The 144,179-nt window shown below is 38.7% G+C and overlaps 5 protein-coding genes across 8 annotated transcripts; 1 reads left to right on the top strand and 4 right to left on the bottom strand.

The window, feature by feature from the left end:
• Nucleotides 1–18,846: 18,846 nt before the first annotated feature.
• On the bottom strand, nucleotides 18,847–41,063 carry thbs2b (thrombospondin 2b). The gene is made up of 21 exons (XM_066663557.1): nucleotides 40,730–41,063; nucleotides 39,886–39,957; nucleotides 38,892–39,448; nucleotides 37,948–38,032; nucleotides 32,230–32,441; nucleotides 31,624–31,858; nucleotides 31,197–31,367; nucleotides 30,387–30,563; nucleotides 29,194–29,367; nucleotides 28,289–28,416; nucleotides 28,007–28,159; nucleotides 26,908–27,126; nucleotides 26,194–26,301; nucleotides 25,921–26,080; nucleotides 25,701–25,819; nucleotides 24,798–25,032; nucleotides 22,644–22,871; nucleotides 21,862–22,133; nucleotides 21,646–21,743; nucleotides 20,583–20,722; nucleotides 18,847–20,481 (listed from the first exon to the last, which is right to left on the bottom strand). The coding sequence occupies exons 2-21, from the start codon at nucleotides 39,950–39,952 to the stop codon at nucleotides 20,474–20,476; spliced, it is 3,546 nt and encodes a 1,181-aa protein (XP_066519654.1). The 5' UTR covers nucleotides 39,953–39,957; nucleotides 40,730–41,063; the 3' UTR covers nucleotides 18,847–20,473.
• Nucleotides 41,064–82,554: 41,491 nt separating this feature from the next.
• On the top strand, nucleotides 82,555–112,502 carry psme4b (proteasome activator subunit 4b). Of its 2 annotated transcripts, XM_066663426.1 has the most exons (46): nucleotides 82,555–83,075; nucleotides 84,940–85,080; nucleotides 85,183–85,299; nucleotides 85,723–85,776; nucleotides 87,014–87,058; nucleotides 88,445–88,594; nucleotides 92,285–92,348; nucleotides 92,473–92,547; nucleotides 92,642–92,764; nucleotides 92,930–93,022; nucleotides 94,826–95,091; nucleotides 95,502–95,688; nucleotides 95,934–96,023; nucleotides 96,138–96,202; nucleotides 96,351–96,501; nucleotides 96,624–96,722; nucleotides 96,809–96,878; nucleotides 96,958–97,025; nucleotides 98,456–98,671; nucleotides 98,784–98,941; nucleotides 100,158–100,253; nucleotides 100,370–100,425; nucleotides 100,543–100,599; nucleotides 100,702–100,757; nucleotides 100,838–100,936; nucleotides 101,027–101,089; nucleotides 101,178–101,273; nucleotides 101,957–102,088; nucleotides 102,777–102,986; nucleotides 103,116–103,252; nucleotides 103,884–103,937; nucleotides 104,024–104,153; nucleotides 104,250–104,331; nucleotides 104,691–104,844; nucleotides 104,950–105,016; nucleotides 105,132–105,257; nucleotides 105,919–106,071; nucleotides 106,178–106,282; nucleotides 106,395–106,486; nucleotides 107,777–107,908; nucleotides 108,469–108,763; nucleotides 108,876–109,004; nucleotides 109,138–109,293; nucleotides 109,386–109,548; nucleotides 109,770–109,903; nucleotides 110,733–112,502. In XM_066663426.1, the coding sequence occupies exons 1-46, from the start codon at nucleotides 82,879–82,881 to the stop codon at nucleotides 110,865–110,867; spliced, it is 5,538 nt and encodes a 1,845-aa protein (XP_066519523.1). In that variant the 5' UTR covers nucleotides 82,555–82,878; the 3' UTR covers nucleotides 110,868–112,502. The 2 variants fall into 2 exon arrangements, with proteins under 2 accessions (XP_066519523.1, XP_066519524.1); XM_066663427.1 differs by lacking the exon at nucleotides 85,723–85,776.
• A 49-nt stretch (nucleotides 112,503–112,551) lies between these two features.
• On the bottom strand, nucleotides 112,552–116,589 carry chac2 (ChaC, cation transport regulator homolog 2 (E. coli)). Its single transcript, XM_066663428.1, has 3 exons — nucleotides 116,129–116,589; nucleotides 115,735–115,770; nucleotides 112,552–113,908 (listed from the first exon to the last, which is right to left on the bottom strand). Exons 1-3 carry the CDS (start codon nucleotides 116,261–116,263, stop codon nucleotides 113,537–113,539), a joined length of 543 nt encoding a protein of 180 aa, XP_066519525.1. The 5' UTR covers nucleotides 116,264–116,589; the 3' UTR covers nucleotides 112,552–113,536.
• A 217-nt stretch (nucleotides 116,590–116,806) lies between these two features.
• llgl2 (LLGL scribble cell polarity complex component 2) lies at nucleotides 116,807–137,522 on the bottom strand. 3 transcript variants are annotated; one of them, XM_066664777.1, is made up of 27 exons: nucleotides 137,411–137,522; nucleotides 137,249–137,307; nucleotides 130,576–130,702; nucleotides 130,261–130,358; nucleotides 129,515–129,596; nucleotides 129,288–129,403; nucleotides 128,646–128,804; nucleotides 127,634–127,796; nucleotides 126,946–127,078; nucleotides 126,066–126,120; nucleotides 125,478–125,632; nucleotides 124,694–124,905; nucleotides 124,485–124,552; nucleotides 123,969–124,122; nucleotides 123,701–123,805; nucleotides 123,220–123,512; nucleotides 122,774–122,921; nucleotides 122,394–122,544; nucleotides 122,110–122,226; nucleotides 121,728–121,894; nucleotides 120,929–121,193; nucleotides 120,600–120,762; nucleotides 120,424–120,452; nucleotides 119,798–119,845; nucleotides 119,331–119,370; nucleotides 119,173–119,234; nucleotides 116,808–118,139 (listed from the first exon to the last, which is right to left on the bottom strand). In XM_066664777.1, exons 3-27 carry the CDS (start codon nucleotides 130,648–130,650, stop codon nucleotides 118,135–118,137), a joined length of 3,063 nt encoding a protein of 1,020 aa, XP_066520874.1. In that variant the 5' UTR covers nucleotides 130,651–130,702; nucleotides 137,249–137,307; nucleotides 137,411–137,522; the 3' UTR covers nucleotides 116,808–118,134. The 3 variants fall into 3 exon arrangements, with proteins under 3 accessions (XP_066520875.1, XP_066520874.1, XP_066520872.1); XM_066664775.1 differs by having other exon boundaries at nucleotides 130,576–130,699; XM_066664778.1 differs by lacking the exon at nucleotides 119,798–119,845 and having other exon boundaries at nucleotides 116,807–118,139; nucleotides 130,576–130,699.
• Nucleotides 137,523–140,033: 2,511 nt separating this feature from the next.
• Nucleotides 140,034–143,863, bottom strand: galk1 (galactokinase 1). Its single transcript, XM_066666035.1, has 8 exons — nucleotides 143,552–143,863; nucleotides 142,929–143,118; nucleotides 142,534–142,653; nucleotides 142,225–142,360; nucleotides 141,922–142,103; nucleotides 141,686–141,836; nucleotides 140,409–140,571; nucleotides 140,034–140,322 (listed from the first exon to the last, which is right to left on the bottom strand). Exons 1-8 carry the CDS (start codon nucleotides 143,717–143,719, stop codon nucleotides 140,242–140,244), a joined length of 1,191 nt encoding a protein of 396 aa, XP_066522132.1. The 5' UTR covers nucleotides 143,720–143,863; the 3' UTR covers nucleotides 140,034–140,241.
• Between the last annotated feature and the right edge of the window lie 316 nt (nucleotides 143,864–144,179).

Genomic DNA, 144,179 nt, shown 5'->3' with positions numbered 1-144,179 from the left:
ACCTGTTTGGTTTGAGTATATTTGCTTCTGGAGACTGAATAAATGCTTCACAAAGTTTCTGTACTATTAATGATACTTAACTATGATTTAACCTATTGATTACCACTCAAAGACCAATAAATGATGACAATAGCATTAATGGAGTAACAAATGAAAGTAATAGTTTAATATTCAAAGTAATCAATATTCTAACAATATGAATAATGTCTTTACTCTTACATTTTCTCAGAAAGTATTTTTGTGTAATGTCACAGAAACATTTATGAAAATGGCAGTATATCCCTGGGGTGTAACAAAATCCTGTCAATTGCACTGGTTTCCATTAGCTACTAGTAACACCACTGATTTTAGAAGATCCTTTGTGCCTATGAATCAACATTGAAATGTTTGGAGGTAAGCCCACACCATTTCCAAATATTCACACGACCTACTAAGTGGTTTGAAGTTTGAGATCAGGGCAGGTTTCATATACTGCCTGCAACCTCAAAGCACTGCCCATACTTAATCTACTTGAAAACACATTATTTTGAAATTAAGGCCCTTCCCTTTCTCTCTCTCTCTCTCTCTCTCTCTCTCTTTCTCTCTCTGTCTCTGTGTGTGTGTGTGTGTGTGTGTGTGTGTGCGCGCGGGTTTGAATGTTCATTATCGCAGTAAGACATTTGTTTTTTTGTGTGACTGGCAGTAAGCCACCTCTTCTAACTCATCAACATTAACTTCCCGTTCCGTAAGTGATGACATGACTCTGCTGGTTACAGTTTTTGCTCCACCCTTTAGAAGATCAGATATGGAAGAACTTAGCAAACACAAATGTCTGCTTCCTTCAACATACAGGATAACAACTCTCTGATCTGCACAATGATTCATAAAGACACAATGGGTAAATTCCACAAGAGTTGACAAAATCCTTGTTTGCAGTTCAGCAGGTAGGACTGTTATGCCCTGTTCCTGTTTCATTTAACGTCACTGATACAGGCCTTTCTTACATGAATGATCTCTCACCCATATTTACAGAAAGTTATATATATTATATGTACGGTGGCGCAGCAGGTAGTGTCGCAGTCACACAGCTCCAGGGACCTGGAGGTTGTGGATTCGATTCCCGCTCTGGGTGACTGTCTGTGAGGAGTTTGGTGTGTTCTACCTGTGTCCGCGTGGGTTTCCTCTGGGTGCTCCGGTTTCTCCCACAGTCCAAAAAAAAACCACACGTTTGTAGGTGGATTAGCGACTCAAAAGTATCCGTAGGTGTGAGTGTGTGAGTGAATGTGTGTGTGTGTGTGTGTGTGTGTGTGTGTTGCCCTGTGAAGGACTGGCACCCCTCCAGTGTGTATTCCCTCCTTGCGCCCAAAGATTCCAGGTCGGCTCTGGACCCACCGCGACCCTGAACTGGATAAGCGGTTACAGATAATGGTTGGATGAATAAATGACACAGAAATCCTGAAAGGATCCATGGCTTAAAGACAAACTTTTGTAATTTTTGTAAAATGAGATTCAAACTAAAGTTAATATTGAACAGTACCATAATTATATCAGGAAATGCAGTGATGACGTGTCATGTTGAGTAACTTAAAGCCCTTTCTGGTCATTGATGAACCCCCAGAGAAAACCCATCTCTGTTATATTTTCTAATGCCTGCACCTTCTCCTTCATTTAGTGTGTGCACATTTATGGATATGTGAATAAGCAGTTACTCCCAGCATCTATCTCCACCCAGCCCTCCATCACTTGTCTGCAGGTCAAAAAACCCTCACAGCACATGTTTAGGATTGGTTCCTTAGGTTTATGAAGTATGATGCTGGCTGATGGAATCTGTGTTTTTGAGATTGACTTTGAACAACTGTAGTTGTACAGATGAAATTATTACCTACATTATTGACTGTTCACTTCGTACAATCTACTAGACTACATAAACACCACAGGGACATTTGACATGTCCCTGTGTTGTTTATGTAGATAAGGTACATACATTAATTTTTAAGGTTAAGTTTTAATTCGTGGTTTGTATATTTTTTTAAAGTTAAAATTTATAGATATTGGTTGGCACAGTGGCGCAGCAGATAGTGTCGCAGTCACACAGCTCCAGGGACCTGGAAGTAGTGAGGTGACTGTCTGTGAGGAATTTGGTGTTCTCCCTGTGTCCACGTGGGTTTCCTCCAGGTGCTCCAGTTTCCTCCCACAGTCCAAAAACACACATAGGTAGGTGGATTGGTGACTCAAAAGTGTCCATAGCTGTGACTGAATGTATGTGTCGCTCTGTGCAGGACTGGCGCCCCCTCCAGGGTGTGTTCCCACCTTGCGCCCAGTGATTCTGAGTAGGCTCAGAAGCCATCGTGACCCTGAGTTGGATAAGCGGTTACAGACAATGAATGAATGTATAGATATTTAAATATAGATTTTTCGAATTCAGAGTGTTTTATTGGTAGTTTGCTTAGTCCCTTTTCTTGCAGTAACAGCCATTTTTACACAAGATGCTGAAATATTGCTGTGAGTATCTGTGTGCATTGAATTAGGGTGACCATACGACCTCTTCTCCGCAGACACATCCCCTTGTTGGGTCTAAAGATAAGTTTGATTAGGATTTCTAAAACACCAAGAATGTCCAGGATTTTATTATCTGCATTTGTTCCCATCCAAATTCTCGCCCTAATCCCTAAATTCTTCATGAAGTGTGCACTTGGATGAAGAGAGAGTTTTTACGTGTTCAGTGTGCTGGAGTGCTAAGAGCAGAATTAGGACACACCTTGCTCCCCTTCAGGTGTGTACATCACTACTGTTTCAAAACCATAACAAAACATAACTGAGATTTTCAGTTAAGCTAGGCTCATCATTAGGATGTTTTACTAGAGCTTAGAGAAGAAATGTGTTGAAAGTTAAGGTAATGTAACATGTCTCTTACGGTAATGTCTCTTCTACTTGTGTGGAGATGTTTCGGTGCAATTTCTTTATGAAATTTGACTTTATGAAATGTAAGCATTTGTATGTAAATGCCCTATTCCTTTCTCAGGTATACATTACTTCTATTTTTAAAAACCAAAATATGGTGACCCTACATTAAGGACAGCGCCGCTGAAGCTGGGTATGGTGCAGATTGGCTGACATTGCATAATATAGATGGATGCTGAACACTGGTGTTTGAGGTGACACTCTAATATTCCAAAGAAAGTAAAGCACTCTAGAAAATTCTATATAGGTTTAAGTAAGTTAGTGAAGTACAGATGTATGATGATAAGTTCTGGAGCTGAGAGCTGAGAGAGTCCTGTTGTATTCTGTAGACTCTGTCGCCCTCCACAGACTGGAGTAGCTTTAGGATACTATAAGTGGAAGGTCATGATCAGTGCCTTAAAATACTTACATTAATCAACTGGTTTTATGTGTTGTTCATATTTAAGAAGACCCATTGATCTGAAGGTGAAAATTAATGTGTTGATGTTGATGTGGTAGAATCAGTTATTATTATTAATACATCAAAGAAAGTAAGCACTCATTGTTTTTCATTTCAGAATATTTCCAGCAGGTAGAGTCAGCTCCAGGGACGTAGAGGTTATGGGTTCGAGTCCGGCTCCGGGTGACTGTCTGTGAGGAGTTTTTGTGTTCTCTCTGTGTCTGCGTGGGTTTCCTCCGGGTGCTCCGGTTTCCTCCCACAGTCCAAAAACACACATTGGTAGGTGGATTGGCGACTCAAAAAGTGTCCGTAAGTGTGAGTGTGTCTGTTGCCCTGTGAAGGACTGGTGTCCCCTCCAGAGTGTGTTCCCAATGATTCCAGGTAGGCTCGCGACCAACCACGACCCTGAACTGGATAAGCACTTACAGATAATAAATGAGAGAATATGTAATTAATCACACAGAATGAAATCAGTGGTTTATTTATTATTTTATTTATTTTTAACTGTGCCATTAAAACCGATATATTAAAATAATCTCAGTTATTTTTAGATTTTAAATTACAATGTTTACAGAAATGTAAGTATTTGTTAAGTGAGGTAAATTCCATTTTCCGGATATAGGTCATGATATTGGCCCTCTGGACAATGACCTATCTAGGGGAGAAAGATGATGTCATTTTAACAGCACTGAACGTCAAGCCGTGATCAGTTGGTCTCTCTGGTGCAATGTCACAGCTTCCTGTCTGCACTGCAGTTTATACTGCACCACCTCATGAATATAGTCTCTTCATTTTGGCTCCTGGACAGTATACAGTTGGTGAGAGGTAATCCATAATACATTATTCTGCTCCTTTGGGCTATATCTAGGTGGGAAAGTGACACACGAGACCTCTAGTACTGTCGGCTGCCAAGGTTATGAATGTTGTGGTCAGGTATCTAAGACTGACCAATCATTTACAGTTTGTCTCTGTGCAGCCTGTTTTATCAAAAAAACATTAACCAAAATGCACAGCAAAAATGAACTTGGGGAGGCCCACAGCCTCTCTGGAGATTGCTGATAACTTCCACTGTGCATATTTATAGATGCAGGGATTAATGTGAATTAAAGTGAAATAATAATTACAAAAACAATAAAAAGTATTGGACTTATTGACAATGGTTGTTAAAGTACTGCCATACCATTATCAGGGCATCAATGTTAAATATATCTTAGCAGCTATATAAATGAATAGTGAATATATTGTTAATCGCCACTGGGTGGAGCTACTGGTCTACATTTTAAAGTAAACATGAGGGCTGTGTATGTGATGTGTGATGGAGCATGACCTTTGTGAAATATGATTTATCTCAAACAGATGTTTATATTACTTGCTGTTCCAGAGATGGTATGCAACACATGGTATGAAATACACACAGAAAACCTTATGTTTTTTCCATAACTCAAACCAGTCAACGCTTTGGCATTCTCCTGCTTGTGGAGTTATGCCTTTGCACACTGCATACAAGAACATTTTACACCTATTGGCGTTACACCCAGATAAGATTTTCATTCTTCTAGTCGACTGCTCTGTGCTTGAGCTCAACATCTCAATATCTAACACGTCAAAGGTAGCAATTGCTCACAGTAAATGTACCTGAACCAAGGCTGAGGAAATGGTATGGTTGTTCATTTAGTTGTTGTTCAGTAAGATTTCATAAAGTAAACATGATTTAAGTACAGTCATGTGCAATGGTTGGCCAACTCTGATCTGATCAAATCCCATATTTTGTTGATTTTCTAAATCTAAAACAGTTTAACAGGGCAGCATGTTGGTTGGTACAACAAAGAACGCTGCTGTCACAAAACTCCAGCGTACAGGGGTCCTGGGTTTGATCCTCGCCCCCGGTTATTGGAGCTTAATGTCTTTGAGGAGTCTGGGGTGTTCCTCCATGTCTCCATGGGTTTTCTATGTGTGCTCCAGATTCCTCTCAGAATCTAAAAACACATGTTGATGTATGTGATGCTCTACAATGGACTGGCACCCTGTTTATTTATTTTTACCTGCTTTACACCTACCTATATATTCTGGCTAGGTTTTGGACCCACTGTGTCCCCAGTCAGAATGAAGCCATTACAGAAGATGAATTAATTAGTATAATTTAATGTGTTCTCTGCGGAGTATACACAAATATTTATGTTAATCCGCTTAGTTTAACATATTGAAAAAATAAGAAATATACTTTATTTTTTTGCACAGGCCACATGCTCTTTCCCCTTAGAGTCTAACTATCTAAACTCATCTGATCAAAACATTTGTCGTGGTCAGTGTAGCACAATGGAACATATTGCAACCCTCTGTGCGGCAGATGGGTTCAGTTCCCTACACAGGCAGTCATTTCTTGGTAGCCCTGTAAATAGTGTCCATGGGCAAGATTCTTATCAGAGAACATCATAAAACAGTTGTTCAGGACAGCCATCTGTTTTTGAGGTTCATGCTGTTCTCAGGAAGGGATTTTCTGAGAACAGAAAATCCCTTCCCTTTGATTTGTCTTTCATTTGACATGATGTCACAGCCCCGATCAGAGCATCATCCCAGCTGTCCTGTCAGCGTCTGGATTGGCCAACTTCTCCCATTGGCTGTGCTCATGGCAGGAATTGTTAGACAGGAAGCTAGTGTGGGTCAGCTCTTTTTGTTTCATGCCAAAATCAACACAGTTGCTTTTGCTGTCAGCTGACTGCTTTTGTTGGATGAGCTGAGTGCTCCTGTAGCTCTGATGCTGAAATGACCATACTGTTCATCCAAGAGACTTCTGACAATCAGGACTGATGTGTTTTTATGTGCTACATGTGGAGATGTTACGATGGCACATCTTCCTCAAGCAGCTCCATCATTTGTCAAGGTGTGTGTGTGTGTGTGTGTGTGTGTGTGAGAGGAAGAAAGAAACAGAGAGATATTGAGTGTCTGTATGTGTGTGAGAGAGAGTGTGTTTGCGTGCAGTTTTCAAGGCATGTTATCAATTGGGACCACATGCATCATATAAATGCAACTGCAACCGTGTGTTTCACATTGAGATTAAGTGCAGCCTTCTGGCCTAACACAGTTATCAATTAGACCCAGACCACCTTTTGTCACAGATGTACTTCTGATGAGAGAGAGAGAGAGAGAGAAGGGAATGAATAGGAAATAAAAGAAAATAAACAGAATTACATGGAGGGGGTAATAAACAGAGAGAATTACTGAGAGAGGATTGAACAGGAAAGACTGAGGGGAGAGAAAGACAAAATAGGGATAGGTGAGATACAGAGACAGAAGGGAAGAGAGGTAGGGAGCTCTCAGATGGCTCAGACTTCAGTGCTGTCTCTGCAGGGGGGAAGCATCTGGAAGAAACATCTGCATCAACAGGTCCACTTCACGGGACAGTTAAGCTGTGTCCAGTTTCTGAGACGCAGCTGGAGGACGCAGTGTGCTGTAAAATCCTCTGAGGAATGACCCCTGCTTTACTTCGGCTGATTTATCTCCTCTTGCGCTGTGACCTTGTCCAGGACAGTTGCATCACTGCCCGAGAATCACTTAACCGCCATACACATTCACACAGAAATCTCCAGCACTAAAATAACTCCTACAGGATCCATCTGAATCCAGCTGCACAAATGAGCATCACAGCTCTCAACACTGGGGAGTTAACTGTGAGTACTGACAAGAAGCTATTTAGACAGGGCGTAGCTTAGAGGAGACAAAAAATTAAAAAGCAACGAGACAGATTTGGGATGTGTGCTTAGCCACTGGCAGTGAAAAAGAAATCTCATTAGTGGATGCAGTGGCTAAAGTAATCCAGAACGAATCATCTAACATCAGCATCTGGCTTAACTAATGATCCTGTGACTGTAATCCATTAAATGCTTACAGAAATATTCAACCAACTAATGCCTTCCCAGAAGCTGTTAATGAAACAAAGTGGGGACATACCGTCTAGGATCAGATGTAGACATACTTTTGACCATTTAATATATATGTCAAATATCAGCTGGTATATTCAAAAAATTAATTTGCAATATTGAAGCTGCAAACTAATTTGAAGCAAAATGCCCAAAGAGAAACTGCAAACATATGTCTCCTAAAGCCAAAAGCTTTATGGTTAGTCAAGATCAGTAAATAAAATGCAGCAATAAACACAAACTTTAAAGAGACAAAACTACATTTTCCTTAAAACCAGAGGTGCAACTAGATACAGATGTTACACTGCATGGCTAAAAGCTTTAGGACACTTTTTATCCAGCATTCTTCTGAAATGTAGAGTATTAATAGAGGATATTTCTCCTCCTTCCAGCTTCTACACTTCTGGAAAGGCTTTAGACTTTTGGAATATTGCTGTAAGAATCTGATGGCATTCTGCCATGAGAACATTGCTGCAGTCAGATGGTTGATGACAGACGATTAGTGCTGGATCTCAAAACCTGCTCCAATCCATCCCAAAGGTATTGGATGGACCTCCGACACTTCAGGGAATGCAGTCCCACTGCTCCACAGCCAAATGTTAGGTGGGCTTACGCTCATGTGCAGCTCCTCTATCTCATTCCATTTCATTTCATGATTTCAGTGGAGATTATATAAGCTATACAAATGAATGTATTTGTCTAGATTTTACTTCAACTTAGTAGCTGAAATCACTAAAAGGAGTGTCTAAAATGTGTGTAACATGTGTCCCAAAACCTCGTGAACTGTTTAACTAGAGAGCATTTACGTCACAATCTGCGCGCTCCCGACACATAGGCTGTTCCAAATCTTAGATACCTCATTATGCAGTCTACTAAGATATCTTAATTTTAAGGCAGCATCGAACCCTCATTAGGCAATCCCAGGATGCAACGCAAGAACGACTCCCGTCCATTTCGTTCTTCTCCCAGAGCAAAAATAATTAAAATCGCGATAAAATGGGAAGATTAGAATCCACCGCGCTGAAACTGAAGCGACGCTAGCCACTAAAGTAAAAAAAACAAGCCGTGACGCAATCGCTATGTGATTAGAGCGTCTCAATAATCTGCCTCATGAGGACGGACGACCGTTAGAACGCTGTTTACTTAAACAGCTGTCTATGCAGTCAGTGCCTACCTAGACAGCTCACTAGGTTTTGGGACACGCCCATAGTGTAGCTACAAGTGAGGATAGTGTTATCAGAAAAGGCCAGTCTTATAATAGGAAGCAAAGAAAAACTGATGGTCAATAGATATTTATGCAAACAGCCTAGAAAATGGTTCCTACAAATCATAAATAAATGTAAACTGTAACAAAGGAGTGTGAGGTCATTAAGTTTGGAACAGAATCTATAAAAGACTGAAAAACTCTCTTAGTTGTGCATTTATGATATTTATAACTGGCTGAGCAATTATTTTGTCTTGTAGTGTACAGTCATTAGTCATGCAGATTCACTGAAAAAAGCACATTCCTTTTATTCAGTGAAGCCTATAACGAGTCTATAAAGCATTTGGATTCCCTCCATTCCTCAGAGGAAACACACATTACCGTTGTTCCATGGAGCCAGCACATTGTGCTGTGTTTTGAGAAGGTCAATCATCCGTCAGTGGGCAGAGGCAGATGATGGCACAGCTGGATAAATCTAATGGCATATTTGAATGTGCTAAACACTTGGTAAGGTCATGGAAAAGTGAATCTCAGCCTGATGTGTCCTCAGATTCATCACCTTGTCCTGTGTAAGTATCTCATTCACGAGTTCAAAAAACTTGTCCTTTACATGTCAGTTGTTTCACCAAGACCATAATGATGTCTGATGGAAAAACAAAGGAGAGGAGTTGGGGTTAAAATCTCTTGTCTTATCCACTTTTACCAGGACAACACAGAGTAACACAACCCCACAGTGTCAATGTAACTACAGCTCTGAGAATGATGTATGAGAAATAATACATGAACCCCGGTGGTCCTGTGTGGGTTCATACTGGAAGGATACAGTGAAAAGGAGCACTAAATGTATACAGAGCAACTAAAGGACACCAATCTGTAACTATGAATGATAAAATGTATGGTCAGTGGAGCTGAAAGGATGGATAGTGAGTGTAGAAACAAGGAACACAGGAGAGACTGGAATGACAGTAAGCTTAAAGAGTTTAAAAGTGCTAAATAAATGCATAAAAAATGAAATAAAAAAAAGCCTAAAAATAATTACATTTGACCTATTTTGAACAAAAATATGACATTTTTGACATAGTAGTCATTTTAATATAATAAAAAATGTATAGTTTCTAAATGTAAATTTAAATATTCATGAACATTATGAAGTGTTTATGTAAGATGTATTAAATCCGTATATCAAGATGATTGTGAAGCTTCACTTACAGCAACAAAGAGACTACTGTATCTGAGGTGGATCATTGAGGTTGGTGTCTAGAGTGGGTAGTGAATGGTCACAGTGTTTAAAATATACTATATATATATTAGATTAAATCATACCAGCACAACACATAAGAAAACACCTCCACACGCCATGTCACTGCAGCACCTAGAATGATACGCAACCCAAATCCAGACATCCCAAGTCTCCCCGAATTTGGGATCGAGGTCTGGGTCTGGGGGTACCCCGCTGTGTTTTTGCAACTTGGGATGGCTGCGAATCATACCTGCGCTGTAGGAATTTTTGACCAGGGTGAAATGGGGCAAAAAATATGCAAAGTTACATGTAATATTCTGTAATTGTGCATTTATATGGTAAGTGGAGCTGATAAAATGAACAATAAGTGAAGAGAAATGACTTTAAAATTAGCTTAAGAAACTAACTTGTAAGCCCATTTCTGTCAGTTCATGTTCAATGTCTGCTACTACAACCCTGCAGTTTTCTATTCTTTCTAGTATTATTTTGTCTTAATTAAGTTCATCTCTCTTTTACCTGTCTTTTTTCATGTCTGGCTTACTCTCTTTAGCAATTAAAGAGCAACATTTTAGTAATGCATGTTTTTCTGCCAAAATGTCACAACTAATATGCAGTAAAGTTAACACCTGGACACTGGTCACACTTTCTCAGAACTTTGAACAGCAGTGTTATTGTTGACCCTCTTGTGGAAGTGGGTTTATGTCTTTGATTATGTTGCTTGTGCTGGAACATCAGACACATACATCAAGAGTTTTTTACCTTTCCAATGACTTACAACTTTATTTATAAATGGTTGAAATAAGCCTGCTTTTTCCATGTGTTAAGCCAACATCCTAATTAGGTCTGTGAAACTAGAGTGCTCCATGCTGTTGTTTTAAATCACTAACAAACTACCTTATTTCCGACTATGAAACCCTGTGTAGTCATGGTACATTTTATTGTGACCTCTGAAGCTATTGTAAGTCATGATTTATGCAAAAATATGTTGATAAATCAAGTCAGGATCTTCTCAACGTGACTATATTCAGTACTTGTTGTATTACACACAGGTTAAAAAAGCTGCCTGTTTGACTGACCAACATCAAGGAAAATTCTGAAGTAATTAAAAACAGAAAACTGATTTTTAAAAAAACAAGCCGGATAATGTAGGATAGTTTAAAACATTTGGGATAAGATGGAGTGATGTTTGAACATAACATAGCTGTCCTCAGGAATGTTCTGAATGCTAGAAAAAATGAAACTTATTATTATCACCATTAGTTTCAGATGAAAGATTGGATGAGCACGAATTCTCGAAACTTTGCCTGTACAGTGTTGCTCATTAAACACTTCATGTATCTTTCCTAGTCTGGTTCCTGTCACTATCACTGTGAACAATAGTGACTCAGTGTTCATCTAGTTTATATAGAATGGCACATCTGAAATATGAAATGTGCCTTTATCATCATTGCACAACTGTACAATGAAATTTGGGCTCCACATTTAACCATCTATGGCAGTGAAAACACACACACACACACACACACACACACACACACACAAGCTAGTGATTAGAGGCAGTGAAACCACATGTACTCTCTCTGAGGCAAGTAGCCACCTTGGTACAAAGGGAGCTGTTTGGGGTTGGTCCCAAGCCGACTTTTCTAAACTTTACGCAATGGCTCCCCCTATTTCATATCCAGCCAATTCATAAATTCGGAAAAATTGGTTGGATCCCCTTTAACATCATGTGGTATATGTTTTAAAAGGGCTCTTCTGTGACTTGGCTCTTCAATGAAAGGTAATGGGCATACTTGTACTCAACCATTCTGTCCTTCGTTCAGCCATTTTTTCTCCATTCATATCCTTACTTGCTTCCAAAGTCCTGCTGTCTATACAAATGTGATTAATGTTCATAATTAAGTGTGATTGCTCCTAATTTCTCATTTGTTCATCTCTCTCTCTTTTTTTTTAAATAGTTTAGAGTGCATGAATTTATATTGGTGGATCAACAACAGCGGCTGACATTTCTGGGTCAGCAGGGTTTCCAGCTGGCAGAGGTACTGCAAAGGTAGACTCTGGCATTTCTGAGCTGTGAAAGAGCAGGGGCGACCTTTAAGTAGCAGCGGACCATACCGTAAATATGCTAATGATTAGGGAGTCAATATGAAAATATGTGAATGTGATTAATCACTTAATAAGTGAGGCCCATCAGTTGCTTGAATGTGGAGCAAGCTGTTCATCTTGGCCACGGCATTGTGCTGGAGTGCCATTATTATTAAGTTCTTTTTTATCCCATACGAACTGTCTTCTCTGTGGTCACACGGTCACATGGCAGCATAAACATCTTCTGCAGGAAAACAGAAGGCCTAGGCAGGAAAACGTGCTGTTTGAAGGCGAGCGAGTGCCAAGCCTAACATGAGCAATTAGCCTGTGAGCAAATGTTCAGGGTTTAGATCATTGCTGGCCTGTAGTCACAGGGCTGTGGGCTCCCATTAAAGAAACATCTCCACATTCTCCCTTCTTTGGGAGCTTTTCAGCCACATAAAACCACAACCACAACAACAACAAAAAAATTGCAAGAGGTCATTACTTTGCAAAAGGGGCAACAAAACTTTACAATGCAAATCTGCCACTTACTTCTATAATAAACAAGTCTGATAACACTTCCTATGAATCCTGCGCTCGTCAGGTATTAATGCACATCTCTATAAGGCATTTTATTGCATACATATGGCATACATACATAACATGTAAACCTCAATCTCTGCTTTTTGTTTGAGGAAAATGTCTCCTAATGACCACATGTCCCTGCTGTGCCACAGTGGAGATGTTGAACTGGTGTTACTCTTGTTGAAATGGAAAACATTTTCTTTTCCACATAGCCTCCGAAGGCTTGTCCCAGTGCCATCCAACAAATTGATTGAAAGAAATATATTAGTGGGTGACCTTTACTCCTGGCGAGGCTTAATATTCTGTTTTTATTGCTCTTTGCAGAGATCATACCGTTAAGTTCTTCTCAAAACTCTAAAGGAGCTTTTCCTGACTGTCTCTTCAGCATGCCTCATTACTCTTCTGAACTCTCCCCTCTCTGGAGCAGCGAAGGAAATGTCAGCAAACAGAATATAAAAACACATGATGGGATAACGGATATCTCATTATTTTTTGAATGCAGGTTTACTTTAGTACTAGAGTTTCAGAAAACTGATAGTTCATTTCCAGGAGAACAGTTTGTTTTTCTCTGTCACAATAGAGGCTATTGGCTTGGGTGAACAGGTAATTGGTATAGAACTTTTAAACTGAGTAGTAGTTTACACTGATATGTATTTATATCTGTGTTCAGTGTTGTGGAGACGGAGCAGCTTGGTTGCTGTACTGTGGTGGATAACCCTGCTGCCCTCCACATGGGTTTGATTCTCAAGTCAAGAAGCAACACAAATAACAGTGCTTGGGCAACTAAAAACTGCTCTGAATAATTGTGTCTGCTGAATGCTGTAAATGTAAGCTCGCCTTGTTCATGACATGGTTATATCATCATTTTGAGCAGCTTGGTTGGTGTATTGTTGTGGATAATACTGCTGTCCTCCTCATGAGGTTCTATTCCCAGCTCAGACAGAAATACCATGTACAGTGGTGTGAAAAAATGTTTTCAACCCCCCTTCATGAATTCTTATTTTTTGGCATGTTTGTCACTCTTAAATGTGTCAGATCATCAAACAAACTTAAATATTAGTCAAAGACAACACAAGTAAACACAAAATGCAGTTATTAAATGAAGGTTTTTATTATTAAGGAAGAAAAAAATCCAAACCTACATAGCCCTGTGTGAAAAAGTGTTTGCCAAACCTGTTCTCAATCAAGAAATCACTTCAATACAACCTGCCCGACAAAGCAAAGTAGACCAAGAGATCCACAAAAAGCTAGACATCATGCCAAGAGTGCAGCGAAGACTCATCCAAGAGGTCACAAAAGACCCCACAACAACATCCAAAGAACTGCGTGCCTCACTTGCCTCAGTTAAGGTCATTCATGACTCCACCATTAGAAAGAGACTGGGCAAAAATGGCCTGCATGGCAGAGTGCCAGGACGAAAACCACTGCTGAGCAAAAATAACCTACTCTGTGGACTGACGAGACAAAGGTTTAACTTTTTGCAAGTTAAAGTGTGTGTCCCATTACATCTGGCGTAAAAGTAACACCGTTTTTCAGAAAAAGCATCATACCTACAGTAAAATATGGTGGTGGTAGTGTGATGGTCTGGGGCTGTTTTGCTGCTTCAGGACCTGGAAGACTTGCTGTGAGTAATGGAACCATGAATTCTGCTGTCTACCAAAAAATCCCAAAGGAGAATGTCTGGCTATCTGTTGGTGACCTCAAGCTGAAACGAACTTGGGTTCTGCAGCAGGACAATGAGCCAAAACACACAAGTAAGTCCACCTCTGAATGGCTGAAGAAAACCAAAGTGAAGATTTTGGAATGACCTAGTCAAAGTCCTGACCTGAATCCTATTGAGATGCTGTGGAATGACTTCAAAAAGGCAGTTCATGCTCTAAAGCCCACCAATGTGGCTGAATTACAACAACTCTGAAAGATGAGTGGGCCAAAATTCCTCCACAGCGCTGTGAAAGACTCATTGCAAGTTACTGCAAACGCTTGATTGCAGTTGTTGCTGCTAAGGATGGACCAAGCCGTTATTAGGTTTAAGGGTAAACACTTTTTCACACAGGGCCATGTAGGTTTGGATTTTTTTCTCCCTTAATAATAAAAACCTTCACTTAAAAACTGCATTTTTTTGTTTATTTGTGTTGTCTTTGACTAATATTTAAGTTTGTTTGATGATCTGAAATATTTAAGAATGTCAAACATGCAAAAAAATAAGAAATCATGAAGGGGGCAAACACTTTTTCACACCACTGTATATTTTTCCATATGAGAGTATATATAACATACTAAAAGTGCTGAAAGTGGTTCTTCAACAACATAGCTAAAAGTTAGCACCCTTGTTTTTAAGTCTTGCAGCACTGCTTCTTTTTACTCACATTAAAATTGACATTAGACTCAATGCAGCTCAAGTGTTTCTGGCTTATACAACAAACTGTGGATGTGTCCATGAAGAACACTGTGTTCTGTGAAGTCTCAGGCCTTCAGCTTGGTCATCCTGGGGCACGAATTAAATGAAATTGATGACACTTAAGCTCAGTTTTTGGATACATCCATTAAAGAAAAAAAGGATTAAATGTAATAGGTTGTTCTGGTCTCTCTCTCTCTCTCTCTCTCTCTCTCTCTCTCTCTGTAGTTTCCCTCCTAACCCCCCCCCCCCAACCTAGTAGAAGACCCAATTGCAGAGTCTGCAAGCTCTGAAGTAGAGCCGAGTCTTGGAAGCAGTAACCTGTCTAAAATCTCTGTGCTTCCTCTGGAGAGACTCTGTTCAATTTCCGCTTAATGAAAAGTGAGGTGGTCATATTGTGTGTTTTGGAGATGCAGATCTATGCCATTTATACACTGCACAGTCCATTTACCTCCACTTTCCGCTGTGTCGCTTAGTGCTTTGGCCAAGGAGCGATGGATTGTGTTGCAATAAAATTACAAACTGTTATTCAAACATGCACTTGGACATCATTCGACTTTTGAAAGAAATCCTGTAATATATCAGTGGAATGTGTCAGATCATAACATACAGTGCTGACACAGTACTTCTAACTCATTTCATCTTTGCCTTACTGGCGTAAATGTCTTTCTTATAGTGTCAGACATCACTGTCTGTAATCCTCTTAAATTTGTCCCAAACCGTCCACTTAGGCCTGTATTCTACTGATTCTACTGTATAATTCAATAATTAACCCAGTAAACAAACAATGATTGCTTTGTGTAGTCTTTGTGTAGTTTTTATGTTTTGGATGGTTTGGAATCACACAAAAAGCGAAACCAAAGGCTTTCTTTTTCCCTCATTATATTTTCTTGAGGCACGCGGCAATGAAATGCTCATTGTAAAATATTTAATAGCAGTAAAGAAAATTGTTTACTCCCTCATTGACTACAGGAGTTTCAGGCTAGGCTAGTCATCTCCCTATTTGTTGCAGTAACGTTACTGTACAGGTGAGCTGTGTTTGCTGGGAAAGTAAACAGTAAATAATAGATTTAATGTGAAAATAGGCTTCTTCTCAATAATAAATTGATTACACCTTGATGTCATTTTTCAGTATAAATAAACTGAGGGGTATCCTGATTGAAAAGCAAAATTCTAGACTACATCAAAATACTGCTCAATACAACCTTTAAATGTTTGACACTGATTTGTGTTGAATCATTCTGTCACACTGAAGGCCTGTATTCTACTGATTCTACTGTATAATTCAATAATTAACCCAGTAAACAAACAATGATTGCTTTGATGGGAAATTCTCAGTATTAGAACCTTTTTTAGAACAGTATTGTTCACTGTGGTAATGATACTTGTGCTTATATGTAGTAGTGTATCAACAATGTGAGGACACAGATACAAGGGATTTACATGGATCATTGAGTAATTGCTGACTAATTAAGGCCCCAGTATTTGAATACTGAGGGCGACACGGTGGCGCAGCAAGTATTGTCGCAGTCACACAGCTCCAGGGGGTTGTGGGTTCGATTCCCGCTCCAGGTGACTGTCTGTGAGGAGTTTGGTGTGTTCTCCCCGTGTCCGCGTGTGTTTCCTCCGGATGCTCAGGTTTCCTCCCTTAGTCCAAAAACACACGTTGGTAGGTGGATTGGTGACTCAAAAGTGTCCGTAGGTGTGAATGTGTGTGTGTCTGTGTTGCCCTGTGAAGGACTGGTGCCCCCTCCAAGGTGTATTCCCGCCTTGTGCCCAATGATTCTAGGTAGGCCCTGGACCCACTGCGACCCTGAAATGGATACAGATAATGAATATTTGAATACTGAAGTCACTATCTTGGCATATTTTACATTCCAGCACAAGAGCATTTCAAATTCAGTGAAACAGTGGTAGATGAAAGTTATTCATAGTTGTATTCTGATGTTTTTGTACTTTTCTATTATGGAACACTAGCAGTTGGTTCAGAACATGATCGGACAGGTAATGGTAATTTGAACCTTACGGTCAGTTATTTTTGAATGGAGGTCTCTGTGTAGTTTTTATGTTTTGGATGGTTTGGAATCACACAAAAAGCGAAACCAAAGGCTTTCTTTTTCCCTCATATTTTCTTGAGGCACGCGGCAACGAAATGCCCATTGTAAAATATTTAATAGCAGTATTTTGATAAATTATGTGAAACAGCACCAAAACCTTTTGTAGCATTGAAACTATGCAAATGAGAAGTTACCCAAATATTAAAGGCCATTCGTTCAAGTGTAGTATTTTTTATTTTGTGTGTGTACCATTATACTGAAATAGTGGAATGGTATAAACGTTAGCATTTTTAGACACCTAGGGACACTAGATTGAGACTAGAATTTGAGAGAGATAGCTGGTATTGAAAGACAATTGAGGAAAAGGATTAGATCAGGATCACTATCACAAAAAACGTACTGGTGCATCGCAAGGATTTAGGGACTCAAAAGACATTTACTTTAAACATTCTTTTTTAGTGAACCCTTCTTGGCACATTTCTTTATAGGTGAACTTTTACAATGTTCATAATAAAAATAGTCCGGATGTTTGTGTGTTGAAAGAGAGAGAGAGAGAGAGAGAGAGAGTGTGGTGTGCATGTGTGTTTAGAAATTTCTTGTTTTTCTGTTGCCATGTGGCATGACTGTTCGATTTAACAAAGCACATCCTCTTAATTAGCCCTTAATTACACTGTTGTGCTAGCTCGGCACACGTATGTACGAATGCCCCCATCCTCACCCCCCCCCCCCCCCCCCACACACACACACACACAAACACAGTGCTACCTCATAAGCTTCTGAAATCCTCAACTATTACATTGCCACATCTGAAAACTGTGAAAAGTGGGCTTTCTTTCAGAGTGTAGAGTTTTTTGTGAGGTTTCATAATCTCTTCAAGAACTTTTTCTCCTTTAAGCTCCACGTTGGACCTAAAGCATCTCCTTCGCAATGACAGAAAAGTACTTCCAGAATGAGATGCATTCATCAGTCTCCACTGTTTACTTCACTATTTTCACTTCATCAATTGTTGTGAATGAACATTTGCCATAGTGGAGCCTGGAACCGATAATATACAGATGAGCAACAGCCACAAGCCAAGGATCTCCAGAGGGATTTTATTAGAGCCATTTTTATCACACATCTGATTCCTTTCACCTCAGAGGAAGGTCAGCAAGTGATTGACATTAAATAAGTTATATAAACTGTCCTCAGAACTTTTTCTGGCGTGCCATGACTGTCATTAATTTATGAATTACATTCAGAAGACCCAGGGACAGAGCTTTTGAGGTAGTCCCATCATGCACACATTACTGCTTTTATGATCCTGTTCCTTCTTAAATAACCACTTAATAGAGCAATGAGTGTTTACACCCTTCCTCCCAAACTTTGTTTATGAAAAGAGTTTTCATTGTTAAATGTATTGTAGAGTGCAAATTGAAATGTATTCATAGGTTTGGAATAAACCAAATGTCTCACTAAATGGATGGTACTATGTTTAGTTCATATGAAAACAGGGAGGTAATTTGCTCTGGAAGAAAATTGTTTACTCCCTCATTGACTACAGGAGTTTCAGGCTAGGCTAGTCATCTCCCTATTTGTTGCAGTAACGTTACTGTACAGGTGAGCTGTGTTTGCTGGGAAAGTAAACAGTAAATAATAGATTTAATGTGAAAATAGGCTTCTTCTTAATAGTAAATTGATGCCGCATTTTGAAATGCAACATCCCTTTCTGTCTAAACTGGTTAGCACTGTTTGATATAATCTACATAAAATTGTATACATTTTATTATAAGCATTTCTTACCACAACTTACCTCTGACTCGGTACATTACAGTTCCTCTATCAAATGAGGAGAGGTGTACTGTTGCTCCAAAACCATTGGGAATGTTAAAGATGATCCATATCATGTGCACCAATAGGTATCAAAGCATAGCACAAAAAAACTTATTGCTTCTTAAATCTAATCTTTTAAATAGAGATTACCATTCACTATGAGAATTTTCATTAAAAAAAGTTGATCATGTATTTATTTCAAACATGTCTGAGAAATATAAGCATTTAATAAAAATGTAAGTGGACATTGATGTTAATCTACGAACTGTCTTTATGCTACATGCACAAGACAATTAGCAGCAAGCTATACAAAGAAGATGAACTGAACCATCGTAGTGTATATGAAATGGCATGTCAAGGATACAGAAAGACAAACTGACATTAAACATTCTTTAAAGTGACACTCTAATGCTGTAATGGAAGACAGATGATAAATGAACGGTTTACCCTTACCTAATGTGTGATTTATTATTGAGAAATTGAGCACAAAAGGCCTGAAATGTATTAATCTCAAAAACATTTGCTTTTACTCCTTTACAAAAACCCAGGAAAATTGTATACAAAGTTTTGGAACCAGAGGCTGGAATTCAGTTTGTGAAAGTTCCAATTTCATACAGATTGAAGTATACTCAGCAGTTCATTTTTGGTGGTGAACATTAGAGAGAACTGGTGCAGTGCTTTTCAGGTGTGGTACACCTTGATGTCATTTTTCAGTATAAATAAACTGAGGGGTATCCTGATTGAAAAGCAAAATTCTAGACTACATCAAAATACTGCTCAATACAACCTTTAAATGTTTGACACTGATTTGTGTTGAATCATTCTGTCACACTGAAGCTTTGGAGTAGGAGTACACCCCCATCTTCACCAAATGACACTATGTGAAATGATGCCCAATGCTACAGACCTTGTGTATTTATTCTCATTAGCGTCCATTACACACACATCCCAGCTCTGCTTCTCTCACTGCCTGACATCACTCTGTTAAATAAACACTCTTCAAGATCCTTTTGCCTGCAAACCACTCAAATTATTTTCACATCAAGTTCAATTTCATCTCAGCATGAGAGAAAACAAACAAAAAAAAAAAGTAAAGGATATTGCAGAGCCATGAGAAATCCAGAATTTATGGACATTAACTACTGAACTGCCACTAACACCAAACAAACAAAACAAAACAAAAACCCTTAGGTTTCTTTGCTCTATCTCTGTAGGTATGAACTGTAACTCAGAGGTGTAAAACATCTTTTTTTTACATTTCATTTGTGAAAGTTTGTCAGTGTAAACAAATAAATAAGTATTTACAATCACTGGCAAAAGCAGAATAAACAAATTGTTAATCCATAATCTTGCACAACAGACAAATAAGTTACAGTAAAAATAGTATTGTTCTGAATATCATACATCTTCTCCAATCAACACTTGTAACCAATGTCAAACTACTCTTAAAAAGGACTTATAGGACACATAAAAAAGACTACATGACTACATATAAAAAATGATAATATTCAAACCCTCAGGTTTATATTCAAGCAGTCAGGTCTGTATTTGTTATTATTAAGAGTATTTGTGCAACAAAGCTGAGAGGGTCATTTTCTCCTTATTGTGGAAATAAGAGTCAGTTCCACTGTCAAAGGCACGTTAAGGTCCATAAATCTGTGCATTCAAATAAAGTGAAAATAACCTGACTCAGGTTCTTAGAAGACTTTCCTGTACGTGATTTAAACTGCGTTACATTTATAAAGCATCACATAAATCTGAAACTTCTTACACTGTTCAGGTTTAAGTCAATGGCAGGAGATGCTTTCATTTCAATGTCAGTTGTCTGCAAGAAGAAAACAGCATAATATATAATTATTAATCAACTCATGAAAAGAGGCACTAGGTGTATGTTCAGAATATTTCTCAGCATTCATATTTCCTCACCTCTGCATTCATATTTGAGGTCAGAGAAGAAGACAAGCTCCTGAGAGAAAACAAATAATCCTAGTCTACCACCAGCAAATGTTTTGTCATAGACAGGCCCCGAGTCAGCCATGATCTGCTTCCCCTCATACATTACAACCCTGTAGAACAAGGAACAGATTATAGAAATGAAAAAAACTAAATCAAATTATATACATTAAACCCATATGCAACAGTAACTAATGTAATGTGAGATTATTTGCCATTGTAAAGCGAAATGTTGGGGGAGGAGGCACCCAGGGAGCAGTTGTGGGTTCAGGGCCTTGCTCAAGGGCAGATCAGCGTGGATGTTCCTGGGGATTAAACTGGCAACATTCGGGTACCAACTAACCATTAGGCCATGGCTGCCCATCTGCTAATCTACATAAACATTTCTAAATGGATCTTTTCATGGGAATATTGTCCTAAAGAAATTAATTTATCAATATGGAAACTTTTAGAAACCATCTAAATAGCTTTAAGGTTTGCATAATGTTTTGATTGGGCTGATTGATGTTTTAGGAACGTATTTGCTGAAAGAAGGAGTCTTGACTTTTTGTGTTTGTTAGCAACGTTGAATTTCTAGCTCCAGAGTTAAATTAAAGAAGATTTGGACACCAAACATGTCTTGGCTGATTGACTACATCTGAGGTTAAATGAACAAAAATTTGCCGAACTATTCCTATAAAAATTGATTTGAAGACTGCTGTCATAACAAAGTGTCATAAGCTTCCCCCTCTTTCCTTTATATCATTTGAAAAAAACAACTGCCATTTATTTGGTGAATATTTCTCGCTGTAATGAATGAATCACGAATAATGAATAAACAAAGAGAAATTCTCCAGAATTACCTGAAATATGATATGATGATGCATTAAAAAAAGTTTAAAATTGATAATATATTTATCTCTTTTCCTTAGACGTTATTGTGGAAAATCAACCACATCAATATGTTAAATAATGAATGTTATTGAGAATGTCTGGATAGTTATGATAACTTTCTTTTGTTTAGGAAAGTGAAAGAAGAAGCTGTGTGAAATGATACCTAATGAAGCCAGTCTTTGGTCTGTGGATGAGGTGCCAGCGGTATGCTGTATAGTCTTTCCAGCCAATGTTCTTTGGATCATGCCAAAGTGTTCGTACCTGGGTAAATACGCACATACCCACACACACACACAATATAATATGCAACCATTTAATCCTATCTGTTTTGATCCTTGTGGTTTCCAGAGTATACAAAGCATAAAGGGTAAAAGCCCACCTGGTCTTTAGTGTTGCCTGTGTGCCAGAGGGCATTTCGCAGGTTCTCCCCTGTGCCTGTGCTAGAATTCACCACTTTGAGGGATAAACCAGAGATTCCAAAGGCCTTGGATGGCTTGTCCTCCCAGTAAGTCTGGGTTATCTGTTTCCACATTACCACATAGAAGCGGCGGCTTGACTGATAGCCAAACACAAAGCCAGCATAGTCATCATCCCGGTCTGTATTCACATAGAAGGTTCCACTGAAATCCACAGCACTGAAATCATCGAAGCCTGAAATACCAAAATATAAAAAGCACAATTAAAAATAAAACATAATTTTTTTTTCAGTTAAAAAAAGTTATGTTAGCATTTTTTCTCAGCTGCTCAAGGCGTGACCGTCAGGTCAAGGTTAGTTTGTGAAGATATTTGATTTGGCCAGGCCTGAATGTATGCCTACTCTAAACTGGACCATCCCCTCCAATGAGTGAACCAACATATCAGCTCCCAGATAAAATACTCATCTCTGCAAAATGGTAAATTCTTCCTCATGGCAATTTGACATTAATTTTGATCCTTTTTTTTTTTTTGGTCCATCAATCATGACACATAAAATAATGAATGAGTTAATTAGTATATGTAACCCACTTTGTTTTTTTTAATGTTTTGTTCAGAGATTTGACATTTTTGGCACTTGGCTCATCACAAACATTGCATTCCCAAGACAAAAAGCTTGCATACCTTGCTATATATGGGAATGAACAAAGACCAGATATAGATGAACACATAATACAATTTTCTTACCTACAGCAATGCCTGGGTCAGAGTTAGCTGTCTGTACCAACTCTTTGCCCTGGTTCCGGACCACCCAGTTGGGGTCAATCTGAATGGTTCCTTTAGGGTCCAGGTGGACCATCTGAAATTTCCTGAAGTCTGTGACACTAATAGCATTGTTCTCAGGGCAGGCATCAAACAGGTCAGGAATATTGTCATTGTCAAAGTCATCTTTACAGGCATCACCACGACCATCACCTGAAGAAAACAGTGAGAAGTAGTTATACAAACAGTTACCCTGCTTTTCTGTCCCTATCAAATCTTTAAATGCTAGCAAATGTATTAATAAGGAACCAGCAGTATCTTTATAAAACCAGTAATGCTAAATAGGCTGTGGATTTTCATGAAGAAAAAATAATCTTTTGGTATTGATATAAACTTTCTATCATAGCTAATCTGCTGATTTACTCTCCTATTGATAGGTCCTCTTGCTTTTAGCATAACTGAAAATTTTGTTTCCTAAGCTTCAAACTCAGCACACAAAGCAAACATAATTTATTCAGCGCATGACACAAGAAACGAAAAGCTTGATGACAGCTAAAATGAGCACATACTTTTGTGCCAAGACTAATTTCATCATGTTATAAATATGAATACTTTTACATAGGAAAGCTATATCCATTGTCACTTTACACAACTTTATACAAGCCTGTGGTTATTGCACAGTTGGACACTTATAATACTTTGACATTTATTGAATCCCACATTGAACTGTTATATACATATCTAAAATACCTCATAAAACACAGGCCCATGGTGCCAGACTGAAACTCTAGTATACGTCTGGCACAACCCTAGTATAACTCTTGTATAAGTCACCTGCATTTTTGTTCCAGTAAAAATTTATGTATCTCATTTTGCTCCTCTTATCAAGCTTCTTTTGATTCTCTATTTTTTATTAGATGGGTCCTTGGATGACCTTCATAGGAAAATATGAAAAAAACCATGGACCAGAAAAATTCAGGCTTGCTCTCTACATAACTGAAATCAGGATTATGCGCTGAGAGAGAACCGCAGGGGTGGGGAGCCCAGAGGAACATTCCAGAAGAAATGTGTCTGATGTCTCCATAGCTGTCTGAGGATCTGCAGAGTACACGCGTGAAGTTTTGGCTTCACATATCTCAGATCAGACTTGCTGCTCTGGGTGAACCTCTACCAATCCCATAAACCTACTAGATCTCTCAGACTCTGACAGGCTGCATGCACTGGTCACATTCAGGTCAGCTACAGCTACACTAATATGCTGACGCCATGTTTAAAACTGTACTATGTATGATTTTTGGTTAAAACAGGAAGAAGTAGGTTTACTGCATCAGGAAGAAAAATATGCAGAAATCTGTGTGTGTGTGTGTGTGTGTGTGTGTGTGTGCTGTTGTGAGTCACCTTGTAAAGCCTGAAATAGATGCAGTTCAAGTGTCAGATCAAATTTGTTGAGAATTTTCCAGGGTTTTATGTGTTAGCATTGTGCACATAGTTAAAAAGAAGGCCCAGCTTTTTGCGCTGAATATGTGAATATGCAAAATTAACATTGTATAGATGAAGGTATTGTTACTATCCAAAAAAAAAGCATATCTCCAAACGGGAAAATTTTTATGAGAAGACAAAACATATTAAGTTCAAGAATATGCATTATAATTCTAATGCATATTTATGTATAGGGTTTTTTTTCCAAGTAATTTTTAAATATTTCTATTGACCCAGCTCTTGAGAATATTTAACACTGTGAAAAGTCCAGCCTAATTTGTTCAAATGACATAGAAAAATTTAAATCTGATAAAATGGAAAATATGGTTTTCATTGGAGCGTGACAACATGATGACATTAGTGAATAACTTCTTTACATTCACAGTTCACCAAAAGTAACAAATAAAAACTTACACTTAGTTCATTCATTTGAATCTAGCAAGAGTGCATATGGCCTCAATGGTGGTATCTGTCTATTGAGCATTAGCATTCTAGCATTATTTGAAGTGTAGTCCTATCTTAGTGGAACAAGTATGTGCCCCAAGTGGGGTTTGAACCCATGACCTGCTGTTGACTCCTAACTAAGTTATTTTTGCAAACTGACCCAAAGGCCAAATAAATTGAGAGCAGGTCTAAGGTTCTGTTTTAGCCTGCCCTCACCAGTAGAGTCCAGCTGATCTGTGTTAGGCACCAGTCTGCAGTTGTCTCTGTCATCTGGAATTCCATCGTTGTCATCATCGTGGTCACAGGCATCTCCTTTGCCATCATTGTCATGGTCTGCTTGGTTGGCATTAGGAATGTAGGGACAGTTGTCGATGTTATTTTGATGACCATCCTCATCAATGTCCTGGTTGTTATCACACTGGTCTCCAATCAGGTCATTATCCATATCAGTCTACAGTAACAAGACAGTCACGTTAAAAAATTATGTTTGTTTTCTTAGATACACAGGACTGTGCAGAAGTCAGAGACCACTCTATTTATCCATTAAAATTAAAATACAACATATAATTTTTCTGTCAGAGGTAAATCTATGGCTGTCTATATCTATGGCTGTGTAGGCTGTGGGTTCGAGCCCCGCTCCGGGTGACTGTCTGTGAGGAGTTTGGTGTGTTCTCCCTGTGTCCGCGTGGGTTTCCTCCGGGTGCTCCGGTTGCCTCCCACAGTCCATAAACAAACGTTGGTAGGTGGATTGGTGACTCAAAAATGTGTGTGTGTGTATGTGTGTATGTGTGTGTGTGTGTGTGTGTGTCGCCCCGTGAAGGACTGGTGCCCCTCCAGGGTTTGTTACAGCCTTGTGCCCGGTGATTCCAGGTAGGCTCCAGACCCACCGCGACCCTGAATTGGATAAGCGGTTTCAGGCAATGAATGAATGTAAGAATGGTTTGGTTGAAATCTCTTCCTCTATTGTCATGACATTTTTTAAACAAGTTTGGTAGAAACTCTAATTAATTCAAAAAGCTTTAAAAAATCTCAAGCAACACTTGTATTTTGTCTGTACTGTGCAATCATAAGGGTAACTAAACCCTAACCCAGGCCAACACAATATATTCCCCCTCTGACCTGTTGTGGGTTGTGAACCAGGGGGCAGTTATCACACTGATCTCCAACACCATCCAAATCTGTGTCCTTCTGGTCAGTGTTGTAAACAAGAGGGCAGTTATCTTTGTCATTCAAAATTTCTATAAATCAAAACAGTAAGTGGAGGTTAGTCACCATTTCTAGATAACTGAAATAAAGTGGTTATAAGGTTAATATATTAGGAGCAGATCATGTTTATTACCGTCTCCATCCATGTCATCAGAACAGGCGTCTCCTTCCCCATTGTTGTCTGTATCCGTCTGAGCAGGATTGTGCTCATATGGACAGTTATCACATCGATCGCCCACTGCATCTTTATCATAGTCATACTGCCGAGGGTTGTACATCAAGGGACAGTTGTCCTAAAAAAATGATTAATAAAAGTTTCATTTGTTTTTATAGATAGCATCATAAATGGTGTGATCAGTATGATTTTTCTTGAACCTATTCTTTAATAAACAATAAAATCACTCACCCTTTCATCCACAATATCATCATTGTCATCATCCTTATCACATGCATCTCCTTGTCCATCGTTGTCAAAGTCTTCTTGACCAGAGTTGGGAAGTGTGGGACAGTTGTCCTAAAATAATCAGTGATTTGGATTATTCTCCATTTAAGAAGAACAGTTATGAGATTAACACGTTTTGTTATTCAAACCTGTTTACACACATGAAACTAGTGTTCCAATGTGGCTAACTTGAGGCTATATTTCTGTTTTTGTTTGCTAGTTATATTAAGGGTTGTTGGGTGTTTTAGTTCTCATTTTATGTTGTGTACCACTCCTTTCTTCTCATGTACTCAAATATGCTATGCCTTAACCTGCCATATACATGACGTCTTGCAGACTGAGACCCTGGCTTCCCTCATGGGTGTGTTTTAAAGGAACAGGCCATTACCATCAAAAGCTAAGAATGATGTAATAATGAAAACTCCAGAGTAATAACAACCAAGGGGTGTGTTGCATATAAAATATACTGACTGAAACAGTGTAGCAGTTTTTTGGTTTTGACGGAGCTATAATATGGTTTTGGGTAATTCCACTGTTTTGAACTCTGGGTCAAGCAAAATGGAACCAATGAATTATTTTTATACACAGATTTATAAAACTACATCTATATTCCAATTTACCCACCTCACATGAAAAATCAGCTTGTGAACCTGTTAACTTGGTAAAGTATTGTGGTACCTTTTTGCAGTGGTAAGTGGCATTGGCTCCACACACCAGATCCTGATTGGGCCATCCATCCAGGTCAAAGTCCTCTCCACAGATGATGCCATCTCCAGCATAGCCAATACGGCACTCACACTTGTACATGGGCTCAGTGACATGGCTGAGGAAGATACACTCAGCATTCTTATGGCAGCTGTGGCTGTTGTCTTTACATGGATTGTAAGGCTCACAAACCTGCTCAAAAAGTGTTTCAGAGAGATATAAAGAACCATTTAGCTTACAGTACAGGTCTATATCCTGATACCAGTAACATAAACCTGTCACTTAGCGTCTCTGAGCCACCAGGGGCATTGTAAATATGTTTCTACACTTTAATGTACGATGGGTTCATAAATCTATAGACACCTATTTAAGCCCTTCAGTAACACTGACATAGACATATATACATAAACATTTATAAATACTTATTCCAATGGCCATCATTTGTCATAGTGGCACTGCCAACTTTGATGCCAAGTTAATTTTGTGTTATTTTCATGAGGTTACACTGCGTCATGACACTTTCTTCTTCCACCAAATGTGACATGGTCCAAGCTAATGTCAGCAAAACCACAATAGCACCAGACAAATCTGTTTTGTACCATTACTTCAGCATTGAAAAAAGTATCCATTATGGTCATATATATATATATATATATATATATATATATATATATATATATATATATATATATATATATATATATATATATATATATATGTGACCATAATGGATGCTTGTTTCAATGCTGATGTAATATGCCAATAATGGATGCTTTTTTTAATGCTGATATATATGCCAAGCATCGACTCATGTGTGATGTTTCTGTCATCTGCCCACCTCTCAATCCTTTACACCACAGTTGTCCCCAAAAACGAGGAATTACAAATTTTGTATGTGATTCTTTCACATCCTTGTGCATTTTTTGCATTCATTACATAAAAAATTATAGATTTGGGTGAAGACCATTAATAAGATGTTGCTTAGAGCCCTGAGCTTGTTCAGAAATGACCTGCCATATCACCTCTTCCAGGAGCATGAACACACCAAGTCATTGAGGGCTGAGGAACTGACCTGTTTGTTGGTTTTAGCTGCCTCCACTCCCATGCCGTAGGGTTGGGAGCCTTTATAGCGTGGGGGGCAGGGCAGACAGTGGAATCCTGGGTCTGTATTCACACACTGCTGCTGTCCACCCACTTTATGACACACATCTGACACCATATCACACTGCATAGGACCCCCCATTGCAGAAGAGAAGGGGTGGTTTAAAAGGGAAAAGGTGTACCAGGGTTATTAAAATGAAAAATTATACACACAAAACATTGGGTTTAATTACTTCACTATCGGATTTCTTACCTCATTCACGTCTTCACATGAAGTCCCATTGCCACGGTAACCAAGTGGACATGGTCCACACTCCCAGGAGCCGTCAGACACAGTGCTGCACTCAACTCCCGCAAAACAGGGGTTCGAAAGACAGCCATCTGACAAAAATAGCCCAGTACAACTCCACTGACTACACTGTTCAATTCAAATCCAACACAATTTCATGCAGTGTCTTTGATAAAGGTTCCAAATATTTTGGCCATTTTTTTAGACACAAAGCCTTTACAATCTACTTAGAAAAGAAATGAAATAAAATGTGACGTTCTAGAGCAGCTGGAGTGGCTTCTGTGATCTTGGTCTAATCATTCAATATCAGTACCTGATGTCACTAATGTTTGCATGGCTTAGTTTCATCAAGTCCTCACAGAAATACTCTGTCCAAAGCTTTCCCAGATGGGGAGAAATACTTACTGCAGCATGGATGTGTATATAAAATAATTCATATAATTTTCAGAAGAATTGTTGTATGACCATGTATCTATAATGCTTATACTAAACTATAATCTGTATGTATCACCCAGTAATGAACTATAATATTGCTTCAATTAACCATCTGCTTCTGACATTATTTTCCTGTAGAATTTACTGTAATATTAATAGAGATCATATTTTTAACCCCTAAAACTCTTCTTGATTAATTTATACAGTACATTACCGAATGTTTTGATGTCAGTTATCAAACATTATCTGAAGTTATTAGTTGTGTGAACGAATCAACACATGCTGAGTTATTCAGTTTAAGACTTCAGTAATTACAAAACATTACTCAGTGTATATAGGCTCTGTAGAGTGTGTAGAATTAAAAGGGATGAAGATGAAAAGCTTTTGGAGACTACGAAAACCAGAAGACTGTAATAGGAATAATATGTGCTTACTGATAGGGCACTCCTGTTTGTTGCAGACTTCGTTTTCAATGAAATCTCCCATACACTTCCTGCCTCCGTGCTGTGGAGGAGGGCTGTTGCACTCTCTCTCTCTTGTCTTCAGACCACCACCACATGTTGCTGAGCAGGTTGCCCATGGTGACCACGGACCCCAACCTCCGTCAACTAAAGCAATACATGAATGCCAAATTAATGAACACATTAATTAAATATGTGGTTAACAAACAAAGAAGAGGTAGCTTTATAATCCAAAACACTATAATCCAAGCATCAAGACTCATCCCAAATGTGCGCTGTAGGGAGTCTGTGTACTATGACCTGCTGAAAGCTATGTTTGTATGATGGAATAATATCGCTTAGCTTCAAGCCTCTGGAGTGCATATTTACTTTGCCGGACCATCTGTTAGTTATTTAGTTACATCTTGTTTTTGTCCTGTTTGTTATTTGGTTTTATGTTCTCTTTGTTCTATTTGAGTAATTGGAGTGATTGGAAAAATACAGAATAAAAATCTATGAGACAAGGGACAGCAAAGCAATATTTCAATGTGGACTTCAAAGAACCTGAAGGCAATCCTAAGAGTGAAAATGAATGTCAAAATTTCTCTTCACGTATTCAGACTTCTGAAATCTATCATTTGAGTTGCGTCTTCTCCTCTTGGATTATATATTGCATTACGTAAGAACTCTAATACGGTAATGTGCCTTGAGTGCCTACACATGCTCCACTAATGTGGAAATAACACATAAATGCCCAAAGTCAGCAGACTAGTGTGCACACATTTCTGCCTCCCTTTGCACTCCTCTCCAGCTGAAACTAAATCCCCATCAAGAGGTTGGCCAGATCGTAAGCCCTCAGTGCCCCTGGTGGGAGAAACCCTGCTGGGTTTCCAACTGAACACAGTTCTCTCCTGTATCCTTCAGGACAATCTCATTTATTGGGCGTGTCATGAGTGTCTTACCCATAATCCCTTGTGGCAGAAGTTGCCAGGACTAAAGTCGTGTATCCTCCCAACTGTAATGATAATATAAGCCCTGGAAAGACTGACATCACTCTCTTTCTGTCTCTCATCCCAACACCCCCCACCCCAGCCCTCTCTGCAGGGTACATAGAAGATGGGCTCTAAATAACCCTGTGTGTGGTTGAGCTTGTTAAATTGTTGTCATCTTTGGGCTACCATACTCACTCGGGCAGGGATCAGCCTGGCAGCTCTGTGTCTCTCGTCCTTCTCCCTCGCAGTCTTTGCCTCCTCTCTGAGGAACAGGAGAGTTGCAGTGACGGATACGAGTGATAACCCCCTCACCACACGTCACAGAGCACGAGGACCAGGGAGACCACAGACTCCAGCCACCATCCTGGCGAACTAAACACAACAGAACTTCACTTACCACAGACGCACACTTCAGACTAGTTGTGTACAATGCATCATTGCGTGTTGATGACAATGTATAATAATATAATATCATAAACCATATCATCTGGATATCGCTCCTAGTTGAGGATTTTTAAAGGAAGACAAGAAATACTTTAAATCTGCATCCTAAAGAAGGTAATTCACTTTTCACTGCCTGCATTCAAACATGTGTGATGTTATTTTGGTAAATCTGACCACAATGTCTGAGATTTCAAATAAAACTGTTTCACATAAAAAAAAGTCATGTGAAACAACTGCCCTTTTTCCCAGAAAAAAGATCTGAGCAGCAGGGGACTTCTGATGACTCTGCAGAAAAATTTAGGAGATCTGTTTTATTATTTTTCTTTCCTATGGTGAAATTAAAGCAAGCACTTTATATAAAACCACAGTGTACCACATAAAAATGTTTTGTGATTGTATTCAATTTATAATTTAAATATACCTAGTCATGGCAAAATAATCAAATATTCACACACACATATTCAAGAGTTCATGATGCACTGATTCATGTCCTGGAATCATAAGAAAATTAGAAATGTATACTCCCAGTTTTGACAGGCAAAAATAAAGCATGTTTTGTACCTCTTCGGTCACATTTTCCCAGGCTGCACCTGCGAGTCTGGATGGAGGGGCCGGAGCATGTATTGCTGGAGTCATCACATGATCGTCCTCTCTGCTGAGTGCCACTGCCACAGGTGACTGTACACTGAGTCCACTCAGACCATGGAGACCAGCCGTCATCACTGTCCATCGCTGCCCACAGAAATATTATAACATGATTCATTCATTTAAATTGCAATCACATATTTCAATTTCTCCTTTTCACAACATAACACTTAAACATAATTCAAGCCGTTTACCAGGGGTGGTTGTTTAATATTATTCAGATTTTTCAGTTTAGATAAGTTACAGAATTTATCCTAAACAAGGTAAAACTAATCCAACTTCAGTAGGCCTTACGCTTCATAGTAGTTACCAAATGATTATGAATTATGTGAGGGCCACTCACGAAGGCATACTGGACAGCACTCTCCATCGATGAAGGACGGATTAGCACAAGCCACTGGAGGGCAGGTGATCTGCCGGCACACTACTTTCCCCTCCTGACATGTGCATTTCGTACAGCTGTCCACCACCCAGTCCTCCTTATTTTCGAACATGCGTCCGTCCTGCCAGCACATGCTCTGCTCCACAGGATCCTGCATCTTATTGAGGGCCTCCCGCATCACTGTGTTCTCCTCCGTCTGAAACCCAGCACCAAACAGTCTGGATGAGCCAAACGGACCCATGTTCCTCAGCAGGGGACTCCCCACCCCCAAAACATATCCAGCATACACTTACAGCAGCACGCTGCCTTCAAATGGTCATAAATTTCCAACCAACCCATAAAATGCATAAAACACTGTGATTTACTGTGCAAACATTCCTTCCACAGGTATGCGGGTAGACACCAATTATGGTCCAATTATCCAGTTTAAGCAAACGGAAACAGTGAAAAATTGCCCTCAGTGGGGTTCCGAGCTTGTTCAGCTTTTATCCCCCACATGTCTGACACATTTATTTAGACTCAGGTATAAAAACGTAAAAATAGAGATACTAAATGTGGCAGACTCACCACTTTCTGCAAGCCATCAATGAGGTTACTGACAACAACACGCAAGCCCTTGAGCTCCTCAAAGAGATTGGCCAGTTCCTCACAGGATCGCTCACACATCAGCTCAGAGGAACTGGTTGCTGCAGGTTCTGGGTTTTGGCCGATAAGGTTGGTGGCAATGGAGGAAGGTACGACCACCTGTTCTTCACTCTCACTCACTATATTTTCCTCCTCTGCTCAGAGAAAAAAGGCACAAAGCTTAGCAGAACATTAAAAACACACAAGAACGTCCATTTCATTAGATGACCAGCTTGGGTTAGTTCAACATTGAATCACCATTGAATTTTGTTTTGATTTTGAAATCCACATTGCGTTCATAGTTGGAAAAAAAATGTATTATTTAAACTTTGAATTTGGACAGGTGCCTAACAACTCCATGTAATTTTAGGCAATGCTGAATGCATTTTAAACCACACTAAACTGACTCCAACTGCATATGGGATCAGAGAAACTTGAAAGTAGTGTAAATGCAAATATATGTATGTATTAATTGATTTATTTATTTGTTTGTTTGTTTGCTAACTTATCACTTCAAACTTTGTGCAAATATAATATTGATTAAAAGCTCCCCCTTATTTGTGATTTTTAAAGATATTATATATTATATAACACAAGAATATGAATATACATGAAACATCATGTGCATTTTTGTTACTGAAACTAAAGTACAGAGAGTTTCTCTTAGGTGCTCAAGCAAATGTCACATTGCATACAACAATAAAGGAAGTTTCAGGGATATTTAATGCAAATTTCACTGTGGGCTACTCTGTAGAACATACACTTGTAAACTTCCCGTGGCACTAGGTTTAGATGAGATAAAGTAGCCATCTCCAAATACTCCAGATAGATTACCACTGAGACACTAAAGTACCACACGTACCTCTGTGACCAGAAAAAGCTTTGCTGAGAATCTCAGTTTATTATATAATAATTCAGTTATTATAGCAAGCCTTCAGTCATCTAGCAGCATGCAAGTACAGTGAATGGATATAAAAGAGAACAGCTCCTGTGTGCAAAGGTCTGTATCAAATGTCTATGCTTGTTCAGTTCTGGCCCCACATGGGGGTCTCTTGGCATAACATGACACACAAAAATGCAGATTTGAGCCCATTGCAGCAGCAAAGATGTTCTGGAAATGTAATGCATAGGTCTGAGGCATGGATAAATGTAAAGAACAGGAAGCTGGAGCCATGGGGGTCCATGACAAGCCATGCTCAATTCCTGTGTGGAAGGCCCTGGGGATGGCATGGCAGTCAACCACAGGAAGAGTGTGCATTTTCATGGCTCCTGCTGAATACAGAAACAGAGGCTGAATGGAAACTTCTTTTTTCTTAAGGAGGGGGGTCCTCAGCATGATGCCGAAGCCTGTCTGTAATAAACCCTCATTATGCACGAGACTGAGGCTCTTAAAGATTGTTCCAAAGAGTCAAAGAAATCTTGTGCCCCAGTTTCCACAGACCCATGACATCACACAAGTCCAACCACAGGTTTCTGTTACAGCGCAACGACCTCTCCCAGTGCTCACCAGTCACTCTCTTTTGAAGAGGACATTTGAAGTTATTTTAAGGAGCTATAAAAATATAGGCATGGCAGTTCTTCACAACAGGGCAATAGCCCACCTACTGTACATCGCTAAAAATATGTTACCCCGAACTACCACAGAGCATACAGTAAGTACAGGTCATTCACAAATAAAACACAGCCTATGGACTTTTTATGCCACTGTGTAATTACAGGCATGTCTAAACCCCAGTGATTTTTTTTTTTTTTTTTTTTTGCTATTTACTATGGTTAATGTCATCATCTCTGTCACATGAACTTGTAGCTTGTTGCCTTTTATATTTCCACCCAATAGAACTCTGTAGATATATATTCTATATATGTATATATATAATTTTCATACCTGATAATATTGACATTGTATCTCTTTATTAAGAATTTACTAGGATAATAACTAGGAATATATCATACTGAGCAGTCACACGATTGTAAAAGTCAATCAACTCATGAATTTTCCGAGATACGAGTCGTCGCTCGGTCAATGTTTTTTTTTTTTTTTATAATAGTTTTTTTATAATAGTGTATAATAGTGTTTCAATGTATTCTAATGGGGAAATTTGATATACAAGCAAATTTAGTATCTCAGTCAAAAAACGCATTAAACTTGTACGTCAAGGTCCTACTGTATACAGTTTGTCATATATATGAAGTACTAAGTCAAAATTATGGGTGATAGTTAGGATTTATTAAATGGCTATACTAAAGAACACTTTTCTTTTTTATGTGAGAAGATTTGTTGCACAATTTTGCCCTTCCTCCTCCTCCTCCTCTCTCTCTCTCTCTCTCTCTCTCTCTCTCTCTCTCTCTCTCTCTCTCTCTCTTCTGACCTCCGACTAAATGCTTCACCTGTGACACTAATAAATCTTGTTCCAGACAGAAATTATAATTTGGACGGTGATACAGAGGAGAGAGATGTTTCAGGCTTTAGCTGACAGCATTAAATATAACTTTGTTTTCCAAGCAGTTTTCTACAGTGGCATTTCTTCACGTTCTGAATCACAGCTCCCTGACTGCAGAAAAATCAAAACAAATGCATGTCTCTGCTGAGTTGTAATGTTTGGGTCTGTCAGCAGCATTTTTAAACCTTTGAATGATGTCTCACAGAATGTAGAAACAGTCTAAAACCACTGATTAATTGCAGCCCCTGAGGTGCACGAACAGAACAGGTTGATTAACGATTAATTTCAACAGGATGTGTTACAAAACAGTGCTTTAAGTTTCATAAGTATGCTGGCTGTATATACATTTAAGGCATTTTGCATACACTCTTATCAAAAGTGAACTTTTAAGTCTTTTAAAGGCTTTTATACACTTTTAATCATGCTACAGTAGTACGAGTCTTGCCTGGGGACTCTTAAAGGTATAGCTTAGTAGTAGTAGTAGCCGGAATGTAGAAGCTAGGAATGTACCCTCAGTCAGCTCGGTGGAAGCTACTACACTACAGAAACTATACAAACTGTACACTAGAGTAACCACTATAGATTTTAGTTATAGTCTGTAGCCGATTTCACTCTCATATGCGCTGGTCATACACTAAACTCGCCAAAGGTCTTTAAATCAAGACAGCCTGTTGGCCTAGACTGCAGTTTCTTGATCCAGCGATCTTTTTCACTCTTCAACTCTGGGTCTGTTAAATGCATTTAAATCCCCAATGACTGTGTGCTGGGCTGTCTGACTGTGTGTGTGTGTGTGTGTGTGTGTGTTTCCATGTGTATGTAAGCATGTGTATGACCCTTCTTTTCTGCCCCTGCTGCTTTCTGTTATCTGACCTTACATGTGGTCTACACGTTTTTGTTTAAAACAGATAGTATTGTCTCTGATTCAAAATTGAATAGACTGAATACATTCAGCCTTATCTGACTCAGGGCATTACCTATGTAAGATCACATCGAATCTGCTTTGTTAAAATAGCCCAATGTTTTCAGCATGACAGTACCGTGCAAAAGTCAAGAGACAACTGTCTGCAATATTTGATTTCCTATCAACACCAACACTGAGTACAAGTTATTCATTTATTAGAACTTCAGTCTCAACTACTGTCAACGTCAAACATACAGCATGCAAAGCTTTTATCTTTGAGAAATGAAAATCAAGCTGCATTCTTGCATTAGTTCTATTCATTCTTGTAATTCAACTCAGCAGTGTGGGTCTGTAAGGATGTGTGCTTGTTGAGAGGGCTTTAATGAGAACTGGAAACAAGACAAAAAATGTTACAAGCTTTTCTCCACACAATACACTGAACACCTGAGAGCCCAAACTTAAACATTACATTACTTGAGTAGTAAGAAGCAGAACTACATCCAAGACTGAATTTTGGAAGAGTTTAGAAACCCTGCAGACTTCTTTGAAAACTGCAAGCCAATCTCCTGGAAAACACAGATGCTGTAACACAGGCTGTATCTGTTGCACACACTAAATACTGAATAAATGAATATTACATTCATATTTTGTTTTTTTGTGCCTTTGTGGAATTTTCTGTGAAAATCCATAAATTAAAATGCTAGATTTTGGCTATTTGTGTGATTACAGATAATTGTTTAAAAATGCCCTGAGCCTTTATGTATCCCAAAAATGTGTTATCAGTCTTGTCTACCAAGCAAAAAAATATGCAAATAGTTATACAAGCATGTCAGCCTTGACCCTGAATTATAGCTCATCTTGCCCTAAGGCTAAAGAATGCCATGCACGAGTCCAATGAGTCCCTCCACCACCAATACCCTCCCCCTACTCACACAAAGTATTTTGCTCCAAGCAAGTTTTTCGCTAATCATTCCTTCAGTCTGGCTGGCATATCTGAATCTGGATGAGTGCATACAGGTTTCCAAGAGTGTGAGTTCCACTCAGGATATTTATTTTTCTAAGCTAAATGCCAAGTGTTAAAACCATCTCATGATCATGAGGGACAGCCTGCTGAAGTTAGGAAATCTAATTTTTTCCAAGTAACATATTGCAAAGCTCCTGGAGTTCCACATCAATTCACAGTTTAGTGTTTTCCCTGCTGTTACGAATCAGACTCAGTTAATTCAATCCAAGCTTTGATTATAATAAAATGAGCTGAAAGCAGTGTATTAGACTTAAAAAACAAAGTTCTAGGTGGGTGGCCTGTGAAAACATTTTCATACATTTGAAATGACCAGCACTTCAGAGATCAATTATTTATTGTAGGACAGGTTTGCAAAAGAGTGTACTACATCTACTTACATTAACTGACATAAATCTACATAAATATTTCATCATCATCATCATCATCTTCTTCTTTGCCGTTTAATCTATTTCAGGGTCGCGGTTACATAAATATAAATATTTTGAAAGGATTATTCAAAAGGCCTTATTAACTGTAATGCTAATTAATCACAATACCTATGTCAAACAGCTTTCCCGACAGTGGTATAAGATCACAACTTTGGGTAAAATAGTACTCTACACTGACATAATGTTATAGTGTGACATAGGGCCACAGAACATGTGCATCTACACTTCCCTTTCATATGGTCTTCATTATGTCATTGTGACACACATTGACAGACAAAGTCATTGCTATTTCACTTGTCAATGTCATAAAAAACTACTGTCACTTCTTTATATAGAGGACATGTCATTAGTGTTGGGAAATGTCATTTTGATTACAAAAGTTACTTTTTGCATTCTGCGTTTACAAATGTTTGGGTTGGTCTTTTGTCAGTGTGGCCCAAGCCCATAGAGACAGGACCAGTGGGGCTTAAACTTTCCCCATCTCATTACCTCGAAAGAGAGGCCGGACACAGCCAGTGGCAAGGCTTTAGCGAGCCCCTTGATACTGTCTCCAGCAGGTCCAATCCAAACTTACATAGCCCTACACACACATTTACAAACACTTACTCCAATATGTGGCATTTGTCATGAAAGTTTCATCTGTATACATGCATGTGTAAGGGAGTGAATATAGGCTGGTACACAGCCAGTGGCAAGATTTTAGTAAGCCACCTCTGTCCAATCTCCGGGGGCTAGAGCCAAAGTCAGTTGTTATGAATGGCTTATGTATGGGTAATGTGACCTTACGAACAGTAGCCTACAGCAAAGTGTTGCTAAATTCAAATAAAAAAGATCTCACAAAACGTTTTCACAAGCTTATGCACTCACCTGGATTTGCCAGCTCACAGCCTCGAGCCTCTAAAACATCCTCAAGAGGGGTGTCAAAAATAAACTGCACATTCTGCAGCAAGCCCTAAGAGAAAGACGAAGACAATGTGAGCTTTAGCAACTCCATGATACTATAACCTGGCCACTTATACAATGTTAAAATGCATTAGTGCCATAAAGTAGGACTTGCAATTTTATTTACTGCTATTTAATGCTGTCAATCCTCACAACAGTCATAGAAATAGACACCTAAACATGTCTTTTGCTTATTGTTCATAATGATCACAACATTTCAGATTGTATTCAGATTCTCATATTGTAGACTCTGAGCTCAGTATCAGTATTGCATAGGCCATTATAACAATAATGCCTGATAAAAGACATATTGTGAAGCCCCTGCTGAGGACAGCACAAAGGTTTTTGGCCCAGGAGCCCCATAACGGGGGAGTTAGGATGATTCTAAAGGGACCTAAATAACAGTTTGTTTTGGAGCACAGAGAAGCACTGAACGTTGCAAAAAAACATAAAATAAAATTTAAAAAATGCAAGATTCAATATGTCTACAAACAATGACTACACAGTTAATGTCTTTATGCAAATCATTGAATTTGTAAACATCCCCTCTAATCAAAGGTTAATCTCCCAGGAGTAGGGAATGGAATATATGCCAGACCGCTAATAAAATTGTGGGCAATATGGCAAAAATAAAATATCACAATACCTATTAAAAATTATTGATATTCAATGTATTCTTGATACATACCATGATATTACATTTATATACATTTAATCAAGACAAAACAGTTTAATAGGTACTTAAGGTTTAATGACATATAAATATATGTATCATAATAACAATCAAATATTTGCACATGAAAATTCTCTAATGCTCATCATATATAAAATCACCCCAAATTCAGTTCAGAATAATGTAGCATTCTCACCCTGAAGTGTGTCTCGCGGCTGGACCCCTTGGCCACATACATGCGCCCTCCAGGGGCACTGAGGTGCTCATAAAATGGCTCATCCAGAATGAAGCTATCAATGAGAGCACAGTTAACGTAGAGGGTGGTGGTCTCTCCGTGCACGTGCAGGGTGACATTCTTCCACTGAGAGTCTGACAGGTCTACATCCTCGAAGGAGATGACATTTCTAGAGCCATCCGCCCACCAGTAAACCAGGTCCAGCGTGTTAGTGCGTCCATCAGAGACCACCTCAAACTGCCTGCGGCCCCCGTGGCCCTCCAGGGCCAAGATGGTGCCGCGAGATGTTCGGTCTTGACGCAGCGTCGCCGTCAGTACAAAGCCCTCATTGTTCTGTATTTGCAGCAAAAGCTGTTTCAGGGCCTCGGGGCTCACTGAGGGCAATAGGTCAAAGCGAATGAAACGATAGGCTGGCGAATCCATATGGGGACCCCTGAAGATCTTCACCCCCAAGGTCTTCCTTGTGATCCCACTTCGTTCAAAAATGTCAAACACAGTCTCGTCCTCCACCTGACCATCTGCATATAGACACACATATAGAGGTAGCGGTGGACATTGTCATTGTCATTATGCTCCACTACATTATGCTTCACTACATTCACATTACACAGTCTATGTGGTGCTTATGATATTTTGCTTTAAAAATGCACATATCTTATTTATTTAAAACTGTGACCACAAAAATCTGAATTCATGTTGGAACTATTCGATGGCATATCTCTGCCCTTGTGTACATTACAGTTATAATCACCATCCAGTATGTCATGGGCAATGTCATGTCATGATAAAATGGCCTCAGTGTTGTCAGGGGAATGGTTTGGTCTGTGCTAATGACATTTATGGTTCCCTTACAAATACAAATGACCCATTAATGAAAAAAGATCAAATCTAAGTGAAACAGTCCAGGTAAAGCAATAAAATTCTGTTGTAGAAACTGGACTGAGCTGAAGCTTACCTGGCTCCATGGCAGAGGAACAAATGAAAAAAAGGGCCAGGACAAAGTGGCATCCTCTGAGAAGCATTATTCCTAACAACACACACAAATAAAAATAGTACTCAATCCACAACCTTACACAATCTTACAACTTTAACTTTCTTAAATATAAACATTTTCTTTGACAAATTTGTATATACATTTTATTAATTTTAGATCTAACAATTTTGTAAAGGATATCAGTGGGTTTGTAGTAGAAAATTAAAATTACTTTTAGTACATATTCTTTCAAAACTTCAGATGTCATGCGCATGTGAAAACTCATTGCTTTTTTCAACATACCCAGCACTGTGTACATGGCCAAAAGTGTGTAGATGCCCTGATAAAAAGTACCCTATGTATCTATGTAAAGGTCAAATGTTCAGTTGTGAAAAAAACACCTTACTATCTCAGTACAAAAGCATTAACAATATAGGACGCTATAGAACAGCTGCACAGGAGCTTAAGGTCATTGTTCTTAGCGTCAAGTGTTGACTAAAGGGAAATAAAGCCCCCCCCAAGCACTGCCTGTGGACCAGTGGACCTGTGTCCTCTGGACAGATAAAACTATATTCAGTTCTCTTGGGATGAAACGCAATGTTGCTTCTGTTTCAAAATTAATTATCCAATATCTGCACCTGATCTCACTAATGGTTATGTGTCTGAATGCACTTAAATCCTCACAGATATTTTCCAACTTCTAGCTTCAATAGTAGAGGCTATTACTCCAGCCTAGCCTTGATTTCAAAGTGAGTAACCCTTGTCCTGAAAAATAAAACTCCAAGGCTACATCAGCTCCTACAGCTGTGAGCTCGTGCCTCCTTACCCAAGCTGAAGAGGAGCTCTTTGGATCAAGGGAAAGAGAAACACAGGCCAGATTCCTCACAGATGTTGAAAATGAGTGAATGCTCCTTTCATGAATCAGCTCCGCTGCGGTCAGAGCCCTAGGAAAGGGCAGACTCTGTGCGTAAAAAGTGGATCCAAGTGAGACCGAGCGCAGTGGCGCATGCGGGGAAACCGGAGAGACGCAGGGATAGCAGAGGGATAACTCTAGTCCGTTGTTCCTCTAAAGCAGAGTGGAGGTTTGTGGAGGTAGTGTCTCTGTTCTGAGTGAGGTGTGTGTGCGTGTGTGTGTGTGTGCGTGCTCGCGCGCGCGCGTTTGTGTGTGTGATATGTGGTATGTGTGTGAGAGAGCGGAGCAGAGCCGCTGCGCTCCTCCCTGCAGCTTTAGACTTTCGAGTTCAGGTTTTATCAGCTGCACGCTCAAAGCTCTCAAGGAGGAGTCAGGAGCAGCGAGGAGGAGGTACACATCACTGAAGCGTTCATTTAGGATATATAATTATCACTTTAAACTACAACCGGACTTTTGCGCGTCCCTGTGACCCTGTGAACAAGGTTTAACAAGGATTTAGGAAGAAGAAGAAAATTATGATGATGGTCAAGTGACATGATTTTCTACATGAAAACTATGTAGTTGCTTGCTTGCTGCTAGGTGAATTAAACAGTGTTGCTAATTATGTGTTTGGGTGTAATTCGTGGCTATGGTGTTACAAGCTGGTTGCTAAGGTGTTGCTAGGTGGTTGCTGTGGGATCCCATTTAGTTGCAAGGGTGTTGCTAGGTGGTTGGTTTGGGATCCCAGGTGGTTGCTGTGGTATGTCATGTGGTTGCCAGGGTGTTGCTCGGTGGTTGCTGTGGGATCCCAGGTGGTTGCCAGGTTGTTGACTATGTGGTTACTATGGATTCAGAGATGGTAATATGTGTTCTTGCACTATTTTGTGGCTGTGTGAAAAAATTAAATCCAATCAAAAAGCTAAATATTGTACCCTCTGTAAAGACTCCTACAGGGAAAATAGTGTTTTTCCCTTGGTAAATTTCCACACAGTGTTTTTTTTTTTAAATGCCAGCTGATGTATTATGAGTCAGCAGTAAAGGCAATGGTGGAGTATTTCTACTTTGAAACTGCAGTGTTCCAAAAACATTCTCAAACATGTGGAATCAGACAACTAGGGTTTCATATGTCCGAAACCTAAGGAACCAATCCCGTCAACTTGCAATTTGGAAAAGTCTAGATGCAGGCAAGTGGTTGAGGGGAAAGTGGAGACAAAAGTGAGTACTGCATATGGAGAGGTCAGAGTGTACTGAAAGTGTAGTTACATCTCAGCCACTTTTAAACCGCTAGGGGTGGATTTTTCCCTCTTGGAAATAACACCTAAATATGTAACTCTGATAAACAGAGGTGAGTTTTAGGGGTTTCATAGGTGACTGGTGGGAACTTCACAAAACTTTCCTTGGGTTTATTCCATAGACTTCTGCTTTCCATTGTTGGTCCATCAGCCGTGGATTATGTTTATCAAAGTTGGGCAAGTGCTGCAAAAATATCAAAGAGTTCATAGCTTGATATACAAGACAGATGGTGTGCATTCAAGCTTCACAAAGAATGTGAACTAAACCAAAATTATTATCCATAACTGATCTAAACTGATTTAGGATCTTGGACAGTGATCAGTAAGCAGATAAATAAACGGAATGCAAGATTTATAGTGAATTACTGTGAAGAATCTCCACCTTTCCTCAGAATGAACATGGCGAACTTTTCTGGCTTTGTATCTTGTATGCGTACTTATACACATACACAACTCAACAGCATTTCTTGAAAAAAACAGAATAGTTCTGGAGAAATATCTTCAGCATTGATGTATGTCTAATTTTTTAGTATGTTACATTTTATATAGTTAACGAGCTTCATATCCACAATTTAATACCAGTTAAATATAAAATATATTTGTGTTTATATTTATTATATTAATTCACAGTTAATATTCATTCATTGTCATTCACTGTAACTGCTTATCCAGCTCAGTGTCGCATTGGGTAAGGAGCCTACCCGAAATCACAGGGCACAAGGCAGGAACACACCTTGGAGAGGGCACCAGTCTGTCACAGGGTGACGCACACTCACACACTCACACTTAGGGACACTTTTGAGTCACCAATCCACCTACCAATGTGTGTTGTTGAACCGTGGGAGAAAACTGGAGCACCTCGGAGGAAACCCACGTGGACATGGGGAGAACACAACAAACTTCTCACAGAAGTCCCTCACCCGGGACTTGAACCCACAACACAGTACAAATATACTGTTGTTGTTGTTGTTGTTGTTGAGACAGCTCCTGCAATGATTTGCTGTGGATAACCTACAAACCCACCAAAAGATCTGCATTATAAACTTGGCGAATATTATACACTAGATTACTTATGTAAAAAGCCCAAACCTCCCAGGCTTGTGGCCAGCTCCTAGTGCATGATCTCACCCACACAACAAACATATTTGGGCCCAATCTGTGCCACTTTTGACATACATGGCTCAGTTACAGGCTCAACACTGGAAAATTCTGCATGGGCCAGATGTGGCCTAAATATCCTTTGTCGGGACTGACTGAAATTATGTTGATTTGGCCCAGATTTGGTCCACAGCACACCTGACATCTGGACCATGTAAGGTGGACCTGTGGCTGACTTGAGGCAGCAAGACTCACCCTGAGTCAGCACCGTTATTCAAGGCCAAAGTGGGCTGTAATGTAACAGCAGATGTGGACCAAATTTGGGCCATATATTCATTACTATTTGGGCAGAGAACACAATGAACTTCACATAGACAGTGACGTGAGGCATGGTTGAAACCCAAGCCCCATGGCCCAGAGCTTTTTTGTAGCAACCCCTCCCGTTATGCTACCATACTCCTTACTATACCAAATATTAAAAAGTCATATCAGTTTGATGGTGCTGGTCTCTGATAAGAAAGTCTTCACCCACTGTTTTGACAAATACTCAGTTGTTAGCTGTTGGAATGGGTTGCCTGGTAGTTACATAGTACAAACTGCCAATACACATCATCAGCTCCTCTATATTAGAGCCATTAAATCTCATTACTATGGAAAAGTAGGTTTACTGAAATGTATGACAGATGTGTCTCTCTCTGTAGTGGACCAAAATTGACTTCAAAACTCATTATTTCTTTGAATTTCCCCAAATTATAGTCCTCTATTAATGATCACAGCTGGTTCTTTCACGTGTTAGAACTTCTCTGACCTCAGGACTTGAAAGCAGATTGAGAAAAAAAACCAACATATTTTTATGCTCAGTTAAATCAGATCTATCTGAAAATGCTTCACTCATTCTTAGAGCACAGCCCAAGCAATGGAAGAAACCAGGAATGTCCATATTTTAACATCCAAAAGATAGCTAATCTTTGCACTTGTTCCCAAGGCCGTACAACGGTAACATCCGTGATATGTGTAGACAAATGTAGACAGATCTGACATAGTCGACTAAACAAAGGTCTTATCGTTTGTGTGGTCCTTTCCTAGTTCACTGTCAGAGAGGAGGTCATAGTTTTCAGTTAAGAAAATCTGCTGCAGTCATCCAATATTCAAAATAAATGAATTAACAGGGAGTTCTCCTTCTGGAGAAGGTAATGTACCTTTAGGTAACACAACTGGACTTTTAAACCACTGCTGTACCTTTAAAGGTACATTTATACCTTTTGTACTTTTAGTGACCAATAATGTACATCTACCGTTCCTTTTTTTCTGAGAGTGTGTTATGTTTCATCACTCAAGAGAACATGGTTTCACTGTTACTCAACGTGAGATCTTTATACCACTTTGGCCAACACCTGGCATTGAGATAAACATGAGACAAACAAACTTTTCTATTGAGATTAAAAAAAGTTGAGTAATGTTTACATAGCAGAATTCACTAATTATATAGAAATAATAAATATTTTAGTGCTTCTGTTTTCCTATAGCAACGTTTAGACCTTGATCACTCTACACTTGTTTAAGCTAGTCAAGATAAATATGCCTTTTGTTATTATTGTTGGACTAATGTTTTGGCTTAATTTTTAAGAATGACAGTGATTTTTAGTAAATGCCACACTTCTGGCAGTGTGTTTGTTGAGTGTGTGTGGTATGTGTGTGGTGTGTTCCTTTTAGACTGTGGTCCAAGAAACTGCACATAAGAATTGGAGGTCATTTTGATGCACATAGTAGACAGGAGAGTCTTATTAGGGATATAGTTTTGTTTGTGGAACAAGAGCTAAAATTCTCCACTAATCATGCACATTTTGACCTGTCTGTATTTATAACATTTAATTTAATAACAAATTCCCCCTTTTCATGCAGAAGGAAATGGCTGGAATTTTTAGATGGACTCTATCCCTTGCTGAAATAACCATGGACTTGCCAGAAAAGGATATTGCCTTGATGTCAATATATATTTTTCTACAAATCCCTGTAAATTCCTTCACATCAAATGTAAATTCAAACCACAACAGGTATTGGCTTTTGCAACTTTCAGTCTTGATTGTCCCTTTCTTAATTGGTCCCATATATATCAGCAGTGTAATAGTGTTTTAGGTGGCATTTCTTTATACAAATTATTTAACTTATTTATTTAGGCAATTTTTGCCAAAGAAAAGCCTATCTAGCCTATGTAGGCCCTTAAATGCCCATTTTTATTTCTTAACTTGTTTATTTTTATTAACACATACTGCATGCTTTACTGCTTACTTCTGTGGATTTCCATTTAAGGCTCTATGAAAAATAAGTATGTCTGTTGAAATTGGGTTACATAACTTAGCAATGACTTCTCTGGCTTCTTCCCTAAGCTGACCTCCAAACTATTCACATATCTGTCATTAAAATGGAACTTTTAGCTAATTGCTTCCAGATTGGCACACAGCCTCTTAGAATAAGCTAAAGAAAAAGAACGATATCATTCACACAGTTCACATTAGCCAAACCATTTACAGCGCAATGCCATTGTCTTGGACTTGATGAGGCATCTTTTTACTGATATAATATATTTCTGATTTTCTTACTTTGTTACCAGCTGACTTTTCATCTTGAGGTTCCCCCTCAAGCTGTTTACACAGTTTCCACTCTTGTAAAAGTCACAAAAGACTATGCATTTATGATTCAATTTCTTGCCTAATGCAAAGTGAAAGAAGTACAGCAAGTTCATGCATTACTAAGTGAGTGCACTGGCTTAAACAAGTCAACAACAGCTCACAAATTTTTACTGAAATCTTCAATTTGGCCAAACTCACTTTGCTTAAACGGATAAATTTGCACAATGCCCTTTTTCCATTCCTTGTCTAGACAAAAATGTGAGCTGTTTTATATAATCATATCATGCAATGCACAGTTGTTATAAGTGTTATAAATGCTTTATAGTTTATGAGAATCATTCCACTTTAAACTATAATACTCGTCATCATTAAAATAATAAAAATAATATTTTTACATCTGACTCATTGCTTAGTTTTGTTTAAAACTGAATCTTGCTGAAGTTATACAAAAGGGTCAAACTGCAGACATGAAGTAACAGACTAATCCAAAGCTGCTCAAGAAGTAGACCCCTGTAAGATCATCAGATGCCCATTCTATTAAACCACTGTTGCTCTATTTATACTGGGAACTTGTGCATATTCTATCTGTGCTCTTTATGATTACAAGATGTTCATGCTACTGTTTTGTTTTTTAAAGCTGTTTGTTAACATATTTTAGTAATCTGAACCTGATTCTGAATTAAACTTCTATATATAATCTATACTATATATATAATGGATTGGAGGTGGAGAATTAAATCACACATCCTCTGTGTGTTGGTCTCTGGTCTGTGTTTTCTTAGCTGGGCCATGTGCATATGTCAGACCCTGTGAAAATGTTGGCTTTCCTCATATTTAATTTTGCCCACCTCAAGAGACAAGACAGTGACCAACCACACAGCACTGTGTATGCAAGATTGCAGTATGACATTTTCAGGTTAAAGCAACTGCCCAAAAACACGACTCCATAGAAAATAAATCCCTCTAGCGAAGAATTATAATGGCTCCATTGTGCTTGTCTCTTTTTAGCAGCAAATTTCTCTGGGCACAGGGATAAAAATTTTGGATATATCACCTTGAACAGGTACAGGGCGAGGGGTGATGAGGATGAATACAGGGCGATGGTGAAAGTTGACTTTGTTTCATGGTGTGACCTGCCGCCCTCTACAGGAAGGGCCAAATTTGTTTCTAATTTCTGAGGTGCCTGAGGTCTTCCAACACCTGCTGGACTATGCTCAGGGTCTTCTATGAGTCTGTGGTGGCGAGTGCTATACTAGATGGGGCAGCAGGCTGAGGGTAGCAGAGTCAGAGTCAACAGAGTCAACAAACTGGTCCGCAAGGCAGATGTTGTTGTGGGTGTGGAGCTGGACTTGCTGATGGCAGTGTATGAGAGGAGGATGCTATCTAAGCTGCAGGCCACTATGAACTATCATTTCCACTTTATGACACAGTGATGAAACACAAGAACATATTCAGTACAAGACTGAAATGCACTACAAAGCGCCACAGGAGGTCATTCCTACCCGTGACCATCAAACTCTAACTCCTCCCTCAAACCAAGTAATACTCAGTACCAAATTATACAGTTTATATGTGCAATAACAATAAAAATGTAATTGATTTTTCTTAATTTTGTGTGCAATAATTTGAACTGATTTATACAGTATATTCCATATTTATCACAGCACTGCTACTTTACTGTATATTTAAGAATTTAAATGTGTACATATTGCAAATTTGTTTTTGGTTTAAAATGATTATTAGAGTGTTTATTCTTTTACATAAATGGTTGCAACTGTAATAATCAATCAAATGTTTCTGATTCTGATTCTGAAACATAAATATAAATTCCGTCTTATGTGGCAGACCATCAGGTTGAGAGATCCCTTGTGTTTTGGATGTTAATGCAAAGGAAGAAGTGGAATCATATTTCTCTGTGAGTGACGGATTTATGATGTCATGGGATCAGTTAAAAAAAGACATCCCCTCTGTGCCCCTGAATGTAGTCCTGAGGGTTAGCAGTATAGCATTTTGATTTTGGCTATGTCTAATTTCTCCTGCTACAATGTACAGCCATACAGTACATATACATCTGTTATTACTTATCTTAGAATCATGATGTTTCTTCTACATCGTATTAACTACAAAGGGAACAGTTTTCGTGCCTTTAGAAATAATCTTTGTCTCACTGTCAAAGAACTAGGTCACAGAAATTAGTTCCCACTGTTTATTCTTTCTATTTCATACTCCACACATACACATTTACATAAAGTAAAATAAGTGAAATTATTGAATTATTAAGTGTCGCAGGTAGTGTCGCAGTCACACAGCTCCAGGGACCTGGAGGTTGTGGGTCCGATTCCCCGCTCCCACTTCTATTTCAGGGTGAATGTCTGTGAGGAGTTGGTGTGTTCTCCCCGTGTCCATGTGGGTGTATTCCGGGTGCTCCGGTTTCCTCCCACAGTCCAAAAAAACAAACAAACCGCCCCCCCCCCAAAAAAAAAAACACACGTTCTTAGGTGGATTGGTGACTCAAAAGTGTCCGTAGGTGTGAGTGAATGTGTGAGTGTGTGTTGCCCTGTGAAGCACTAGCGCCCCCTCCAGGGTGTATTCCCGCCTTGCACCCAATGATTCCAGGTAGGCTCTGGACCCACCGTGACCCTGAACTGGATAAGCGCTTACAGATAATGGATGGATGGATGGGTCACCTAACAACAATGCGACCCTTAGTAGACCACCAAACCAACATTCTCATTCATGCATTGTCTGTAACCGCTTATCTAGTTCAGGGTAGCGGTGGGTCCCGAGAACACTCACACATTCACTCACACCTATAGACACTTCTGAGTAGCCAATCCACCTACCAACTTGCACCCAGAGAAAACCCACACAAACACTGGGAGAACAAACGAACCTTCTCATAGAGAGTAACCTGCAGCGGGGCTCAAACCCACAACCCCATCATCCTGGATCTGTGTGACAGCAACACTACCTGCTGCACACCGTGCCACCCATAAACAGCACTTAAAGTTTTAAATTTGAGATCTCACAGAAAATCCAGCTGTATTCTTGCTTTGAATAATCCATGTGTCTATTCATCCTTCAACTCTGAGAAAATAGCTCAATGCTGTGGATCTGAAATAATATTGAGCTATTTCAAGAAGCTGTTTTTAAGGATAGACAAAAAGAATAAGGTTTGAAAATCAAATACAGAAATCACTGGTGTAATCAGAGAAACGGACAGGCTTAGACTGTGAGAATTAAAAAAATTCTATAACTGAAAAGTAAGCATAGAGAATCTTTAAAACACAATGTTAAAATATATTAATCATATATTAATCATGTATATTGATAACCTGTACTTACCTTATTCCCCAGAAATTACAATTTTTTTTGGTGTTCAAATGTTTATTTTTAGAAATATGTTAAATCTGATATCATTCCATTAAGATTCCAGAAACTTTCATAAACTCTAGGAAATAAATGGAATTGAATCAGTGAATCAATGAGTCTGTGTCCGCACACTCCACGTTAAGGATAGAAAGATGAAGAGCAAAAAAATGTCTGGGAATGTAAAAACCAATTTGTGCCAATCTCAAAGTTACAAGTCCATCTCCATAGGTCTTTATGTGTCCACTATGTGGACATAATTAAGTAATTTTACAGCCTGCGATGCAGCATGTGATCTCCCTGGAAGTGCACAGAAAAGACATCAAATTGTGTTGCTTAAAATTGAAGGAAGACTGCCACAAAGGATTGACGGAATGGTGATTTTACAGAATCTCAATCAACTTCCAAAAAAAAATGGTGGTGGATTATAGATGATAGATGATGGTTGCTTTCCTGCATCTGGTACTGAATGCAAAATACGAAATCCAAGACTACCAAAAAATTGGTAGCTCAATTAAAAAGCCCAGGAAAGCTGCATTAGCAGTCATGGGTCAAGTGCAAGGTTGCCAATATTTCTTGTACATGACTGTATTAACTGAGGTTTAAAAATCTCAGTACTGTATTAGCCAGTCTGTCAATCATTCACTTGTTCAGTGTGAAACACTAGTATTTGTTGGTATCACTAGAAGAAGCAAATAACTTGGAGAAGGACCATAAAGGCATTGGAAGCACAAGCTGTTCAGAAAAGAGATAAGTGTAGACTGGAAGACAGAGGAAAGAGATGAATTAGGAGACAGCCGTTATATTCTTCCCAGTAGGTGGAAAAACCAAAAAAGCAGCTCGGCAGAAAAATCTCTCCTGTGTTTTTCCTATATAACTCTTACCGTGTGTGTGTGTGTGTGTGTGTGCATTCCTGGCACTGCTTTCAGGCTTCTGAAACATCTCCTCAAAATAGTTCACTCTTTCAAGGTTCAGAAGACCTTACAACATACCCCCAGGATCCTTACCACAAAGGACGTTGTGTTACATGAAGAAGTCTGTAACTCTCTATTGATGGGGCCAGTCATTGCTCACTGCATTCATCACTGTTCATTTTCATCTTAGACAGCACAGACCAAGGCTTTACCATAGTTTAACAACGCAGTGTCTTACCTCACTGACATATTTCAGTTACAAAATCTCATCAGCAAGAAAACTCCATGGAAACTGGTTAACATGTCAAAACTGAGTATGCTCCCAACAGACTTTGAAATGACTTTGCTGTGGCTGGGGGTTTAACACTACACATCTGACAGGTGAAGACACCACAGCTTGAGGGGCTGCTCATATCCTGTGTAGAGCATATGTGTTGAGCTCATAGCATTTACACTGCAGGCAAAAACATCAGATACTTCCTCTGTAGGTTTCGCTTTTGAGCAGCCTTTTTTTGTGGCCCGTCCGCACAGATCATGATATTTTTTAAAAAAGAGAATTTCCCTTTGGTTTTAAAATAATTTGGTTTGAAATCATTTGAAATAAATGGTTTTAAAAATAATGGCATTATCATGCCAGTCACATAGGAACTATAGTACCTCTTTAAGAGAAGCACCAAATAACAAAGATTCATGAGAGACACACAGGTTTAATCCCAAATCACCCCATGCTCTCTATGCAGTGTACTATGCATTCATTAAGTTGCTGAATCCAGACCATAATAGTGTATTTTGTATTTGTAATACAACATCATTCATGGGCACATCATTCACGGTGGTGCAGCAGGTAGTGTTGCAGTCACACAGCTCAAGGGACCTGGAGGTTATGGGTTCGATTCCCGCTCCGGGTGACTGTCTGTGAGGAGTTGGTGTGTTCTCCCTGTGTCCGCGTGGGTTTCCTCCGGGTGCTCCGGTTTCCTCCCAGAGAGAACACACCAAACTCCACACAGACAGTCACCCGAAGTGGGACTCGAACCCACAACCTCCAGGTCCCTGGAGCTGTGTGACTGCGACACTAACTGCTGCGTAGCCCTGTTTTCGTGTGGACAGGGGGCCAAAACGCAGACAAAATCCTTTGTTTTTAAGAATATCACGATGCTTGTGGATAGGGTCAGAGGCTTGAATCAAGTTTTTAAAGAAATTTGCAGGGATTTTTTTCATGCTTCACATAAACCCCTAAAAATTTTGGTTGAATGTCTCTCAGGGTCTAAGTAATCCTAATTGCACATACGCCAATTAAACTGTTGTCTGATATTTAGTGTCTGTGTTTGTCAATACTTTTCGGTTTTACCATTAAAGACTGGATCGAAAATAAAAACAAAATGACGGTCTCTTCATTATGCATGAAACTATGAGCTACATCCTACGATGTAGGTCACTAGAGGTCAGTTTTTTTGGGGGGAGGTGGGAAGATAAAACTGATGACCCTAAGCATGACCTCTGATTCCTGTTGCCACACTACTTCATGGAAAGATTACAGCATACTATTTTGTGTTTTGGGAAAAAAATGGAGAAAAGGTCTACTAAATGGTTTACTAAATATTTATCAGAGTTTCAGGTCATCTGTTCATTTAATCATCTTCAAAATGACCTCACAGAGGAAGAGCCACAGAATATAGTTCAGATTGTGTCATAAGAGAATAGAGCACATGAAATGCTAGAAAAACTATTTTTTCTTGCTGTTTTCCCTTGCAGGGTTGATCAAGTTGAACTTTCACTTCCTCCAGCATGTGTGATGTGGAGCTGATGCACAACAAAAATATCAGTTGGTGGGAGAGTATTTCCTTTGGACCGTCTCCCTCTCTCCTCATCTCCTCTGTTGAGACTGCTCGATTTGGGTTAATTGGAAGTAACCAAACCCAGACGTGACTTTCTGTATTGGTATTGGAGCTCAGCCTCCAGCATAGCCCAGTCCTCTCAAACTCTCTCTCCATCCCCATCCACAGTACAGTTCTCAGAGGAGAGTTTGGATGGCCAAGAGGATATTGGATCAGTAGGCAGCCCAGCGGAGGAGTTTGCATGCTCTAGCTCTAAAGACTTCTTCCTCTAACAAACAAATACACTGATGGATCCATTTAAGGCCTGATCTGCTTTCTATTTGCTCAGTGTGCTTGCAGGGATGAGTTATCAGGTTTGATTTGTCCTCCTGGCTCCTGCCTACAAAAACACTGAGAAAAGAAGTGCTTGAAGGTTTCCATGTGCTGCCTATGTCGCATTTGGAAGGAAGAGTGAAAATAATGCCCAAATAATAAGGGCTGTAACACTTAAGTGTCGTTTAATTCCATTCCACTTAACATGAAGCCAGCTGTCTCCTAGGGCCTAAGGAGTTGATCAAAATTGAATGAGAGGCAGAAAGAAATGGAGTCTTGCTTTCTGATTTTCAGGGAGCAGAAAACAAACACATTCAGTGATGATCAAATCTGGGCTCTGGGGTGGAGAGTTCATTGCTCTGAGAACAGTTGCTTTGTAAAATCTGCAAATTCTGTTTATTTTTATAGCTAATTTTCTCATAAATACAGGGTATTCCAGGTAAAATAAATAACCTATAATAAATGGCTGTTTTGGCTATTAATTAAATAAATGAAGGGTGAGAGTTTTTTGACATTGTCACTGTACTACAGTGCTTCAGAGTTTAAAAGCTTTGTTGTTGTTGTTGTTGTATGGTAACAATCCATTGTAGCAAATTTGCCATCATTATCAACCTGCCTACATTTCTTTAGCTACATCAGCATGAGGTGAAATGTCCAGTGCTGTTTAGTGCTAAATTAGAACTGTTTTCTCAGAGCTGAGATGTCTCTCTGGGACTAGCTGCATTGCTGCAATGGGGAGACTATATCCATCACCTCGTCCAGATGTGGACTCTGATTTACAGGGAGGCAAAGGAACATTCCTGTGGAGAAAGGCTGGAGATGGTGAGTCATTGCCTTCATACCCTGACTCACCCACAGCCCAAAGTTGTGCTATAGGCGCGTTCATGTGGGTGAAAAACGACTGTGGCCAAAGGAGTGATTTTCAAAAGCTATACGAGCCACAAATCATGCAAGCTAACTTACGTAAATTGATGGAGAGTACAAAGGCTACACACATAGACATATACGGTCTTGAATGTAAGTGGGAGAATGAAATAAAATGTACTTCCCTCTCAACGGGATTCTTATTTGAAATAAAGCTCAAACTGCCAGTAATGCAAGTACTCAAGCCAAACATTAGATCAGCCTCCATATCCCATAATCAGCAGCTGCTTCCTGCGGCAATGCCCAGGGCCTGCACACATACACACCCACACCCACACACACACACACACACACACACACACACACACACACACACACACACACACACACCAGCATACTGTGACTGACAGCTCTCCCTCCAGGGTTTTATGCTCCACTGCAATTAGAGAAAAGAGGCCCCACTCCTCTGTGTCCCACTGAACTTTCAAACACACTTAGCCGCCGTGTTGGAGTCTGAGGATGCCCTGGACACTGTGGATATGTAAACACACTGTCAGTAAGATCAGTTCCTACCCGGCATGAATGTAATAATAATATCATTATTATTTCACAACGTAGTTGCTCATCATCACCTAGTAAAATGAGTAAAATCTCAACACCAGGAAAGATCTGGCTGACAAAACAGATAGACACAATAGATTCATCCATTGTTTTTTGTAGCTACAATTGTAAGATAGTGTCCACACTTTGCATTTATTACAGCTTCTATTCTTTTCAGAACTTGCTTCCAGGTTTTCTAAACAAAATCTCAAAGGATAATTTTCCACACTATAGTTTTTTCTATTTCTTTTTTCTAATTGACAGCTACATATTCTTTCAGACCCATAGTTTTGAGATCTGAAGCAAGTACATTTCTAAACTTGTTTTCACTAACTTTCATTTCACTTTCTTCTTCCTTCTGCAAGTGCATTTCTAGTCTTCTCAAAATACTGAAAACAACTAAATTAAAATTATAGTCCTGAAAAACAAATAAATATTCATTTTGTCTGTTGATTTTAATAAATGAAGGGTGTTAGCTGACATTTCTTAAGTACTGGAAGTGTTTGAAAGGGTACACTGTTAAGATCTGGAACTGGAATCTAAGCTGGAAACTCAATGTTATTTAGCAAATCTAAACTCCAGCCTCAATCCATCAGGTTAAAGGGTTTTATTGGCAATCTTCTGTAAAGCTTGTCTGTGCAACAGTAGCAATGAAGGAACGCATTTGAGGGTGGAGCATGGATAGGTCAATTTAGTCCATTCCACAGAGAATCAGTGGGGCAATAATAAGGGGATGGTTCCATGAAAAAGAGACAGAATGAGGAATGGGGACGGTGGGGTTTATGCAGCTGTGTTCCCTGGCTCAGGCCAGATTCTCCAAGAAGAGAAGCAAAAACACACACACAGGGTTCTCATTTCTCTTCATGGGGCGTCTAGACTATCTTCTTCACATCTTTAATTAGAACCACTGCTTCTTCTAACCTGTGCACTGTCATGTGTCTGTTGTGTGTGAGGAAATTCCACAAAGCTACATTTGAAGGTCAGTGGACCAGTAAAAAATATTTTAAAACAGTGAACAGTACAAATCCTACATATAGTTTTGAGCTTTTATGCATTTTTAAATCATTATCTACTGAACACATTAGGCTTTGTCTATAGCTTGGTGTGATGATAGTTTTTTATGGAAATTTCTCACGCAGATGAATGAATGAATGAATGATTTAATTAATTAATTATTTAACAAATTTTAGTTTTAAAAGAACTTCATTAAAATTTACCAGGGACTAAATTGTTAACATGACTTAAAACTTTTAGTGCGGCTTTTGGTGGGTGGATGGTACAAATTGTTAAGCATAGCAGCCACACAGCAAATGACAGGTTGGGAAGATAGCTGGCTTTAAGATTAAACTGTCATCTTCCCAGGATGGACAAATTTAAAAGGTGGATGCAATTATCAGTTAAATTCTATGTCTAAATGGTGGACACCCAGTACAGTTAGTGAATTCAGCTTCTTTAATGTTTTAAAATGCACTTAAATTTATACAGACATTCAGTTGAATATACATAGCAGTATATGCTCCAGAGAAAAGATTCAAATGAAATAAGATGCTCTGGAGTTGCTCCATATGAAGTCACCATGCCCAATGCCAAGCATCAACTAGATGGTATAAAGCCCTAAGGCTGCCTAGCACTAGAACTGTATTCTCTGGCGTGATGGAGCACTATTTAATACCTTTAAGATGAGATGCAGTAATTTATAACTAATAAGCCATTAAATTATCTCACTGATATTATTTTGGCTGAATGGTGAGGCAGTTCTAGACTGCTTGTTGTACTGGGGGACACAGAATTTAAAAGTTATGTTCTGCTTGCAAATAAGTCATAGGGTCACAACAGTTCATTTAGTAAAAAAAAAAACTGTTAATCACCAAATAAATTAATATGCTGTGGGTAGGAAATGAAGAACTGGAAATGTTGTAATTTCATTCATTTGTGCATATTCTTCAACAAATAAAAACATTCATTTATTAATTCATTGTCTGAAACCACTTATCCAGTTCAGGGTCGTGGTGGGTCTGGAACCTGTCTGGAATCACTGGGTGCAAGGCAGGAACACACCTTGGAGGGGGTGTAAAAAAATTTAATCCAGCACAGTGTCAACATTTGCAGCATAATCATTTTAAATCAGTCCTGCTTATTATATCTCTCACAGCTGTTGGTAATGTATCTTAGTTTATTTCCCAGAACGAATGTTTCTGTGAAATTAAAATTAGTTTGAGGAGATTAAAAACTAGATCTTGTACACAGGACAGGACGCTTACTGGTGAGATGGTGGACCTGCAGTGGCCTACAGTGGCTACAGCCAGTGGACTGATACATGGTGTAACATGCTCCATTATTTTCTGTGGGCAGAAGCTGCTTTGGTGGTGCACTAATATATTTTTTTGTAATATATTTTACTACTAATCATTTTTTTGATGTGTCACATATTTATATGTGACTTTAACCAAAACACATAGGTATGAGCTATACTTACATTGTCTATTGTGTGGCTGACGTTCATTCCAATATTTACAAATTTTAATTACCTCAAATAAAAAGAAAAAAATAAATAAACAGGGTCTGCCTGCTCAAGCATTTGGAAATACGCTGGGGCATTATGGGTAATATAGTGCCTGTAGTGAACTTGCATGGCGTGCCCTTTAATCAGTCTCATTAGAAACTGGCTTTTTATTACTGTGAATACACTTTACTGATGCTATGTTTGTCGAGCAGAGCTGAATATGTAGCTACAGAGCAAAAAGAAAAGCATTACATTAGTATCATAAAGAATACTTTACTCCTGTGGGACAAAATGCCCTGCCATTGTTGTTAATTTACAAATTTTACATAGAAAATCTGTCATTACCTACTGTCTTTTGCATCATTTATTTATTTATTTATTATTTAAAATAAATCAAAAAAATGTTAGAAACTGGTCTACGTCACACATCGTAAAGCTTGAGTGGTGGGAATCCTTTTTTATGAGTGGAAGAGAGCAGGCTTGTAAAAACCAAGGGGAAGCCACTTCACAACTAAGTTTTACAACACAAGCTGCTCAGGTCAAGTTCACCTTTCCAGGACATCCCTAGTCTCAAACTTGACTTATGTACACCCCGCTTTCTCTCTGGGTCATATTCATTAAAAAAGAATATAGAGCGCTGTGTTAAATGTGATGTTTAACCTTCTCACTTGTCTTATGAGATACAATGCTGTGTAATCAGGAGGGAATTTTGAGTATGATTACAAGGGGAAAACATGCAGTGATTTAGATTGAAGTCCTCATAAAGCCCTTTCTTTTGCTGGTCATCCAGATGTTTGGAGTAAAATAAAAAAGAATAAAGCATTCCGGAGAAAGCACACGGCAGCTGTATCAAAGCACTACAAACAACTGCCCAATCAGAGGAGACTTGTTTCAAGGCCAAATGAACACAGCTTATATCTGGTTGGCACTGTGGGCATTTATCAGCATTAGACACATTTTTGTAATGACATCTGGCTCATAATTGTTTGGCAAGAATTGGTCACCTACAGTCAAAAGCTACTACAATAACTGTATGTAACAGCCTGATTCCTAACTCTGAAAACATTTTTCAAAATATCTTTCACCAGGCAAAATGATCACATGGTATTTTACCTTTCACAACACAAAAATAAAATCTCACACTATGTATCCATGTGCAAATATCCTGCGATTATTAGTGTCCTCAAAGCTATTGAAATCTTAGTCTAGTTTATTTTGGCCTCCAGTTTTTATTTGACTTCAGTCTCTTTCTGGGAACAAAAGGAGCCAAAATGTTATTCGAAAGCATTTTGTCACTAAAAATGTGACAAGAATGGGAAAGAGCAAGGATAAAAAATTAAAAACAGATACAGAATTCAGGGAGAGTCTTAGAAAAGCAATGCTTCATAAGCAGACTCTTGGGCAGGAACTAATGCTTACAAAAAAAGAAAAACAAGGTTTGGCTCTTAGTATTTAGTTAATAAATAGTACTTATTGAGGTAACTGCCCAAAATGTTACAGTTTGCAATTGTTTCTTGAGTTGCATCTCATTTCCCAGCATTTGTGGGCAAAAATGAGGCCCTTAAAATTCCACTGCTGTTAGTAAGCAAGATTATTACCTTATGAAGTGCTGTCACCTTTAACCCACCAACTCCTCATCCTTCAACAGCTCACACTCAAGTATGCTTTCAAAGTATCATATAGTATTTTTGTAACCTACTGGCACAGATGGGTGGAACATGCATGACCGCTAGTGATCGTCTGTGGAAGAAAAAACAGACTCTTTGTACTCCTCAACAGGAGAACTTGATTGTTCTTCCTACAGCACTCGATTTACTGTGCATTCATCTACAAACAACTTAAGAAAGTATTTTCTTCCATCTGCAAACCTGGGGATTTTCAGAAGTCCAGCCAGGAAGAAGCAGCTTTCCCCTTCTGCTGGTTGTCTGTTTGGACCCAAAGGAGTTCACGCTGGATAAAAGTGCATTTGGCTCACATTCTTTAGCTTAAATACTGAAAGAGTTAACAAATATATCAGCATTTCCCACCCAACAGGGAATCTCCTTCTCATCCCTATGTATCAGCTTCATAATGCCTTTTCAAGAAGTCTTACCTCACCTTATTCTATAGCCATGGGACTCTTTAGATTCATTTTGGCCCTGCAAATGGTACATGCCTTTTAGATTCTACTGTACAACAGATAAAGCTGCAGCTGAATACCTACTCCTCTGTTAACGTATAATAAACAAAATAAACAAAAATATATATTACAGTAGAAAACAAATGGTGTTTTTAGATGTTTTATTAAATAATTCAAGGATTTTGAGTTACTATGTATAATTATAATTACTTACAGCCTCAAGTTTGATGTACAACACTAGACTACCAAGTTCTTAAACTTATCTGAATGCTAATCTGCTTATATTGTTAGAAATGTTCTTAACCTTATTGTTTGAGTCACAAATAATTTAACAAGATTTTTAAAAAAAAAAGATGCTTTGAAGCATATGGAGAACCTCACAGTAACTGAGGATAGAATCACTGGGGCTGGTGGGCTGTAAAAAGGATAACACATATTTTGCATGTCTTTTTGGAAATTTTAGTTCTAAAAGCTTCCAAGGCCTGTATTTAGCAGCTCAACAGCTGTGGGTACAATACCTATACGACAATTATGCCCCTCCAGTAAATACAGAATTTTTGTTTTCAAACATGGGGTCACTGTGATGAACTGATTCTGGTCTGGAGTGTTGTCAGCTGCCAGACATCAATGCTGGGAATGGGACTCTGACTCAGAAGAAGCATTCAGAGCAAGAAAGAATCCCTGTACTGATGCCTGCCTCCTCTTCCCCAGGCCATAAGCAGGTCTTGAGTGTGATTGCTTTAACATGCTGCATGTCTCTGCTCCCAGCTGAACAGCTCTCCTCTCTCTGAACATGAACCAAGAAGACTCACTTTGTCAGACATTAGGAGACCTCTGCCACACAAGACAACTAACCACATTCATTCTTTTCTTCACTTGGGTTTAGGCAGACATTCAGCCAGAGTGTCCAAGATTTATGGGTGATTGCAGGTTTGTGTTCCACTGATGTTATATACATATAAATTCATATAAATGTAAACACCATTTTAAACATATGTAAAGTTTCTTTCACAATAGAGTGTGTGAATTTTTCACATAATCTCCAAAAAATATAGTTGTTTTAAAAAAAACTCATTTCTCAAAATCTGTTAAAGTTGAACTAAATAAGATTTAGAATTTTAAATAAGTTTAAAATGTCATGAGTCACCCTGTAAAGCCTGACATATTCATTAAATAATGCACACGGCAGTTAAATGACAATCGAAGGTGGGCTAGGCCAGTGGTTCCATTTTCTGAAAGGCCATTTTCTGCTGTGCCCTGCTTTTGTAGATGAGAATATCCACACCCCCACACACACTTTTCACCCCACCCCATCCCCCCACCCTTTTCACCCAACCCCACCACCCTTTTCACCCCACACTTTTCACCCCACCCACCCCCACACTTTTCACCACAACCCCCCCCCACACACACACACACACTATTCACGCCCCCCCCACCCCCCACTTTTCACCCTACCCCCACCCCATACTGACACATGTACACATCTTTTGCTTCCAAGCTCCACTGGAATTTATTTATACATTCAAAAAAATTGCAACTACATATAGAAAAAAAACCCAAATGTAAAGTGATTGTGCTTAAAGTCATTGTTAAACATATTCGTTCCTTATTACTTCCCTGTACAAAAAAAAAATTATAAAACAGCTTCCCGAAAGAAAAAGACTAAAACCTGCACATTTGCTCTGCAAAATGACACATTTAATCCCCTCATCTTTTCCCCTTTGGAAGTTTGGAAGGAAACTCATCATCTGCTGGGAACAACTGGGCTAGGCTGAAAGTTAAACCAAGCAAGTCTAGAAATCGGAAGCAGGCCTTGTGTCAGAGAAAGCTATTAGTAAGGCCACATAACCACAGAGAAAGCAAATGATGACTAGATTTATTTACGAGCAGGAAGAGGAGGCACGGTGTGCAACAGCAGCATCACAGGCAAAACATGACCAGTGATTTCATTGGGAGAATTTAGAGAAATGGCAAGAGTTGTGAGCGATGGAGGCATATTGCATAAATATTTTGCTGGCAGCAACTTATGAGATCCTTCCAACACTGCAAAATCTTGGACAATAGGTAGGTGAAGACCCTAGTTGTCAATTATATACAAGGGTTGGTACACTGAAGCATATTCTATCAGCTTGTAAGGTTAGCTTGTCGCAGGGTCGGTATAAAGATAGATGAATGATTCAAATGGAAGAAGCTGAAGTATGTGAAATTGGCAGCTGATGTGAGGGAACACGTGTGGCAGGCACATGTAAGACCACTGGAAATAAGTGTTAGGGGTTTTGTAGCCAAGTCTGCTACATCCCTCCTTGTGCAGTTCAGCATCAAGGGCCAGAAACGAAGGGCAGCTGTAAAGGAGTTATCAGAAACTTCTGAAAGGTCTAGTCAATGGTTAAAGATAAGGAGGGCACAGTTTTCTTGGGGAAATTCACTGTAAAGATGCTATGGTGGATTGTTGGAGATGTAGCACATAAATGTCACATGGAACTGGTGGCACTGAGCATGCATTAACTGTGCCAGTGGGGCTAGGTACAGCCTTAGGCAACAGGGAGGTCAGAGAGGATTTATGGTTGTTGCTGTTAAAGGGTAAGGTGGGAATGTAAAGCTGGCTTGGAGAGGAGTGGGTCGGGGACACCAGACTTCACTGTTGAGCCTTCTGAAGTTGTTGTGGGCTTAATTCAGTGAAACACCAACCAGAGAAGGTGCCAACATGATGACCTCTGTGAAGAACTAGTGATACAGTGGGTGGTTTGGGTACTCATGGGCTGGGCTTAATGAATAACAATAGTTGCTAAGGATAACTGGTTGCTGATCGGATCATAAAGAACCACAGCAACCTCAGGATTCAGGTGTAGGATTTTATTTCATTTAAATGTTGCTAGATGTAGCTTGTTGCTGATCCGATCATATACAGCCACAGCGACCTTACGTTTTAGGTGCAGGATTTAAACAAAAACTTTTGTGGCTGGAGGTAGGAAGAGAGTGGGGCGGGCCCTATGTGAAGCTCTAATGGATTGGCATTGGATATTTTACATCTAATTCTGTGTAAGATTATCATAAAAACTGGGGATTTGGTTGGATTTGACAGAATGTTTTCTGGTGACATCTGATTTATAGATGTAAACAATTAGTTGCTTAATTAAGTATTTTTGGATTGGTTTTCATTTGTTTTTGACTTCAGTGTAGAGAACTAAAATTATATATACATTAACATTTACGGCACACCAGTTGTGGATTCATCCCTCTTACAAGATCATTTGTAGTTGCTGGTGGTTTTACTTCATATTTTCCTCCTGTTCTTTGTCATTTCCTACGAGAGTATTAAAATACCTTTGTACTCAGTTATATAACCACTCTTAAATCATAGCATTTCTCAGAATTCTGCAACCCTGCGTGTATGTGAGCATTTAGGTTACATCAGTTTTAATCATTATCCGTAAATTATACAATAGCATAACCCATTAGCATAATTTGGAGGGTTTTTCATCATGTATTTATAGCCCCATAAAACTAGTCATGAAGATTTGTGTGTTATCTGAGAGGATATGTTCAGTGAGTTTGGCCTTGCTAAAGAACGAACCATACAACTGCATATCAACAATCTTCATCTTTATGCTGTGTGTGTGTGTGTGTGTGTGTGTGTGTGTGTTCCAACATACAGAGCCATAATTCTACACTTTTAGTAATCTGTAACTGACTGGTTTCATATATAAAGCTCCAGAAATGTAAAAAAATGTTTGTACAATAATAAAATTAAATGATTCATAAGCATCATGCAAAATTTTACTGGAAAAAAGAAATCGTCAAATTTACCTGTATTAGAACTGTCTAGGTGCGGTCCTAATATTCTGCTGGGCACACATGATTGACAGCCCTCAGTCCAACACTCATCAACCTGTTATTATATTGAAACAAATATAAGGACTGGGGAGAAATTAATTTAATAGACTTTACATGAACAGGTCATGTTTTAGAGTGTCTCTGACTCACTCTAAACTTGATCTGACTTTCAAAGTCTGAAGTTTGAGTGTTTGAAGAAGTAATGTTTTGAAGAAGGCAAGGTGACTTCACTGCTGAATGTGTATCGAGGCAAACACTTGCACTGGTTGGTTAAACGAGAGAATGTCTAAAGCTGGGGAGAATACCAATTTTGAAAAAATACAACAGCCACTTACTGAACACTGGAAAGTTGTCTGAGGCTTTAAGGATATTTACTGGAACTGTATTTATAAATCTGATTGGTTGGTTGGTAGTCAAAACAGTCCAGAACAGAAACAGAACTGGAAGTCTTTAGTCTAAATAAAAAGTTGCTTGTAGGATTTTTTTTTTTTTTATGTTTGATGAAAGGTTCTTGGGGTTTCTGTTTTATTCCAGGATCTTTGGTTTAAATCATTGCAACTCTGTTTATTGTTGTATGGGGTAAGGTTTTATGAAGCAATCCTGGGTGCTCTTATGTATTCCAGAGCATTTCCACACAGCAGGAGTCAGCCAGACTTTGAAGAGACAGTTCATTAAAAGTAAACTCTCCTGAGGAAGCTGAGAGACTACTGAGAACAGTCTGCTGAGCAGGCCACGATTTTTATCAAAACTTGGCCATCAGTATTTTCCTCTCACATATTCCCATTACAAGTTATCACAGAGGAGTGCTGGGTCACTTCAGGAACACCATACTGTTACATAATGTTGGTCAATTTGTCTTTGTTACTTGTTAAAATAAGCTTTGGCACCCAAATGTCCAGTCAAAGAATAAAGGAGAGAGAAAAGAAAGGAGGGAGAAAGTCTTTTGATGTTGTAGATTTGTGGTTTTTCATCCCCATTCCCATCAGGAAAGAGTAAGTGGATCAGGCCAGGGAATTTATATGCATTAACATGAAAACTATTTAGCAAATATATCACTGTCCAGGCGGCTGAATCTTTTAACACATTATGCAACAACTGCGAAATCATGACGTTGGTTAGTTGTCACATGTTCCTCCACCTGTGGAAGCAAGATCAGTTCTTGATGATTGTTTTCCAGACAATAAATAAAATAACTCTCATTTTGAGTCTCACTTGAATATTATTTTACCATTTAACCATTTATTTACCATTATCTCTTTGCTAGTACCACATGCTTGGATATCACCCTATTCTCAGCCTACAGATCCACCATTTCTTAAACCCTTACTGGTATTGAGATTCATTATCCTTCTGTATATCTTGTATTAACATGTCCAAATTGCATATCTATATAATTTATAGAGATTGCATAATTACACTTTTTTTGCAAGGTGCAATTTTACTTTCCATCATCATGGCACACAGTACTGACCAGAGATCACTGAGTTCCAATCAGAGATCACCACCATTTATTTAATTTCCAAACAAAATGGACATTAAATATAGACACAAATAATAATTAATATACAGAAAAAATTCCTACCAACCATGCAAAACCTAATAGACCACAAAAATGGTCAAAATCAGATATACAACACTCCTTAATCTAAGAGAAAATCCATGAAGAACTAAAGAAAATACACAGGTGTTTGTGTCCATACTTTCACTGTCAGAACACAACTCAAGGTTATGAATCTTAAGAAATCATAAGAAATTGAAAATGAAACAAAGAAGCTGTTGGTATTCTCAGAACAACAGACTGGCCACTGAACCAAGATTAATATTGGCTTACTGGATGTTTTTGTAATTATTGTAATTTGAAAAGCAGTAAAAAGAATTTCTAAATCTGAACTTTAAAGATCCCTGCATTAATATTAATATTTTCACTGAAAACAGTGAAAATGTGTGAAATAAAGAAAGATAATGGACAGGGAATAACGATAATATTGTAGTGAACATGTAATTTTCATTTGTATGGTTGTATGGTAAGTATTAGCCTTAAAGGGGATGGCTACAATTGTGGGGAAGTGCTATTATCTCTGGTTTGTTTGTGTTCAGAAGCACTGCATCTTTTAAGGTGCAACGGTATGTTTGAAGGCCAAAATGTATGTTGTTTTTTTATGTAGCTGAAGTTTAAGCTTTTGTGCAAAGTTATGCTATGGATATACGTATTATACATATTTGTTTAGAAAAATATGACAAGAAAATAAGTTTTTACATGTGCAGTGCCCATCGCAAACATTCATTAATTCATTCATTGTCTGTAATTGCTTATCCAGTTCAGGGTCACGGTAAATCTGGAACCTTCCCGTAATCACTGGGTGCAAGCAAGGGAACACACCCTGGAGGTGTGCCAATCTTTCACAGGGCGACGCACACTCAACATTCACTCACATCTGTGGACACTTTTGAATGTCAGATTCACCTACCAACCTGTGCTTTGGACCAAAGGAGGAAACTAGGGAACCTGGAGGAAACCCGAGAAACTGGAGGAAACCCGAGAAACTGGAGGAAACCCACTTGAACATGGGGAGAACACACCACACAGATAGTCACCTGGAGCAGGGCTCAAACCCAGGTACCTGGAGCTGTGTGAGAGTGACACTAGCTGCTGCGCCACTGTGCCGCCCCTGTCACAAGCATTGCAGGCCTAATTATCTACACATCAAATGAATGAACAATCAAACAAAGCAATATGACCCAAATGGATATGTATAATGAGTCATCCAATCCTACTGCAGTTACAGTACGTCCTGGGAGTGTTAACACTTGGCCTTTGTGAAATATGTGATACTTGATCCAACTACTTAAATCAAAAACTTTTTTTCTCAGTCATTAAACCATGCGAGAAGTACTTGAATTGTTTTGTTTTTTTTGCTGACAGGTACATTTTAATGTGAATAGTGGTTTGAGGTACACTTTGTTTCATGTAGGGGCACTAATAAAACTTCAAAAAGAAGTTTAAATACATATCCAAGGGTCAATGGTTTGTAAGAGTTTAGTCTTCTTTTTTTCACAGTTTGTGGTTTGACACACATAGGACACAGAACAAAGAGGGTCTGTCTGTACTGTAAACCAAGAAAGGGACACTACATTTAAATAAGTAAATAATTGTTGGGATATTGCAGCCAAACTACATGAATGTGCATGTGTAAGCTGTCTGGTATGTCAAACTGAGTTGTGGGTAAGGATATTACTTAAAGAGGGCTCCGGACTTTCATGGGAGATGAATGAAATCACCGGTTGCTGGCGTCAGCGCCTCTGAGCCCGATTTCACCAAGTGGCTGGGGCCATCCAAAGCTATTAACGTTGTTACTGCCATAAAGTTTTCTCTGAGCTTTTCCTTGGTTCCTCTTGAACCACTGTCTGCATGCACACCGCTAGATTTATGGCTGTTTGTTTTGTCCAACATTTTAAGTTGAAAACAGCTACATCTCTATCAATCACAAATGCTGTTGTGGAGGAATCCAGACAGGGTTTTCTTCTTCTTTTTTTGTGTCCTCATTGAGAGTAGGAAAGGAATGTTCTGTATGATATTTGAATAAGGAAAGTAAAAGGAGTGGGAGGTGGGGGAAGATGAGCGAGTGCTAGAGAGAAGGACAGGGCATTAAGAATGATCCTCCATCTGCGTAAGGCTCAGATGAAACCAGATGTTGAGACTTTTTAAGCAGACAGAGGAAGGCCCGAGGTGGCTGCAGGTGTTTTCCATCTTGGCTTGCTTGAACACAGCATCACCGTGGATCTGATGAGAGGATAGCATATCACAAACATTACAGCATTGCTCATCTGTCTTCACTGAGAGCTAGAACTTGCTGCAGTTCTACAGGGTCAGTGGGTGGTAAGTGTTGCTAATGAGGCTGATAAAACTGATGCTGAAAGCACAGTTGAGAAGATTTACAAATTACAACGGAGTAAGTAGTGAGAAATATGATCTCATTAGCTGGGACCTGCTTGTGCTGCTGATCTAATCCCCCTCTCTCACCACAACCCCATTCCATCAGTGTTGTTTTTGTATAGAGGCCTCGACAGCCATTCATCCATGAACCCTTTCTGACTTCATCCAAAGCATCCATCCAGGCCTGCAGTAGCAGTGAACATCTGCACTCATACAACACTAATCAACGCAATGTCTGCCTATAATGCACAGGATATGGAAACAGTGAAACAGTCCTCTGCCTCCAGTGGTATTGTCTTGTGAAATATTAGGACAGGAGAAATTGTTCTGGTTTAAGAAGAGCTCCCTTGATAGCCTCAAATTAGGCTGTCAGTAACTTCTGGAACTGTCTAGTCTCTGCGGAAACTTTGGAGAAGATGCTACTTGGCTTGGCAGCTCACACAATTAATAATATGTGGAATGGCAATGTATTATTTCAAAAGTGCTCTGTTTTTTTTTCTACTCCTTTATCAGTACTGGGACACTGGGGATTCTAGTAATTTTAAGGAAGGGAAAAAGTATCAAAGAATCATTTATAATAAAATATGTGTAATGAAAGATGTTTCCAATGTCTATTTTTTCCACTCAAAATGAATGTGAAATACACACTTAAAATGAATGGTTCTTTAAGGCTCTTTATTAAAGTAAACGGTTTTATATAAAACCCTGAACACTTGAAGAATCTTTTGTATGAATAAAGGGTGCTTTGCATCGTGAAGCTGTTCTTCAGATTGATGGACTATGTGATGTAAATGGTTTTATATAGCACCTTTAAGAAAAGTGTTCTATATGGTACCAAAAAAGGGTTCCTCTATCATAACAAACTTGATATTGTAATAATAGAGGAACCCGTTTTGGTGTCATATAGAACCCTTTTCTCAAAGGTGCTATAGTCCTTGACTTACGAGTTTAATTCATTCTGTGACTGAGCTCGTAGCTCAATTTGCTTGTATATCAAATTTCCCCATTAAAATGAATTGAAACACTATTAATCCATTCCAGCCCCAAAAACGTGTGGTTACATGTATTTAAATAAGAAAAATTTACTTTATAAATAACAAATAATGTATAAAAATGAATAATACATAATAAAAATGATGAAGCTCCTCCTTGGATCACCACCTTAACGTGGTGGATGGGTTTGCGTGCCTGCGTGAGCCTAGGAGCTATGTTGTCGGGGGCAATAGCCCCTGGTAGGGTCTCCCAAGGCAAATTGGTCCTAGGTGATGGGCCAGACAAAGAGTGATCCATAAAGACATGGATGAAAAAGAGAAAAACGTGGACACAGCCTCCCTTGCCCGGAGCAGGGTTACCGGGGCCTCACCCTGGAGCCAGGCCTGGGGGAGGGGCTCCTTGGCGAGCGCCTGGTGGCCGGACTTTCACCTATGGGGTCCGGCCGGGCTTAGCCCGAAGGAGATACATGGGTCCACTCTCCCATGGGCCCACCACCTGTGGGAGAGGTAGTAATCCGGGTCTGGTGCATTGTGGATCGGGTGGCAGTCGGGGTTGGGGGCCCTGGCGTTCTGATCCTCGGTTACTGAAACTGGCTTTTGGAACATTGAACGTAACCTCTCTGGTGGGAAAAGAGCCTGAGCTGGTGCGCGAGGTTGAGAGGTACCGGCTAGATATAGTTGGGCTCACCTCGACACACAGTATGGGCTCTGGAACCAATCTCCTTGAGAGGGGCTGGATGCTCTTTCACTCTGGAGTTGCCCAGGGTGAGAGGCGTAAGGCAGGTGTGGGCTTACTCATAGCCCCCCGGCTTAGCGCCTGTACGTTGGGGTTTACCCCAGTGGACGAGAGGGTAATTTCCCTGCGCCTTCGGGTTGGGGAAAGGGCTCTGACTGTTGTTTGTGCTTATGCACCGAACATCAGTTCAGAATACCATGCCTTCTTGGGGACCCTAGAGGGAGTGCTGGAGAACACTCATTCTGGGGACTCCATTGTTCTGCTGGGGGAATTCAACGCTCACGTGGGTAATGACAGTGAGACCTGGAGGGGCGTGATTGGGAGGAACGGCCCCGCTAATCTGAACCTGAGTGGTGTTCAGTTATTGGATTTCTGTGCTCGTCACAGTTTGTCCATTACGAACACCATGTTCGAACAGGGTGTCCACAAGTACACCTGGTATCAGGACACTCTAGGCCGCATTTCGATGATCGACTTTATAGTCGTATCATCTGACCTGCAGGCCATATGTTCTGGACACTCGGGTGAAGAGAGGTGCTGAGCTGTCAACTGATCACCACCTTGTGGTGAGTTGGATCAGATGACGGGGGAGGATGCCAGACAGACCTGGCAGGCCCAAACGTGTGCTGAGGGTTTGCTGGGAACGTTTGGCAGAGGAACCTGTCAGAAAGATCTTCAACTCCCACATCCGGCAGAGCTTCGACTGCATCCCGGGGGAGGCTGGTGACATTGAGTCCGAGTGGGCCATGTTCCGGACCTCCATTGTTGAGGCGGCTGAACGGAGCTGTGGCTGCAAGGTTGTCGGTGCCTGTCAGGGTGGCAATCCCCGCACTCGGTGGTGGACACCCCGGTGGGGAGGCTGTCAAGCTGAAGAAAGAGTCCTATCGAGCCTGGTTGGCTCAGGGGACTCCGGAGGCAGCCGACAGGTACCGAGGAGCCAAGCGGCTTGCGGCCTCGGCAGTCGCTGAGGCAAAAACTCGGGTGTGGGAGGAGCTCGGTGAGAACATGGAAAACGACTTTCGGTCGGCTCCAAGAAGTTTCTGGCAAACCGTCAGGCGACTCAGGAGGGGAAAGCAGTTTTCCACCAACACTGTATATGGTGGGGGTGGGGAATTGTTGACCTCGACTGGGGACGTCACCAGACGATGGAAGGAATACTTCGAGGATCTTCTCAATCCCACCAGAGGAAGCAGAGCTTGGGGACCCCGGGGGGGGGCTCGTCTATCACTGGGGCTGAAGTGGCCAAGGTGGTAGGGAAACTCCTTGGCGGTAGGGCCCGGGGGTGGATGAGGTTCACCCCGGGTTCCTCAAGGCTCTGGATGTTGTGGGGCTGTCCTGGTTGACACGTCTTTGCAACATCGCGTGGACATCGGGGGCAGTGCCTCTGGACTGGCAGACTGGGCTGGTGGTTCCCCTTTTCAAAAAGGGGGATCGGAGGGTGTGTTCCAACTATAGGGGGATCACACTCCTCAGCCTCCCTGGTAAGGTCTATGCGGGGGTACTGGAGAAGAGAGTCCAACTGATAGTTGAACCTCGGATCCAGGAGGAACAATGCGGATTCCGCCCCGGTCATGGAACACAGGACCAGCTCTTTACCCTCGCTAGGATCCTGGAGGGTGCATGGGAGTTTGCTCAACCAGTCTACATGTGTTTTGTGGATCTGGAGAAGGCATTCGACCGTGTCCCTCGAGGTATTCTGTGGGGGGTGCTCAGGGAGTATGGGGTACTGGGCTCTTTGTTACGAGCTATCCAGTCCCTGTACAAACAGAGCAGGAGTCTGGTTCGTATGGCTGGTAGTAAGTCCGACTGGTTTCCAGTCGGAGTTGGACTCCATCAGGGCTGCCCGTTGTCACCTGTTCTGTTCACAATTTTTATGGACAGAATTTCTCGGCGTAGCCAAGTGGCGGAGGGTGTCCGGTTTGGTGGTGTCAGGATTCCATGTCTGCTTTTTGCAGATGATGTGGTCTTGTTGGCTTCATCGAGCCGGGACCTCCAGCTCTTGCTGGACCAGTTTGCAGCCGAGTGTGAAGCGGTAGGGATGAGGATCAGCACCTCCAAGTCCGAGTCCATGGTACTCAGCCAGAAAAGGGTGGAGTGCTCTCTCCAGGTTGGAAGTGAGATCCTGCCTCAAGTGGAGGAGTTTAAATACTTCGGGGTCTTGTTCACGAGTGAGGGAAAGATGGAGCGTGAGATTGACAGGCGGATCGGTGCAGCGTCAGCAGTAATGCGGGCTCTGTACCGGTCCGTTGTGGTGAAGAGAGAGCTGAGCAAAAAAGCAAAGCTCTCGATTTACTGTTCAATCTACGTCCCAACCCTCACCTATGGTCACGAGCTTTGGGTAGTGATCGAAAGAATGAGATCGCGGGTACAAGCGGCTGAAATGAGTTTTCTCCGCAGGATGTCTGGACTCTCCCTTAGAGACAGGGTTAGGAGCTCGGACATCCGGGAGAGACTCGGAGTGGAGCCGCTGCTCCTCCACGTCAAGAGGAGCCAGTTGAGGTGGTTCGGGCATCTGGTTCGGATGCCTCCTGGACGCCTTCCTGGAGAGGTGTTCCGGGCATGTCCAACGGGGAGGAGGCCCCGGGGCAGACCAAGAACACGCTGGAGAGACTATATGTCTCGACTGGCCTGGGAACGCTTCGGTATACCCCCGGAGGTGCTAGAGTCGGTGGCTGGGGAGAGGGAGGTCTGGGTTTCTTTGCTCCGACTGCTTCCCCCGTGACCCGGACCCGGATAAGCAGTGGATAATGGATGGATGGATGGAAAAATGATGAAGATGCTGGAGGAGATTATCAGAGGAGGTTAGGGGAGTTTTTGTTTTTGTGCTCTAGCTCTTAACTTGACTTACTACACTGCTACAAAAAACAGGGACACGACAGATGTTTGCACAGCAAGGTAACCCATTGAGCTGAATGCTTGCTGGGCCACCTAGTGGCGGGTGGTGTAAGCTCGCTCGCTCGCTCGTAACTCAGATCTCTTAGAAAATTCGTAAGTTGATTCATGCGTAAGTCAAGGTTTCAGCGTTCATGAACAATTTTCTGTACAAAAGAACCCTTGAAGAACCATCATTTTGAAGGCTCAGCGTTCTTTGACCTACAGCCTACAATCCATAAATATGGGTATTTAGTTTAAATGTGTATAAAGCAATAATTTCTTTGTCTACACACACGCATACACACACACACACACACACACACATATACACCTAATCTAAATGTCCTAGGTCTAAATACATAATTACTCCGGTACCCTGCCTGGCAGTGCTAAAGAGTGCTGGAAGTGAACTGAAAGACCGGTTAGAGACACTCACTCACCAAGTGTCATTAATGAGTAAAGCACATGACAGTGCAGGCAGCTGACCATATATAAGTTAGGAAGTCTATAGTATATGCCATTTTAGTACACATACAAACACACTGTAACTACAAATTTACTCAGCAACCTCTGCAATCTTTTCACTGCCAAAATGAGAACACAAAATAACATTTCATTTTAAAGGCATCCATCTATGATTCCTAAATCTGGAGACCACAACATGTACGTTATACGGCTAAAAGTAAATGAACAGCCCTTCTACATAGCAGATTTACCTTGATGCTAAGCTTGACATGAAAATAAGCACTTAGCCAATGCAATCTATAAAACAACTGGAGATAAAATAGGTCATACTCAACATGCTAGTGTTATAGAATGTTTAATGTTTGTTCCAATAGAGCTACCTCAGTCTACTCTGAGTGCTATTACTGTGAAGTTGAAGCATCTTAGAATGCCAACAGCCCATTAAACTGTTCAACAAGTAAGTGATAAGCATATACCATAAAAAAGCCTGTCCTTGGATGTAACACTGGCTACTGAGTTCCATGTTGTTTTTGGGAGCAACATCAGCACAAGAACTGTTCATCAGAAGCTTGATGAATTGGGTTTGTATGCAACCACAGTGGCTTTGCAGTTGCACACAAGCCTAAGATTACCATGTGTAAAGCCAAGTGTTGGCTGGAGTATTGTAACGCACACCACCACTAGAGAATTGCTTTTTAGAAATCATCTGAGGAAGAACCTTTCCCATTTCACAGTGAAAAGCCCACTGCACAAGAGAATTCCATAAAGAAACACTCTGCCAACATTGGTGCAGGAGAACTTGACTGGCCTGCACAGAGAATGGACCTCAGTCCTGTCCAACACTTTTGAGATGAATTGGAAGTCAGACTGGAAGCCATTGCCCAACCTCACTAATGTTCTTGTGGCTGAACATAAGCAAATCCCTTTAGCCATGCTCCAAAACCTAGTGGAAAGCCTTCCAAAGAGACGTTGCAGAAGCAAATGGGGCAATCTTAATTTTAATGCCCCTTTTAATATTGGTGAAAAAAGACGTTCAGAAAGTACTGTGGGTTAGATTTTTTATTCCACATACTTTTTGCTGTATTCATTTAACAAGGCTCAAACAAGCAGTGTGTTAGTGGACATGCAACTTGTAGGTTTTTTTTCCTCATAATTTATGGTAGAGTATGAGTATTACAGAGGTATAAGGGTTGCAGTTCCACAAACAGGCATATTGATGGCACCCTTCTGTTTCTGTTTAAGAAATATCCATGTCTAGAGTTAAGTCCCCCTATGAGGCAGAATATAGTAAAATCAAACAGCTGGTAGATGTTTTCCTAGCTAAAGACTGAACAGAAATACATTTTTCAAGGCCAGGTTTCAGGTCTGGACCTCAAGGTCTCTTGTTCAGCTCAATTAAATGTGTTCGCACTTGGCTAGAGCAAATATAAGGGGCATATGGGTCTTCTGCTGCTGAAAACCAAACGTTTAAGTCTTCTATATCTGTATCTCCTATCCGACTGGACGTTTCCGTGTCTAACTGCTTCCTCTTTTGGAATAAATACACAGGCCTGGCCTTCCCTAAAACACATTGGTTATCTGGAAATAATCATATGGAAGAAGACAACACGCTCATAAAGCACATCAAACTATCTTTGCATCCCTCTGGGCAAATAGGAGAAGCAGGAAACAACACTGGAGCCTTTATTTGATACTTTTGTGTTCAGATTTCCTGTTTGAGTAATGCAACGTGGGTAGTCCTTGACTTGCATGGCTGTGTTTTGAAATGATGGTAATTCATTGTGGGTAACCTTCTAAGAAGCATATGGGGCTGTCAAAACATAAGAAAGACTGAGGGAGCTTGAAGACCATCACCTTCTGCTCTTTTAGCCAATTTGAAAACATCATCAAATGCAAGCAATGCTAGTAGATAATTGAAAGGTTTTATATAATTCATGCAGGCTCCTTGAAAGCAGTGGAAGTGTAGCTTACCATTTAATTGTGCTTGGCATGAAGACTGTTAGCAGTAGGATTTTCAGAGAATCTCAAAGTTTTTTTCATGAGCCCTAAATAGTGAATATGATATTATATATTCTCTTTAACCATTCAATTACCACACATAGCCTATATTTTAGAGTGAAACCCACATTTGTGTTTATATAATATTTCCACTATTGCTTACTGAAAGCATGAGTGAGCTGCAGAGCTGGCATGTGTGGTGAAGGCAGCACTTCTTGTAGTGTCTAGTAGTTCCAGCAATGTAAACTAATGGCAGGGTGAGGCTGGGGCACAGACCACACCACCGCAGCAAAGGTACTAATCGTAACCAATAGTGAAAGGGAAAGGCAAAATAGATTTTATTAACTGTAATAAAATATTTTGAAACAGGCTGCCAAGAGCTGTCTTCATGCTAGAGGTATATCATTTTTGTTTCCATCTTCACATCAAGGACTGTTTCTCACTGCAAATTGCAAAGTGTTTTAAAGGGAAAAGCTGATACTACTGAACATGAATTTCACAAAGTAAGAACACAAGAAGCTGATAATGGTGCCCAAATGGAAATTTCAGCCTGCTGGAGATAAAGCAAAACTGAGCAGAGCCATAGATACAAGTAAATACACTAAAGATACTTAAATGGTTCTTGTCATGAAAGCAACGTTTTAGGAAAAAAGCCTGTCCCTGAACTATAATGGACTGCACTGCATCCAGTGATTCTGTGTCTCCAGGTCCAGGCCTGCCGTGCCCCTAAACAGGATGAAGTGGTTGCATTAAATGCATATTGTGGAGATTTAAAATTTTTAAATGTTTTTTACACTTACTACTCTCATTTAAAAAAAATTCTCCCAAATTCAGTGCATGTGTGCAAAAGCCCTACACAAAGTGGTTCTGGAAGCTGTGCTGCCTTGGGGCAGAAGGAACGTAATTGGATACCAGCCAACAGGCAGAGAATAATCCATCCATCCATCCATCCATCCATTATCTGTAACCGCTTATCCAATTTAGGGTCGCGGGGGGTCCAGAGCCTACCTGGAATCATCGGGCGCAAGGCAGGAATACACTCTGGAGGTGACGCCAGTCCTTCACAGGGCAACACAGACACACACACATTCACTCACACACTCACACCTACGGACACTTTCGAGTCGCCAATCCACCTGCAACGTGTGTTTTTGGACTGTGGGAGGAAACTGGAGCGCAGAGAATAATGTGATTGTTTAAAACAGATTGGCCACAGATTGTCACAACGTTCTAATTTGGTAGTTGCTAATTTTGTGTTGGTAGGCTCATAAATCTTAAAGGTTCTTTAGAAAAAAAAGGGGGGGGGGGTTCAGTGCCATTTATTTGGACATTTTAAGACATTTTTTGAACATTTTGGACATTGTAGAAATATAGGGCAGAAAATAAACAATGAAACGTGTTGAGAAGAATAAAGAATTGAAAGTAAATGCGATGTATGAGGGACTTGTGTTATGGAGAATTATACTTTTCTTTAGGAGAGGCTTTGCTACTCAGCAAGGCCAAGTAGCACTCACAATTCATCTAAGGACACTGTGCCTGTTTATTGGATATAACTCAGTCACAGGGCACATCTGAGGCAGGCTTCTGTCCAAGGTGTCTGTGACTACCAAGGAAACAGGGATGAATTGTGGTGTAAAAATAATATGGCCTATTTGAAAGAATGTGCTGACACTGTGGTCTAAACCTACATTCATTTTCCAGTACCATCTGTTAACACAGGCCTCCTTCTTTTACTCTTCATCTCTCCTAACTCTCCCAGGTTGGGGAACATTAGTGCTGGAATAGTGAAAAGTTATAGGTTCAGGTTTTTAAGCTGCTTTCATTAGTTGATTTCTGCCATGTGCCCACTGTTTTGTTACTATGGTTCTTCTCTGCACTGTATTCAAAACACTTGAAGAAATATTAGTTCACAACAATGCAGAAGTGCATCAATCATTTTTAGAAGGTTAATCTCATGGGAATTTGGAATTAGGTTTTTTTTAGGGGGTTACACAATAAAACTGCAGATGACAGTGAGATATTCTTCCACTTTGGAAAAATGTGCAAAATAAATGGATTTTGCAGATGTGAAACTGAAGTTCTCCTTAGATAAGCTGGTCTTTAACATCTGGTTAAAAAAAATCATTATAACTAAGATGATGCGTTTTCACATGACCTTTACATTTTGTAGCACTTTACCACAATATATACAGAATATAAGTATTTTACACAAATTATAATAAGGACAGACCCAATTACATAACTTAAGAAATACAACTCCTGTCAAATTATCTGCACAAGTTACGAAAACTTCAGCCACTGGTAACAATTTAAGATTGCAAAATAAAGAGGAAATAGCTTTGTTGTCCAGTGAACTCTTTTATTGACACATTCTTCAAGGAAGACTTCTTATTTATTGAAGAAAGATTTTGGCCTTTCTGATAAATCAAAGAGCATCTTTGGAGCTTGATTTTTTTTAATGTGCTATAAAAAGTTCACACACAGCTGCAATCTATCACAATCTTTATCTCTCGCAGAATGCCCACATGCTAATGAGTTTTCGCTGGTGCTTTACGTAACAGTGTGGAACCTTGAACATATCGTTGAAGTATGGAAAGTCTTACCACTTTCTGATATCTATTTTCCACAGCTTCAGCTGCCAAGACTAATGCCTTGTATTACCTCATGAGAGAATACACTTCACCAAACAAAGCTATAAATGGACTCCAGGGGGACCAGCAGGATTTTTGGAAAGAGTTTCTGATTTGGAGGTTTTAGTAAGCCAAGAGAAATAATTCAGCAATTAAGTATCTTTTTAGGATTTTTAGGGAAATGACCTTGGCAGTCCATAAGAAGATAGACATTGGGTTTACTTTGGGATTGAACAATATGAACCGACTTAGTCGACATACCACATTATTCCACCTTTCACTCTCACTTTATGAGAAGCAATGCTCCACTATACAAACCCTCAACAGGATTAGGTTTAGAGGGAGGTCTGTCATAGAAGAACGTGCTCTAATGGAATTCATTGTGTGAGCAAGATTTTGGTTTCTCCGCACGTCTCTCCTCTCCCCTGGATACTTGCTGTGGATTTGCGAGCTTGTCCATCATGACTGGGCAATTTGGGAACTTGAACACTTGAGGTTGCTTTGGTGGTGGAGCTTAAGTGAAAACAGTCGCCCATCAAATTAGCCCTAAATGTCATGTCATGGAACCAAGATGCAAAAGTGCGATGTGTTGAATTTTATGTGTGGGCATGATTAACGACCACCATAAAAACCCGCTTCCAACTGAACCAAGTCCAGTAAAAACTCATAAGAGACGTTCACACTGCTGGGAATCCCAGAAGCCCGTCAGCAGCCGTTCCTATGTGTCCTGCTCTCCTTTTCTCACTTAGGTCACCCTGCCCTGGCACTCGAGAGCCCTGCATCTGGCTCTTCCATGTTTTACCGCTGCCATATAGCCAGCGCTGAGAGAAAGGCAAGACAAGTTCAGTACCAGTGTTTCCAATGGCTGCATTGCAAGGTGATTTAACCACTTAGACTCTTAGACCCTGTATGTAAACCTGGAGTTCAGTCCTCACTCCTATAACTGCATAAATATTCCATAGTTTCTCTTATTTGCAGTAGAATCTTATTCGCATAGCCACTAAATTGCAAGTGTTGATTAATTGCTGAAAGATAATCCTAAAGCGTTGGCTCACAGGGCCTGCTGTCATGTCGGCATAACGGCAATGTGTGGAGTTAATCATGAGAAACATTGGACTAATTGTGGATGAATATAGACTCATTACTTAAAACAATTAAATTGAATGAAATTAAAGGCAGGACTCAACACAGAGTTTGTCCACATTGTCTGATGGGCAACAAGCAAGAGCTCCACGAATCTAAACTCTGACTTTTGCTTTAAATAAATAACTGAGATAAAAATTATTGATGATTGTTTAGGAATGGCACGTGTCCTCTGCTGCTCATAGTTTTGATGATAAGGAGTATAAAGAGTAAGCTGAAAATGCAACGCTAGCTAACTGTAATGTTTTGCTTGTTAGCTTAACTTCCTTGTGTTCTTGATCCAGACATTAAAAAAGGCAAGGACTGAATAAATCTGAGGCATACCCTTCTCAGCAGTGCATTTCACTGTAATTTTGCACCAAAAGTTTAAGAATTTGTCCCCAGACGCACATTCTGAGAATGAGATTATATCTGTCCCCAAAGGAAATATATTTGGCTCAAAATCGGCTTGTTGATGGCTCAGGAGGATAAATGGCGATCCAGCCAAAATTCCTTAAGAGAAATTGCAATACACAAAGAAGATACATGAGGGCTGTCTGGTCCAGATGTATACAATTATAATAGTTATTCACAGCTACAAAGCTGAGAAGGTTCTTAGTCTAGGATATTAATTGGTTTAGTTTTTGTCTTTACTTTGGTGTTACATTACTTAACTCATTACTAGGTTCTTTCTTTCAGGAGAAATGTCTGAGCAGCACTATAGAACTATAGGTAACTATAGGTTTCATTTATCTTACTATATGATGTTATTGTTTTCTAGGAAAACAAAAGATGATCTCTTTGAGTTTATATATATATATATATATATATATATATATATATAATAGGACTGCACAATGCCACTGGAACTATTAAGATTTCACTTGATTAAAAGCTAGTTAATGAAGAGAATCTGATGGATGTGCTTCATATATTCTGAATCTTTTAAAAATTACAACATACTGCTGCATGTCTTTAAATGTAATGCATTGCAGCTTTAAGGCTGAAGATGTGTGTGCTCATTTTTCCATCATCAGGTCTACTTCTGACAGTTTGTGCTGTGGCTGAGAAGATTCAGGAATTTCCTTATTTTCCATGTGGAAAGGGCGACTCATGAAAGACAATACTCCAGTGGAATACAACTCATTAAGCTTTTCTTTTTTTAAAAGACCCATGAAATACGCATTTATAGCACAAAGTTCATTTTTATGTGCAGAGTGCCTACCACATTATCATATTTTTCATGGGTGCGTTTGGGCTTTTTGTTCTTTTTAATAAAAAAAAAACACTTAAAAAAATAAGAAAAAGAAAGAAAAACACTTAAAACAAATATATAAAAAAACAAAGATAAAAAATAAAAATATAAACAAAGAAAAGCAGACATGCATTTAAAAAATGTATTTATTAAAATATTTAGTAAATTTGATGACACAGCCTATAATTAGCCTGGGTATTTGTAATATGTTTGTCAGTTTATTAAAATGCATAATATCAATGGGGATCAGCCTGAAACTCTAGTATTCCATATACTACTGAAATGTAGCTTCGACATCAATTCTGTTTCTTGTAAGGAAAGAGCAGATTACCAAATTAAATTGTGTACTGGACAAGAAGAAAACCATTGCCTTTAATATATAAATACTCCTACTGCCACCAAATGGAAGCTGAAGTGCACTGCAATCATCACTGAACATCTCCAAACCTGCTCATCAGAGTAGAACAGTAGGATATCCTAATATTAGCTCATGGTTCCTGCTGATACAGGTTTACTGTGTACTCTGCAATACTTCAGGTCAGTTTAGGATCAAATAATATTCTTGTTTCAGAATGGAGAATAGAGGTCCTCTGCTGACAATTCCTGTAATGTGTCATGAAACTACCTGCACATAAGACAAAACAATATATCCACAGTCTAAACATAGCTAAACTGAACATGAAATGTCAGCCTGCCAAGGTGATATCCCTGTGGAATAACTGCCATTGGTATTCTATTTACAAATGTTGCTCAGGGCCTCTGCTTAAAACATTAAATAGGAACAGTCATCCTGGAACCACTGAGAAAATAACCATGATTTATACCTCTAAACTCCCTTTTATTATTGGCCAATAATAGACATAGACGTAAAGTTCTTTTAGAAATATGGAACATATCTAAACATTGTGGTCACAACTTTCATGCTTTAGTCAAAGGCCACTTACTGTACAAATGATGCTTGCAGAAAACTAGTTTTGCTAACAGAATTCATGTACTGCTTTACTGTGAATTACATACAAATTGTTGCCTAGCCATTCCTTCAGAGTTTACAAATGGATTTTGACAAGCTTGAGTCAATCTATTTTTGTTCTTAACTAGTAGTGGGCAATTAGCCTGTTAACTATGTTGATGATTTATTCTGTAAATAGTGTCAGTCACGGAGCACTTGCACTTGCACTGTGCAAAAAAAAATTACAAATTAAAATTTTAGCTTGGCCTGTAAATTGTAAATAATAATTTGGCTTCTTAAACTTCTTAAAGCAAAACACAAAAAGGTCCTCCCACAGTCCAAAAACACACGTTGGTAGGTGGATTGGTTACTCAAAATTTTCCATAAGTGTGAATGGGTAAGTGAATGTGTGAGTATGTTTCACCCTGCGAAGGACTGGCGCCCCCTCCGGGGTGTGCTCCGGCCTTGCACCCAGTGATTCTGGTCGCTCTGCACCCACAGCGACCCTGAACTGGATAAGTGGTTTCAGACAATGAATGAATAAATGAACACTAGGTTTACAACTGTTATTTCTTCAAAACTGTATTTTGCATCATATAACAATATCTAATGAAAAGCTATTTAAAGGATCTAACCACACTCTGATTAGTAAAGAGTTTAGCTTATGCCATTTTTTTCTTAATTGTTGCTTACATCTCAAACACAGAGTTGTTACCAAAGTATGCTACTCCACCAGCTAGCATCCAAAATTAATTGGTTATTAATGGTTATGGCACACTACCTATTTGATTTTAATTAATTAATTATTTAATGTGTTCATTTAAGAATTTATTATGTTGTATTTTGAAACTGTTACCATGTTTTAGATGTCTTATGAACAAGAGATTTGTATTTATATATTTATTAATGTATTATTTGCTATTTAAATATGTAACGCATTCTTAAAAATAAAGGTTCTACAAATGTCCTTTGAGCAACACCATAGAAGAACCACTTTGGTTCCACAAAGAACTGTGTTTGTTAAAGAGATGTGTGAGTGTGAAGAAACGTTTAAAGATGTAAAAGTCCATCCATTAATCTTAAGGTTATTCGTCCATTTACATGTATTAGGAAAAAAAAAGTTATTTATGGAGACAATAGTGGTTCTAATATGGCATAGCTTAATAAACCTTTTGTAGCACCTTTATTTTTAAGAGTGTGTGTTTCTTGTGGTATGATCTACATTGTGAATGTCTCCCCCAGTCTCTCCAGTTGTTATGCCATTGGGAAATATTTTAGGGACCCAGAAGCATGCATGTGGGGTATGGAAGCCAATTTCCGCCACAAAAAATACATACTATCTCAAAATAACGAGATCCTATCTCAATAGTTTGACTTATTATCTCAAAATAATGAGATAGTATCACAATATATTGACTAAGTATCTCAAAATAATGAGATAGTATCTCAAAATAATGAGATAGTATCTCAAAATAATGAGATAGTATCTCAGCAAATTGCAGAATTAGATAGCAAATTGCATATTAATGAAAAAATAACAACTGGTGCTTTTTTGTATTGTTTTATGTGGCGGAAACAGGCTTCCATAAATGGGGGACCTTTCTGCCATTGTTGTTAACATATATATGAAAGCATAGTGAAATAGATTTCTGTGTAATTTTCCAAAGGCAAATGGAAACCAACTTTACAGGAGCATTCCTTTTTTGTCCTGAAGATGGCAATCTTGTCACATTTGTTATCAGATGCAAAAGACGAAGGAGATTGTGCCCTCATTTTGCTGGCTCAGTGGGGATTTACATGTCACATGAGCCAATAACAATCAGCGCTTAAAATGTCCTCTAATGTGATTTATGTTGACAGTGTCTCCCCTTAAAGGTGTTATTTCCTGCCTGTTTGCAGGGATGGAGGGCAAACCATGTAGGTTTTAACAAACATAACATTTAATAAGATATGGTTGTAGGGATATAAACATTTTAGAATACCTATAATTAAGAATAAAGAATAAAATAAAGAAAAAATAAGTATTTCGTGAGGAGCCAAACTGCAGGAGTACCTTATCATGGCACACTGTATTAATGCAGATATTACATTTGTAAACAAGCTTGGACTAGGAAAAATAAATGGGAATATTTTCTTTTCCTTTTTATTATTTACTGGCCAATTAGGTATTCTCCTCTCTAACTGTTTCAGCTAAAGTGGCCTGTCTTAGAGAGGCTGGTGAGAGGATGGCTAATCTAGGATCTCATTAACAATACCTATGATCTAACAGGATTAATCTACTTTCCTAGAACTACCTGACCCTGAGGTTTGGCTAGGAACATGACAGTGGCTGTGATTGGCTGACTAGAAAAACATTTCTGATTGGCTGCAAGTGTTGCAGGATGTGAGGTTGATTGGATTAAACTAGACTATGAGACAGGCGCTAGGTGAAAGGTGTGTGCCCATGTTTGTGTATGTGCTTCTCAGTACTAAACTTTATTGTAGTGTGATGGATCTGAGATGATGGGGCTTTGATATTGCACTTATGAAACATCTTGTATTTATGTATCAACACTGGCAGATGTTTCTGGCAGAATATTATCTCAAAGTTATCTATAGACACCACCAAGTATAAATCTTCTGAGAGGACAACAAATCACATTTTAAAAAATGAACAGGGGTGTATGCGAAAGGCTATAAAGATAGAAAATACTCTACCAGTTCTCTAGTACACAGTGACTTATCCTGACAACATTAGTCACTGGAAGAGTAGTTCAGTGGGTCACTGCATAAAGAAAGAGCAAAGAGGATTGGAGTGATCTCATTAGAAAAACTGGCAACCATAAACCTTTTAAACAAAGTAAATATGCCCTTTATGCAATTAAAACTACAATTTATAATTACAAATTACTTTAATTTGTGGACTGTTAATGAGCTCTCCAATTCCAGACACATGCATGTGGTTCTAAAAATCCAGATGATATCAAAATGAATATAAATAGAGCATGTGGCTTTTGAAGAATCCATGCAAGCACTGCTTTAGTTTCCAACATAAATTCCACTTATAATATTTGTAACTTTGATAAACAATAGGTTCACCTGAGTATAATAGTGGATACCAATATAATATACATATATACAATATAACATAAATAATAACTAACTGTATGTTTCACTCCAGACCTGTTTAACTGGATTTATTGCATTACAAAGTCTGAAACAATGAATAAATATTTTGTTCTATATGGGGTATTGTTAAATTATGTATTGTAGATTTTTTAAAGTGTTCAGTAAATCAATTTAAAGAGCGTCATATTCAAATACTGGCTGTCATGTTCTCCTTAGTCATCATATTAGTATACTGTGTTAGCTATTTCTCTCTGCTTTTTCCTTGACTGTTGAGCAGGTGAAGTGACAGGCAGGCACCGAGGGGGGCGCCGTAAGTTCGTTGAGGAGACTGAACTCCCCTCCGCCGGTGTGTGGTGTGCGTGTGGAGTGTACAACTCGTATGGTCGTAATGTGTGTGTCCAGGAGAGAAGGGAGACTACAGAGACTGCGGGCTATATGTGGGTGACTAAGGCTAAATGTTACGTGTCTGATAGCGGAGGTCAGAAAGGCCGAAGAAGTCACTAATTTAGTCCATGAGCGTGAGGGCCTCTCTGAAAGAAAGAAAGCGCAGTTTTCAAACGTGGAATAGCGGAATTGTCAAAAGATTTGTCAAGGACTAGTTACAGAGCACAAGTACAGAAGAGGAGGCTATTTCGGGGAGTCGTAATATGAAAAAGGACCAGGCCGAGACATTACGTTTTGTCCCTCAGAAAGAAATAGTCTACAACAAACTCCTTCCTTACGCAGATAAACTAGACAGTGAGTCCAATGCCATTTTGTCCAGCATCAAAGGGAATTTGGGTCGTGCTGTCCAGCTCAAGGAGTTATGGCCCGGAGTTTTGTTCTGGACAAGGAAACTCTCGACGTGAGTATTAAATTTAAAACGAACCTATAAATATAAGTAAAGGTTGTTCTCAACAGCTCCCGAAGTTCAAGATTTGACAGTAAACAAAGGGACACGGACAGTTATATTTGTATTCGAATGTACCGTCCCACCTTAAATACACACCGTTACTTTCAAATGTCTGAAGTAGAATTTAAGGTGGAACGAAAAATTCCAATAAGAAGCCAACTTCAGCTCCATGAATGGTCGGGCCTAGAACTGTCTGGAAAAAACGGACTTCTACTAGCTAGCACGCTAATTTCTGTTAGCAATTCGCCAGCCGGATGAGTTAGCAAGTCTTGTGTTATCTCCTCTCCCAGCTAGCGGCAACGTATATAGCCACACTATACTGTAACTATAGGGATGACTTAAGTTAGCTTTAGCTTAATCAGAAAACTGTCCTGAATTGCAACCGGTGGCAGATGAAGCAATATTCAGAGACTGGCAGATGACGTTGCATGTCTTGTAAATAAACGTAAGATAACAAGCAAAGATACAGCAGACCTTAAGAAAAGTATGTGCTTTTAAATCGTTTTTAATCTTCTTATTAATGGGCAAAGGTGTGTTTAAACTCTCTAGTTAACACACACATGCATACAGTATAGGTTTTTTTTTTTTAAAAACAGGCGTTGTACCGGAAATATTGTAACTGTTCTCGCATCATTTGGTCCAAAATGTAAATCAAGTTTCAGAAACTTTCCATATGAATTAATTGTTATTGTAATGTCACAATTTAATGTCACCATGTTCATATGCAGTAGTTCAGCTCCACACTGAGGTTAAAGGTAGTGTTTTAGTCAGAAATGTTTTCTAATGTTGCATAGTACAGATCAGGCAAGAGCACTTCTTATATAAATATTCCCAAAATACAGCATCACTTTTGTGGGTAAAAAAAAAAAAGCACCACAAAAATTCATGGTTTGATTTCATAGGAAAATGTCCATGTGGTAGAAAGGCTTAGTCTACTTTCAGTATGTTGTAAATATGTATTTCTTTTATACATTGGACAAGCAGTAATAAATGCAGGTATTATGTACATGTGAATTACATGTGATTTGTATTATGATCACTTGTCCAGTCAGAAAGTCATATTTTGTGCTGAATTAATGTTTTGTCTTTAGAAAATGTATCTGCATGGGGTTCAAAAGCTGTACTGTATATTGGTTATTAAAGGAAATTTGCATGTATATGTAAAATAAGTTAGTGGTCTGTACGTTGGCCTGCTGAGTCACATCACAACAATGTTTACGAAGCAAACAAAAACTAAGAACATAACAGCATTATGAATGCAGCACCAAACACAAAAGTGAGAACGCAAACACAAAAAACAGAACACAAACACAAAAGACAGAAAACAAACAAAAGTGAGAACGCACACACAAAACACATTGCACAGACAGAAAGCAAACACAAAAGACAGAACACAAACACATTACCAGAAATTAAGCATTCAAAAAAAAGCTGTGTTGGTTAAAAAGATCAATAACTCACAGCAGTGAGGTATTAAGCCAGGACAAAACAGCATTAACTGAAATGAAAAGCGTTCAATAAATGCTGCATTCAATGGTGGCTCACACAGGAAATGCTAAATGGTTTCTCCAAACATTTATTTGACTCATTTGATAATGCTGTTGGTTTGGATTCACTTTACTATAAGCTACAGCTCTTACATGTAACACATGGAAACTGCACATAACATCTCTCTAAATAAGTCCAGAAGTCCGGCACTGGTATCTGTGTTAATATACTTACTCTAATTGCTTTATTAGAATTTTTGATGTTTGATGTGTCATGAATTGTACATTTATAGCTTTTTATCATAACATCTCTTGTATTACTCTGACAGGTACCTTCGTCTCTATGGCAGGAAGTTCAGTAAAGAGGACCATGTGCATTTTGTTAAGCTGTTGTACGAGCTGGTCACCACCCCTAAGCTGGAGATCAGTATGATGCAGAGCTTTGCTCGCCTTCTCATCAATTTGCTGAAGTATGCAACACAACACTGGTGTTTCAAAATATTGAGAAGAATGTATGTATATGCAATTTCATTAATATTGATGGTAAACATATTTTATTTTTCCAAATACAGGAAAAAAGAGTTGTTATCACGAGATGACTTGGAGTTGCCTTGGAGACCTTTATATGAGCTCTATGAGAAGATTCTTTACTCTAAAACTGAGCATCTTGGTCTCAACTGGTTTCCAAAGTAGGTTACTCACTTTGCGTTTTCTATATTGTTAAGTTCCCTCACAGAATGTAAGCTCCTGAGTGGTCAGTAGGGGCAAAGTCTAATGCTCATGGAACAAAATTTTTCCTGTGATGTGTTCCTTATTGACACTCCACCTCATGCCACATGTTTCTGTTTGGTATGCATACACATGGGAGAGAGGTAGTCCTAGACCTAAGACTGTTTAACTGTATAATAGAAAAAGAAACTGTAACTTTAATGCTTCATGGGAGAAATGCACTTTCTGGAGGCTTGTTTGAGTATAAAGCATTAGCATTAATTTAATACCACATTAACTGCAGAGGCTGTTTTTAAGGCACATTAAATACTAATTAACGTGTAAGGTATCAGGTGGTGTTTAATTAGTGTTGGCTTATGTATCTCTCCTTTTCTCACATTCAGTTTTCGAGCAGAAGCCTCCCCTAAACAAAAAATGCTTAATTATGTGCGCAAGCGGTAAGCATAGCCAGTGTTTTTTACATGTTGTATTGTACTTTTTAAAGGGCAGCTTCTGGTGTTAATTGCATGCATCTGAAAGTAACCAAAATTCAGAATACAATTTTCACCCTAGGACAGTTAACATGACCACTTATTAAGTGCATATTAGGTACAGCTTTCTTTTAGTTGCATATTTACAAATCTTGCCTTGTCTTGCATAATTCGTCAGCCTCTCTGTGCCTTGTTCATCATGGGTCAGATTTTGACAAAAGAGCTGTTGCAAACCGGATGTTATTTGTGTGCTGGACCGTTCTCAAAATGGAATTGATACCCACATATCACTTCAGTATCAGGGAAATCATCATTGCTGGGAGATTTCATTGTTACAGTGGTCTGCCATCCAAGCATTACATTAATAGCAACAACAAAACAAGTTCCTTGGGAATGGGATTTGCACTTTTCATTTTTGGCTTTGTTCTTTTCATTTTCTGACCATATCTCTGACTCTGTCTCAATGCTGAAAAAATATCGGAAGAACAGTTCTTTCTGGCACAGGTGTAATAATGAATGCAATTTGTTTTCCTAAGGCTGACTATACCAGCTGAGTAAGATTTTATGTCATCAGTTGTTGATCATCTAGTTTGAAAGGAAAAGGTCACATTAGATTTGCCAGTGTTCCCTTTGGTGTCAGGTATCAGAACACATTCTATTTTAAACCTTCACAGCCCCCAGCCCACCTCCTCATGCTCGTACTGAGAATGTTTTGAGTATGTGTGTTGGTGTTTAATGACAGGTAGAAGAAATGTGTTTTGGGATGAATATCAGCAGCTGAAGTTACACTTTTTGTAAGATGCTTTATCATTTGGTATTAGATCTGTATGCCTAAATCATCATGTTTTCTAAAAAAAACATTCGTTTCACAGTTAGTTATAGAAAGCCATTTGAGGTTTCAAAATGATCATGTTGGCAAATTAAGGCCTCCAAGGCTATGTCTCTTGTAATAGAGCATTCTATAAGTTGACATGCAGCACATGACTTTCTAGTGTAGTACCTTATGGGACTGGGAAGCTTCAATTAGACCTCCATCAAAAGCATTTTAGTTGCTTTTCTGCTTTGCATGTGGTCTAATTGCAGCCTGTGCTCTGTTTTAACTGCTCTTTCAGTATTTTGTGCATAGCTACTCTGTGACATTGTATAAATTGGCTTTATTTCTTTTTCTCCTTCTTTCATTCTCTTCATCTCTCACTATTTGTAGCTCTGTGGAGAATGTGCTGAAGACATTGGTGAAAAGCTGCAGATTGTAAGTATACTGCAGATCTTTTTTTAATAGCAAAATCTGTGTGGTCATCTAAGGTCTAGGAATATTTGACCTGTTCTCTGGAGAATGGCACATTGTGATAATCAGATTTCCTATGTACTGTTGAAAGTATAATGTAATCAGGTCATTGTTGGGTGAGCCTGTGCACGGCTTTCACTGTGAGCCGATTACAGCTCTCCCTTAAGATACTAGGCAGTTGTCTGTTTCATTAATATGGCAAGCGTGTACTAGCAACATTATGTTTTGAAAAGCTTTGTTTTGAAGGGATACACTTTAGAAACATTATATGGCAGTATGAGATGTTTTCTGTCACATGAGTGGTATTTGTTAGTGTGTCTTGTGTATACACTGCTTTTTTTTGGCCAGTATATATCACACTCTAATATTTATTTAGCCAGGGCATTTTTTCAGCACTCCATGAAGTCTTCTTCAGCTTATTCCAATTAAATCACTGGGGTTCATGTTATGACTCTCTGGTGGCTAAATCATATGTGAAAATGAGTTCTGATTCTCCCAGAACCACTCCTCCACAATTTGGCGACAGTCCTTTGCAGGGCAACACACTCTCTCACATTTACTCACACAAATGGACACATTTGAGTAGATAATCCACCTACCAATGTGTGTTTTTTTGGGTTGTGGGAAGAAAATGGAGTGGTGGAATTTTAACTTGTATTTGTGGATGCAGTAATAAAACTCTCTGAGCCCATGCAGTGATTTCTACTATAGAAACTTGTCTGTCTTTCTTTCTGTGCCACTTTAGGGCTCAAAGATCCCAGCTAGCCAAGATTAGTTTTGGGCATTGTCTCTTACATTTAGCGACTCTGTGAATAATAATATGTGCTGTTGATGAAAAAATGTATTTTTTCTTTGAAGCTGTAAAATGTTTTCTAGAATTGTTGCACAATTTGCCCTCATTCTTTCACTTCTTTCAATAAAATTAAAATTCTTTCCTTCATAATAATGATAATAAATATTTAAAAAAAATTACAAAACACAAGGGAAAGTATAAATAAAAACTTACATAAATTAAAATGTTTGTTTACCTGCATGTGTATTTAATTTACTTTCACTCTCTGAGATGGTCTTTTTCAAACCAATAATGCCACTGACCTGATGCCAATTAACCTTTTAATAGCATTACAAAAATGTACAAGTCATTTGTTGCCTCATCCCAACTTTTTTTGGAACATTTTGCTGGCATTAAGAATGGGGAAATATTTAGTAAAAAACAACAGAATTTCTCATTTTCTGCATTTGAAATGTTGTCTTTGTACTGTTGGCATTTTAATGTAGCTTTTAAATTGGTTTTAAATGTAAGTTTTTTTTTATTATTATTATTTGCATCATTGCATTTTCTGTATGTAGATATTTCCCGGAGTCTGCCACACAAGAAATGCTGGATGAGTGGAGACCGTTGCTGTGCCCTTTTGATGTCACCATGCAGAAAGCCATTAGCTATTTTGAGTTGTTCCTGCCCACTATCATGTCTCCAGAGCAGCACCACAAAGCATTCAGGTAATTCTTCATTCTTCTATAGTCCAGTGTCCTTCTGCTAAGGATTCTGTTATTGTGCATTTAAAGGTTAAAAAACATGTTTTAATTTAGCTTCTATAATATCATTAATTGATCCCATGGAATTATCTAATAACCTTCAATATTAGCTTACAACACTGAGTTTGGTTGTTATCTATTAGTGTATCTGTCTATATACTGAAGTTATTACAATATACACACAGATTGTACTTACCACTATGTCGTATTTCGGATATTTAACATTTAAATCAGACCAACATTTCTAGCATGAGTTAGTATTCAGTTCATCATCAGAGAGGTCACAAAATCAATTTTCCATATGCCTTTTTAACAACTAATTGGTTTAGAAACAATAGAGCAAGCTAGTAAATAAGAAAAAAAACACTAGACGACACTAGACATGCACAAATTCAACAATTATGTTCAGAAAGTCATCTTCTAGAAAATATGTCAATTATAGTGCTTGATCCCTAAAGTGCTGATCTCAGCAAAGAATAAGACAGTGCCTCTCCAGTGGGAATGAGAGCATTATAATGAGACTGTTCAGCTATTAAGAAAAGCTTGCGTGGTCAAATTAAGTACTTATTTTAGAAATTTTGTATACACTGATCAGCCAGTAATACAATAAAATGGCAACCTTGTTTCTGTGCTCATCCGTTTTATATGTTCTACTTGCTCTATCGGTGCACTTTGTAGTTCTACATTTACAGACTGTAGTCCATATTTTGCTCTTCCTGTTCTTCCGTAGTCAGAGCCCCCCCATAGCACTACACCTAATAATGCATTATTTGGAGGGTGGACCATTCTCTGTTGTGTTGCACTGGTATGAGTGTATCAGAAACAGCAGTGCTGCTTGAGTTCTTAAACACATCAGTTTCTCTGCTGTGCTGGGAATAGACAACCAACCAACCACATCCTGTGAACACTGTCCTGCGGCCACTGATAATGAACTAGAGGATAATTAATACAAACTGGACAACAATAGATGAGCTTCTGTCTCTCAATTTCCATCTACGATGTGGGCCATCAAGGTAGTCTCTCTAATACAGCGGACACTGTGTAAGATGTTTTTAAAAACTCTGTAAACTGCTGTGTGTAATCCACTCATAGAACCACATGAGCAATGGTTGTTTTGTTTAGGTCCTGACCACTCAAGAACAGTGTAAAAAGTTTTATAATGTATGAAGAAACACAGATAGATAACTGTCTCTAATTATATCACTATAAATGTCACTGGTATGTTAAAGGCGTTGTTTGCAATTTTTACAAACATCAGAGCATGTTTCCTCAACATTTACTATTTTCCTACTCAATTTACATGGAAAAAGCTCTGGTATTTGTGCGCAGCCCGGACTTGGAAAACAGAGAAAAAATTAATGATCTCAGACAAAAATCTAAAGGCATTTCAAATGGCAACTTTCTGGCTTTAAGAAACACTAAAAGAAATCAAGAAAAATAACTGTGGTAGCCAGTAACAATTAGATTTTTAGAACAAGCACAGGGAATAAATTATGGAATCACTCAATTCTGAGGAAAAAATTATGGAATCACCTTGCAAATTTTCATTACAAGCACTAACACCTGCATCAGATTAAAGCTGATGGTTAGTATGCAGGTAAAAAGGAGTGATCACACCTTGGAGAGCTGTTGCAACAAGTGGACTGACATGAATCATGACTCCAACACCAGAGATGTCAAAGGAGAGGATTATCAAACTCCTTAAAGAGGGTAAATCATCACGCAGTGTTGCACAAGATGCTGGTTGTTCACAGCCAGCTGTGTTTAAAACTTGGACCAAGTACAAACAACATGGGAAGGTGGTTAAAGGCAAGCATACTTGTAGACCAAGGATGACATCAAAGCGTCAAGACAAAACTTAAAGCAATACAGAAAAACAGAAAATGTACAACGGAACAAATGGGAGGAAACTGGAGTCAACGTCTGTGACCAAACTGTAAGAAACCGCCTAAAGGAAAGGGGATTTACATACAGAAAAGCTAAAAGAAAGCCATCACTAACACCTAAACAGAAAAAAACAAGGTTACAATGTGCTAAGGAAAGGCAATCATGGACTGTGGATGACTGGATGAAAGTCATATTCAGTGACGAATCTCGAATCTGCATTGGGCAAGGTGATGATGCTGGAACTTTTGTTTGGTGCTGTTCCAATGAGATTTATGCAGATGACTGTCTGAAGAAAACAAGCAAATTTCCACATTCATTGATGATATGGGGCTGCATGTCAGGTAAAGGCACTGGGGAGATGGCTGTCATTACATCTTCAATAAATACACAGGTTTACATTGACATTTTGGACACTTTTCTTATCCCATTTGATGAAAGGATGTTTGAGGATGATGAAATCATTTTTCAAGATGATAATGCATCTTGCCATAGAGCAAAATCTGTGAAAACATTCCTTGTAGAAAGACACATAAGGTCAATGTCATGGCCTGCAGTCCGGATCTCAATCCAATTGAAAATCTGTGGTGGAAGTTCAAGAAAATGGTCCATGACCAGGCTCCTGATCTGGCAACAGCAATCAGAGAAAGCTGGAGCCAAATTGATGAAGAGTACTGTTTGTCACTCATTACGTCAATGCCTCAGAGACTGCAAGCAGTTATAAAAGTCAGAGGTGGTGCAACAAAGTACTAGCAATGTGTTGGAGTGTTATTGTTTGTCATGATTCCATAATTTTTTCCTCAGAATTGAGGGATTCCGTAATTTATTCACTGTGATTGTTCTAAAAATCTAACTGTTATTGGCTACCACAGTTATTTTTCTTGATTTCTTTAGTGTTTCTTAAAGCCAGAAAGTTGCCATTTGAAATGCCTTTAGTTTTTTGTCATGTCTGTGATCTGCTTTTTTTCTACAAAATTAAACAACGGAAGGAACATCCTCAGAGACTGGTGATTGCATAATTTTTGCCAGGGGTTGTATTAACAGCATGGAAGTCAACACATACTGAAAGAGCTACAAAACAGCTCAAGTTACAAATGAGTGTATGTGGTAGTTCAAAGAGTAAGTTAAAAAAAATAAACTTCAGCGACATAACGCAATAGTCACTGAACTTTAAAATATGCAGTAAAATCTGTACACTGAATGATAACACTTGGGAGTTTGTTTTGCTTTGAGAAGAGTAGTTCCTCAGAATTGTTTTGGTTCCTTTTAAGTTGAGCTGATAAAATGGACAAGCTGTGTAGAAACAAGGTTGTTTAGTGTTATGGCTCATGGGAATATGTACAGAATTGTGCTTTAAATTGGCTTAATGGTTCTAGAACTATAGCATTGGGTTTCCTATGCCTGGGTCACACAATCCCTGATATATTATATATAATATTTTTTATAATAGAAAACATGACTGCGCAACCTATTTCTAGCAATAGCAGCGCTGTCAGGCTTCCATAGTATACAATTTCATTGCCAGCACATCCAGCATCTTATGCGATCTGTACTTGGTCAATTCATGTTTTTTTATAGGTCCTGACTAAAGGCTCCGATCTATTGTGCAAATAAAGGAAAAAGCAAATATAACTTTTCTATATAGCTCTGCATTTGGAAAATAATCTGCTAACCTAAAACACTTTACTCTAAAATCTGCTTTAGAGATCTAATATATGAAGTACTTGTGTGTGTGTGTGTTTACCTATTTTTTTTTTTCTTTTATTTCAGACTATGGTTTGATGAACTGATGGGTCTGTGGGTCTCTGTACAAAATCTGCCCAGCTGGGAAGGGGTGAGTGTTTAGTATTCAGTGAATACTGAACATTACTTCTCAAATGTTTCTCTCATATTTGTTTTGAAACTAATATATATATCAATTTACTGAATTTATTTATTTATTTATTTTTTGGTCTCAGAATCTTGTGAACCTTTTCGCTCGTTTGGCCAATGATAACATTGGCTATGTAAACTGGGAGCCTTACATCCCCAAGGTAATACAATCAGTGTTTTAATTTTTATTTATTTTTTTTTTTTAACCTTTTGTTAGTTTACCTTGGCCACTAATTTTTTGTGTTTTGTTGTCAGATCTTCACCAGAATTCTGAGAAGCTTTAACTTACCTGTAGGTACAAGTCAGATGGTGGTCCCGAGGTACCTGACCAACTCTTATGACATTGGCCATGTTGTCCTCTGGATCTCCTCTATGCTGGTTAGTGTCAGGATTTTAATCTTAATTGAAAATATTATAAGTGCCCAAAATGTACTCTGTGGCCTCTTTGGTATACTTAGTTGTGATTGTAATAGACATTTGTCAGGCAAAACAAAAGAAAATAAGCTGACTAAGTTAAAATGTCCTTGTTCCCCCTTTCTTTAGGGAGGTCCTCTGAACCAGGCCCAGAAGCAGCTCAATGGCCTTTTCAGTAGTATTGCGTCTTTCTACCATCCATCCAACAATGGTCGCTGGCTGGTAAGGGTCTTTTGGGTAGTATTTTGTATGTGACGCTCCAGTTGTATTCAAGAGTTTAGGTATTATTCAAGGTATAAAAGAGTTTATTGGACAATGAATTTGTCAACGGGTTTGGTACAGAAACATTTTTGCATGTGATTGTATATGGTTACAATAGTGAAATAATTCCTAATATTCATATGAACAATTCACTAAAAATGAAATATGGTCAGGTATATTCCCATTTAAGAAGTGGTTGCATAGACGCCCTAGTCCTTTGAAGTGTACCCTATCCCTTCATTCCAGAGCTTTTGATTTGTATGCTGTCAGATGAGGTTTATATTTGCTTTCTGTAAATTGTACTGCTAGCAGAATACATGCTCTGGACAGATTGCCCTCTGGCATAGTGCAGTTGCTCACAGCACATGACATTGTAGCAACACAGACAAGACAATTTTATTAACATAATCTCACTGTAAATTTGACAAGGCTCATGTACTGCTTTATCTTTCTTTTGGTTTGATAGCTTAAAAACTGGCATATCATGATATTATGCGCTGCAAAGTCCTTCTATATCTAGTACATCAGAGAGAGATTTAACAGATGATAATTACCCAGTGTCTTCCATCATACTCATCAGTCTGCAAACTAGTGTAGAAAAGGTTCATGTCTAAAGATGCAATGTCCTTAGAAAAACCTGTTGTTATATTTTAAGTTGTAAGGCTAAGGGCATTTCCCAAGGTCTGAACCCAGGTTCGTGTTTTGTCTGCCCATACATTGCTTACAATTCTTAGCCTCTTTATTTACCAGCGCTTTATTCACAATAGTTAAGTCATTTAACTGGCAGTGTAATGGAAAAAAATTGAAGGTTCCAAGATTATTTTTCTGTGTAAATGTATATATTTACAATTAAAGCTATCACTTTTAAAATTATTCAGCAGGCTAGAGATGCACAGTTGAGTTTCCTGTTGTTCCAGCAAAATAAGGAAATTGAATGGATGTCCTGTCTATGCAAACTCAGAACTTTCCTGCTTTATTCAAGGGAGGAAATAAATAAATCAATAAAACGAGTTTAATACTTGAGTTGGCTAAAAAATGAAATGGTGTTTCAAAATGAAATGGCATTTAAGGATTTACTGTTGGCAAACGCTTTAATGTACTAAAAAGTTTTCACATAATAACACTGGAAGAAATCTGGAGGATTAAGTCATGAGGTTTTCGGAAGTTGTCATTTTCATGCAGTTTACCGAGCAGTGGAGTGCTCCAGTTTCAAATGCGTTCTCGCAGCTGGAAATATTCTGCATTTTTAAGCATTTTGGGGCAGTGCCTCTGCAGCATGTGCAGGAGATACAGCATGATTCTCTGGAACGTTACTGGCTCTATTCACACATGCGCTTACTCTGTTATAAATGAGACCAAATGCATTGTTTGTGTCATGTGTACTACTCCGAAGGTTACAACATATGTAATCATTGAAAAATTGTTATATAAAATTATGTTTACTCCTTGCTGATGATACACCTTTTACATAAATAAATGTGTGGTATGGTTAAAAAAATTGTTTAATTAAAGTTTTATTTTTTAATTAAAAAAATTACAATTTAATACTACCTGTAATTGGTCCAGAATCTGAATCATCCAAAAAAGTGTTCAGTTTGATTCTTACAGAGGCTGAACCAAATTTTGGTCCTTTTGTCCAGAATATGAACCAAATTTTGGTCCTTTTGTCCAGAACATGGACCAAAACACCTGCTGTACTGTTTGGGATCAAACTCAAAGGACCCTGACATTTGATGAACATTGTTTTTTTGGGGGTTGATATAGATGAAGCTGATGAAGCTGTTGCAGCGTTTGCCGGCCAGTGTGGTGAGGAGGCTGCATCGCGAGCGGTACAAGAAACCCTGCTGGATTACTCCTGTCCCTGCTAGCCATCGCCTCACAGAACAGGACATCACAGACTTTGTGGAGTGCATGAAACAGCCAGTTCTTCTGGCCATGTTCAGTAAGACAGGAAGTATGGATGCAGCTCAAGCTCTACAGAACCTGGCATTGATGAGACCAGAGCTGGTCATCCCCCCTGTGTTGGAAAAGTGAGTTCAGATTAAAAATTTAAAAATTCAGGTTGCAAGATAACTCTTATAGCTGTTTTAACTATTCATCATGCTTCATATTTAAAGACAACATTATATTATAAGATGAAAAAATAATATCAGCAGAATACATGATGTCTGCTTGCAAATTCATGTTGCTAATTGTTGGGGTGTAACTAGTGTAAGACAAAAATAGGCAGACACCACACATCTCTTAGTTGATTCAATTGCTTTGTTGAAAATAGATGATTGTGTCTGGGTGTGTGTGTGGGGATGTGTGATTGAGATATATATATATATATATATATCTCAGGGGAAAAAAACTGAATGCATTTGAGGTGGTTATGAGTGGTTCCTTCAGATGACTCATTAGAACACAATGTGATGTGTGTATGCTCTGCCCCCTGCAGGACATACCCTGCCATGGAGACCCTTACAGAACCTCACCAGCTAACAGCTACACTCAGCTGTATGATTGGCATGGCGCGCAGCCTGCTCAGTGCTGGTCGACACTACCCAGAAGGCCCTGCCCATGTTCTGCCTCTGCTTATGAGGGCACTGCCCGGGGTTGACCCCAATGACTTCAGCAAATGCATGGTATGTTTTAACATCCTTAATTATAACATGTACACATGTTTACTAAATATAACCCCTCACAAATAAATAAATATAACATTACACAACAGGAACCAGCAAAACGTGTTCACAAAATGTTCTTATTAATTGTGTTTCGTATCACATGAAGCAATTTGCCAAAAAAAAACTCATTGAACTTTATTCAGCGTTTCCTCTTGATTTATCAGAATTTCTCAAAATCGTAATTTTTTTTCTACACGTTTTAGATAACATTCCAGTTTATCGCTACTTTTACTACACTTGTGCCTTTGGTGGACTGTTCCTCTGCCCTTCATGAGCAGAACGACCTGACAGAGGTGAGGCCATATAATGTTGCCACATTCCATGCAGATGGCTCAGTGGTGTCTAGGGTTCAGTTCATTTCTCATCTACAAATTACGTAAGTTAAATTACCTTATGTCATTTTACAGATGGAGAGAGAGCTGTGTTCAGCTTCAGCTGAGTTTGAGGACTTTGTACTGCAGTTTATGGACAGGTAAATTGTTTTTTTTCCCTCTTATTTTCTATTGACTTTCATTCTGATATCCTAAGAAGTGTCTCAAAAACAAATGTTTTTAATGGCCATGTTAATTAGAAACAGAATAAATGGTGTATTTATGTACTGGTGTATGCTCTGTTTGCAGGTGCTTTGCCCTGATTGACAGCAGTACCTTGGAGCAGACACGAGAGGAGACAGAGACTGAAAAGATGACTCACTTGGAGAGCCTGGTAGAACTGGGCTTATCGTCTACCTTCAGCACCATACTCACTCAGTGCTCTATGGAGATTTTCAAAGTATCTACCTCAATTGTGTGCTACTGTTACACAAATACATACAACTTTGTATGGTGATGAGTAAATATTTTTGAGTAATGTATTTTACAGTGTATCTTTTCTGTTGCTGTGGTTTGTTATAGGTGGCTCTTGAAAAGGTCTATAACTTTGCTACTACCAACATCTTTGAGACTCGTGTGGCAGGACGAATGGTAGCAGACATGTGCAGAGCAGCCTCTAAGGTATGAGTCTGAAATCTAGGGCTGCAAAGAAGTCATAAAAATTGGTTGTGTATGCCATCACATTAACACTTTTTCCCCTCTTACAGTGTCACCCTACTGAATCCCTGAAGCTTTTTGTGCCCCACTGCTGCAATGCTATCTTGAACATCACTGCCAGTAAGCCCTTTGTAAGAGCGTTTATTCTATTTTGTGTGTATGTGCACTTTGATCTCATGGTAAAATTGTATGTTTACAGATGAGGATGTTTTGAATGAAGAGGAGCTGGATAAAGAGCTGTTGTGGAATCTACAGCTGCTCTCAGAGGTACAGACCAGGCATTAAATAAATTATACGTTTTCAAACTATCAAAATTTGTAGATATCTTTTAAAAACCTGATAAAGTATAATTCAACATAAGGTTTCTTAAAAATGTATTAAAACAGTTTACATTGAGTATACATTGTGCCTTAAAGGCAACATGCATGAATTTAATAAAAAAAAAACACTTTTTATAAAATTCTGAGGATGGTTCCTCACTATTTGTGCTCAAAATCTGAATCCTGGGTGTCAGTAAATGGGTAAAGAAAGCATAGTGTCTCAGTCCTGTATGATAGGCAGCTCACAGCAGAGAAAAATATCTAGGTGTTTTAGACAACGGGGAAAACTCCAAACTTTGAAAATCATGATCCGAGATGAGGATATTGCTCTATTAGTTTACAATTCTGACTTATTTTTGCTGTTTTTGATTACTTTAGGAAATATCTCAGAATTCTAGAGACAGCTAACAGCGTCACTGCAAAGTTCTACAAAAGTAAACAACTCGGGTTACAAATCAGTTTGTGTAAAAATTCAAACAGTGAATAAGAACAAGCAGAGAATTTAAACTTCAGCCACATACAAACAGCACTCGTTTTTCTCCTCAAACATACTTTTCAACCTTAAAACATGCAGAACTTCTGAACCTAAACAAACCAGAGAGAACAGCATTTCCCCACAGTCGTAAATGCCCCCTTTAAATGCACATTTCTTGAATTATATTGGAAAGATGAAACACCATCAATTAAAAATTTATTTTATCTGTACGTGTAGTAATTTTAAAGACCATAGCATAAGATGTATAGCATTTTCATACTCTTTAAATCATTCACTGGCCCTTAATCATTTTGTATTGATTTGTAGTGGCCCTGAACTATTCCAGGAATATTTGTTTCCTGGCTTAACAGTCACTTGACCCTCTCTAAACAGTCTTCTCTATATAGTTGCGACAGACTGACTATATAGACAGACTGTTCTTGCTGACACAGGCTGAGTGTGTGCTTTTAGCTACAATTTCCAGCCATATTTATTAATGTGTTTCCAGTAGATAGCAATATTGCTTGTTATTTTTATAGTCTTTGTGACTGAAACTCTAGCTATTATGTCCTAATTATTGTACTCATCTGTACATTTGATATATTTGAATATTTTATTTAGGTTTAATGATAATTTTGAATGCTAAGATATAAATATGACTGGCACGCCCTCCAGCGTGTGTTCCCCACTGTGCCCCGCTAGGCTTCAGACACACAGTTACCCTGAACTGGATAAGCGGTTACAGACAATGAATGAATGAAAGATCTAAATAATATTTTCAATTAAAAGAATAGGCACATTATTACAAATTTGTATTTATATATACATACAGAGCAAAGATATTAGTGCATGAATGGATGAATATGACAAGGTCATTGATGAATATTTTCACTTTTGGTCAGGTGACACGTGTAGATGGACAGAAATTACTTCCATACCGCGTACAACTGGTACAAATCCTGCAGCTGACCTTGCGGTTGCGCTGTAAGCAGGGTTACAGTTTGGCTTGCAATCTGCTGCATCACATCCTGCGCTCCACTGCCCTCACTTACCCCACAGACTATTGCAGTGTGCCTGGGGGATTTAACAGACCGCTGAACCAGTACCTGCCCATTAAGGTAAAGCAGATTTTCATGTACTTGTTAAATCATCCACACCATCTCACTTTGTTTGGCAGATGTTTAAGCAGTTTTCATAACTGGATTAAAAAAAAGAGATTTCTCTCTGTAGGATTGGGGTCGTCCAGGTGACCTGTGGAACCTACAGGTACAGTGGCATGTGTCCAGTGCTGAAGAGACAGCCTTCGTGTTCTATATACTGGACCTTCTGCTTCAGCCAGAACTACAACGGCTACAAAGATATGCCAAGGGCGAGCAGGACATGAGCAGGTTAGAGGGTAGCATAAAACAAAAGATTAACCTAAATAGTTGTTTCTTAATGAATGTGGTTGTGGTTGCTGTGATATGCTCTGGCTTAATTTTTTTACTGATGTGTTAATAAAATTGATATTAATATGTGTATGGTCATTAATTAAGAGACTATTTTTCATATGGGAAGGGATCAATTAAAAATTATACCACAGTTAGTTCTGACCCTGCAAAGTGATTGACTGAGAGACATTCCAGGAGTGCCAATTTTGCACTATAATTGCACTCTGACTAAAGCTCTTCAGGTATCACTCCACACAATACATGTAACCTAGCAACAATGCCAGCGCTTACATGACAGAGCTGTGCCTGGACTTCTTCACCTAACGTGGGAACAGGTTCATTTTTCGTTTGCGCAACTTATGTTGAACAGAGTAAAGGATTATGGCACACTCTGATTTCTGATTTCTGAAAAGAAAATCTAAAATAAATAATTTATTTAAAAAAATTAATAAAACAGTAAATTGCTACGTCTACTACGTTTCTGTGATTGTGTTTAACTGGAGTCGAGGCATGTCTTTTTTTTCTGCTGCTCTTGTTCGCCTGCTCCACAGCACAGCTTTACTCTAAAATAATCACTTTTAACTTAAACAGAGAGAACTTGGCATTGTGTAGTGTATGATATCACAACGATCTGAATCCTCTAAACAGTGGTTAAACCATGACATTTTATTGACTTGACACATTTATCTCTGCTTCTGTCCTGATTTAGACAGGTTATCATCGCACAAGTTAAAGATCCAGAGTTCATTGAAAAGAGCAAAAATGAATATGTGATGGAATGGAACTATTTTTCCTAAAGGAAGTTTGATAAACACAAAAATTTTCAGTCTTCTTTATCTTATAACCTAATAATGACGATAACGAACTGTGGTATAATCACAATAATACACTTAAGGTTCTTGCTATAACATGAGATATTGGCAATTGATGTGGTCTTCAGCCACAGCACACCAGTGCCAATATCTCATGTTATAGCCCTCTCGTGTATTATTGTGTAAATGTTGTTGTGATGGGGACATTTAAGTTTCTAAACTGGTACTGCTCATATAATATTTGTAATATGAGAATGAGTATTATCATTGATCAGTTTCCTTCTACTTTAGTTATGGTTATCTATTAATAAGAAACACTACGTTCAGAATGTAAGAGATATATTTGACCCCTGTTTACACAGAGATGATGTTCTTCAAAGCCTGTCTGTTGTGCAACACTGCTTGCTTGGTGCTGGTTGCATTTTGCCCCCTCTGGATGGACCACCTGTCACTGGCCTGTAAGGAATTGTAATTATACTACGTGTGCTAAGAGGACATTTTACATCAAGTAGTGCATCTGTGCCAAATATGCTCACTTGCAAGTAATAAATTTGTATACCGTTTGACCTTTTAGAGTTCACAGCATGGTTAATATGGAGGAGACTAAACTCTACATTGGGATTGACTATGGTAAGCTATAATAAACTGTGCATGACCACAGTCTCACTCTTATCTTAAACAGTCATTTATTCAAAATATTTCTTTGTGTCTGTTAAGTCTCTGATTAAGATGGTGGTATTCCCACAGATAAATCCAGAGAAAACTACAGAGAAGCCATCTGTAAAGTAATGAGACAGCTCTTGCGTGAGTGCTAAATAGGATTCTGAATCTAGAGGTCAGCCTCCACCATCAGTATCTTCTTCACTCTGCTGCTAAATAACATGCAATTCTTGGTTCTCTCCTTAGATTACATCCTTGAACACTCAGAGGATGACACTAAATCCCTCTTTGCTATCATCAAGGTGAACATGTGCTCTTTGTGTATTTTTAAATATATAATTTTTGTGACTTTTTAATTGAATGTTTTTTGCTTTTCTCTTAGATCATAAATGACCTAATGCATTTTAAAGGGTCCCACAAGCATGAGTTTGAATCCCGATGGAAGAGTTTCACTTTAGTTAAGAAGTCTATGGAGAACAGAGTGAGTTATTAACTGTTCATCTATTTAATAAAATTATTTGATCTTTTATATATAGAAACCTTTTATATTTGAAATGTATTTATGTTCTAGCTCCATGGAAAGAAGCAACACATTCGAGCCCTCCTCATTGACAGAGTACTTCTGCAACATGAGGTATTAATAAATTATGATTATGATGAGTAGAGTATGTCATATGCGAGTGCACAAAATTAAAATTATGTTTTTGCACTCCTTCTGGTAGATGCGTAAACTGCTAGTGGAAGGCTGTGAATACAAATCTGTTCACCAAGATCTGCTCAGAGACCTTCTGCACCTCTCCACCAGCACCTACAGCCAGGTATGCTGGAGTTCAACAATGAAACATCGTTCTTGCCGCCTTAATAGGCTATTCTTTTATCCCTTCCTTTTTTTTTTATTATTGAGGAATCAAGAAAAATGTCAAATAAACCCAGACAAGTGATTGATAACTTAGAAAATATCCAGAAATCCAACTAACATGCTTATTTTTTTAAAAAAATAGAGAACTTTTAGTCAGCTGGTATTATCTACAGTGAGATGAAATATGAAAGTAAAGAGTTCCATTTAATAGGCTGTTCTAAGTAGGGATTATTCATTCATTCATTATCTGTAACCACTTATCCAGTTCAGGGTCGCGGTGGGTCCAGAGCCTACCTGGAATCATTGGGCGCAAGGCGGGAATACACCCTGGAGGGGGCGCCAGTCCTTCACAGGGCAACACAGACACACATACATTCACTCAAACCTATGGACACTTTTGAGTCGCCAATCCACCTGCAACGTGTGTTTTTGGACTGTGGGAGGAAACCGGAGCACCCAGAGGAAACCCACGGGGAGAACACACCAACTCCTCACAGTCACCCGGAGCGGGAATCGAACCCACAACCTCCAGGCCCCTGGAGCTGTGTGACTGTGACACTGCGCCACCGTGCCGCCCTAAGTAGGGATTAAGTTTATCTTAATAGATTCTCATAAGATTTCTTTTCTTTTGCATGTCACTAGGTCCGCAGCAAGGCACAGAGCGTTTTATTCACTGCTTTGGGCACATATAACTTCTGCTGTAGAGACATCACACCTCGAGTGCTGGAGCTGCTGGACCCCACACGGACAGATGTCACACAGCAGCAGTTTAAGGTACATGGCAATTGTAAAAATTTAAGATTGTTTGAATTTTTTTCCCCCCTTAAATACACTTTTTATATACACTTTTTGACTTTGAGTGGCATAGATTTTTTTTATGTTTAGCTGCGCCCTTAATATTTATCAAATCTTTAAATAAAAATTTTGATTTTGGGGCTGCATTTATTAATTAGAATTTAATGATCAGTCGATATATAGTCTTAGGCCATTGTTCTTAATTTGAATGTTTAAAAAATATGGGCCAATGTTTATACCTGCCCTTTACAGGTTATGTATTGTGTTGGTAAGTGGCTGTACTGAAAGTGATCTGCTTGGGACCCCAAATAACATATACTTTTGATTTGTGAAATAAGTACACATCCCTTCAGAGGACCATTTTCTGTACATTCTAATGCACCAGTACTGTTTATTTAAAAAACAAACAAAAAAACCCTAAAACTTTAATTCCATTTTATTGGTATTTTTTTTACGTTAATTTTATTTAACTTTAATTATATGCTTTTGTTTCCCCTCTTTTTAAATTTTTTTTTATTTCCCCTTATTTGTTTCTATATTTTTAAATATATAGTTCTTGTTAATCAGCCTTTAGGGTATTAACAAAAGATGCAATTTGTCAAGAATGCTAAATAAGGAAGCTGTAATTATGTAAACAGTCATATTTATATCTTCTTTTCCTTTCCAGGGTGCTCTGTACTGTCTACTGGGAAATCATGGAGGGGTATGCCTGGCTAACCTGCACGATTGGGACTGTATTTCTCTGACTTGGCCAGCCATAGTGCGTTCAGGCCTCAGCCCTGCAATGTCCCTGGAGAAGCCCTCAATCGTCAGGCTCTTTGATGACCTTGCTGACAAAGTCCATCGTCAGTATGAAACTATTGGTATTGACTTCACGGTGAGAGCTGGTTTCTTTTTACTAGAAAAAGCAATATTCAACAGAAGGGATTCTACTCATGTACAATGTAGTGGCATATGTGCAGATATTGCTCCATTTGTGGTGTGCCTGATCTGAATGATTGTGCAGATACCACAGAGCACTTTGGAACTGGGCCAGAAGATCTCCAATTCAGGCGGTCCTGCTCCTTATACGGGCGTCCCATCAGATGAGGAACTAGAGAAAGGACTTGCTCAGCAGCAAGCAAAAAATCTAGAGGCTGTGCAGTAAGTGCCCCTCATTTATGTTTATCAACACTTGAAATGTTTACATTAGGCCTGGACATTATGGCCAAAATTTATATCAAGGTGTATTTCTTCATTTTGGTCGATACGACATAATTCCTATTTCAATATGAACAGTATAAATTCCACAGGAAAAACTTCCAAAAACAAGCAATAAATATGACATCACCATAAATCATAAACACCTTGGCATTGTCAGTATTTAATATTTTTTAAAATAATTTTAAAAATTAATGCAAGGAACTGAAGGCACAACCCCGAAACAAACATCAGTCAGTGATTAATGCTGTAAATAATCACATTTGAGATATTATAGAAATATGGAATGTGTGTTTACAAATCATGTTATTAAAACGTGTATATATAGAATTATTGTCCAGTCCTAGTTTAAGTCACTATGTACACAGAAAATTAAAGTAGTTTAATTCAACATTAATTCCACTCGTATTAAAATTCTCTTTTGTCTATTATGTTGAATAATTATGAATCATATTGTCACTTCTGGTGAAATTAGATGCACTGGAATAGTTCCAGAAAAAAAAATGTACACCACTAATAAGTGTCCATTTAGTTATTAGTACTTTTCATGCCACCTCTTCTATATTCTCTGCAGGAAATATGAAAAACTGGTTAATGACATCTTAGCGTGCCTCCAGGACAGGGATCTGTAAGTTCCATAAATATTTTAGTATTATATTATTTCATATTTGCAGGTGATAATGTGTAAATTGTATCTTAAATATTCCTTTTAAGGCCTTGGAAGTTTGAGCACATTGCCATTGGCTTTTTGTCTTTGCTTCTGAGAGATGACCATCCTCTACCTGCTCCAGCAGTGCGTTTCTTTGTCCAAAGTCTGAATCATGATGCTCTCACCGTGCGCAAGGTGACTGCCAAGTGGCATTGGTACGATCATTTATGTGTATTCATGTTTCAATTCTGTTATATTTTGACCCTCTTCTTTGTTCTTTTTTTCCTACAGGTAGCAATATCTGCTGTAGCGGGCATACTCAAGCAGTTAAAGAGACCACGCAAAAAAGTGTCTATCACACCCAGTGACATCAGTGAGTAGATTTTTTTTTACAAAGTTTACAAAGTGTACAGAAATGTTTATGTGGTTAGAATGGCTACTTTTCTCTGATTAAACAGTACACTTGTGGGCAATGCAGGCATTTGTTAGCTGATATAATGGAATTGGTGATTACTAATCTCCTCCAAGCATGTTTAGCTGTTGAATGTTGTTGTTTTAGATTTGTTCATCATTTTTTCTGTCACATATAAGTAGCTTTTTTTTCTGTTCTATATTTTAGGGCTTTTTATTTAGGGTTATTGTATCGAGTATAATACTTAAATCCATGTCTTGGCCAACTGAATGTGACAGTAGCATTGTAAAATGTGCTGATGAGGATGTACTGTACTGTAGGTGGAGTGAAGGAGTCAGAGAGTCTTGTTGCAGGAGACAGACCTGAAAACAGCTGGCTACAGTACCATTCTGACAGCTTGCCACATACCCAGCAGGACTGGGACAACTTTCGCTTTGTCGAGAAGACCCACTGGGGCTACTACAGCTGGCCAAAGTAAGCACCTCTTTGCATATGTGAATTATCCTTACTAGAATACATAATGCTGAATCTAAGCTTAGCTGTTCCCTTTTGTTGTTTTCTTAATATTTCCTGCTATAGAAAACTGATGTTGTATGCTCCTATGGATGACCAGCCCAAAGACATGAGCCCTGAAGAAATGAATGAGGTACATATTCATAGTACTTCTCTGTCAGGGTGTATTTTATGGACCTAATGTTATCATCACAGTTAAGTCCAGTGTTTGATTTTTTTTTTTAAAAACACACTTTTTCTGGTGACAGAGTGAAAGGATTATCTACGACCATTTCTTGAATCCCACATTCATCAAGCAGCTCATTGAGTTCTTGTCATTGGAGGACCGCAAGGGCAAAGATAAGTTCAACCCTCGTCGCTTCTGCCTTTTTAAGGTACCAGCTTATAGCTCAAACATTTCAAATTCATAGTAGTAATATGTTCAATGACCTATAAATGTTTGAACTATTGTTGTTTTAAGCTGATTTATAGCACTTCATTTTGTCCCCAATTTCCAAAGAAGTAGAGATGCTATGCAAAATTTAAATTAAAACAAAATGCAATGATGTGCAAATATTTATTTAATGGTAAATAGTACAAAGACCATATTTAAGTTTGAATATTTGTCTTTGTTCTAATTCCAATTGAATATAGGATTTAAATGATTTGCACATCATTGTGTTATGTTTTTTATGGAAATGGGCTTATATGTAATTACTTATGTAGTTATGAAAAATAATTTAGTTTACATTATTTTTACCTTTGTCTTTTGAACTGATTTTGATCTGCGTCTAACATTTCTCTTTGATTGTTTTTTTGAATAAATGTAAATTACTATTAAAAATTTAGCTAAAGAAAATTTAACACAAAGTGCTATAATAAAATATAAATTGTTTTTTATATACATGAGCAGGATTTTTGTTTATTTATTTTTTTATTTTTTTTTATAATTTCATCAGCAGTTAAACTGTTTTATTCATATATGGGAGGGTACAAATGTGCTGAATTTAATCCTGTCTATGATGCATTTATCCTAAATTGTTCTTTAATGAACAGGGCTTGTTCAGGAATTTCAGTGATGCCTTCCTGCCTGTGCTTAAACCTCATATGGAACGTTTGGCTGGCGATTCCCATGAGAGCACTCAGCGATGTGTGGCTGAAATCATTGCTGGTCTGGTGAGAGGCAGCAAGCACTGGAACTTCAAACAGGTGAGTACATAACTATTTATGGCAGTATAAAGCTAGTCATTAAGATCAAAATATTAAAACCTATAGGTCTTAAAGAATTATTTTTGTGTCTCGCTGTCTTTTTTAGGTGGAGGGCCTGTGGCAGTTCCTGATTCCTTTAATGCGAACAGCTTTGTCCAATATCACAGTAGAAACCTACACTGATTGGGGCACGTGTATAGCTACTGCATGTGTATGTACAGCTTTTTTGACTAATTTCTTTTACTTGTAATTGCTTCTGTATGTCATAAACCCAATTTGTGCTGTAGTGTCGAAGTGAAGATAACTGTTATCTGGCCTTATAGGAGAGCAGAGACCCACGGAAGCTGAACTGTCTGCTGGAGATGCTGATGGAATGTCCCCTTAGTGGAGAAGGGGGCTCATTTGTAGATGCCTGGTAAGACAAGAATTAGTGAATCTGAAATCCGTATTAACTAATAATGTTCATAAAACTCGTTTTATTAAAATGTCTTGGAACCAATTGGGACTTGGCATGAGAGAAGGACCCCAAATGGAGAGAAAATGTTCTTGTAACTTTATTTGCTTGTACTGCTTTCCTCTCAAACTTAAAGTGAGCTGCTGCTTTAAGATCAGAGGACTAAATCTAGACATTAAAATAGCCATGATTAGGAAAGTTAACAGAAAATGGTATGCTCAGTGAATTTCTGTCCTTGTTTTAAACATGGAACTGGATTAAAATGTGAAATTTTGATCATGTTTGTAAAAAAGTGTGAGATGCTTAAGAGACAAAACAGAATGACACTAATATTTGATCAATATAGTTAATTTCCTTTTAATGGTGCACACTGTCTACCCAAGTGTGCTGTTTGTTGAGATGGCTTATATTATTTGCTGTTCAGATAAGAGAGCTTTTCCATTAGGTCCCTAATGGTGCTTTTCCACCACATGGGTCCGGCTCTACACGACTCGACACAGCTCAGCTCGGCACTCTAAAAGCTTGTCGCTTTTCCACTGGCAGGGGTCCCCTGTGAGAAGACGCTTCAAAATCCCGTCTCTAACAGGAATCTCTGGCTTTGAAAACAACAACGGCAGTGGTAGTTAGGCACTGTTTACTCATCGTTTATTCGCGTGTTGTTTTTAGTTTTTTTTTTTTTAACACGGTTCCTTGCCCCAGTTCTCACAGATCAGTTTTGCTTGTTGCACGTTCAGCTTTCACTGGAAATTTTCATCAGCCATCGGCCCAAGGAGCATATAAACCTCTTCAAAACATCTCGAGGTAAAATTACATTGTGAGTCCAATTAAAAATAAATGTGAAAGCTGCTACAACTTGGGAGATTTTACAAGTGGCGGTTTGCGCTGGATTTGAATGAGCTCTGCATTTCATGGTGATATCTCTCTGGCCAATCAGCGCTCTGCAGGGTATACACATCATCATTTAGTACCTACTCTGTACGGTTGGAACCTGAAGTGAGCTGAAAACGTACCCGGTTCCAGGGACCAGGTACCAGATTTTGCCAGTGGAAACATGAAAGAGCTGAGTCAAGTAGAGTCGTGTAGGTTCCATGCAGTGGAAAAGCGGCATAACATCCATTAGTTTCCTGACATTCTAGGTGTAATGAAGATATAAAAATAGGAATATTTATCTCAGCATATTTATCTATACATGTATAAAACTTGTTTTCATTTGCCTTCTCTTTTTTTGTGTGTCTCTGTCTGTCTCCCCAGTCGTCTATATGTGCTCCAGGGGGGTTTGGCTCAGCAAGAGTGGAGAGTACCTGAGCTGCTGCACAGGTTGCTGATCTACCTGGAGCCCAAACTCACCCAGGTTTACAAGAATGTGAGAGAGCGCATTGGAAGGTGAGAGGAACACTATAGCTACTTGAAATCACTTAGAATGTTCTTGATAGTGCAAGTTCAAACATATTTGGGGTTTGACTTCGTTTCATTCTTTATATCAACTACAAGCTGTTATTTAGTCAGTGAGTGAAAACTTCATCTTGTTTGAGAAGTGACATGTACCTTAAAATTAACACGTTAACATTAAATATAAACTTAGTGTATTCTTTTGTGTAAGTGATCTGGTAGCTAGTCACCTCTAAAACAGAAGTTACAACATATTTTGTACTTTTTTTGTAATTTTCTACCTTTTACCTACTTCTAAAAAAGGTTCAACATAAACTAGGCCTTTGTGTAAGTATTAGAATTTGAAAGTCCAAATGGCATTGGATTTTTCTGTAGCCAACACTTGACATGTTTATAAATTGGCTTATAATTTATAAAAAATAAATAAATAAAATGGGAAATCACAGGATCACGTGACAAAATAAATATCAGGATCCTTTTTGTTCCATTTCATTTTGTTGAATTCCTTAGTTTACAGAACATATTTTTGTTTATACCTTCCTCTTTTCTCACAGTGTGCTGACGTACATTTTCATGCTTGATGTCACACTGCCAAACACATGGCCCACCAAGTCGCCTCACATTGCTGAGTTCACAGAGAGGATTGTGTCTCGTCTGAAGCCGCTGCTGGAGGGAGAGGAGGAGATCCAGAACCATGTGGTAGAAGAGAATGGAGTGGGAGAACAGGATGAGAGGACACAGGCCATCAAACTTCTCAAGACTGTGCTGAAGTGGTTGATGGCTAGTGCTGGACGTTCCTTCACAACTCCAGTAGTTCAACAGCTTCAGCTCCTGCCTCTACTGTTTAAGGTCAGTGTGACCTTTATCCATCATTTACTGTCTCTGTTTTGCTTTTTACTGTCTTGTGTGTTCTCTAATAGTCCTTATAGTTTTTTCCCCTTTTATTTGTATGTATTGACAGATTGCTCCAGTGGAAAATGATGACAGCTATGATGAGCTGAAAAGGGATGCTAAAACCTGCTTATCTCTCATGTCCCAGGGCCTCCTTTATCCAGATCAGATCCCTCTGGTTCTCAAAATTCTGAATGAGGTGGGCTTACGCTCTGCTGAGGAGCATCTGAACATTGCTTAATGTCACTCAGGGTCCTTTAATCTGTGTGCTAGCTTTGTTCAACGTTCCTTTTTTGGCTATAAATGCTAGTCTTACATGTTTTTGTGTGTAGATTGCAGGCAGCAGCTCTTGGCATGCCCGTTTCTCTGTGCTGACCTATCTGCAGATAATGGTCTTTTACAATATGTTCACCATGCTGAGCAATGAGCAAGCGGTCCAAGATGTCCGAGCACTGGTCATTAGACTCCTGGAAGATGAGCAGCTAGAGGTATGTCGTTGAGTTGTGAACCTCACTGAAATATTGAAAAAAACAAATAGTTTTCACTAACAGTATGATTTACATATTGCATTCTACCTTAGGTAAGGGAGATGGCTGCCACCACTCTCAGCGGCTTCCTACAGTGCAATTTCTTGACCATGGACGACATCATGCAGATGCATTTTGAGGCTCTGTGCAAAACTAGGCTGCCTAAGAAGAGGAAGAGAGACTTGGGTTCCATCGTGGACACCATACCATCAGTTGGTAAGACACTGCCTTTACTAGGTAAAATATAAATTATATCTTACATTTTAAATTATATCAACCAACATTGAAAAGCTTGTGATATATTATAGATCAGAATAATTGCAATTGTATATTTTCCACAAACCATTCAGCCCTAACTCTTGGTTGTACAATAATTATTTATTCGTGCTGTTTAGCATAGGTACATGGGGTGCCTTATGTTGGCTTTGTGTTTTTAGATCTGGTGCGACGCCATGCAGGTGTGCTGGGGCTCAGTGCCTGCATTCTCTCCAGTCCTTACGACGTCCCCACATGGATGCCCCAGCTGCTCATGGACCTCAGTGCCCACCTCAATGACACACAACCCATCGAGGTATCCTCCTCTTCTGCCATTTTTAAACTATACGTTCCAATTACAGATAATTTAATTGTCTTATACAGTCAATGAGTATATATGTAGGTTATATACTTGTAAGGACCTGCATTGAAATAATTACTGTACCTAAATTAACACTAGACCTACACCTGACCCTAACCTTAAGTTCAGTAACCAACATTTAATTATTTCACTCTTTTAGTATTCCACATTAAAGAACCAGTTTTTGTAAAGAAACATTAGAAATTGTGAGGACCAAAATGTCCTCACAATAGCATAGAATTTGAGATACTTCTATCCTTGCGAGGACATCTAGTTCCCATAAATACATAAACACAAACAGGCTATGGAATTTTGTGAATGAGGACAATTAATGTTAGCACAATGGATTCATTATGTAATGCAAGCTGTCATAACTAACAAACAACAAGCAATAATTAAAGTAAGCTCAGTTGACCTTTTATCCAATAATTTTGTAGCCACTGCAGTTTAAAAAGCTGGCAATATTATAACACAGCCAGAGCTGTCATTTATATTCTTTTAAAGTTAGCTCTCAAGATGCTGCACAGCATGCCTAAAATTATATGGTGAGTGAAAGTATAATGCTGTCAACCCCAAAACCCAAAGAATTTAAAGCAAGATTTACATATGCAAACTCAAATGTTATTACTGTTCCAAGAAGTTACCTAGTGAAGTTTTGGAACAGTTTGTTTATTGACGTTTTTGATTTTGTTATGAAGAAAAATACAGCACATTTACATTTTAATTTTTGAAGTGTTGTGAGCCTGATTGAAGTTCTCCTTAATTTCTCCTGTTTCTGACTTAGATGACGGTGAAGAAGACTCTGTCAAATTTCCGCAGGACTCATCATGACAATTGGCTGGAGCACAAGCAGCAGTTCACTGATGACCAGCTAGTGGTGCTCACTGACCTACTTGTTTCACCATGCTACTATGCCTAGACAGGTGAAATGGGTCTTTTTGGAACATTAGTTTTGAATCTTTTGATTCGACTTTTTTGACTGAGACACACATCAAATAGGGAGAGGACACATGATGAGGGAGAGTGGGGAAGCTGAGTGAAGCAATACCTTTTAAGTTTAGGGAGAGGGCATGGGGAGATTCTGTGTACGTATGTATGTATTTAACCCACATTTTGCATTTTTACTATACTTAATATTTAAGGATTACCAGCACAGGGATGAACGCCCTGCAGTCTGTAATATTATTGTACAGATAGATTGTTTTTCCTTTTCCCATATGCGTGAACATATAATGGACAAACTTGTCCTCTCACTCAAGCCCGTCTCCAGCCATTTCAATGACCAGAGGTTGCCAAAATCTGGTCCATTTTCAGAGTTTGAGGACAGATTTTGAGTTAAATTATTGTACTGTTGTCAGAACTATAAACAAACCCCACCTCCTTTAATAAAGCCAAATACATCTAGGCTGAAATCAGAAACTCATTACATTTAATGGATGATTTAATAAAATATTATCCTTAATGTGGTCTCTGAAATGAATGTTGGGAACCTCCAATGTGAAATCTTAGGCCGAGAGTTGAGTTACTGTGTTTTTTACAAGACTGGTCAATTAGAACTGTCTGAAGGATCAGACAGATGGCTGTTGCGTACCACTCTGCTCACATGCCATCATAAGTTTTGTGTGTCCTGTTTGTGTATATGTGTATATGTATGTATGTACTCTTCATATGCATTTATCTATGCATAAATGTATTACATGTTAATTCTGCTAGATAGAAATCGTTCTGCTGGCAAAAAAACAAATGGCCTGTGAGGAGTAGGAGTGTTGAAATCATAGTCTAAGTTTGAAATATGTATGTGTTGGAGTTCATGAAAAAGTCTGAAGTGCATGCGCATGTCAGTTTGAGTGCATGTTCATAGTTTGAATTTACGATTGCGTGTCTGCCATGTTTTCAGAGATACTTATGTGGCATGTGACTGGGGAGCCTCACTCATCCGTCCACATACACATTTCTTTTCCTCATGTCACCCTTTACTACAGGCCTAACAGACTTAAAGCAGTAGTATCCTTTTGAAGTGTACCATTATCAAAACCATGAAGAGCTTCAGGTTCCATCTTTCTGACTCCAGTTTGGAGCAACCCCTGGATAGTTATTTTCTGCATTATGGGAAGTCCGTAAGAAAACCACTGTGTAGCTTAGTGCCAAAATTGCAGTGATTTTTTTTTCTCTATTTTTTTAGATGTATCATTTGCTTGTTTTACCTAAGAAAAGGCCAATAAATGTATTTTGTTTTTAACAAAGGGAATCATAATTTATTTGTGCAAAATTAGAGCACATTTTCTGCATAACTGCACATTATTTATTTATTTATTTTTACCAATATTACCAGTTTTAAACAGCCCCTAGGTAGACAGAAAATGGGAAAACTAGTTTATAGGATTGGAATCAGTGTTCCCAACAGTATTGAATTTAATTCAATCTCAAGTGTAAAATATTAAATAATTACTTGAGCTATTTCAACAACAACCAAAAAAAAAAAAACCTATCAAACATTTCACTAGTAGTGCTGCTTGCTTGTCCAGGTTTTTCACTGTAAGCTTTCGTTTAAATTGAAATACATAGCCTTATAAAACTGTTACTATTTTTAAAATAATTTTAAATTATTTTTCAGGATTAAGACGCTTTCAGACTATTCGGATATGTGTTTAATGATACCTATATATTCTAAAATGTCTGAAAAAGCAATATAACATTTAATACTTTAAGTGATAAATAACAAAAATGTTATACATGTTTATTACATATAGAATTTAAAATCCTGTATCTTGAAATACTGAAAAACATCTAAAAATATGTTTGTCGCTTAGGGGAATTGTTATTACTGTAAATAAAATTAGAGCCATTATAAGAATTGATTCCATTGACTTTTGTAGTGAACCTGTGAATAAATGCCCAGTACATCAGGCTCAGGTTTAGTACTAAGATTGCACATTTACATGTAGTAATCATTTATACTACTCATTAATTACTTGAAATAATGAAATAATCAGACTTTGACTTTTTTCCCAGATATTTTATTTTTCAGTCATTTGGGGTGAAATTTGTGAAAGCTATCTATACGTGGCAAAGGGAGGACCTAAACCGAAATACGCATGTAGCACATAAAGTTCATGTCATTTTTATTTTATTTCCCAAAAGCCCACTTCTCCAGCTGAAGTTTTAAATTATGGGATTGATTTTATCAGTGGTGATAATTTTAATGAGAATAACATTCAAATCATAGCCATGTAACTGTCAATTTCAATTTTTGTTTCCCTTTTTCAGTAAAACAGTTCTGGTCTATGTTTGTCATACACAACAATGTTCTTCCTAAATCTGGTTCCTGATTTGAATTACTATTAAAAATGTGTACACACAACAAAAGAGCATGCATTCAAGAAACACAAAAAAAAAACTGAGGTAAAGTTGTTCGATGTCTCACAGAAAATATGGTAACAATCTTGTGTACAGCTGTGTAATAACTAATTCAGCTATCAACAGTCCCTGTATAGAAAATTGACAGTATTGTGCTTTAAGGATAAAGTGAGCAACCTGATGCACATATAGCTTCTAATGCTGTAACATGTTAACCAGGTAGAGCAGTTGTCACTCTGCAGCCTGCTCTAGGAGCTGCTTCACCAGCCGCTCTAATGCGAACAGGTGATCATCTGAGTCTTCAGGTACAAGTTGCCTCACAGCCTCAGCCAGTTCAAACAGGTACTCAGTGTTCCTCCCGCTGGGACCAGCCGACTTGAGGATCTGCTGGGCAATCATTTCCAGAGGTGCTGGACCAAGGTAGTTGGGGTTATCACATGATCCAATGTAGAGCAATGTATTCTGCATTGGCTCACATTCTTCTTTAGGATGAAAGGTTACTGTCATAACCTTGTATCCACCCTTCTCCCTGTAGTCAAGATACTCCTTCACTTCATTCTCCCGCCCTGAGGGCAACTTATAAGCAACGCCCCAAACGCATCCCTGTAGGATGTGCAAGAATGGCAATGTGTCAATTATTGTACAATCAGCTGCACAACGATCGGCTATATTGCCAAAAGTATTCACTCACCCATCCGAATCATTGAATTAAGGTGTTCCTATCACTTCTATTGCCACAAAACCAATCACCTTTTCATGCAGACTGCTTCTACAAACAAAAATGGGTCGTTCGCAGGAGCTCAGTGAATTCCAGCATGGTCCAGTGAAGTCCAGTTCTCGCTACCAAATATTCCATAGTCAACTGTGAGTGGTATAACACAGTGGAAGTGATTGGGAACAACAGCAATTCAGCCCCAAATTAGTAGGCCACATAGAATGACAGAGTAGAGTCATCAGTTGCTGAGTCCCATAGGACACAGAGAACTTCACGGAGTGGGTTTCCATGGCCAAGCAACTGCATCCAAGTCTTATAAATCATTTGAATCACATTTCTCAATCGGGCAATTTGATGGATGAATTTGGGTTTGGGTTTGACAGTTGCCAGGAGAACGATAATTGTGTTTGAATTGTGCCAAATGTAAAGTTTGGTGGAGTTGGGCTCATCCCCATAGTTCCAGTGAAACGGATTCTTAATGCTCCAGTGCATAAAACAAGGTCTATAAAGCCATGGATGAGCGAGTTTGGTGTGAAAGAACTTGACAGGCCATAACCCCATAGAACACATTTTAGATGAATTAGTGCAGAGACTGCGAGCTAGGGCTTCTTGTCGAACATCAGTGTCTGACCTCACAAAAGCACATCTGGAAGAATGGCAAAAATTCCAATAAACACTCTCCTAAACCTTGTTGAAAACCTTCCCTGAACAGTTGAAGCAGTCATGGCTGCAAAGGGTTGGCCGATATTATATTAAACCCAAAAATGGGATGTCACTCAAAATCCCTGTGAAGGCAGACGAGTGAATACTTTTGGCAATATAGTGTATGATAAAAATTAATTTAATTTGTCCTTTTGTTTAGCTATTAGTTTAACTATCTCATACTTAAATGGAGAAACATCTAAGGTGAATTTATTCAAAGAAAACAAAAGACTTTTTTAAATAAATCTATTTTTCTATTATTGACCATTTTTTATTATCAAAATTTAATGAAATAATGTTCCTATACATATAACTACGAGTGTTCAAGTTTGATGTCTGCCTCAGCAGGGTATAAATATGAACTGTCAATGAGGCCAGATCGTCTTAGGCATTCATCAGCATGGATATTTTGGAATATACTAATCATAAAATCACACAGTGTTGATTTTTTACAAATAAGTATCTGTCTAAAATAAAGCTGCAAAACGTGGGTGCTATAACCAATGTGAGACCAATAACGAATATGTTTAATACAACCATATCTGCACATGAAACTGTATGAGTTGAATCTACCCTCATGTGCAGTTTGCTGTTAGTAAATGGGGCAACCCTTTTTTTCAATGATTATTGATGACAATTTAAAGCAACATTAGGTAGTATTTGTACCTTCAAATTCAGTTACAAATTCAATTACAGCTTCAAAATAATGTGTTGATCCACTGACCCGTGACAGGGAGAATACAGTTTCTCTCATTGCTATTCCTGGCTCAGTGGTGCAGAAACTGCACTATGTAACTTTCGGAGGAGGGTAGAAAATCAGCCCCCTTCCACCGCCCATCACGTTGAAAAAATTTCAGGACTATATTGTAAAAGTGTTTAGACTCTGTAACTGTACTGGGAGCTAAGAAGCAAAAATACCAAATATAAAATATTGTTCCTTTAAAGTAGATTTAGGATTTTCTTTAAAGATGATGTAGGATTTCAGGGACAATGACGACCCCTTTTAACTTACCTCTGGGTCTTCAATTAGAGTCACCACACGCCCAGGCTTTACATAATGAAAAAAAGAACAAGTTGTTGAATTGTTTGTGTGTGTGTATGGTATAAAAACATAAAATGACATTCATTTGAACCACAGGGAACGCGTTAAGAGGGCCTTTAATTACACTGAATGTAGTGCTTGGACATGAATGGGTTAATGTTAATTATTTCCAACTCATAGTGACTAGTCTGTTTTTCCTAGAAACTGGTGAGAAATTTAGGACAACAGCTTAATCAATATAACTAAGGGCACAGATATGACACAAACTGAGTAAAATTACTGTAATTTATGTGACCATGTTTTGTAAAACCCTGCCAGTTTAGTATATATATATATATATAAAAGTGACATGTTATTACGTTACCTTGCCAGGGACTCCTCTGTGGTCAGTGCTTCCTTGCCAGAACCTGCGACTGAAGCCCTTAATGAAGCCCACCCGCTTCTCCTCAAAGGGGAAATCCACTTTCCAGATCAGCGAGCCGTAACCGAAGACCCACATCTCCCCAAACTGAGCTCTACTCCAAGAGAACCTATACTACACAGTGACATCTAACTTATTACTCCCCCAGTGTTAACACGTACTCCTGTACAAACACATGCTGCATGCTGGAGTGGTCGACAGGTCTATCAGCTCAGGAACAACGTTAACACTACCATAAACACAGACACAAGCATTTAGACACCTACACAGTCAGACACACACACACACATTCACACAAAACCACACTGAACAGATCTACAGGGCAACTTCACTCCGCCGAGAAAAACAGTGCCGCACCGCACGGAAATGTCGTCACGCAATTGAAACGTCAAAACACGGATGTAATTCCAACTGCTCCCTACTCCCTACATAGTGCACTGCATAGGTCGTGAAACTACACACTTTCCCCAGAAATGTGCGCTGCCGACTATAGAGTAGTATTATGTCTACATTTAAAAAATTGCTATTGTTGCAAATATTGCTCCTATGTGAGGTCGAGGTCGTTACTTAATAATGATCCTACAGAGCGTCAAATACAGGGAGCGAGAAGCGATTTGAGACACGGCCGTTGACACGTCTCTGAATCAATTTTTGAAGGAATTAGTTTGTTTTTAATGTTAGAAGTAGCAGTAGTTTTTTTTCTCATCTCAGTTTACAGTAAGGCCAATATTGACAACTATTTTTATGAATACCTTTATATAAAAAATTAAAAAAAACACAGTTATTAGCCTACTAATTACTAATATGGTAGTGCTACTACTACTATTGATTTTAATGTTGATAAAAATAATTAGTGGCCAAACGGTTTAGGGCATATTAAACCATTACAAGCTGTAATTGTAATAACAAATCTAGTGTTTCATTAAAATAAATCACCCAATAAACCAACAAACATGTTGTGGTGAAAAGTTTAAAAATTTACTCAGCAGACTTAATGGTAGTGTCAAATTACAAATGATAGTGTTCTTGTACATGATCAATTAACTACAAAAATATATTCTAGACCCAAAAAATGCTGAGAGCATTTTAAGAGACAGTACCAAAATATTTCCTTAAATCAGAAAATACAATCCACCATTAACAGGTACAGATTTTCATATACATATATATTAAACATTTGACTACAATATTTTAAAATTACATTCCTAAATTACAGTATGCATAACTGGCATAAAAAATGCTTGCATTAAAAAAAAGTTTAAAAACCAAGCCCCTTAGAAAGTTGTACCCCTAAAAAATTACAGCATATGTGCTACACAGTAGTGAAAAAGTACCTACAACAATAAAACTACACACTGTTCTCTTTTCTTTTTTTTGCCTGGACGGATGAAAATTAATTACTAGTTAGAGTACTTAGCAAAGTATTCAATATACATGTGGTTCATTTCTGTAGCTTCAGCACTTTAGTCCTAAGACTACCTACACATTATTTCTTAAATCCTGTGCAATGACTTTCGCTATCTTTTCCCTTGCAAGGTAATACGTTCATGTAAATTTTGAGGTCTTCAATCACATATAAAAGAAAAAAAAAATCACGTGAAAAAATTTTAAATTAACAGAAATACATAAAAACCAAATAATAAATGCCCCGCCACCATGCTTCTGCTCTTCAGTGTCAAGCTCTTGGATGGTGTAGCTGCAGCCCCACAGGAGGGCAGGGGACACATTGAAAGGTGGAAGCTGGTGAGATGGCTGTGGTTGTCATGGTCAGTGTAGATACAGTGGTCGGTCTTGGCAGGCACAGGCGGTGGTCCCTCTGACTCTCACCCCCTGGTGTAGCACGCATTCCTCTCTCCAGGGCTTCACATGATTCAGTAGTGATACTAGCAGTAGTGTTCAGGTATCTTCAGCAAGGCCGGAGCGGATGTTTCAGGCACAAGTTACAAGGCTCAGTCTGTAATCAGAGGAAAATATAAATTATATATTACATTCCTTTAAAGGATGGTATATTATTATGACTCCAATTTAGTTACAAAACAGGATAAGTGAGTGTTATAAACATCTAATTGTAAAATGTATCTTGATAATGTTAATACTACATAATTTCCAAGGCCTGGCTCACAGTCTGTGCTTTAATTACTCTCAAAGGTGTTCTATCAGGTTGAGGTCCAGACCCTTAAGCATTAAGAGTTCCATTCACTGAAACTATGGAGCCAAGCCCAACTCCTGAAAAACAACCCCATGCCATAAACCCAACTCCAACAAGTTTTACATTTGGCACAGTGTAAGCCAGACAAGTACTGTTTCTCTTGGCAACCACAAGACCCAGACTCGCGACAAAAAGATTTGCAGACATATAAGTGTGATTTGTCACTCCAGGGCACACTTCTCCACTGCTTTAGGATCCAGTGGTGGCATGCTTTACACCACTGCCTATGATGATTTTCATATAACACTTAGCTTAGATACAGCTGCTCGGCAATGGAAACCCATTCCATTAAGCTCTCTATGCACTGTACTTGAGCTAATCTGAAGGCCACATGAAATTTGGAGGTCAGCAGCACACTACGCGCCTCAACATCATTTTACGTGGCCGAGTTGCTGTTGTTCCCAATCGCTTCAATTTGGTTATAATACCACTGACTGTGGAATATTTAGTAGGAAGGACAGTTCACAACTGGACAGAAGGCATCTTATCACAGTACCACGCTAGAATTCACTGAGCTCCTGAGAGTGACCCATTTATTTCAAAAATGTATGTAGAAGCAGTCTGCATGCCTAGGTGCTTAGTTTTATACACCTGTGGCCATGAAAGTGAATGGAATACAATTATTTGGAAAAGTGAGTGAATACTTCTTATATTAATTAAAACGCATTATCATTTGAATTATCAGCACTGCTTTCAATGATCATGGTATTTGATAATACAATTTACCAAAGGAAGGCTAAATTGGGCTATTCTCTTTCAAACACAAGCAAAAGTTTACCTCCATTACTCAGCACTTTGCCTGGGGATGACTTTGTCTTCAGGCTGTTTTCCAAAAACACCCTTAAACCACACAAACAAAACCAATGTCAAAATATGATGTTAGGGCAATGCCACGTATGAATGCAAGTACTATGAGATGAAATCCAAATTACTCACTGATCTCCTTCTAGTGACTTTTGTATCTCCTGAAGCACCGCTACAAAGAGAACACAAACTGTAAGACTACTTTACATTACGTTAAATGCTCTTTTACCATTAACATTAACTACTGTCACTACACTTTAAAAGGTATGATAACTTCAAGAGAAAAGAGCTAATGATATCATTAAAACTTCATTTGTATAAAATGTTCATTTGAAAGAATTATTGTCAGACATATGGATTTGTTATTGATCATGCACATACAGTCATGAAGTCATGATTCTGCAGACATGTACAAGTGAGCATGAAGCATATGCTAATTATTGCATGTCACATTAAAACACACAGCAGGCAACACAGAAAAACATCCTGAAGCTGCTCTAACCTTCATATTTCACTTCTAACATCCAATCTCTCAATGGCCACCCTTTGATTTTCTAACTGCTATATGCTAATGGACTACTTCTCACTGAGGTACTCACTCTCATCGTTCAGCAAAGCATGCTCCATTACTTGTCTAGCAGAGTTTTCTGGAACATACAAGCATTTGGGTAAATTCAGCAAAAGCTTGTCAGCGTTTGAAAGAAAACTAAAGCAACAAACAAGCTTCTTTAGTTATGGTTATGCCTTGTGGTAAGAGAACAATGCCTGAAACTTAGTGCATGTCAAACAAGCAAAATATGTAGTGACTGCCCATCTGGTTTTAAGTAACTACTGTTTTTATATTGTACTGTTAATAGCCCCAATTCAGATGGTAATCTCTGATGTAAATTTGATAAGTCAAAACTGATGCTCCACATTAAATAATATATTAACAATTTGAAGAAAAACCTGTCAGAGGGATTATAAATAAATAAATAAATAAATAAATATTATTTATTCCAGCAGTGTCTGATGGGGCAAAACAAGCAAAACTACACTCTTGATATTGAACATTTATGATCAATAAATGTCTAAATGTTATAAAGCATTAAGAATGACACATGCACATCTTTCAACAATTGGAATTAAGTGGTCAATGAAGCTGACAACATGCATGGTTAAGTATCTGATGCAATGTTTTCTGTGAAATGTGCAATGTGAAAGACACTTGCAACACAAATCTCACCATAGTTGTCACTGTTCCTACTACAATTCCTGCAAAAAATATAAACAAACAGAAAAACACAATGAAAGAGAGGACTTTTTTATACATTACTGAAAAACAAAACCTTAAAATATACGTTAGTAATAGCTGCTCCAACATCAAATAAGGCTGAAAGCATCTGCTGATAAGCAAAGCACCTGTGGTCTGTGGATGCTCCATCAGGCTGGTCCCTGTGAGACTGGCTTGTGTGTGATGTGGGTCTCGTTTGAGATGGAGCCTCAACTAAGCAGCGTGGCTCCACAACACACCGAGCAGAAAGAGAAAAACGCTCAAACTCAGACGGAGAGATTAGGTATAGTCCTGTAATACAAGCCAAAAAGGTTTTGCTTTAACCTTGTGTGAATAATTCATATGAATTAAATTTTATATATATATATATATATATATATATATATATATATATATATATATATATATATATATATATATATATATATATAAATAAAAACATATGTATGTGCTGTACCCTGTCCATGCTTGGTAAAGACACAAGATGCAATTCCACTGACGTCCTCTCTTCGAATGCAAGGGTAGTGCACTTGCATTTTGATTGATGGCAAGGAGATGACATGTAGCTCTCCTTGATTGGTCAACACCACCAAACTACTTTCACCATAGTCATCTACTCGACTGCTACCAAACCATGCAACGCCAACCCGACGCACACGAGAACCATCAATTGCAGTCAGTTTAAGCTTTGCCTTGCTGCTCACTTTTGGCAAATTGAAGAGCTGTGAACACAGAAATATATAAGTATAGTCATATTGGGGAAGAAAATCCTAGAATAACAACAGTTTAAAATACAATAAGGCATATAACCACATATAACTAATTGTAAAACTGGAAACATTGCAACCCTTGCAACATCAGCGTTATTCTTGGTTATATATGTCCTTTGTAAAACAAGGCTCAGCCCAGTACAGATAATGCTTGTGAAAACCACCAGCAGGAAGGGGTATTCTATTTCAGTGCTTTATGTCTACCGACCTAGTTACAGGGTGAGCTTGAGGGTTCTCACTTTTGAAACTGCCAACAAAATTCTAAAGTACTTTTAAATAAGACATTCTACAAAGAAAATGTGAATAATATTTTGGATCCATGTGTTTGTGAATTAATTTCATGTTTACTAACTAGGACTGGGTTAATTGCTGTGTAACATATGACTGAAACCAAGAATACAAAAGAAACCTAATAGGATTATTTGTTAATTTTGGGCAAAGTGTGACAAATTATTTTACTGTAAACGGAATCATGCTCTTTCAGACCTTAAGCTGCTCCTCTGAAATGACAAGCAGTTGGTGAGAACCCTGCATGTCAGGGCTGCGGGCAAGATCATGTGCCACCTCCAGCGGCTCAGGCAATGGAGCTCCCCTCCCATCCAAAATCACTAATCCAACAACAGGAGCACGATGCATCAACTGGATCTCTTTAGCTGAGTGGGTAATAGAGAGAAAAACAGAGAATGAGAGAAGGAAAGGAAGTGTGATAAAGAGAGGTGAAGAGGAAATTGGAAAGAGACAAATGTGCAGACACTGAAAATAAACAGGAAATGTAACTGCTTAAATATCCATAAATAGTTCAAAAATCCAAACATAATAAGAATGCATGAAATGTTCTTGTGTACATTATTGTATGGGAGTTTTGTACCTGCATGAGCTGTCACTTGATCATCCATTCTCCGTTCTACAGGAGGGAGGCGCAGCATGTAGGCATAAACAGCACCACCATTGGTCCCCGCCCACAGGGAAGGTGCATTTTGAGAGCCTGTTAAAGATATCATTATTTTCAAATACAGAACGCTTTGATGTTTAGCAAGGTAATGATACTATGTTCAGCAAAGCAAAAAGATATAAGTAGAAAATTCAAATTCAGCAAAGAAAACAAGTTTCCAATATATTTTGTATTGAATATGATTAAATCCTATCATTTACTGTCAGTAAGGAATGTATCAGCAAAGTAGAGAGTCCTGACGAGGCCAGTGAAGGAGTCATCAGCAGAGCGTGCTTCAATCTTCCTCTGGACTGGTGCCAACTCCATTTCATGCAGAGCCTCTGCCTCTAACCTTGCATTTAGCTCCTGCAGCTACATCAAAATACAAACACACCCCCACACACTTTCAATTAAGTATGGCTGAACACAGACAGTGTACCTGAAGCCAATATCATCTAGGGCACATATACAGCATTTTTTTTTTGTAATAGAAAACGAAACCAAGCAAACATAATCAAATAAATAAACCACGTAGGTCTATAAATATAACCACAGATATAATCCAACAGCTTAAGCCACTGAATGTAAAAGAGAAAACTACCTTTGCTGCATTGTTGGGGTGATGTTTGCGCATGGAAACCCGGCTGCGGCGAATTCGGCGAAAGGACTGGCGCAGCGACTTCTTGATAGACTTTACTCTAGATAGTGGTCCCTCTAGGGCTACCTGGTCATTGGGGTTTAGAGTGCATCTAGAAATTTCCAAAGTGAGAATAATGCCCAAAGTGAAAATAATGACAAGGAATTGGGGTACAGAGTTAGGGAAGAGTTGAGTTAATATATTTACATTCTAAATTTATTATTTAAAAAAAATAATAAAAAATAAAAAATTCATGAATAATCAGAACTACCTCAGACAGAATGCAAAATATTAACAGCATAAAAAGGAGAGTACTCCTATGAGAAGGCAACAACATTTACAGTGAATGTAAAAAGAAAACAAAAAAAGCCATGTTCATTCTTTATCTTCAGCAAGAATATGCCCCTTACTTGACTAGAACATTGTTCTTCTGTTGGTAGTCATAAACGCCAAAACCATGACTGGTCCCAAACGCCACCAATTTCCATTCCGATTGCAAAGCAATTGCTGTGACAACCGCAGGAGGCTGGCACTGCACGAGAGCAAAGGGCTGGAAACCTGGAGGAAATGTGACTGGCTCCTCTCTAAGGTCCAAACGTGCATGGCCTTTCCAACGGAAACCTTCCTGCCCCTGCAGAAGGTCCACTACTGTAGCCTCCACTGTCTGCTCAGCTTCCTCATCATTTATCTCCAGCACGAGAATCTGAGAAACATGATTTTATTTAGCAGAAGCAGATGGAAAGGCAATTAAGTCCAAAAGGTGCAGAGTTGGGACGTGCAGAGTTAAGGAAGTAAAAGAGGCTACTGGTTCTGTTGTGCAGCAGGTATACTATTTTATTACACTAAATTATCAACATGTTTATTGCAACACAAGACTGCATGAGAACTTACTTGCCCTGCAGTCCCTGCCACAGTCAAGTAACCGCTATATTTACACAGATGAATTTTCTGGATGCCAAGTCGGGGGTCATCACTGTATGGATCAAAGCAACCAACCTAAAATAACAACAGTAAAACAATGAATCTATGTTATTTCTGACTAATTTTAAGCCACACTTCAATAAAAGCAATAATAATAAATAACCCATCTTTTGTCACATACAGCAGGTCTTACTTTATTTTACTAACATAACAAACCAGACAGAAAATTAATTGTGACCTTGCGAAAAGGTGGCCACTCGCCCTCAGTGCCTTGGTTCATGTTATCATTGGGGTCAGCGTCCGTTTGGAAAACCATTGATGTGCTCAGCTTGTATATAGGGTAAAGACAGACCCCGGAGGCATCCCAGAAACGAATTGTTCCATCTTCATGACTACAAAAAAAGATTTTTTCAATATACTTAACACACAACAGGTTAGACAGGTGCATCTGTTCCTCATACCAAAGATATTGCACAATGTTAAGTAAATTCACAGCAACATCAGGGAATACAATAACTCATTGAATTTTCTTTCTTGATCAATTCTTTTTCAGGAAAGTACAAAGTTAGTTGTGCAGAATAAAACGACATCACAGACATAACAGATTCGTTTTGCGCTTAGGTATATTTAAATTTACTAAAAAAAACATGATGACATTATGCAAAGGTGTGGCGCACTAGGTCCAACAAAAACAAAAACGTATCTGCACCGAAACATGATGTTTAATGGTCCTAAATGTGAACAGGCCACTTACCCAGTCAGCAACAAGTCTCTCTGAGGAGGATCTGGGGCAAGGTTCTGTCCACCATTTATTGGCCAAGGCTACAAAGATGAGATGGCAATCATAAAATATATATCTGGTATTGTGCACCATTAATATTTTATATACAGTAGTAGTAGTAGTAATGTGATCTTTTTACTGTATCTTTGTAAGTATTAGGGTCTACAACACTGAATGCACACCTTTCTCGAGTAGTGTATATTCTGCTGTTTGCCCGCAACCTGGATTCTCTCCCAAAGTTTGAGTGGGATGGAGGAGACATGGTGAGAGCAGGTGATTGCAGAGCAATGTAGTGGCACTAGGTATGGTGTCTGGATCACAGGCCATCCCTCACTCTGCAGATCCACCACTACAAGTTCCTCTTCAACCAACACTACCAGAGCACTGGGGTCCCCTGAAAGCATAGCAAGGAGATCTGATATCAGTAAAAATTACTCAGTCTAATCACTTCAGCTATATACAGAACTGTGGCTGGCAGTAATGTGTACAGGCTCAAAGCACTTGCAACTATGTTTGGATCCCTGATTGCTGTTCAGCTTCATAAATGCAGCTATGGTTAACACATTTTTACAGCAGCTAATATCCATGACTAGAGAAATAAGGTAGGATTAAATGGCTTCTGCGTAACATGTGTAGAACAATATACTATTTATTACAGTAAAAAAAGTGTTAATGATTATTGAATTAATCAAAATCTATGTTCTTAATTTCTATGAAGCATCTCTTCTGAAAACACACGGACCAAAAAGGCCGGAGTATTTCGGAAAAATGTCTCTGATTGGGTCAAGAGCTCTTTAATGATACTAATCCCTAATCTCTGGATCAGGTCAGGCATGATGCCTACCCAAGTTTCATGATACTGTATACCAGTTAAAAAGCAACTCAAAAAACAAAGAATGCTATATAAGACAGTCACCCGGGGTGAACAGTGACTTCTTCATACAGGTATTAGAGATGAGACTCTACCTCTATGACGCTCTCCATCTCTGATGACAAAGAAATCTATAATGCGTGAGGTGAAGTCCAGCGCTATATGGGTTTTGCTGTGTATGACCGAGATGCAGTGTCTGTCTCCATAGCTGGCCCTTGGCATGCCACCACTGAAGATGAGGAATGGGGGACTGAGGACAACAAGAACAAAACAAAAACTAAATGATACCAACAATAACAAAGGAAAGTTGAGTAAAACGTCTGCAAGCTACAAATTCATTATAGCAAATATAAGCATATAAACTAGTGGATCTGTTTTGTGGAAAAATAAGGGGTTGGGGGGGAGCACACACAAGGGGGGAGGGGAAGAAAAAAAACAAAACAAAAAAAAGACAGTTTTTATAAAGTAAGCTAAAGAATAGTGATAATAGTGAATCAGTGGATGATTTCAAGTGCGAGCGGAAAATATGAGCCTCCCAGTAGGGGTTAAAATTTAACCAACTACAGTGAGTCACACTGGAACATTCTGGTTAATGTCATTGCAGGCAAACACACCTGTGCCAGGTCCACAGAGATTAGAAAACAGACACACATATACTCTCTTATTCAAACGAACAGGCTCACCCTTGTCTTGTTGATATTTGGAGAATTTTGGTAATGGCCTTGCATGGGAAGGAGCCTGTACACAGTAAATGGTAATTTTAGGAGGACAATACTGTAACAAACATAGGCAGAGAAAAAAAAAAACAGCAAAGAAATCAAAATGCATTGCTTAAGGCAACCAGATTAACATAGATTAACCATATATTCAAAGAGCAAAGAACATTTAGAGCCAATGTCTTATTTTAAAGAGTTATTTTTGTCTAATATGTAAGTCCTGTTTTCAGAAAAGGAAATCTGTATTGTTTTTTATTCTCCTGAGCTTTATTAAATTAAGCAAAGTACAAAATGATTTCCAGTGTTTTCATCCGATGCCTTCAACACACTCTGGAAAGAGTAAAACCTTTAAAGAGAATTGATGTAACACTTTCCTGAAGCATTACACTATAACCAGGTAAATATAAAAGCTAACACAGCTTTGTAGAAAGTCTGTGTGCTTGACTTGCCAGGCAATGGCAACCACAAATTGTTCAGTATCTGAATTCTTTTATCATGTCAGAATGCACAAAAATTTCCAGCTGCAAAATAATCCTTAGCTCCAAAATGATTAAACACAGTAATTAGGAGGAAAGTTGATGTAACACAGTGGTAAACATACCTCTGTATCACCTTTTTGGATTGTGTTGCAGGCTAAAAAATAATGTGTTTATATTTACAAAATATATAAAAATACTTTTATTAAAATTAAAATAATAAAACGTTTCAGTGAAAACATTGGAATTCTCTACTTTGTGCTTTTGCTAATTCAATCAATGTTCAAAAACTCTGAAACTACAGATTCTTGTTTTTATTCCATTTTACAAAAACTTTTCTGGAAATAGGGTTTGTAAGAAAGGTATTTTACCATATGGGGTCTCCTGTTTTTCTGGTTCCATCTGGGGATCTTGTCCAGTCACGGACCAGTGGCAATAGCTGCCATCACTATGAGAACTAAGAATATTTCCCCCATCCTCCATCCACCATACACTATCTAGTGTCTGCAAAAAAAAACAAAATGATAAAATATATTTAAAGAATTTCAGTAAGACGTTATAGCACATGTGGATAGGTCTAAAGATGTATTTCAAAATATAGAGAAGTGGCTAGATTTTCAAAAGATGGACTGTCACATCTTACAAATTTTCAACAGCGGATTGATGCATCATGGCAGGTCTAAGAAAAATGTTCTTCCCTTGCTGTACCTGAAGCTTTATGCCCTGTATAATGTACACCACAGCACTGCATCATTGTGCACAATTAAGATATTTCTTCATTTTCTGTCTGTGTATATGTACATATGCATTTATACAGGTATGTATGTATGTAGGTATGCATGCAATGAACCCACTTGTGTTCTGTGAAGGCACAGTCATAATCCCACTACACCACAGTAAGAATGTGGAATATATTAATATAATACTATAATATCTGGAATTAAACTCTGATAGTATCTCTGAAATTAAGACTCTATAAATATCACATTTTTTCCTTAATATATGTTTAGTGAACTGGACAACAGAGTAAGACTACATGGCACCCTTCAAATGCAATACCTGTGTGCCAAGAAAGTGCTGAATGGCGCGTCGCCGATCCAGGTCCCAAAGAACCATCAGGCCTCGACTATAACCTATTAAGACCTGCCTGGGGTTGAGAGGATTCTCCTGCAAAGCCTCTACACACTCCAGGTTCCTGCGGCCCACATATTCCTCCGGAACCCTGAGAAACACATTGAAATATTTAGTAAACATAGGAGAATTCTGAAACAAAAGCATGCTGTCGATGGCTGCATAAGGCTATTGCAGGTGAACTATTTAAAGCATCTCAGCCATATCTGTATCTACCCAAACCATACAGAGAATACCTCACCATATCAGGATGAGCAAACAAAGAAGACTTTATTTGTCCAGAAAATAGCAAAAGTACATTGTGCTTTTAATTAAGCATCAAACATGTACTGCTTATATGGAGTATGTTCTCTTATCCTAAAAGTAGTTTTAATGAAGAATATTAAATGTTAAACCTTTTTTTTTTCTTAAAGAAGCAAAACTCTTTTTGGCACAAGAACTGCAGAACTGGCTGTAGCGCAATGTACTCAAACATTAAATACCAATGAGCCACTTAGGCAAAAAACTTTGCTCAAAATTAACAATGCATGGATGTAATTATTAATACGCATGTTTAAAAAGGCATGCTGCAGTTGTGGTAATGGTGGAGGTGCCCCTATTTATTTAGTCTGCCCATCATCTGATCTAGACTACACCATTTGGTACCTACTGAGGTGGCAGCCTTTCAATATATCCCCAGTTTATTTAATATATTGTTTTATATTACATCTTATTTCATAGAGATATATGAGCAAATGGATGCCAAAAGGATAACGTCTGTTAGGCCAAGCGGACCAGCTCAGCAAGGGGTGACGACTACAGGGTCACACAAAGTAATGACTGTAACAGATAAATGTTCACGGAAAATAGTCCCGCAATTAATTTTGTGTCCTACCAGCACCAAATGTGGTGGCCAGAGGCACTGGTAGTAGGTTCCACTGCAACAGAAGTTTTACCTCACCTGCTCTGGACATCCTCCACGCTGATATTGTTCTCTTCCAGCTCCCTGAAGCCAGGCACTTCTACTACAAACACATGTCCACCTTCAGTGCCCAGTAGAAGCAGTTCACCTGATGAGTGGGCCAGGACTGCAGTCACTCGTGTCACACTAGGAATGGCACTACCATAGAAATCACATGGGGTAAATATTAGGAAGCTACTGAGAGAGCAATGTAACATATCCTTAATTATATAATGTACAATGTCCTTATACATTAGCCGATATATATACACACACCAGTATGACTGGTCAGGTTTCAAACATTTGGCTTGATTTATCCAGCCACATAAAAATACTGCTTACTTGGATTCATTTTGCCTTGGGGCAAAACACAAGGAAAATTATGAGTCATTATGTCTGACTAAAAACATCATGGGTGAGATCTTGGATCTTTTTTTCCACAGTATGTCTTAATATATCATGACAAAGCATCAGCAATGTCTAGGTGCATGTGAGTCAGTATCTGAGTAGGTGTGGAAGAGAAAATGTGCTTAAACATTGGCTTAATGAGTCTTCATGGATACAACTGTAAAATACCTGCAATAACAAAGCATTACAAACTTTCTCCGTCTGACCATATCTTGTCACACACATCTGACTCACCCTGGAGGACCTGTGAGTGTAAAACGTCCTATCTCCAGCAGCTCTGACACACCTTTATGGGCTCGAAGTGTCCACATGTGCAGACTATTGTCATCTAATAATGTCACCAGCTCAACCTACAAATATATTTAAGGTCATTAAAATATTAAGTAAAATAGATAGTCAAGTGACTATCAAGTGACACATGACTATATAAACAAATAAGTTCATGTAGTTCATAAACATACCTGGTGTGGGAGAAAGTGCACCTGTGTAACTGCAGCATTCTCATCATGCAGTCCCATAAACTCTACTCCAGGAGCTCCATAGCTGACAGAAAGTTAAATGCAGCAAACAAGCTTTTATACTAACAAATAAGCACATCATACACATGACCATTACATATGCATAACACGTGAGGTATGTAACTAAAATCTTTATCTTTAAAAAAGTTTGCCGGTTCCAATTTAATCAAAGTTTGCCTGTTATTTCCTTAGGTTGCAATTTCACAAATCACAGGTGATTTTACAGAGGGTACAACTCAAGCTATGAACCAGGGCAACATGCAACTGCAGACTGACTCAAGCCCATACAGCTGTCTAGAGTCCTGATCTAGAGTCAGCTCAAATTAAATTTAATGACAAGAGGTTAACAATCGGGCACATTACTGCTAACCTGGTTAAAAAAATTCACTTGCTAATTATACTCAAAAGAGTATTATTCACGTATTGTAAATGACTAAAACTGGCTACGCAGCAATTTCAGGCAGAGATTAGGCAATTCCGTGGGAAAGCAGGTAAAGTATGCAGACACACACCCCTGTAGAACACATTGGTCATGGGTGTGTCAAACATGTGCAGGAAGTTAACGCATCTTGCAAAAAAATTAACCTCACAGATTAATCTTGACATGTCAGAGAGTAAAATCCAACTGAAGGCCTGATGTCGGCTCAGCAAAGTACAACACTGCATATTAACATTTTTCCAGAGGATACAGTTTAATGGCTCCAGATCTGGTACCAATGGCCAAAAGCTCCAGGCTGGGGCTGAATCCCAGAGCACTTGGTTGATGGGGGAAGCCATGCTCTACAGTCTGGATAAAGGAGAGATGGAAGTAGAAATGAAGAAGGTTAAAAGCTGTGTTTATTCTAACCAATAGTAAACAAGAAAGTAGAAATAGTAATTAATCTGTTGATGTCAGTGTTTTGTCAGTAGCACATTTTTGCTTAACAAGAGTTCATAGTAGTGTTTGCAAAAAAAAAAGAATGCAAAAATAACCCATTAGCTGCAGTAACATGTATATTAATCACCTTATTAAACTGGTAGAGCTCTTGCTTGAGTTTGTCCCTCTGAGAGTCATGCCCATGTCGGCGGAATCTCTTCATCCTACCGGGACAAACAAGGGCCCCACACTGCTCTCTCTTTCGCTCTCAGCTACTTGACAGACCAAAGGAAAATAGAAGAAGAAAGAAAATAAGTTAAATTCCATTAAGAGACCCATATTTTACGCTGTTCTTTCATACCTGTATACGTCAATTCTTTCACATGACAATTTTCCAACCTTTCCCTACACCTTAGAAACAAATTGCTTTTTTCTTGTACACTTAATGATAATTTCACATCAAGTAGTGTGTCACATTCAATGAGTTGAGCAGACAAAATATTTATCATGATTTTAGTGTGAATGGGCAATGCCAAATAGCTGTAGACATAGTATGTGTATATATATACACCAGACCATAAATGAGCAAAAAGAGTGTGTTATGTGTCCCTAGCAGAACAAGGATAAAATAAACATTGTACAAGGGGAGAGAAATGATGATAATAAGGACAGGAATTCCAGAGGAGGGGCTATAAGTTGCTGACTGAAACTCTCCCTCCTCCTTTGGTCTCTCAGTCTCTGCCCCCTCTCCCAACGGACTGCCTAGTTTCAGACAAGAACAGGGGGCTGGAGGTCAGTGAAATTTCAACAGAAGCACCTATTGTTCTTCTGCAGCATGGAGCTCAGCCCCATCCAGCCCTCACCCCACAACAAACAGCAGCTGATGAAAACACCTGTTGCACCAGGAAATTGGTTGGGATGAACTCTGTTCCAGGAAGGAAGACTAGAGAAGACCAATCCAAAAAATGCAACCTGTACCAACGAACACCATAAATCATATGATGACATTACATGAGGAGCACTGCAGATTCAATGTTATATTAGTGGCTTATGATTAGCTCAGCTGGCCAATTATAACGAAGTAGCTGTGAATTTAGTCAGTGAAGCCAGAGGAAATCAGGAAGGGAGGGGTGAGAGAGAAGTAGAAAGGAAAAAAAAAACCCTTTTCAATAAAGGAATCACAAAACCTAGCAAACACATGATGTCTACACGCATGAAAACCTGACATGAAAAATTCAAGGTGTAATTGACTAAAATTACAACCTTGCTTGTCAAAGTTTAACCTATATGGCACACAATGTCTATCAAAGGAGTATGGTTGTTTGAAAGAGTACAGGGGGGCTTGTAATTCAGCAAGAAAATTAGCTATTTTTGCCCTATTTCACATTTTTTTCTGCCTCTAGTGAATCAGCTGCTCAGCTCAACAGACAAATATTTTTGCAGTTATTCACATTATTAACTAAACATTTAGTCATCATCAAGCATGTGGCTCCATTATGGCTCCAGAGCAGGATTCACATCCTCATTCAGTAGTGGGGACAAACCAGAGGGGGTAAAAGGCCTGGAGAAGGCAGCCAGGCAGAATGGGCCTCTGTGAACCTCAGCTTATGGGACAATGACAGAGTGGGAGGTCTTCTACTTAAGAATAAGCTTGGCCTCTGAAGCCATTTAGAAAAATCTCAATGGGAGACCTGAATTAGATGGATTTTAAAAAGAAAATGGAAAGAAAAAAACTCTGGGCTTACCTTCTTAAGGTAAAAGAAGGTATGGGAAAAAAATGATACTCCTATAGTTTGGTACAATATTGTACAATAGTGTACCATTACTGTTTAACCCATACAGACCTATACAGTAGGAGCACCCATTAAAATATTCTATTTTCTCTTTTGATGATCAAAACGATTCATTTAAAATTCTCAATAAAACATGACGTATTCATTGAAATTGCAGGTATGTATGGCAAAAACCTGTTTAAATATTCGTTATCTAATACTCATATTATTCATCTTTACTGGTATAGAATTCTTGTTGGTAGATAAAAACCGGTTTAAGTAGCAGAGATAGTTTAGTTCTGAAGGTGCAACTTAGGGAGTTCATGTAGGAGTGAAAGATTAAGCACAGTCCAAGCAGGGAGGACTGATTACTCTGTTCCTTAGTATGAGAGTAGAACTATGAACATACATTTACAGGTACTTACAAGTTCAATACTACAAATTTGGTTTTATACAGCTATTTACATTATTAGCTAATAAATCTGACTCAATCAATACACTGACTCAGAGTAGCAATATATTTGCAATGTTCTCAGTGAATCCATGCATGCACAGAAACTCCTAAACCACGGGTAAACATGGACGTAAACAACAGAACATATTTGCATTTGAGCCTAACAGTCAATAAAAGGGTTCTTTCCAGAAATAATCCAGAGGCCTGTCAAAAAAAGAATGTTTTAAATTAGACAGGGATCCCAACTAAAAAGAAATTTCACTGAACTTATGATGGCAGAAGTGATGTTTATGTTAACCATGATAGGTAGAGCTCTTTACTATAAATGAAAATTAAATCATATTCTGTAAATATTAAGTATAAAATATTTACAATGGCAAAAAGCTTTGCTGTCATCTCTGGAGACATACAACTGCTTATTGGAGTAACAAGTGCTTTATTGCAATCAGTTAAGCACTTGCTACTCCAATAAGCAGATGTATATCACCAGAGATGACACTTGGGTCAGTCTGGGCCAAGATTGGTTTATGACCCCAAATCCCAAACCTAACTTGTGCTTGAGCATGTTTGGAATGTAGCACAGGTTGCCATGGTGATATAGCCTGGTAAAGTGTTAGATCAAATAAAGCTTAAAGTTAACTCTCTAAGCAAGAAAACCATGAGACAAGTTTTATAAAAAGACTTAACATGTAATTACACATGTACAAGCCCAAAACAAAATACTGCACATATGCATGTGTAGGCTATATGATGATTTTAGTGATTAGACTGAAAAAGCAAGTGCCATTGGGATTCTTGTTGGACAAGTCAGGAGAGGTGACCTTGCATTAAGCTAAAGACAACACTACCCTCATCATCATGTTACACCACCTTGTTTAACTACCTCTATCAAGAATTTGGCTCAGACTAGGTCAACATTTTGAAGCAGCCTTCAGCACTACATTCTGCATGCACAATATCTCAATAATTAAAAAAAAGACACAAAGGGCAAAGGCAAAATAAACGAATAAACTGTAAGACTTCAAAAGTCCTATTGTCCTTTACTTGTTGCAAGGGCAACAAGCAGTGACATGGAGCTCTAAAAGTGAAAGTGGGTGAAACTGAGCCACTCCCATATTTAATGCTTTGTGTTAAACTGTAAGCTGATGCATTTTTGCAGCTTAACCATTAATGCAAATTACAATTATTAGTATTTAGCTGCCCAGCATTACACTGAAAACAGTTTAATGTTCTTCATGATGCATTTTCTGCTGTGGAATCTTGCATCTGATACATGAATATTGTTATACAAATTAAAATGATGCAGCATCAGGGTCTGTAACTGAATACAAAGGACTGTGACACTTTAAAAGTTTGGGAAACCTGAATTAAGCTACAGTGTTTACTATATCCCCTTAACCCTTACGTCACTGCATTCTTGACATAGTGTTGCACTGAAATAGTAAAAGTGAACTGGGGTGAAGACAAGATCACAACCTGTCTTGACATGAGGAGCACTCTAAGTGGATTATTCCAGATCTAGTTTTTCAAGACTGGTTCACACAAAGTGAATTCAATATTTGACAGCACTGCAGAAATCATATTTATCATTGGTGGCATTACTGGTTTAAAAAATCCAAAGGACGAAATTAATCCAGATGTATTTTAGGTACCACAAATCTGCAACACCTTCCTTTAGTATTCTGTCACAATTTAATTTTTAGATACGAAATAATGAAGAAATTTTCACAATATTTCCAGTTCTCCAGAAGTAAATGTGTATTATGTAATATGTACATATTACACTGGCCAAACACTGACGTAAATTTGTGAATAAAGTGTTGGCTCATTTTTTAAATGCATTTTACATTACATCTCAGGGTAAATGCTTGTAAATACTTTTAATAAACATGTCCAATGATCTCAGTCACAACTTGTGATTAACAATAAAGCTATTAAAAGCTATTAATATTCAACAACATTTTTAACGAAGCGTTAAAACATTGGTTTCCTCAAAAATGTGTTTCCTACACACCATTACAACACAAAAAAGAAATTTAACAGTATGAGGCTTCAGGTCTAAGTAGTCTTTAACAAAAAAAAAAAAAAAAAAAAAAAAAAAAAAAAAAAAAAAAAGGAGTTCCTCTAAAAGTACACAAAGTTAAATGACGGCTGACTAAGACTGGACATGAAGTTTTATCACAGTACTAGGATCACATTTGGCTAACAAATTTGAGACTGCCTAAACAAAAGGCATGGGGAGAGGATGTGGATGTGTGGAAGTAGGCAACTTCCTTCATTTCTCACAGGCCAGTATGAGACGCTATTCTTAGTGATGACTCCGTTCACACTCACTGTCAACTGCTCAGACCCCACGTTAATCTGGAAGTGAGAAACCATCGTTTATCCGCTCGTCTTCCTCTCTCTACATTCCCATCTCAGATAAACAAAACTAAGAACTGCTACAGGGTGTGGTTCACAGGACGTCAGTCCCCAGGCTCACCCCTTTCCTGTCTTCTCTAACGGAAAAAAAACTCAGATTAAGTGTATGTTGCTGTGTGAATGTCATAGAATAGTGCAAATTGAGAGTTATTAGATAAGATGCACTATAACTGGTGAGAACTAAAAAGAACAAACACAAACTGCAAATACATGTTTTTATTTGCTCATTCCCTTATTAACTGATTACGACGATAAATGAGCTTTTTTGAGACATGATGCCACATATATTTTGTCTCTCATAAAATGACTGTTCAGGAATTATTATAAACTTTTACCCATAAAATATTCTCAAATGCGTTTACAGATATATATTAAATATACTGAATGCTGTAGCTTCAGCTTGTCTGGATTTGTTCTATTACACATACTAGTTTCAGTGAAATCACAGCTGAGCACAAACTAAGAACTTACATAATGAGAGTCCTTGCATTCATGCGACCCTCATTAGAAAACATGATTATTCTGACAGCCCTGTGCTTTTATTTCAGCAGCTAGATTTTGAAACATTTTTAAACTATTTTGCAAATGTCCTGCTTAGGGATTGAAGCAGTATTTCTACGTTTTAATTTCACCATTCTCTCAGTGCTTATGCAGCCTTCTACTTAATTTCACACATACAAGTCTACAAGTCCAAGTTCATGTCTAAGTGGGTAGGTAACTTGCACGTGCTGACCCACCCCTTGTTACCAAAACTCTCTAGGTGCAAAAGGCAAATATCTAAGACATAATGTAACCTCAACACCTGTCTTTCATAGGCTCATTTGAATAGATTATAGTATAAACATTTGTTTGTTTACAACACTGTGACTTCAGCAGGACAAAAGAGCAGAACTGTTTCTACATCAGTTCCAGCTAACCCAGAGAAGTGTTATTATCATGAGCCATGACCTTGATGTCCTCCTGTACATATCTTAAATTTCAAGTGGTTTAGTAACAGTTTAGTCCCCTGACCAGGCCTACACCTGCACTGATGACCATTATTTGCTGGTTTGTATAACGAATGACACACAAGGAAAAATAAGGGACAGAGCAGTAGTGTAATATGAGCAGCTTCAAGGCGGATGTGATTGTCATCTTAGCTCACACAGACCTGACAAACCGGTAAAACAGAAACAATGTTCCTCACCTACTCCTCCCACAACCCAGAGCGGAGTAAGTGGCCAGCACTTTCAGATTACAACACTCATGCACTTTATTTTCCTTGTATTAGATTTTTCACCTGGGGCCCACTTACAACAGCACAATAAATTTTAAGATTACCATTTTCTAACATCTCATTATATGAATTAAGCTGGTTGTTTTGGCTACTATATTTTAACACTGATATAGGTAAATGATCTGTATTTAACTAACAGTAGTGGATTGTACCTCATTCCAATAACAGTCTGCACAGAAGCAGGTACATAATCTGTAAAATACGATATTAATACATGTAAACAAGGCTAACAAGTTTTAAAACGTACTTTTCTTCTGGTTACATTGTTTCTATGATGTCATGCACCTGCCTATTCAGCCTACAACAGTTTGGCCCCACTCATTCACGCTGAAGTTATAAGGGATGTTTCAAGCTTCTTTGTGAATAAGTCAAAAGTGTAGGGTACAGGACTTCTGATGTTTTAAGAATATTTTCAATTTATAACTAAATCTAGCTAAACCAATTAGCCAGCTAAGCTAACTCATAGAACTTAACACTACTAATCAATTAGCGACAATAGCCAAACTAGCCATTAGACTGACTCCACAACATTCCCTGAAGAGGGGGAAATAACGCTACACAAGTACGAATACACTGTTAAATCCATATTAAGGTATCAACGTGTTTCTGAATAAAAAAATATAGCGGATATACTGACAGCCACCACCATTCAACACCTGTAGATATTCGGCTAACTCCGCTAACAGCGAGCTAAAACATACCTCACTGAGGAGGCTGTAGTGGGATTGTATTTGATTTGTCTATGTCCACCTTAAATGGACCAGCATTCCATTCGGGAGCCTCTGGAACAATAACGTAACCGCTGAACTATTTAAGGTGGAATAGCACGTTCGAAGAAAAGCGGGTGAATAATGAAATAACAATCTCCTGGCAACTCGGCGGCCCTTCAGAAACTCACCTGATCCGCGGCGACGTTCACTTCACTGTTTACGGTTGTGGGCCACCCTCCCGAGGCTACTATTATTTGAAACAAAACACAGACCGTGCGTTAAAGTTGAGGAAACAGTCATCTACCGGTATAAATCTCTCAGTTTGACCCTGCGATAGGTCACACACGTACAGATTCCTTAAGTTCTCGATGGTCCACTGCAGCCTCGCCGTTTCTTTCGGCCTCAGGCCCGCTGAGTGTGGAGGATTTCACTCTTCTGTTTTACCTCCAGTCACAGCGGCTCTGCTCCAGATCACTGCGGCTCAGACTCCGCCCTCTAACACACAACCTCGGCCACCTCCGGCAGAGGGAGCAGCAAACTACAAAGCGAACACGTCGAAGTCAGGGCTTTATCCCAAATCAGCCACTGCTCTCTCCGTAGTGCACTAGGTAGGCAGTAAAACAATTGCTCCTAACAGAATGTATATAGTATCCTATATTGTCTATGGCAACATACGCAACAGTGCATAATAAACATAACAGCTATTTGTATGGAGTGACAAAAGGAAAATGTACATGTTACAAAGGCAAAAGAGAGAAAAACCATTTAAAACACACATGGCTACTTTATTAGTCGTTGCATTTATTTGATTCATTTGTTTACATTTTGTCACTTTTTATTTTCATTAATCTACTTTATGTTTGCAGATTTTATTTTTTGAAACTTTGGCTCAATTGTGTAACATTTTTAATGGTTGAAGGAAGAAGCCGAGATGTTACTTTACTGTCCCATAACAGGTTTTCGCAGCAGAACAGCGGCTCTTGTGCACATAACGGCTTACGGTCTCATTCATTCATTCACTGTCTTTAGCCACTTAACTAGTTCCGGATCGCGGTGGGGCCTGAGCCTGCCTGGAATCACCGGGCGCAAGGTGGGAGCACACCCTGGAGGGGGCGCCAAGCCTTCGCAGGGCGAATGTCAATATTATACAAGGAATTATATTTTTTATCCAGTGCAAATAAGTTGGTTATGGCGACCTTTACAGTGACATTTATAATAGGCAGACTTTGACAGTACCATGAAGCTGACTTTCTGCACTGTATCCTTGTGTTTTCCTGCTCTGTTCAACTTTTAGTTCAAGATGGGGGTTGTTAACTAACAATATACAGGTGCTAGTCATAAATAAAATGAGAATATCATGAAAAAGTTTGTATTGGTCTTAAGTAATATTCTAATTTTCTGAGATACTGAATTTGGGGTTTTCATTAGTTGTCAGTTATAATAATCAAATGAAAATAAATAAACACTTGGAATACATCAGTCTGTGTGTAATGAATGAGTATAATATACAACTTTCACTTTTTGAATGAAATTACTAAAATAAAGCAACTTTTTCATGATATTCTATATTTTTGACCAGCACCTGTACCTTTAGCTCAGGTGGGATACCAAACTATGCAGAGCAGTATTGGAGCATTTAAAAAAAAAAAAAAAAAAAGGATTTCTCAGTTTAGACAAATAATTTAAACCTAACAATATTCAAATGGAACTACACATAACCCTGACTCATGCAACATTTAAATCACTAAATTAACAAAATTATAGTCTTCCAGAAGATTAATCCTAGACATTTTTCCTTCCATTTTTTAGTCCTTCACCGTGTAGCAAAGGATATTTCAGTATAATAGAGTATAATCATCTAAAGATTTTGGCACAGAGTATTAAAGTAGATTTATGAGATTTTCTTTCCCAAATTTATTTTATTCTCAGCTATTTTTGCTGTAATCAGTGTTTTGTAATTTAGCTCCAAAATATATTTTCTCTGATGTGTAGGCAATTCCAATAAGTACAAAAAAGAAGACAGAATTTGGAATCTAAACAGAAAAATGTTAGCTAGTACAATTTAAGAAAATGCACTTTTCATGACTACAGGAACATAAAGGGTTGGATATTTTGGACCATGGGTGATTTTCGTGATAATTGGTCATTATTACACTAAACACTATGTACAATAAAAAAATCAAAACACTAACATACAAACACACCTGTTTAATTAAGGTAAAAACTGCTGTTCTGCTGTGTACCATTGTTCTGACGAGTTGTGCTACCTTGTTAAAATGTGCTATTTTGCAGCTCTGCGCATGCTTGGACCTAAATATTTTAACCTTTTATTGTTTTTCGTGTTAAATCTGTTTTTCTCCAGTCCATTACACGAGTTTACTGTTATTTGCTTGAATGTTCCAAAACTGTACATGGCGAATTAAATGTAAAAAACATATAATTTCATTAGTAAGGGGATTTGGGATGTGCATATCTTCTGCTTATACTTCTGTTGGCAACATTATACACTACATTTAGCTCACCTATTTTAATTAAACAACTGTACATATAAAAAGTACACTATGGCAGCACATTTTGACAAGCACAACTCGTCATAACACAGGCGTTCTGACAGTATGTAAGCTAAGAGCAGCGGTTCTGTTGTGTATACAGCTGTTTTGCTGTGTGTACCGAGACAAGAGCTGCTGTGCCATACTCCCAGTATTATTATGACAGGACAAAGGGGGACAGCATAGTAACATCTTGGCTACAGCTGGCTATCAGGTTCAGACAGGTGGCGCGTGTCTATTCTTTATTTTACACTGTAGCAGGAGTGCTCTTAGAAGCTCATCCTTATGACAGGTAAGATGACACTGTAAAATACCTACTCTGTTTCTATGTGTCAGGCAGTCAGCATCAGTGTCAGGCAAGGTGCTGCATAATTACAGCAAATTATTTGCATATCAATAATAAAATTAAAGAATGAAACCTTTATAAACAAAGTGAACGTGCTTTATTAAAAAAAATGTTTTCATTTCAGTATGTGAATATTACTGTTATGCTCAATATAAATCCGATTTTTTTTTTTGATCAGGAAACATATACTACCTATAGGATGCACTATTTAATTCGTAAAAGGTGTTGCAGATATTGTTAGAAATGATATATGCCAAGCTATTAAGCTACAGTTTTAACTTCAGCGTTAATTCCCTGTTAAACTCAGAACTCGAGCTCCTTCTGAGGGTGTCGTAATGTAAAAGGTTGGGTGTCCCTTATACCTCTCCTGTTGAAGAAAACAGAAGTTGGACACAGTCAGTTAAGAACAAAGCATAGTATGAAAATGAAAATTAAGTGTTATCTCTAAAGTACCTGTATGTGTTTTATGGTTCTCTCTGTGGCATCTGCCTGAAGCAATGTTACTGTACATCCACCAAACCCTCCACCTGTCATTCGACTCCCAAACACTCCATCAAGTTCCATTGCTGCGGTGACCAGAACATCTAGCTCTGGACAGCTGACTTCGTAAAGGTCTCTGAAAGCAGACAAGGATTCTGTCTTTCACTGTTTGGTAGTTAAACTACTAGGTTTAAATTCCAAAGTTTATTCATTCATTATCTGTAACCGCTTATACAGTTCAGGATTGCGGTGGGTCCAGAGCCTACATGGATTCATTGGGCGCAAGGCGGGAATACACCCTGGAGGGGGCGCCATCACTCACACCTATGGACACTTTTGAGTCACCAATCCACCTACCAACGTGTGTTTTTGGACTGTGGCAGAAACCGGAGCACCTGGAGGAAACCCACGCGGCCACGCGGAGAACACACCTCACAGACTGTCACCCAGAGCGTGAATCGAACCCACAACCTCCAGGTCCCTAGAGCTGTGCGACTGCAACACTCCCTGCTGCTCCACCGTAAAAATTGCCAATTGCTAATTTAGGCACGGGTGACACAGTGGTGCAACAGTGAGTTTTGCATTGACATAGCTCCAGGGTCCTGGAGGTTGTTGGTTCAAGCCCCACTCCAGATGACTGTCTGTGAGGAGTTTGGTGTGTTCTTCCTATAACTGCGAGGGTTTCCTCCGGGCGCTCCAGTTTCCTCCCATGGTCCAAAATCACATGATGTAGGTGGACTGGCTACTCAAAATTGCCGATAGGTGTGAATGTGTGAGTGCATGTCACCCTGTGTACCTGCTTTGCACAGTGATTCCGGGTAGGCTCTGGACCCACCGCATCCCTGAACTAGATAAGCGGTTACAGACAATTAATTAATTAATTAATAATTTTGGTGCCAACTCCATTTGTAGGTTTAAAATGACTATAGTGGACAATTTATGAGAATATTAAGAGAAATATTAGGAATACTTTGGTCCATTTGTAAAATGGAAATCCCCACAAAATTTTACATATCAAAACACTTTAAAAAAATAATGTGGAATGAGATTTCCCTAAGCATTGGATTAATTCCTGTAGAATGATAATGAGCTCAGTTTAAAATTCTGAGACCAAGCTACAACAAAATACTACATAATTTGTACATATGAGGTGGGAGTACATTCTTAATTTTGGGTTTCATTCATACCCATACCCATTGATTACCAGTTTGAGTGCATGTAATGTTTTAATTAACAACATTGTTGTGTACCTGAGAGAATTGTGGCTCTCTACCATTAGTTTTCCAAACTCTTTATAAGCTCCTCTCTTGAGTGCCTCAGCTGCCTGTGCTGTGCGCTCAATCTCTTTAATCACGTGTTCAGCTCGTCTGTATGTCACACTGTCCAGACTCTCTTGGGAACCTAAAAAATAATTGGTAATCTTAAGCTCATACACACTTGGATAAATTACAAAAATGTGTCCTTTTGTCTTCTTTATTATCCTCACCCTCCAGATCTTGCATTGTGGCATCTCTTAGACTACTCTTGCCCAAAATGGCTGCTGCATTCTCACACTGCTTGCGTCTACTGGAATATTCACTTCCTGTGAGTGAGTGCCTCACATTAGAATTAGTGATAAGGATGACCAGACTGGGATCAGTCAGAGGAACAGGGACAGCCTCCAAAGACCTGAAAGAAACCATAAACCGCACTCAACAAGCCATTGGCAACAACGTTGGCTGACATTTCTAATACTGTTTATATTATTTAGCATTAAGGATGCAGTTTTAATATGTGGAAAACACTTTACCTGCAGTCAATAAGAAGGGCATGGCCCTGTTTTCCCAGCACTGAAACAAACTGGTCCATTATACCACAGGGCACACCAGCATGGGTATGTTCTGCCTGTTGGCATGCCACTGCCTTTGCTATTTCATCCCCATCATCTGTTGAAGGAGGTACAATATATTAAGTTAGTTGAGTGCAAAAAAATGTAAGTCCTTGTGCATTACACTCAAGCACAACAGATATTAGATACAAGTCAGAATTTCAAAGCTAACATTACTCTCAATGAGAAAGACTCAGAACATCATTCATTTTGATCAGTCTTTTAAATTACCTGGACATAACTGCTGAAGGAATGTGTACACTGCCACTTCAAGTGAAGCTGAACTGGACAGTCCACCCCCTAGTGGCACACTGCTGGCTAACACAGCTTTAAATGCAGGCAAAGGCCTTCCTGTGTACAAACCCAAATCACATGATTAGTATATTTGCTGCTACACTGTTTTATTTCAAAATGAAACAAAACTATATTTTGTCAGGAACTCTGTTAAATGCTGCCTTACAATTTGGGAGTTCAATTTTGGAAGCCAAATAATGAAAAACTCTATTACATCAAGGGTTTTTTAAACATTTCTTTTTCTCGCATGGAATCTGCATTGCTTGAAGTGAGAATCAATACACCAAAATTACTCCATGTTGATTAATGCAAAGCTGGAGGAAAAACTATACCTCTATAATGTTGCACCACCCCTTTAACATAATTGGCCCATGCTGGTTTTCCTCTGGTCAGTGGTGAACTTTCTGTTGGTAAATCAAAGTCCACTCTCTTTGGCTCATCTACAGACTCAGCAATGGTTTCAACTGAGCAGCTTTGTCCAGAGGTGATGCTGCCCACCATAACTGTTACCAGTGGCAAAGCCTGTGATCAACCAAACGCACAGCCTGGGATTACATGTCTAATCCTAATATTAAGGCAGCATAACTCAAATGCAAATATCAGAGTCAGAATCTTTTATTTATCGAAGAAATTTCTCTTGAAGCAGGGGTTAAAAAAGGTATTCTATGTTATCTGCAAACAGAAATTTCACAATGCACTCTAGAAGTGTTATGAGGATGTGTTATTTGAAGTAAGCACAGTTACAGTCAAGTACACTACAAAGACTTGTATTCTTTTTACAATACAATATGCTCCAATAGTACTTTATTTAAGTGGCTTTTTATTTCATTGTAAAGGCTACGAGGTTTGTTATTTAATAAGTTTTTTTTTCTGTCAGACCAAAATGTATAATTATCCTGTACTTCAAAAACACTGGAGTCAATGCTGTAAAAAGGGCAGTAGGTTATTCTGTTACCATTGGCAGAACCAGTCCTTGGTTGTAATCGGTGTGTTCCCCAATTAAATTCACTCTTCCTGGAGCACACACAGCAACCTGAGCTTCTCCCCCGTAACTCCGTTCATATGCCCGGCGAGCGGCGGAGAGCAGAGCCGCCACATCCAACACATTCCCGTCTGCAGCCATAATATACAGCGACTCACTACAGCCGAGTCACTGCAGTAAACTATATACACACAGGACAACAACCTGATGAAACAACATATAAACTTATTTCTTGACACCAAAATATGCTGATTCGCATGTGTACACTTCCTCTATTGTAGTGGACTCTGATTGGTCTTAACAAGTCATGTGATCTAAAACGCTGCGTGACAGCAGTGTGCTCCTCTTTTGGGAGATTAACACCACCAAGACTAGACAGAGGCCACAACTTATCACTCACTAGCACCATGTATACTTTCTGTTCCACTGATTTCTGTGCTATAAATTATAAGTATGTAACCCTCCCAACATGTACCTGAAGAATACAAGGCACATCTACTGTGAAACTGCAACACGCCCACTCAGTACCTCCTACACACGCCTACAATGATAAATTCACTTCAGAAAGTTCTCTACATCTGTTTATTCCTGTAAATTGTTG

This window comes from Hoplias malabaricus, chromosome 3, assembly GCF_029633855.1.
Source record: "Hoplias malabaricus isolate fHopMal1 chromosome 3, fHopMal1.hap1, whole genome shotgun sequence".
Lineage (NCBI taxonomy): Eukaryota > Metazoa > Chordata > Actinopteri > Characiformes > Erythrinidae > Hoplias > Hoplias malabaricus.
This window is presented reverse-complemented; position numbering and strand designations above follow the sequence as displayed.

Coding starts and splice junctions, on each gene's coding strand:
- psme4b (XM_066663426.1), top strand. CDS start 82,879: ATGAAAAAGGACCAGGCCGAGACATTACGTTTTGTCCCTCAGAAAGAA. Junction 96,723..96,808: donor TGTGCAGAGCAGCCTCTAAG/GTATGAGTCTGA, acceptor CCCCTCTTACAG/TGTCACCCTACTGAATCCCT. Junction 97,026..98,455: donor ATCTACAGCTGCTCTCAGAG/GTACAGACCAGG, acceptor ACTTTTGGTCAG/GTGACACGTGTAGATGGACA.
- chac2 (XM_066663428.1), bottom strand. CDS start 116,263: ATGTGGGTCTTCGGTTACGGCTCGCTGATCTGGAAAGTGGATTTCCCC. Junction 115,771..116,128: donor ACAGAGGAGTCCCTGGCAAG/GTAACGTAATAA, acceptor CATTATGTAAAG/CCTGGGCGTGTGGTGACTCT. Junction 113,909..115,734: donor CTCTAATTGAAGACCCAGAG/GTAAGTTAAAAG, acceptor CACATCCTACAG/GGATGCGTTTGGGGCGTTGC.
- llgl2 (XM_066664777.1), bottom strand. CDS start 130,650: ATGAAGAGATTCCGCCGACATGGGCATGACTCTCAGAGGGACAAACTC. Junction 123,513..123,700: donor TGGCAGGGACTGCAGGGCAA/GTAAGTTCTCAT, acceptor CATGTTTCTCAG/ATTCTCGTGCTGGAGATAAA. Junction 121,895..122,109: donor TCAAGTGACAGCTCATGCAG/GTACAAAACTCC, acceptor TTACCCACTCAG/CTAAAGAGATCCAGTTGATG.
- galk1 (XM_066666035.1), bottom strand. CDS start 143,719: ATGGCTGCAGACGGGAATGTGTTGGATGTGGCGGCTCTGCTCTCCGCC. Junction 143,119..143,551: donor AAGGACTGGTTCTGCCAATG/GTAACAGAATAA, acceptor GGTTGATCACAG/GCTTTGCCACTGGTAACAGT. Junction 142,654..142,928: donor GGTGGTGCAACATTATAGAG/GTATAGTTTTTC, acceptor GTTTGTACACAG/GAAGGCCTTTGCCTGCATTT.
- thbs2b (XM_066663557.1), bottom strand. CDS start 39,952: ATGCTTCTCAGAGGATGCCACTTTGTCCTGGCCCTTTTTTTCATTTGT. Junction 31,368..31,623: donor GTGCTGTCCAGTATGCCTTC/GTGAGTGGCCCT, acceptor TTCTGTGGGCAG/CGATGGACAGTGATGACGGC. Junction 22,134..22,643: donor TGACCCAGGCATTGCTGTAG/GTAAGAAAATTG, acceptor TTGGTATTTCAG/GCTTCGATGATTTCAGTGCT.